The 142,924-nt window shown below is 39.3% G+C and overlaps 13 protein-coding genes, 4 long non-coding RNA genes and 1 pseudogene across 18 annotated transcripts; 7 read left to right on the top strand and 11 right to left on the bottom strand.

Moving 5' to 3' along the window:
• Nucleotides 1–1,365: 1,365 nt before the first annotated feature.
• LOC133737118 (uncharacterized) lies at nucleotides 1,366–2,340 on the bottom strand. Its single transcript, XM_062164740.1, has one exon. It carries the CDS (start codon nucleotides 2,338–2,340, stop codon nucleotides 1,366–1,368), a length of 975 nt encoding a protein of 324 aa, XP_062020724.1.
• Nucleotides 2,341–3,711: 1,371 nt separating this feature from the next.
• On the top strand, nucleotides 3,712–5,064 carry LOC133736885 (RNA polymerase II C-terminal domain phosphatase-like 4). The gene has a single exon (XM_062164486.1). The coding sequence runs from the start codon at nucleotides 3,735–3,737 to the stop codon at nucleotides 4,980–4,982; it is 1,248 nt and encodes a 415-aa protein (XP_062020470.1). The 5' UTR covers nucleotides 3,712–3,734; the 3' UTR covers nucleotides 4,983–5,064.
• A 7,451-nt stretch (nucleotides 5,065–12,515) lies between these two features.
• Nucleotides 12,516–16,178, top strand: LOC133736886 (triacylglycerol lipase 2-like). The gene has a single exon (XM_062164487.1). The coding sequence runs from the start codon at nucleotides 14,443–14,445 to the stop codon at nucleotides 15,637–15,639; it is 1,197 nt and encodes a 398-aa protein (XP_062020471.1). The 5' UTR covers nucleotides 12,516–14,442; the 3' UTR covers nucleotides 15,640–16,178.
• Nucleotides 16,179–16,466: 288 nt separating this feature from the next.
• Nucleotides 16,467–18,440, bottom strand: LOC133736887 (probable E3 ubiquitin-protein ligase RHY1A). The gene is made up of 3 exons (XM_062164489.1): nucleotides 18,071–18,440; nucleotides 17,820–17,971; nucleotides 16,467–17,052 (listed from the first exon to the last, which is right to left on the bottom strand). The coding sequence occupies exons 1-3, from the start codon at nucleotides 18,275–18,277 to the stop codon at nucleotides 16,602–16,604; spliced, it is 810 nt and encodes a 269-aa protein (XP_062020473.1). The 5' UTR covers nucleotides 18,278–18,440; the 3' UTR covers nucleotides 16,467–16,601.
• Nucleotides 18,441–25,291: 6,851 nt separating this feature from the next.
• Nucleotides 25,292–26,212, bottom strand: LOC133740977 (uncharacterized). Its single transcript, XR_009861540.1, has 2 exons — nucleotides 26,018–26,212; nucleotides 25,292–25,883 (listed from the first exon to the last, which is right to left on the bottom strand). It is a non-coding gene; the product is annotated as an uncharacterized LOC133740977 (long non-coding RNA).
• An 8,221-nt stretch (nucleotides 26,213–34,433) lies between these two features.
• On the bottom strand, nucleotides 34,434–35,777 carry LOC133740387 (uncharacterized). The gene is made up of 2 exons (XM_062168338.1): nucleotides 35,600–35,777; nucleotides 34,434–35,162 (listed from the first exon to the last, which is right to left on the bottom strand). The coding sequence occupies exons 1-2, from the start codon at nucleotides 35,665–35,667 to the stop codon at nucleotides 34,847–34,849; spliced, it is 384 nt and encodes a 127-aa protein (XP_062024322.1). The 5' UTR covers nucleotides 35,668–35,777; the 3' UTR covers nucleotides 34,434–34,846.
• Nucleotides 35,778–36,751: 974 nt separating this feature from the next.
• LOC133735203 (endo-1,4-beta-xylanase 5-like) lies at nucleotides 36,752–44,927 on the bottom strand (annotated as a pseudogene).
• A 3,593-nt stretch (nucleotides 44,928–48,520) lies between these two features.
• On the bottom strand, nucleotides 48,521–50,673 carry LOC133739984 (E3 ubiquitin-protein ligase SINA-like 7). Its single transcript, XM_062167811.1, has 2 exons — nucleotides 50,537–50,673; nucleotides 48,521–50,136 (listed from the first exon to the last, which is right to left on the bottom strand). Exon 2 carries the CDS (start codon nucleotides 50,132–50,134, stop codon nucleotides 49,022–49,024), a length of 1,113 nt encoding a protein of 370 aa, XP_062023795.1. The 5' UTR covers nucleotides 50,135–50,136; nucleotides 50,537–50,673; the 3' UTR covers nucleotides 48,521–49,021.
• A 649-nt stretch (nucleotides 50,674–51,322) lies between these two features.
• On the top strand, nucleotides 51,323–52,519 carry LOC133737117 (triacylglycerol lipase 2-like). Its single transcript, XM_062164739.1, has one exon. The coding sequence runs from the start codon at nucleotides 51,323–51,325 to the stop codon at nucleotides 52,517–52,519; it is 1,197 nt and encodes a 398-aa protein (XP_062020723.1).
• Nucleotides 52,520–54,291: 1,772 nt separating this feature from the next.
• LOC133740554 (E3 ubiquitin-protein ligase SINA-like 7) lies at nucleotides 54,292–56,010 on the bottom strand. Its single transcript, XM_062168511.1, has 2 exons — nucleotides 55,666–56,010; nucleotides 54,292–55,381 (listed from the first exon to the last, which is right to left on the bottom strand). Exons 1-2 carry the CDS (start codon nucleotides 55,746–55,748, stop codon nucleotides 54,466–54,468), a joined length of 999 nt encoding a protein of 332 aa, XP_062024495.1. The 5' UTR covers nucleotides 55,749–56,010; the 3' UTR covers nucleotides 54,292–54,465.
• Nucleotides 56,011–61,294: 5,284 nt separating this feature from the next.
• LOC133736656 (uncharacterized) lies at nucleotides 61,295–61,983 on the top strand. Its single transcript, XR_009859649.1, has 3 exons — nucleotides 61,295–61,385; nucleotides 61,479–61,528; nucleotides 61,633–61,983. It is a non-coding gene; the product is annotated as an uncharacterized LOC133736656 (long non-coding RNA).
• Nucleotides 61,984–63,977: 1,994 nt separating this feature from the next.
• Nucleotides 63,978–65,216, top strand: LOC133737116 (aspartic proteinase CDR1-like). The gene has a single exon (XM_062164738.1). It carries the CDS (start codon nucleotides 63,978–63,980, stop codon nucleotides 65,214–65,216), a length of 1,239 nt encoding a protein of 412 aa, XP_062020722.1.
• A 627-nt stretch (nucleotides 65,217–65,843) lies between these two features.
• On the top strand, nucleotides 65,844–69,196 carry LOC133737115 (uncharacterized). Its single transcript, XM_062164737.1, has 4 exons — nucleotides 65,844–65,937; nucleotides 67,027–67,115; nucleotides 67,531–67,619; nucleotides 67,660–69,196. Exons 1-4 carry the CDS (start codon nucleotides 65,844–65,846, stop codon nucleotides 69,194–69,196), a joined length of 1,809 nt encoding a protein of 602 aa, XP_062020721.1.
• LOC133737114 (uncharacterized) lies at nucleotides 67,854–70,265 on the top strand. Its single transcript, XM_062164736.1, has 4 exons — nucleotides 67,854–69,260; nucleotides 69,364–69,482; nucleotides 69,577–69,991; nucleotides 70,087–70,265. The coding sequence occupies exons 1-4, from the start codon at nucleotides 69,227–69,229 to the stop codon at nucleotides 70,263–70,265; spliced, it is 747 nt and encodes a 248-aa protein (XP_062020720.1). The 5' UTR covers nucleotides 67,854–69,226.
• An 8,452-nt stretch (nucleotides 70,266–78,717) lies between these two features.
• LOC133737113 (uncharacterized) lies at nucleotides 78,718–84,067 on the bottom strand. The gene is made up of 4 exons (XM_062164735.1): nucleotides 82,807–84,067; nucleotides 82,554–82,603; nucleotides 81,418–81,837; nucleotides 78,718–80,112 (listed from the first exon to the last, which is right to left on the bottom strand). The coding sequence occupies exons 1-4, from the start codon at nucleotides 84,065–84,067 to the stop codon at nucleotides 78,994–78,996; spliced, it is 2,850 nt and encodes a 949-aa protein (XP_062020719.1). The 3' UTR covers nucleotides 78,718–78,993.
• Nucleotides 84,068–84,137: 70 nt separating this feature from the next.
• Nucleotides 84,138–86,762, bottom strand: LOC133741269 (uncharacterized). Its single transcript, XR_009861775.1, has 3 exons — nucleotides 86,022–86,762; nucleotides 85,390–85,468; nucleotides 84,138–84,420 (listed from the first exon to the last, which is right to left on the bottom strand). It is a non-coding gene; the product is annotated as an uncharacterized LOC133741269 (long non-coding RNA).
• Nucleotides 86,763–91,143: 4,381 nt separating this feature from the next.
• LOC133741089 (uncharacterized) lies at nucleotides 91,144–93,778 on the bottom strand. Its single transcript, XR_009861597.1, has 3 exons — nucleotides 93,023–93,778; nucleotides 92,391–92,469; nucleotides 91,144–91,421 (listed from the first exon to the last, which is right to left on the bottom strand). It is a non-coding gene; the product is annotated as an uncharacterized LOC133741089 (long non-coding RNA).
• Nucleotides 93,779–137,766: 43,988 nt separating this feature from the next.
• Nucleotides 137,767–141,099, bottom strand: LOC133740236 (adenylyl-sulfate kinase 3-like). 2 transcript variants are annotated; one of them, XM_062168173.1, is made up of 8 exons: nucleotides 140,553–141,099; nucleotides 140,316–140,456; nucleotides 139,984–140,133; nucleotides 139,761–139,879; nucleotides 139,581–139,665; nucleotides 138,742–138,788; nucleotides 138,128–138,236; nucleotides 137,767–138,043 (listed from the first exon to the last, which is right to left on the bottom strand). In XM_062168173.1, exons 1-7 carry the CDS (start codon nucleotides 140,770–140,772, stop codon nucleotides 138,138–138,140), a joined length of 861 nt encoding a protein of 286 aa, XP_062024157.1. In that variant the 5' UTR covers nucleotides 140,773–141,099; the 3' UTR covers nucleotides 137,767–138,043; nucleotides 138,128–138,137. The 2 variants fall into 2 exon arrangements, with proteins under 2 accessions (XP_062024157.1, XP_062024156.1); XM_062168172.1 differs by having other exon boundaries at nucleotides 137,767–138,236; nucleotides 140,553–141,098.
• Nucleotides 141,100–142,924: the final 1,825 nt, after the last annotated feature.

Raw genomic sequence — 142,924 nt, 5'->3', positions numbered from 1 at the left:
AGGTACTGTTTGTGAGTTTTTCCCTATTTGGAATCAATTGAAGGGCAAAATTTGGCAGCAAAACTGATGTTTTCAATCTCACCTGATTCCAAAAATTTGACATCTGATTTCAAGAACTCTGAAAACAAATCCGCTACTTGATTATGCAAGTTTTGATACCTTTGGTCATTTTGGTACCTCTCAACTGCAATTTTAGCCTTTGAAATGTCAGCTGCTCTTCTCCATGCTGCAACTACCTCTTCAACTTTATTTCTCCTCTCTTTTTCCCAATAGAACTCTTCCTTCTCTAAACACTGGTACCCTTCAAGGAATGAGAAATAGTACCCATTTGGAGTCCACCAGTACCCATATGGAGTCCACAGATAGTGTCCACATATGGATTCCTCCAATACCTTATGGAGAATTCCCAGCAGATCTTTGAACAGCCCTAAATCCCCAAAAACCCTGAGATTCAAAGCTAGGGTTAAAGGATGGTTTTTGTGGACCCACAACATGGTTCTGTAAAACCCATCATCCTTGATCTTCCCCGCCGCTCTAAGACTAAATATAAGCTTGAGGGTTTTGAGAGGGTCAACGTTCCAAGCCGTATCCCCTCTGTATTTAGGAATTCTCTCTGCTGGTGCATCCTTGAAGACAAACTCTAAGAGTGGCTTTAAGCGTGAGACCGAATGGTCCTGGTGTTCAGAGATTGTCATTAGGGTTCGGTTGTTTTTGGGGAGGTTAGGGCGGCGGAGCTCCGAAGGCCCTAGGAGACAAAACGGAGAAGCCATATGGGAATTAACCTATTGGGTTTTCTTTCTGTGAGGAATGGTTTACAAATTTTATATTGGGATTTCTTGGGCAACAAGGAAAGAAATATGGGATATTCATTATTTCCTTAGAAACGATCGATTTTCTTTTTTCGGTCTCTTAATCTCACTAAATAATGGATTTACTAATCCTGCCATGATATCTTGGGCAATGGAATGTGGTACTCTTTCCAATCATTTTGTGGTATGTTTAATGAAGCCACTTTATATTCTTTGATATAGTTTTTTGTTGATTGTGAATGAATTCTTCTTTTGATAAATAATAATAATAATAATAATAATAATAATAATAATAATAATAATAATAATAATAAAAGACAGTCACTAAAATGATACGTTTTAAAAAAAATTCTGTTCACTTTTCTCTTTTGTGGATTTCTTTCATTAAAGTTCAATGGTAAAACCCAAAATTCTCCTTGTTCCCATGAAACAATAGTAGCAAAATCTTATTCAATAGAAACATTGAGACAATAGAAATCTAGAACTCTAGGAAATTTTTTCTGAATTCCAAATAATGGTTCTTGATTATTCAAATTTTCCTATTTCAAAACATTGATCAATCAAATACAAGCAGGTTCTTAAATTCACCTCTAGAAACTGCACAATTAAACAGATCCTCTAGTTTAGGAATCAATTTAGGTACGAAACTGTAACTGAAACCATAAGGTGCCTGAAATTGGGGTGCACAAGATCGTGAATCCGACTCTGCATTCAAGAACAACCTAAGCAGATTGCTAGAAAACCCGGTAATAATCATCCCCACATCCTGGTCCTTCACTAGGCTATAAATGGCCATTGGCTTAGAAATGGAACCCTTAAGATTCCATAATACCATGTCTGGCACATTAAACAAATACCCTCCATTTTTGTAATCATACAGAGCCTTTGCATAATCATCAAACCAATCGTTTTTGAATGCCATGTCAAAATCCTTGTCTGTGAACACAAAAATCCGCTGCGGAATCTGATGGTGCCCTAGCTTTTCTTTGATGGCAATCTCCAACACTCTGTTGTAAATCTCTCCGAAATTCAGTTTCTTTGTAGACTCCATATGCTGCTTCATGAACTCACATTTCGATCGAAGATTCTCTCCTTCAAACTTATGAAGCTTGGGAAAATCACTGAAAGAGAAAACCTTTCCTTTCCATGGATATTCACTCAGTTCCGAAATCAATAACCCCATTGCAATGCAGACTGTTTCGTTGGTTGTCCCTCTCATGCTTTCCGGAATGTCACACACAGCAATACAATTCCTGAGCTTCCCTTTGTCTGACAACTCTCGGATTAGTCTTTGCCATTGAAGCTCAGCAATTTCATCACTACTCTGACCATTGTTCAAGGAATCTATTACTTGGTGAGGAAGTTTTAATCCATCACCATACATGCCCACAATCTTCATACATTGCTTGAATTGATAGCTTCCCCCATAATACATAATCTTCCTATAAATTTTCATAGAATTCAAAGCCTTAGCCGTTTCGGGTGGCATCTTCAATTTTCTCGCAGCAGCATTGTTCAGTTGACTTGACATTAGGGCATGGCGGAGAGGAACAAGTACTTGCTTCCTCAAACGACACGAACCCTGTAACCATAATGGGGTTCCAAAATATCTTTGTACTCTTCATAATCGTCACGTGGGAAAATTCTCTTTGCAATGACTTCACATATCAAGGTTTCTTTATCATATTTGGAACCAATTGAAGGGCAAAATTTGGCTGCAAAACTGATGTTTTCAATCTCACCTGATTCCAAAAATTTGAGATCAGATTTCAAGAACCCTGCAAACAAATCAGCTACTTGATAATGCAAGTTTCGATACCTTTGGTCATTTTGGTACCTCTCAACTGCAATTTTAGCCTTTGAAATGTCATCTGCTCTTCTCCATGCTACAACTACCTCTTCAACTTTATTTCTCTCCTCTTTTTCCTTCCCGTATCCTGACCAAGGGTACTTTTCCTTCTCTAAACGCTCGTACCCTTCAAGGAATGAAAAATAGTACCCATATGGAGTCCACCAGTACCCATATGGAGTCCACAGATAATGTCCACATATGGATTCCTCCAAAACCTTATGGAGAATTCCCAGCACATCTTTGAACAACCCTAAATCCCCAAAAACCTTGAGATTCAAAGCTAGGGTTAAAGGATGGTTTTTGTGGACCCACAACAGGGTTCTGTAAAACCCATCATCGTCAAGCTCTTCCCCGCCGCTCTGAGACTCAATATAAGCTTGAGGGTTTTGAGAGGGCCAACCTTCCAAGCCGTTTCCCCTCTGTCATCTAGCTTATATTTGGAAATTCTCTCTGCCGGAACAGCCGGCTTTCCAGCGTAAGTCGCATCCTCGAAGATAAACTCTAAGATTGGCTTTAAGTCTGAGAGCGAAGGGTCCTGATATTCTGAGGTTGTTAGGGCGGCGGAGCTCCGACGGCCCTAGTAGACAAAACTGGGAAGCCATATGGGATAGTTGGAGAAATTAACGCAAGATTTGATTTGATCAATCAAGGGTTCAGAAATGTTTGGAACGAGTCAGAAATTTTAGGTCGGCTCTGATCTTTTATAGGAATTAATTTCTTGGGAAACAAGGAAAGAAGTATGGGATATTTCTTATAACAAATTTCCTTGGGAAAGATTTTCTTTTTACGGTCTCCTAATCCCACTAAACTATGGATTTCCTAATCCCATGCACAATGATATCTCACGCATTTACAGGCTATATATAAGTCAGTCAGTTGACAAGTTTCATTCACATTCATGTTCATGTGTTTGACCAATTTTCTCAATGCTCTTGTATAATTTTGTGGATTTCTGTCATTGAAGTTCAATAGTGAACCCCTAGCAGTTTTTATTTGTCAGTTTACTTTATCGATCTTGTTTTAAAAATCTGAGAATTTGCCATAAATAAATTCAAATTCTTCATCAATAGATCATGATGAGTGTGGCTACCGTCTCTCCAATTTTGCACAACATAGATAACCTTGTTGGGTTTCTCAAGAGAGGACGAGGACAACAGGATTCTGATTACAGTCACCTAGAATTGATAGAGAGGAGAAAAAGGCGTAACATAATAGAGACGACTACTAATGAAGAAGCAAGATTTGCAGATGAGGAGAAATCCAGGTCTTCTGGAGTGAGATTTGGGTACTTACACAAGGGCTTAGGGCTTAATCATGATGAAATTGATCGTTTACGAAACGATAACACTAATATCTTATTGTTGCACCATAAGAAACTTCATTTAGTACTTGACCTAGACCACGCCCTGCTGAATTCCACTTTCCTTGATAATATGTCACCAGACGAACAATATTTGAAGACTCAAACCCAATCTGATCATTCTCTGCAGCATGTTCACATTGTGAACACTCCCGGTACGCAATTGATGACCAAGTTCAGGCCTTATATTATGACATTTTTAATGCAAGCTAGTCAAATGTTTGAGCTGTCCATTTACACCATGGGTAGTCGAGACTATGCGCTCGAAATGGCTAAGTTGCTTGATCCCAGAAATCAAATCTTTGGTGGTAGAGTGATCTCACGTAGCGAGAGCACAAAAGAAGATCGAAAGGGTCTAGATGTCCTGCTTGCCCGAGATTCTGCTGTTTTGATCCTTGATGATACAAAAGATGTATGGACAGTTGACAACCAGGATAATGTAATAATAATGCCAAGATACCATTTCTTTAGATCTAGTTGTCAACAATTTGGCCTCAGTAGTAAGCCTTATTCCGAGTTAAAGACTGATGAATGTGATCGGTATGGAGGAGCTTATCTTGCAAATGTGCTTCAACTTCTTAGGCATGTTCACAGCATCTTCTTTAATGAAGTCGAGATACAGGGTTGGGATCTTATCGACAGAGACGTGAGGCTTGTGTTGAAAATCCTTCAGAAGGAAGTCTTGAAGGGCTGTAAAATTGTTTTCAGCCATGTTTTCCCTTCAAATGTACAGGCTGATACTCATCCTTTGTGGAAGATGGCGGAGCAGTTGGGAGCTATTTGTTCAACACAAGTGGATCCAACAGTCACACACGTGGTTGCAGCCGATGCTCGAACACAAAAATCTCGTTGGGCAGTAGAAGAAGGCAAGTTTTTGGTGAATCCGCAGTGGATTCATACTGCAAATTTCATGTGGCAAAAGCAACCTGAAGACAGTTTCCCCTGTCATTACCAACATTAAACAACTCTTAACTTACCACACCTCAATTTGACTATAATCATAATTGTGGCCACACCCCCTGAAGTAGAAATCAGTTCCCCCAACTGAGCACAAAAGAGAGAGAGAATTTAGAAAGGAAGAAAAAGAGAATTTAGATCAACAGTACGTTTGGAACAAAGCTTTATATGACATGGGGAAAATTGTAAAAATTGGTGAAGTTTAATGAGACCAGTGTACCTTGAGTTGTAAGTTCAAGTTATAAATGAAGTAGACACCATATGTTGTAAAACTAACATAGAAAGTGTTTCAGAAAATGGAGAGAGCTTTGCTTCTAAGAACTTGAGAGAGAGAGAGTTTAGATGCAGATAATAAGTGTAGTATTTTCTGTTTTTCTCCTCATAACATGGATGAGAAATGGACTACATATAGTGGAAGATAGGGAACATGTAGCCTAAAGTCCTCCATAAAACAAGGACCCCTAAAGTCCTCCATAAAACAAGGATTCCTAAAGTCATCCATAAAACATGGAAAGGGTAAGCCTATAACAACATAATGATTTACCCTATATCTATTTACATGATATAGCCATAATGATTTACAACACTCCCCCTTGGATATTTCATGTCAATAGTGTTGCATGGGTTGTGCGCTTCTAAGTTGTCTCATCAAAAACCTTGCCAAGTAATAAAAACCCTGTGGGAAAAAAACAACCTTGGTCGAAGGAGAAAAAGAGCACAACGCGTATGAGTGTGGAGTAGTAATATCACAGCTTCGGAGATAAGTGGAGTCTTCTTATTAGCATCATAAGTAGGTAGTATGTCTACGAGAGGGATGCATTTAGATTTGCTACACCAAAACCTTGCCCGGTAAACCCAGTGGGAGAAACCCGTGGTCGAAGGGAAAAGATGAGCAAATGCATATATGTCAAATCAAAGCATCTTCAGGATGTAGTATAAGTGGGGTGACCATTCTAAAGATGTGCCTCGTTAAAACCTTGCCAGGTAACAAAACCCAGTGGGACAAAATAACCCTGGATGAAGGACGAAAAGAGTACACGATGGTCAAGTGTATATGCTTCGGGATACTCCCCCTGATTTCGACTCCCCCTGAAAATTACATGTTAGGTAATTCAGATAGTTTACGTAGACCAATACCTTGAACATGCTTCTGGAATGTAGACTTTGGTAGTGACTTGGTAAAGAGGTCTGCACGATTATCTTCAGATCGAATCTGCTTGACTTCAATCTTCTGATGCTCCTGTTGTTGCTGATTGAACAAGAACTTCGGTGCAATATGTTTGGTGTTGTCTCCTTTGATGAAACCCGTCTTCATCTGCTCTATGTAAGCAGCATTATCCTCGTAGATAATGGTTGGTTCATCAGTGGTGGAATGCAGTCCACATGTGCTTCGAACATGCTTTGTAACGGCTCTTAGCCATGTACATTCACATACTGCTTCTTGAAGAGCTAGTATCTCAGCATGATTCGAAGAGGTAGCAACAAGTGTCTATTTCGTAGACCTCCAAGAAATTGCAGTATTCCCAATGGTAAAGACATAACCAGTTTGGGAACGTGCCTTGTGCGGGTCTGATAGATAGTCTATATCAGCATATCCAACAAGGCGAGCATCATTCTGAGGATCAAGGGAGTTTGATCCATTCCTTGATGCGTAGGGATAGAATAAGCCCATATCCGTTGTACCTCTAAGGTAGCGGAAAAATGTCTTTCATGCCATTCCAGTGGCGGCGTGTTGGCGCAGAGCTATATCTAGCTAACAAGTTCACATCGAATGAGATGTCCTATCTAGGGCATTGAGCCAAGTACAATAATGCGCCTATTGCACTTAGATATGAGACTTCTGGTACCAATATCTCTTCGTTATCATCTGCAGGACGATACGGTTCTCTCTAGACTTCAGACGACCATGGGTGTGCTTGCTTTTATCCTCATTAAAGCATCTTAACATCTTCTGGATGTAATTTGGTTGATGGACCAAAATTTCATCTGCACTGTGCTCGGGCTCCAGGTCGAGACAATAATTTGTTCTCCCAAGGCCTTTCATCTCAAATTCCAACTTCAGGTGCTTTGCGGTTTCCTTGATCTCTTCAGGAGTATCGATCAAATTCATGTCATTGACATAGACCGCCACAATTCTAAACTAGGAACTTGTTTCCTTAATAAACACGCATGGGCATAGTTTATTATTCACATATCCCATCCTGATTAAATATTCACTTAGACGGTTATACCACCTCCGTCTGGATTGTTTCAATCCATAAAGTGAACGCCTCAAAACTAATGGAGAGCGTGTTCCGTGGTCTAGAACTATTTGCATCGGGTATATTAAGTTCTTCAGGAACTTTCAGGTATATTTCTGTATTATGATCCCCCTAGAGATAAGTTATGACCACATTCATAAGCTGCATATTCAGTTTTTCGGAAACTACCAAATTGATAAGGTAGTGGAACGTTATGACGTTCATTACGGGAGAATACGCGTCCTCGTAATCAATCACAGGGCGTTGAGAAAATTCTTGCGCCACTAGACGAGCTTTGTGTATCACAATCTCATTTTTCTCATTACGCTTCCTTATAAATACCCATTTAAATTCTACAGGTTTAACATGGGGAGGTGTAGGAACAACAGGTCCAAAACACCTTTCTCTTTGTCAAGGAATCTAATTTGACCTGGATTGCTTCTTTCCATTTTGGCCAGTCGTCTCTACGTTGACATTATCAACGGAGCGAGGTTCGATGTCATCGCTAGTTATAATTTCGGTAGCTACCGCGAATACAAATATATCATCGATGATAATCTCATTTCGATTCCAAATCTCACTTAAGCATGCATAATTTATCGAGATTTCTCTATTCTCGAGAGTGGGTTCAAACGTTGGAGCGTCCCCCAACGTTGTCTCTTCTAGGACGGACCCATAATCTGGAATTATCTCGTGAGATGGATCAGTTGAGATCGCGATGTCTAGTGGATTCGTTTGTGCTGGTTTTACCCTCTTCCGGGGATAGGAATCCTTCGAACCTAGTGGTCTACCTTGCTTCTGGGCAGGGACATGTGACTGGTTAGCCGCCATGGTCGTACCTCGTCCATCCGGGACAACGCGTCCTACAGGGACATCTATTCTTGCAGGCACATTTGCAGCAGGTATATGTGATCTCGTCACTTTAGCTAGATCAGAGAAAGCGTCTGGCATATTTTGGGCTACACTTTGTAGATCTAGAATTCTCCGCACTTCACTATCGCATTGTGCGGTTCGGGGATCGAGATGAGACATAGTGGGGACATTCCACGTCAATTCACGTCGTTCATCAGGAACGGTAACGTTCTTATCTCCCCCTAACGGCGGGAAGACTGTCTCATCAAAGTGACAATCTGTAAACTCTCCGGCATTATCAGGTCTTATGGACTTTATGGGATAATCCGAGTGGTGATCCACAATTTCATGATCTGGGCGAGAGTTTAGCAAAAGCAGCATTTTCTTGTGGACAATAGTGTAACATGTGATCACTTTGTCGATACATCAACCACAACCATGAAATATTTAAATTGTCCGCATGGTGGTTGGAAAGGTCCACAAATTTTCCTTGCATTCTGTGCAGAAAAATGGTGTGTGTATATACTAGTCTTTGCACATGATGGTCTAGAGTTTAACATTCCTAACGAGCAAGTTTGGCGTAATGTGTTACTAAACACAGGACCCTTATTCAGAAGGGGATGCCCGTGTGATAAGTTGAGGATACGGTGCATCATACTTTGACCTGGGTGTCCCAAATGGTCATGCCATAGCAAGTAGTTGCTCGAATTGGTTAGCTTCTGGCTAACAAATTTCAATTTCTCCAATATACGCTTCTGGCCGCACATTCAGAGGTTATGCAAAGATATTACACTCATTTTTCTTAGGGGTTTCAACGTGATAAATGTTGGTTCGAATATCCTTAATACTCAATAACGTTCTTCTGGAACGTGGAGAATATAAGGCCTCATTAATGGTAAATTCAGTACCATTGGACAACATAAAGTGGGCTTTGCCATAGCCCTCTATCAGGTTGGATTGGCCTGATATGGTTGTCACAGAGGTATGCATGGGCAATAAGTTTGAAACATATCTCCGATCTCGGAGTATGGTGTGCGTAATAGCACTTTTAACCGGTCAACAAACTTCCCCACAGAATATGCCTATTCATTTATTTAATTCAATGGATCACATGTATGAATAAGTTTATTGAATTAAATATATTCGAACATAACCACATTTCTATAATCCAAAATAATTGAAAACATAAATCACCAAAATCCGAAGATGTTTCATTCATTAAGATGAAATAGATATGGCACAAGGGGCCAATTATACCCATGTCTTCGAGTTCTAATCCTCGGTATGTTCAGTAACTGCCTGAAAATCCATGATCTCTAGTGTGGAATCGATAGAAAATGACCCTTTAATAAAGTTGGTATTTCGAGTTCTGCGACTGGCGTAATACTCATCTACTGCTTAGGCTATCGCACAACAGGTGCGGGACCAGCAGTCAATTCCTCCACATTGATATCAAAGATCATGCTGATCGATTCTGGTGGCAGCGGGCCGGACCAGTGTTCCTTTCAACTCGGGCTTGCTGAGTTATGGCATCATGGTTCCTACCACGTGGGCCTTGGCCACGTGGAGCCTGATTACATGGCCTCTTGGGCTTTGGCCAAGTGGCAGACGGTCATATGGGCTAATTTCGTTGTGCCAATCATGTCTTGCTTCAAGCAAGAAAATGGTCATTTGATGGTGAAAGTGCTCTTCTAGAGCGATCCAAAGAATCTGTGTATCCTCTTCATCGGATACTCAACTTGGAGTGTTTTCTCCATATGTTTCCTTTGAAAATTATGGCACTCATATTAAAAGCCTCAATGACGACATTGTTAGCATTGATTGTTGATCTCATCTTCTTTGCAGTTAGATGAATTATCACATCTTGAACCACTTTAGATAGTTTCTTCCGGAAACCTCCAAAGAAACAAAGTCAAGTTTGTTGAGATTTGGTATTTCTTACAGGAAAGGAACAAATAATCTTAGTGCTTTGGGTAATATCGTCCATAAGCAACTAATAGGAACTTCAGGTTCTATAACATGGTATGAAAAATCGGATTAAACATGTAAAATCTACTGGTTTTATCATGTGTGGTGAATTTATGAAGGAAACTTCAAGTTTCTTAAATGGCATTATCGAAACTACAAGTTCGATATGTGTATGAACTACTGGTTCATTTAGAACTTCTAGTTCATTAGGTACCTGCATTTTCTACACATATATTCTAGTGCGAAAATTTAGACAAGTAACACAATAATATTGAATAGAGCAAATTGAAATAATATCTCACAAATTGAATAAATGGAAATCACAAATCAATTGAGATATTAATTGCATGCTAGTAATATAACATATTAATTGTCACACAATTATGTGAATAAATGCTTCTGGCAATTAATTACACATATGAAAAATGGTGAATTTATTTGCAATAGCCATAATGACATGTACATTGTCTGGGTTCAAATCTCAGTAGAATCAAATCATTTTTCCTTTTATTTGATTCTGCTGGACCAAAGGAATGGGCTTGATAGTGAAGCCTATCGGGCTTAGTCTGCGGGCTTGTGACCCGGCCTTTCATGCGTAATTTAAATGGTGTGTGAGGCCTGCTGGGCTGCTAGGTCCCGCAGAGGGAGAGTGGGCCTGCTGGGCTCAAGCTGGTCTGCCAAGGAATGAAAAGTTATTACTCAACCCTTTTGGTAACTCCAATTAAATACGACCAGGTAAGAGTATGAGGTTTGGGTGGAGCGAGGCTCTCTTAAGTACACAGCCTCATTGTATCTTGCCTAGACATCACATCGAATTGGGTGAGCCTACTTGGAAAGATTCATAATATTTCAGTGTTGTCAAAACTACAGGTTCGATACTATATGTGAACTTCTGGTTCAATATTTATGTATGAAATTTTGGTTCAATGTTTATGTGTGTGAACTTCCGGTTCGTTAAGTACCTGCATTCCGCACATATATATTCTAATGCAAAGAATTTAAGCGGGTAAAATATTTAAATTTAATATGAGCAGGTAACACCACAAAACATTATCATAATAAATAATGAAGGAAAGATGTATCATTATCACAAAGTCCAAACAAGTATTTATAGATATTTGTCACAATATACATGAATTAATAGCTAAATTAAAAAGCTATTGATTTTCCTTTTACTCATTCCATTATGCCAATTATAGTGCAAGAGAAATAAGTGTCTCTCATAGATGATTAAGTTAAACTAGATGCTTCAATAAAAGTCATAAATCGTGATTGCAGCTTCTACTGAATAGCAGTCGAAAAACAAACCAAAATCCCAACCAAAACAACCCAGAAAAATATGAAAAATTATAGAGATGCAGTAAACACACAGAGGCTCTAGCATACAAAATTTGGTGAATTTTGGAGTTGAATTACTATTTTAAATAAATACGGGAACACAGAGGACAGAAGGTAAACTGAAACAGTAAAATCTGTTTTTGCTTGGAAAAACATACTTAGTTGTAGAGCTGGTAGATTGATGTTGATTGAATGATGAACCTCTTCTTTTCTGCAACCCAAGAGTTATTCACCTCTTCTCTTGTCGATCGGCAATCCGAATCCTAGAGCTAGTCGTGCTGATAACGTGTTGTAAAACTAACATAGAAAGTGTTTCAGAAAATGGAGAGAGCTTTGCTTCTAAGAACTTGAGAGAGAGAGAGTTTAGATGCAGATAATAAGTGTAGTATTTTCTGTTTTTCTCCTCATAACATGGATGAGAAATGGACTACATATAGTGGAAGATAGGGAACATGTAGCCTAAAGTCCTCCATAAAACAAGGACCCCTAAAGTCCTCCATAAAACAAGGATTCCTAAAGTCATCCATAAAACATGGAAAGGGTAAGCCTATAACAACATAATGATTTACCCTATATCTATTTACATGATATAGCCATAATGATTTACAACACCATACACTTTTTTGAATTATAAATAGGCTGAACATCCTAAAAAAATATACATAAAAAGAATATTGGATATGCGAGTATCAATATCGGAAAGTATCAATCGTCTTATGGGCAAGACTCAGAAGTAAGGAAAAACAGAGCAGTTCATAGTAGAATTTTGGTAGAATTTCATGATTGCAAGTGTGAACTCCAAAAAATAAGGTGGGCAGATAATGAGTCAATTCAAAATTTGGGCAACAATGTTTAGCCAGCACCAGATTATTAACTCTTACTACATGTATGAAACTATGAAATAATATGACTGCTACTGAAATTGGCAGATATTATTATTGTACATGCCAATCTGCTATTTAATTTTGCAAAACTTTGGAGACATACAGAGACCGATCTGTTCTTAGCCTCTCAAGAAGCCTCTGCCTAGCGAGCACAAGAGCACCAGGAAGTCTTATTCCTATTTGATCCATTTCTTCTCGACCTAATTGCTGCAAGTCTTTTCGAATTCTGGGAATCAATCACTGAGCAGTGTTTGAAAACGCAAAACCCAAAGCAATTAGTACAAAAAAAAATTGGATTCTGGGTATTGATCCACCAAGTTTATGTGTGTGTTTCAATCAAAAAAAAAAAAAATTTATCTGTTTGTCTTCTTAGAAAATCAGAATAGACCATGTCTTATCAACTTGAAAATGAAAACCCAAGAGATTCATCCTTCACTAATCAACTTTCGTTGCATTGATGTTTACATTAATCAATCCTTTACTGGGCTAGAAATCGCCTTTGGCCTAGCAATGGAACCCCAAAAGATTCCATAACACAATGTCGTCTAGAAGACTAGAACACATACCCTCTCTTTTTGTAATGATCACAAGCCTTTTTATAGTGTCATCAAACCAATATATAGTTTTCGAATACCGTCATCAAAATCATTCTGCCGTTCTATAGTAATCAAAGCAATAGAAATCAGCAAACAATCGAATAACACACATATGTCAGTTAAGAAAAGGGCGTATTTGACATTTAAAAAATGCAATGTAGTACAATCCAATATGAGCATGAACCCAAAGACACTTAGCAGGCACTCTCAAACAAAAGAGATTGTACAACTTGTAGTTCAAAGGAACCAGTTACAAGAGCTTGGGAAGATGTGTATTTATATCTAGCTGACCACCGCATATATACTTAACAACTAATTAAAATTACAAACATGAATTAACAGTATAACCTATGTACACAAAACAACACATAATTAACATTGATGCAATGAACTGCAGTCAAGTTCCAAAACTTTCCTACAACAAGACACAACCCAAGTATGAAAATATGTCCACAGAAACTACATACTCCTTTTAGACGTGTCACTATATATCTACAACTATGCTCTCCGGCAATACGGGCAGTCTCCTCGTATTCGAACCCAGGGTCCCAAACAGGTAGCTTGGAATCTATGTGCACAGGGCAAGCATATAAGCTCTTCCTCATCCATAAAACTCTCCAGGCACATACTACAATCTCGTGATGCTCTTGATACCAACCCTTCAACACCCAATTCTGTGTTGCCGAAAAGCTCAAACACTCGAGGCATCAAGAACCTCTTGAGTAAGACCTGGAGGCTTCTTGTTTGCTTCTTGCAAGAGATGCATGCTTTCAATTAGGGAACAAAAGTCGCTGGACGGGGAACCACTTGCTGACCGACCTGGCCAGGTGTCAGTACTCCAATCCCTTTCATCAACAGGAGCCAAATCATCACCAATATTCCTTGTTTTCTTAGGAACTGTTTTCCGGTAGTTTTGGTCTCCTAATCCCACTAAACAACGAATTTTCTAGTAGTTTTGGTCTCCAATCCCACTAAACAACGAATTTGCTAGTAGTTTTGGTCTCCAACTAAACAATGGATTTCCTAATCCTACAATGAGATACACACACATACACAGTATCTATCTAGAGCGAGGCCTCGCTCTGAAATTAAAGTGCGAGGTTAGAGTTTAGGGTCACTTTTCAATCGCATATACACATCTTGACCATTCGGTTTGTAGGTACATCTCTGCAAAATTTCAGCCAAATTAATTGTCGTTAAGTGCCTTCAAGCTAGTACGATTCAAGTTTGACAGATTTAGTTCGTCCATTGGTTTAAGTGAGTTAGATATCTTAAAGATCATCAATTTGGCTGAAATTTTGCAGAGATGATCTATACATTAGTACCTAAAAACTGAACGGTCGAGATGTGGATATGAGACCGAAAAGTGACCTAAACTCCAACCTCACACGTTAATTTCAGAGTGAGGTCTCACACGTTAATTTTAGGTACTAACACAAGGCTATAAATAAGTCAGTCAGTGGACAAGTTTCACATTCATGTTCTTGTGTTTGATCAGTTTTCTCTATTCTCTTGCCTAATTTTTTGGATTTCTTTCATTCAAGTTCAGTAGTGAAACCAATTCATCAGACACCACCAATTTCAAAATGGCCAAGTACCCTTCAGCTAGTATTCTGTTTCTTGTGGCTCTAGTTTGTGTTTCAGGAGTTGCACAAACCATCGGTCTTGATATTCACAATAATATTTGCAAATCTCTGGTGAAGACACGAGGTTATATTTGCCAAGAACATCATGTAACAACTGAAGATGGTTACATTCTCAGGTTGCTAAGAATTCCATATGGACGGTTTGGTAGCAAATCGACCACGGATCAGAAGCCGCCTGTTTTATTACAACATGGGCTTCTAACGGATGCAGCATCATGGCTACTTAATCCACCGAATCAGGCTTTGGCGTTCATCTTAGCTGACAAAGGATTTGATGTATGGCTTGCTAATGCTCGAGGAACGGACTCCAGTCGTGGACACAAATCACTTAGTACTAATGATCCTGCTTATTGGGACTGGACATGGGAACAGTTGGCTGCTTATGATCTTCCTGCTTTGGTCAATTATGTGAACAACCAAACCGGAGAGAAGTCACACTATGTTGGCCATTCCTTAGGCACGTTGACAGTACTAGCTGCCTTGTCCCAACAAAAGCTGAGAAACTCAATAAGATCAGCTGCTTTGCTTAGCCCGATTGCTCATCTGGGTCAGATATCCACATCGCTTGTAAGAGTTGCTACTCTAACATTTTTGCCTGAGCAATTCTACATCTTTGGTCTCCGGGAATTTCCTCCGCTAGGGCGATTAGAACAAACTTTGCAAACCATTGTTTGTATACATCCGGGCGTGGACTGCTCCTACATTTTGACTGCTATAACAGGTCCAAATTGTTGTGTAAGTCCTTCAAGTTTAGATCTTTACTATGAACATACACCACAATCCACTGCCACAAAGAATATTGTACATTTGTCTCAGATGATCAGAAGTGGAACCATAAGAATGTTCGATTACACTCTTCCACACACAAATATGCAGCACTACAATCAGTTTAGTCCTCCGGTGTACAACATGGCAAACATTCCGAAAGACATTCCTCTTTTCCTCAGCTATGGAGGGAGAGATGCACTTTCAGACGTCAACGATGTGAAAGCTTTGCTTTATGACCTCAAAGATCATGACAAAGACAAGCTTGTGGAACAATACGTAGAGGAATATGCTCATTTGGATTTCATTATGGGTTGGAATGCCAATAGAAAAGTATATGATCCTCTGATCACTTTCTTTGGGCAACATTGAGAGTCTTGGCTTCCTAATTTGTAGTCTCTAGATCTTTCTTTTGTCTTGCATTTATCAATTTCTAAATGTTGTTTTCCCGTTAGTAGTTGTAGTAGCTAGATATTCGTCTTTTCATAATAGTTTTCTCATTGTGTAACTTTGATTTGTTGGGAATTAAGTATTGTACCCAAAAAAAAAAAAACACAGTGCAATTTTGTCAGTTTACTGTTCTGAAATTTTGCCACATATAGGTTCAAATTTTCATCAGGATTCTGATTACAGTGACTTAGGATTGAAGGAGAAGACAAAAAGCCGTTGATTATACAGACTACTACTAAAGAAGAGGCAAAATTTGCAGATGAGGAGAAATCTAGGTCTTACTGGAGTGAGATCCGAGTTTTAACTGGCGTCAATGTTACTAAGTTTTACTAACAGTATGTTTTAAAAGAAGTGACTAACGATCTAGATTCAGTGCGGTATTTCTCATCCCAATGCCGAAGCTGTCCAGAGTTCAATCCCTCCCCATGATCATAGAGAACAAAAGGTTGTCATATGATACAAGTAGACGACCAACAAGTACAGCAACCATCGAATACAACACAAATCTCAGTTGAGAAAAGGGCATATACTTGCACCTTCGACATTTAAAACATACGATGTAATACAATCCGACATGAGCATGAACCCCAAGGCACTTAGCAGGTACTCTCAAATTAAAGTGAGTTTTACAACTTCTAGTTGGAAGGAAGCAATTACAAGAGGTTGGGAAGGTGTATATTTGAATCTAGCTGACCTCCGCACACTTAACAACTACTTGATATTTACAAACATGAATTAACAGACCCACGTACACAAACCAAAACATAATTAACATTGATGCATTGCATCTAGCTGAGAAGTATCTCACCTACATGATTTAGCAGTCAAGTTCCAAAACTTTCCTACAACAAGACAACCCAAATATGAAAACATGTCAACAGAAACTACATAGTCCTTTTGGACATGTCACTATCTACAATTATAGCTCTCCGACAATACGGGCAGTCTCCTCGTATCCGAACCCAGGGTCCCAAGCAGGTAGTGTGGAATCTATGTGCGCAGGGCAAGCATATAAGCTCTTCCCCATCCATGAAACTCTCCAGGCATATACTACAATCTCGTGATGCTTTTGATACCAACCCGTCAACACCCAATTCTGTGTTGCTGAAAAGCTCAACACTCAAGCAATCAAGGACCTCTTGAGTAAGACCTGGAGGCTTCTTGTTTGCTTCTTGCAAGAGATGCATCCTTTCAATTTGGGAACTCAAGTCACTGGATTGGGAAACACTGGCTGACCGACCTGGCCAGGTTTCAGTACTCCAATCCCTTTCATCAACAGGAGCCAAATCATCACCAAGTAGACCACTCCTGTATATATGCAATGCCCTGCGTCGCCTGAGTAAAACCAAAGAGAAGAGGTAACTTCATCAGACTACATGCATAGGGAAGTCACGTTTTTCGATTTGGCCTAAGGCTTGTCCGTAGCATCAATCACTCGCAAGCATGCCTGCAAGAGTGATCAACCAGAACCTTGGCTCTGGGTTCATTGGCGTGACTGATACCCTTTTTTTTTTTTTTTTTTGAAGTGGACTGATACCCTTTAATTGGCAAGAATCGCACTCCAAATCAAACTAAAAGTTAATTGACAGTTAAAGGAAAGACTCTAAATTTATATGCTCACAGGCGAAACTTAAAGTGTTAGACAACTAATTCAGATTTTTTTTTTTTTGGTTATATTATCAACAAAACTCTCAAAGACAGTCCTAGTAGAAGTTCGGCAGAATCTCATAACTGTGAAATCTCAGCTCGTTCAAATAAGATGGCAGAATTCAGTCCCTCCCACAAGTAGGCTCTAAAACATCGAATCCATTTATTCGAGATGCAAAATTTAGAACACTACTATACAAGGTTTCTAACCTCGATAGCATATCAAAGCAAGAAATGATCCTAGAATAAGTTCGGCACAATTTACACGATTGCAATCGTGTCCTAAATTGCAATCGTGCGACAATGTGTAGCCAGCAATAGAATATTAGCTCTTCCTACACATCTAATACATTAGAATCGCAATTAAGCTAACTGCTAAACTAAACACGTTCATTGTAATTGCCAATTCTGCTACTGAAACTTGCTCTAAAGTACAAAACTTTAAAGAGACTAACCTGGTTTCCGATGGAGGCATTCCTCTCAACCTCTCAAGTAGCCTCTCCCTAGCCAGCACAACAGCACCAGGCAGCCTCTCATTCCCACTCACTCTGGGTCCAACCCGATTACCCGTACCCGATTGCTCCGGCCCAATTCCAGCTCCACGCTCCTGAAACCAAACCGACAACCCAAAATTCAACACAACGAAAAAAACCAAACCCAAAACAAGACAACCCAAAAACTCATTATTCCGAAACTACTGAAGTACCGTGAGGGAGGCGCGGTGGCGGAGATGCCGGGAGGGGGTGCGGCGGAGGAGATCACAGCCGTCGGATTCATGGTGGTTGTGGTGACGGCGAGGATTGTAAATCCGGTCGGGCGGACAGAGGGAGTCGAAGCCGAGATCGTGGTGGGTGGCTCGGCTGTTGTTGTAGCGAGACCTGCGGTTGTAGAAAAGCTCCGATGCGCTCGTCATGCAACACTCACAACAAAACCCTTTACGCGTCTAAACGATTCTGATTCGGAAGAATTTATAGTCCCCTCTGTTTTGGATTTGACGCAGAAAAAGCGAGGAAATGAAACAGAAGAAGAAGAAGAACTACCTTCAGAAGAAGAAACCAAAACAGAGGATTCAACGTTGTCTTGTTCTGTGGTCAATTTATTGAAAACGGAAATTACTTTCTGGTATGGGATGGATGAGTGTGAGATGAGGACGAGTGGCGGTGAGAGAGAGGGGTGTGTGGGCATGGGCCGTTGGATTGAGAAGGAGTAGGTGAGGGTGAGATTTACGTTGGCCAGTAATTTTCGGTGGAGATATTTTGTCTGAAAAGTGGGAAGGGAGAAACTAGTAATTTCCCCTAGAACCAGGACCCAGGAGTGTCATGCAGCTCATGCTCAATACAAAACTTTATTGAAAAAAATCACGAGCTCAATGTGTTTTTGAAACTTGGGATAAAAATCCAAGGGTCTAAGGGCTCGTTTAGTTCACATGCAAACTACAAATGTAAATTAAAATAAAATATTTTTTCGAAGAAAGAAAAAATGTGGGACAAAGTGATTCCTTTCATGCTTGGAACTTGGAAGGGATTCATTTTTCTCAATTCTTTTCTTACATTTATTACTCACTTTTTATTATTTTATTACAGTAATTATAAACTTTTTAACAATTTTCTGATATTTTTTCTTATGTTACCAAACACTATAAACAAAAATTTATAGGAAATTTAATTTCTCATTATATGGGAAAGACAAAAAAAATTACTTTCCTTTTTGTTAATCAAACGATGTCTAAGAGTGGTTAATTTTGTTTTCTTGCGACATGGATTGAAAAATGAGTCATTGCATGTCAAATTTATCAAGAGTCGTTTAGTAAACGGATTATTTTGCATCCAACACTCTAACATGAAATAAATTTATGTAACTTGTTTCTATATAACCAACATACATAATTGAGATCTGCACCTGGTTATTAGTTTCATACTCAACTGATCACACATCAAGATTATAGATTGAATGTTTTACATAGATCCAGTAGTGAAGTAATGTAGCTAAATATCTAGATCGACATTCCTTCTTCACAATGAAAAAACTAACTCTTCTTCGATGGCCAGGAAAGGTATTTTAGATTCTAGGAAGATTCTTCTGAATGGAATGAGATGGATTGTAGGCAAAAATAGTCAAATAAACTTTTGGCTCTATAATTAAGGCAACTCCAACCATGAGATTCATTTGGGGGTGCTATTCTCATTTTAGCACCCCCTTGTTGCACTATTCATATAGGACTCAATTCTCATCTCCAACCATGGGGGGTGCTATTTTCACTATTCTTGACTAAAATATAATATGAGTATAATTTTGATGAATATTATATTAAAAATATGTTAATTTAATTAAATAAGGTAAAAAAAATAATTTAACATTTTATCATAATATTTAAAAATTATGATAATTTATTTAATGAATTTAAAAAAAGTTTTAAAATTTTTTTTTGTGTCGGCATATACAACAAAAGTGTCGGCACATACGACAAAAAATCTAACTATTTAGAAGATATTTTGATGTTTTGTGTCGGCATATATGCCAAACAGTCGAATTTTGATGTGATATCAGCGCCACGTGTCAATCTGTAATTGGCTGTCCAAATTACGGTCGAGTCTTTGTCCGCCACGTGTCATATCTTATCTAATGAAATGAACTCAATCCGCCACGTGTCTTTGTTCTCTCCATGCAACCGGCCGGTCTGTGAGCATTGTACTCCTCCGCCACACGACTCCACAATAAATCCGACTTTTGATCTTTTCCGACGCAATCATCACCCCCAACGGTGATCCAAGCTTGGCAAAGAATAACTTCTTCATTGTGCCTCCAAGAATCCCCTCTTGGAGCCATTTTTTCCAAGACAAAATAAAAAACGAAGATATATTTAAGAACAAGAAGATGGGTTAATGAATGGAAAATTGTGAAGGAGATGGAGGATATTTGGTGTGAGGAAATAGAAAATAATGGGTAGGTATTTATAGAATTTCCTACAATTCACTGTTCCAACGGGTAGATTTTTTTCCCTTAATTTTCTGGTAATTCTTTTATTTTTTTTTGAAACAGAAAGGATATAATAACCCTTCAATTAATAAGAGCCGTAGATGAGTTTTTTTCCCTCAAATCTGAGCCATCAGATCGAAAATAGATCCGTTCAGTAAAAAAAAAAAAAAAATTAATGCAACATCGGACCGTCCATTTTCAAAATGGAGCGATCTCAGCCGTGCATTTAGTGACCGTTGCTTGCCCCAACGATCGGCAACAGACAAACTGAGCCCCGCGGGGCCCACTGGAGCAGACCACCAGCAGCTGCTTTTTCTCTCTCCAGCGCAAGTAGGCGCGTCTTCCTCCTCCCATGTTCTCCCTGCTGCGCGTGCTGCCCACAAAAGTCATCCAGCGCGTCACTCCATGCATTGGGCTGGGTAATCAGAAAGTGTGGTCCCGGGCCACTGTGCTGAGTCCTGGATCTGGAATTGTCTCAAATATGAGACTACAAATGAGACTTGGACTCAAATTTATAGGACCGGATCCACCAAAAACACATGGTTGGAGAAGAAAAGTCTTATAATTGGCAAAATTTTGGTTTGGCACCCCATGGTTGGAGTTGCCCTTAGGTATATCCTTTTCCTTAATCAATATGATAGATAGTCTGGAAATTTTTCTATTACACACCTTATTATTACTACTAATTTAGTGAAAGACTATATTATACACCATCAATGGAATTTAGACAAGCTCAATAATGTACTTCCTCATGATATTGTTAAAAAGATTACTTCTATACATCTTCCTTATTATGATTATCAAGATGAGTTTATTTGAGGCCCAACTGACCATGGTAAGTTTACAATTAAGTCTGGTTCTAAGTTGCAAAATGACCATATACTGATATACCAGCTCATTCTCAAACTAAACTTTTAAACACAATGTGGACACTTAACTTACCTCCTAAAATTAAAGTTTTCAGTTGGCTTTAAATTCGACAAAAGCTAAAAATTAGAGACTCAATTGTTACTTACTAATACAGCAATAGATAGGTTTTACCCTTTTGCCATAATGATTTAGAAATAATTGATCATCTGTTCTTATATTGTCCTTTTTATAAGAAAGTTTGGTCCTTTTTTTTTTTTTTTTTTTTGGAATAAATGGTAATTCCATTGATAATAGTGCATGCCAAGAAGGCCATTACATACCCATCCGCTGACACATAACAATGGCCAGACAAGACTTCGTGGAGGAGCCACCGTGATACATAGGATAGACCAACTATATTTGAACTTATCGCCCACTTATGACAGTGAGCCTATAACTATGCCAGACATTTACATAGTTTATAGGCTAAACATAAAGAAAAACCCTATATCTTCTCCTTGCCCTTCAGACTAGGGCTTGGAGGCTTACCTGAATACAGAACACTCAGGACATCTTCAGCGGGAACCTTTTTTGCTTTGGGAGGATATTTATTCTTGGCTCCCAATGGCCTACCTCTCTTCTTCTTTCCCCCAGGCAGCTCAACTAGTAAAGGTTTAGGCATCATGATCTCTGCAGGCATAAGCATACCACCTGGTGTCTCCACCAGTCCCAGAGATTTGGCATTGAATTTAGTAGGGAATTCAGGCATTTTTACCTTCTTGGAGGGAGCAATAGGGCTTGTTTTGCCCTCCAGTAAATCAGACATCAAGAATTGCAGCTTTTTTGGAGATGGGAAGGGCCGAACTCTCTTGGTAGGTTGGTCAGTTACAACCGATACTAAGGCCAATGCATTGTCTTCATTAGCTTGTGGTTTTTCTGCATGACGAAGAACAATAGGTTTACGTACCTTACTTGTCTCAGCACCTCCAAAAAGAGATCTTCCCACAGGTGGAAGAATGGGGGTGGTAAGCCCTTGGAAGTGAAACAAACCATCCTTGAACTGATTTTCCTGAAACCCTAAAAAGGGACTATTGAGTGCAAGCTTCCTTGCCGCCGGTGTAGGAGCCACCATGACTGCCGGCGCAGTGACTTCAGTCTTGCAGGCGTCCCCTTTATGATACACACAAAAGCATATGCTGCATTTGCCCACAAGATTCTCAAAAAAGAAGTGGACCTCCTGCTCAACCCCTTTGCCAAACTTTAGGATTTTTTTGCATGAAGAAGGGTTTCAAAATTGCATGAGAAACCTTAACCCTAATTTCACGATTTGCATCAAAAAGCTTCTGATCCAAATGAAGAAACTTACCCGCAACAGAGGCGACATTGGCAATAGTGTTCCTTTGCTCATATGCTGGCGGCATATTGGTGATGCGAACCCAAAAGAAAAGATCCTCCATCTCTACAGATTGCAGAGGTGCAACTCCATCGTATGGTTGAATAACAACCAAAGCACGATTGAAACTCCATGGTCCACCCATCAATACCTTATTTCTATCTCCCCGAAGATCAAAGGAGAAAAGAAAACGATTTGGGGCTTTCTGCTGAACGCTGAAGCCTTTATTTAGCACCCAAATTCGACGAAAATGCCTACGTAGGTCAGCAGCATTTGTTGGCTTGAGAGTTAGAGGCCTTGCCAGAAGGTATGATTGGGCATTTCGCTGTGCCCCTCCATTATCCATGGAGGAGATGTCGACAACCTCATTGGTAACGATAGCCAGGGAGGTAGCAAAACTTTTGGTGACAGAATCAATACTCGACATGAAGAGATCTAGATGTGGTGATGGAAAAAGGTGGAAAACGTCGACGAAGGAGGCCGACAATTTGCTTAGGGTTTAGTGCGGCAAAGCAAGGCCACCTAGGGTTTTTTTTTTTGAAGCTTTCCTTGTTGCTATTGTGTTTTCAAAATTCTATCCCTCTGAATAAAACCAGTTTGGTCCTTTTATCCTTCACAATTTCAACCAATTAATTGGAATCTATCTTATATATTGATTGGCTTAAATTTATTAGTTAGCCTCTATAACACAAAACCATAAATTCTTTAACAAATTTTATCCCTAAGTTATGACTCGATGGTATGCTAAAAACAAATTAATCTTCATAAATATTCATGACTCCCCCGCAACTGGATGCCAACTGTGCGTCTAATAATTCAATTGGTTATGCCTTTTGAATTTTATTTCTTCTTTTTCCTAAGGGTATTGACTTGATGTCTCCCCTTTGTGGTTCTCTTTTTCCTTTCAATAAATAATATTTTTAAGCCAAAATAAAATAAAATTCATGACTCCCCTTATCAAATTGCTTTTTCTGCAGCCTCCGTGTGGCTAGATAGTACATTCAAATGAATTCCGATATCTCCATAAAGGAAGGAAACAGTTCTCAAAGATTATCATATGGAAGACCCCTTGACCTTCTTCTGTTAAGATGATCTTTGAGGGCTCAGTCTTACAAAATAAATTAGCAATCTGGGTGACTGATGATACGATGGTAATTACAGTACTTTAGATCATTGACACGATGCATCTCTTCAGGTCGCTTGCAGTATGGCGAATTGATTACTTCTTTTTGAAGCAAGTCTTCCAACATGTCACCAACATCAGGATCTAGAAATGGATAACAATTAGTTTTTAGCTCTTTTAGAGTGCGCCCCTTGCTTGATCCTGAGTTAGCTCAAATTTCTTTAGGTCATTTTACTTGATTCATGTTGTGATCTTGACAGGAGCTGTGTTGATCGCCAAAGACTCCATGACACTTTTTTGATTATGTGCTTCAATGATTTCACATTTTCTTCGACCATGAATAGCAATGTTGAGTTCCATGTCATGAGCTCGAGTGATAATTTCTTTAAAAGTGCGAGGTTTTATGTAACGCCCCAAACTGCACCTCACCAGCTTGAGCACGTCACAGCGCCGCGAGACCCCGAAACATAAACCGAAGGTTCGATTTACATTTCAGAACCCCGCAAGGCATTTTATTAAATAATTTTTTCGTAAACCGCACAGCGAAAACGTCTAAAATAATATTGAGGTGAAAACTTGAAAACTTTTATTTCAAATATTTGTTCGTCTAGAGCTTGAGTCAACAAGGTGTCAAGAAATAATCGACATCTCCGAGTATTGAATTTAGAATAAATGGTAAATGATCAATCAACTACTTCTGAGATAACACTAAACAATCAAGAAATGGAATTAAACTTCGGAACCTGTTCCCATTACAACCATTTACCGAAGTTGACTCTGCACACCCGCTCCGTCCTTCAATCCCATCACCAGTGCACAGTACCTGCATCCACACTGTTGTAGGGGTGAGCTTTCGTCCTCGCTGCTCAATAGGGGCTTCACCCCGGCTAGATTTGAAAACCTTTAAATAAATTTTTGTGGCGCCAGCATAAAAACATATGTAAATGTATTTTCTTTAAGAACGACAACTTAAATGGTTTTCCGATATAAAATACGATGCATGAACTTCAAGTAAATACGGGCCCAAAACAATACCTGATGGCCGGTCCCATAGACCAACTACACGACCTTACCTCAAATCAATTCATAACCAGGTAAGCGTAGCGAGAGCGTCCGCTACCTAGCTACACACAAGGAATCGGGTCGTCATTACGATCGTGCACCGTCCGACCGGTGTAGCTAACCCTCCGGAGGTTTTGGGGATCGAACCCAAGGAAGTCAGAGCCACCCTTCGCTCTCAAGCCATCAACGATATCTCTCACAGAATGGTTAGTATGCATTGCATTTAAACATAACCATACCCTATAATTGAACATCCATCATGCTTCACTTTATATAAAACGGGAAAACTACTAACCGAGAAAGGCCCCGAATCCCCTACCTGGATTCTGAAGTCGTCCGAAATTCATGAACCTTCCGTTCCTCGGGTAACTGGAATCCTAGATTCCGACATAATAATCGTTAATGGTCCGTTAAACACTTCATTAAAATCTCGACGATTATGTAATCGTCCAACCCACTTTCCTGGTTTGACCAGGATTGACCAAAGTTTGACCAATATTGACTAAGCTTGACAAATTCAATAATTAGCCCAAGTACCGAACATTTCACTCACTTAAAATTGGAATACTGACCAATTTATATGCCTTTTAACATTTAATTTCTGTTTTTCTTCACAATCACGTCACATAGTAATTTCATTGAATTTACTATGGAGACCCAACAACTTTCCAATTCAAATGAAGTGTATCCAAAACTACTAAGGACACCCACTTAACTCTGCATTTGTACCAAAACCCAAAACTAGTACCATCGACAATTTCATTCATCAACCAAAATCATTGCAAACCAAATCACTACTTCAATTTCGATTAATAACCATTTTCTTAATCTTTACACTTTCACCTCTCCAATAACTTCTCCCTGTTCTTTACTTTCAAACCAAAACTCCATGCATAACAACACCCATCCGGCAACAACAACCAAAATTCTCCAAGTCTAAAGATAGATAACGTAGCTCACCTAGGCTCAATTTCAAGACACGGTACTTCCCGAAATTTCGACGATGAACAAACGGAGGAGCCAGAGTACACCAACCCAGCAGCTTCGAACATCCAGCTATAGTCGAGGTTGACACGTCTACAGGTGCAGGCAAGACGGAAAACGAACCCAGAAGAGCTAGAACAGCCGCCGGCGTCGAAAATCATGGCGGAGCCGAAACCAACCCAAAATCGAAAATCATTAAACTCGACCAAATCCAAAAACTAATTATACCCAGACGTATAACTCGACGAGAGGAGTACGTTTCATACCTCAGACGACCTAAACGATGCCGGAGTCGCCGGAAAAGCCGAGGACACCGGAAAAGCTTTAAGCTTCCAAGCTTTGAACCTCCCTCCACGGTCTGTGCATGGACGATCCTTGGCCAGAGGTGCATCGGCGTCGTCGAGACAAAGCAAACGCCGGTGGTCCGCCGCCGTGATATGACCGGAAAAGGAAGTTCCGGTCGGGTCTGTTTGGACCCAAAATGAACATTTTGGCCTGACAAGGCATGTGTTGGAGAAATTGAGCCAATGTCAGTGGCTCAAGCTATATATTGTCGACAAGTTCGAAATATATATTTAGAGGCTAAATAAAGCCTACTATGGAAGCATGGAAGCATGGAAACATGAAAAGTCAACTTTAGCACATTTTCCTACTTCGGCTAGGAAAAACCGAGCTAGACAAGGAAGGAGGGGTGGCAGACTAAACAAAATGAAATCGAAATGTGCTGAAACTTTCCAGATCCATTCTAGACAGCCCAAGGATCATTTCTTATGAAGAGTGCCAGAGCTTTTTTTGAGTGGAAGGCCTTCAAACAATCAGCCCAATTTTCTACAGAAGCAAAACTGGAAAACTGGACCTGTAAGAGGTCCAGCAGCATTTTCGGCCCAACCACATGGAATAAAAATCTGAAAATTTGTCAGGATGATCTACACTCATAGTGGAACATTTCATATGAAGAAGTCGAAGGCATATAATGAATTCTTGTTGGAGAAATAATTGAAGGAATAAAGGGGCAGAAACTGACCTAAAACCAGCTCAATATTCACATGTTCATGTTTCCTACCCACATGAAGAAAGCTAGATGCTTTTCTCTTTTTCCTTGGATATATTTTTCTTCTACAATCTCTTTAATAGATCATCACCACTTCCATGTTGCTGCACCTTCATGCTTTGCTTTCATTTCATCTTTTCTCTATCTTTTCCATATTTTACAAGTGAACTTAGATCTACTTTCATTATTTTTCTTCCACTCATCATTTCACTCTTCTTTTTCTTCCCTATATAAACACCTTCTCCTCTCATTCTAACACACACATTCACATTCAACAACAACATCTCTAAGATGATCTAAGTTCTCTCTAGAGCAAACCTCTCTAAGAGCAACTCCTCTCCCTCTCTTTCTCTTTCTCTTACCGGTGATCACACTCCTAGTCCTAGTCTTCTCAGAAGCCGACTTTCAGTGCCACCAAACCCTCTGTCAACGTGCTTCGGTCCTAGTCTCCTCGGGAGCCGACGGTAGTGCCGCGACCACAACGGTTACAAAACCAGCCAAGCAAGGGTAACGCCCTAGCAACCCAGCTAAGCTAAAGTCACGCTTTAGCAAGTTCTCAACATTTCCCGGTGGTTCTCGCTCTGCTCGATCTACAACATTGAGTATCGATTGTGATTTTCAAGAAGCTCAGCAAAAGTCCTCGCCACGAGGCAGAAAGAATCCCACGACGAGGTTGGTGCTCTCCTCGTCTACAATCGCTTGATAGAAGTCAGGTCAAGGGACACCCCCGACGACCGCACCCGAACGGTGCTGGCACGTCCGCGCAGAAAAGAGACTGTTGACCAGCTGCAGCAAAATTGGAGCCAAACAGGGTCGCCGGTCGAGAGGCCTGGTCTCTTCTTGATTCTTCTAAATCGTTCAATCTAATCAAAGGCTATTTATAGCCAAACGCAACTTGAATCCAAGGGCTGAGATGAAGCGGTGGAGAACTTGAGGGCTAAGATTGCTCCACGTGGTTTCTGGTTTTCCTTTAATAATTTCTTTACTCCCAAAACTTCCAAAATCCGTAAAAATTAGCTCGGGTATCCGAAAAATTCTCCGAAAATTCCCACGGACTCGTCGCGTTGCGTATTTTATTATTGAGTCCAAAAATAACATATTCAATCTAGTGAAAAATTTGGATAAACATTCCCGAGTATTTAAAATAACCATCGAGACTGAGAGTTTAATTCCTTAAATGATCTCACTAAACCTTTGAATTTTTCTGGGGCTCACATTTTATCCCTTGAATGATATACAACAAGTCCAAATACATGCCTTGAATGCACATTTCTACTGCCGACAATACTGAAAGTCGATCCTTGCAATCGAGACTTAGTGCACGCCAATGTTTGATGAATTCTATAGTCGGCTCATCTCATCGTTGAGGATACATTTCAATACAACAGTTGGCATCCTCAAATTTTCTAGCCACTTGGTATAAAGCTTGGAATATTTTAATGTATCTTGAGAGGGACCGCAGTATTGAGCTATGATTGTGTTGGAAATCATGTCGTGAAGTTGTTGAACTGACCATGAAGCTAGGATGAAATTTGATTCTTCTTTTTGTTCATAAAACGATCTACCAAACGAGTGTTTCTTATGGCCATGCGAAACTTTATCTGACTCATCGTCATATTGAATTTAACTTCTCCTTGAGCACGACAGTTTCCATATCCTTCTCTTCAATTTTTTTAGCTTCTCGATTGCCCAAGCCAATTGGGCTTTAGGCCGCTTGCTCGTCCACGGTGGTGACTCCTATCACCATGACTTGGATAATGAAAGAGACATCTTTCAAAATCTCTTCCTTTTTTGCTTATCAAGAGACGATTTGGGGCATAGGTTTGTACTTGGATCAAGACCAGAAGTGAGTAAAGGAGAATGTTCCCTTGAATCGCTTGAGAACACCATACATACTTGCTTAATGTGGTTTGTCCTCACTTTGACAACTGTTGTCAAAGTGATGATTGGCTGATGCGATTTAGGTGGATAAATTGTGAATGTCACTAGTCGAGATGACTCACTTCGAGAGGTATGATTGCTAAGGTTTCTACTCATCTTCGGAGTAGCTACCTTATTGATCTTGTTTGTTGACTTAACTTGAATCATCTTTGAAGCCATATGCTGAGGATGACTGCTTGAGATTGTCGGAGAAAAAGATGAGAGGTAGAGATGGTCCCATTGAGCATGTCAATTATGTAAACACGAAAATCCTACAACAAATGAAAGAAGAACAGGCGTACAAAATAATATATTTTTTATTAATGAATTTGATTGAGGATTACAATCTCTGTAGTTAATCTTAATAAGAATTTCCTCTAATTTTATTCAATCTTTGACGTTGGTTTAATACAAGGGTAGCAAGCACTTGATCTTGAATTGAACAGTTGTTGTGTTGAATATTTGAAGATGTCGGTTGATCAAGAGCCGTAGATGCTTGACCTTGATTGGATATGGGCAACGAGTGGCGTCACATAGTAAGCGTTCTTTGACTTTGGTAGGAGATGAATCGGTACATGTGCTTGTGTTTATTGATTCTCCACAAGTTTGACGACTTCTGAGCTTGTAGGTGATTTCCTTGTTTGTCTGAAGTTGGTGAGGTGATTGGATCGACTATTTAGCAGCTTGATGGTCTTTCACAAGCTTGGGAGACTTTTGAGCTTTGGAGAGATTTCTTTCGTCTATCTAAAGTGTCTTCCCTTACTTTAAGAAGAGGTAAATATTGTCAGCGTTTTCCTCGAATGGAATACATTGATGACGTCATATTAATTGCATTCATTTACTATGTAATTAAATCAATCAGTTTTAATTAATTGATTTAATTATATTTTTTATTGAAATATTCCTTAATTGTGTAACTAAATGAATAGGTTTCACTTGACTGATTTAGTCATTTTTGTTTAATGAATATATCGATCGATTATGATCTTCTTTAATTTTTTTTGAATAGAAATTGATATCATTAGAATCAATAACCCGGCATTCAGCCAATGGCTAGAGTCTAGCTACACTTACAGAAAGATAGCCGGCAAGAAAATCCGGAACCCTAATCTAAGCAAAGCAAACTCATTACAAGTCACTGATAAGCTCGCTATAATTAGCGAACTTATAGACAAAGAAACTCCAAAGTCTTCTAGGGCAAAATCATATTCTAACCTCCCATTAGCCAATCACGCAATTGTGGTACCAATAGAAAGTCACTTCCTAGCCAACAAATAGGAGCAACTCCTTATCCATAAGCCGCTTGAACGCCAATCTTGTTCCAGATAATTACCAACTCCCGTAGCAGTCTTGATCCGAAACGATTGGTTCTGGACCAGAAGTCGACCTGAAAGCCCAAGAATGTCCACATCTCAGGCCAGGCCCACCTTCATCACTAAGTGACAAATGAGGGTGGTAAAACACCCTCCATACTGGCCCATAACAGAAAGCCCAACAACTCAAACTTGAGCCCAGGCCCAAAGACCCAAACCCAACTCTGAGTAAAGTGAGCAGCAACCCAATTCTGCTGCCACCCCATCACCGCCGTCGCCAATCTCTCCGGCGGCCGGCCTCTCCAGCACTGCGTCACCGTCCCCGGGTTCGCTGCCTCTCTGCTACACGCCGACAATCAGACCCAGTCGGAGAGGATCCGATCCTCTGCAATACCCACTAGAAGCCGGTATCCCGACCTGTCTAGCCGATCGACTCCCGCTTTGGAAGCGTCACTGCCGCCTTTCTCCCACTCAGGAATTCTCCGTCACGGTGCTATGCCCAGGCTGCAGCCCTACACCGGACCCACCATGATCGACTGCAGATCCGGATGTATACCAACCCAGAATCTAATCCGCCACCGCCGAACCCACCACGATCCAGACGAAAGTCCGCACCGCCGCCACACCGTCGTCGCACCCGAGAGCGTGCCGCAACCTTGCCTGGTCTGGGGAGCGAAGCTACACCGCCGCCAGCAACACGAAACCTAGGTTTCGTACTCCGAGATTGCTCCAAGAATATCGGAGGCCTCCTTGTGTTGTGTATTTCCCGTTATCTACATGCTTCGATACTGATTATGATCTTATTTAATATTGGATATCAATCAAATTTAATCCGATTGATATTTACACTTAATGCTTGATTTTAATTGAGGTCATTTGATTTACTTTGATTGATCCATCAAGCTAAACATCAAGAGTAAATATCAATTAGCAATAATTTGACATCTCCATGTCACTTACTCAATGAATCTTCTGGTATTTTGCGTATTCAAATTTAGTAACAAATGAGTTATGTGTACCATTTGTGAGACCCCTGCGCCAATTAAGTTTGGTCAGTCCCAATTTCAAGTGTCGATTGAATCAATTTAATGAATTTCTTTTTCATTAAATTTAGTTTGTCTACATTCAACTTCATTGCATGGTTTCTCCAAAATTCGACATAAAATTGACTCCAAACTCCTTGTAGACATCATTAAAAGAAAAATTCGTCTTGGAGAATTAAAACTTTGGTTTGAGATATAAAGCACATAGTTTCTTTCTTTGAAGACATATCTTTTACTTTTTTTTTTGGGTTATTATCACAAATGGTACCTGAACTTATCCTCTATCTTATCCATGGTACCTAAACTTTAATTTTGATCACAAACAGTACCTGAACTTTTCGATTTCATTTCAAATGGTACCTATCACTAACTTTCGTTAATGTTCCGTTGAAAACTAACATGTGACTCATTTTTCAAGGATAAGCTTGTAAAATTACTTTTCTTTTCCCATATTTTTTTGTAATATCACTTATTTTCACTTATATTATGAGATAATCAAAAAGAAAAACTTTCAACTTCAATGAAAAATATGAATGATAATGTTTTATAGCTAGTCCAAAAAAAAAATGTTTTATAGTCTTACTTGAAATGTTTTGTCTGTATCTATAAAACAAATTAATTTTTGATGAGATCTTGTTTAAAATTTTTATTTTCATAAGAGGGTAGAGATACATTTTAATTTCTATTTTTAATTGAACTTCTATTTTATTAACATATTAATTGACCAAAATATTATTTACGATTTTTTAGTAAACAAAATTATTTAAATGAGTATTTTCATCAAACTACTCTTAAATATAGGTCATGTGCTTTACACATGTCAGTTTTTAACGGAACATTAACGGAAGTTAGTGATAAGTACCATTTGAAATTAAATCGAAATGTTCAGGTACTAGTTGTGATCAAAATTGAAGTTCAGGTACCATCGATAAGATGGAGGATAAGTTCAGATACCATTTGTGATAATAATCATTTTTTTTTTTAAGAAAGACATATCTTTTACTTATATATAGAGAAAGATGCAAATTTCCTTACAGATTCTATAGTTCATATTGGCCACTCACTACATTTAGCTAATTGGACTAGAATGATCTGTACCTCAGCTGCTCATGCTTTACATTTAGATTTATCAGTGTTAGGTTGTATTAGATGAGCTACTTTGTAGCCTTGTATTTTTTGTCATTGAAAAAAAAAAATAGTGAAGTAATGTTTTAACCACTATAACGGTATAACCGGTTTAATGCTGTGACACCACATAGCAACGCAATATCCATTAATATCTCTATCATAAATTTCACTCTTGTGATCGTGTACTAGTTGTTGAATAATAAATAATAATAAAAAGTACTCATTTTTTTAATCGATAGCACAATTTCCCCTTCGATATTTCCCTTTGTCTCTTTGGTTCCTTTTAGCAAAGGCAAAGGCAAGATTCTCAGAGTCTCCATTTATCATCTGCAGAAGAGGGTAGAACCGCAAATGGGTACTTATATTACGTGGATTTTTTACTTTGACACTGAGTTCACTAATTATCTATAATCTAAAGGGCGTCAACTGTTCATTCGCGCTGTACTGTTCATTCGCGCCCGAAGTAAATGACGCTTTTGCCCTTCCATTATCTTTTAATCACCGGCTGCCATCCTTCCATAATCTTCTATACGTTTCTTCTATGGTGCATTTGCTCAGTTACGGGTGTTCTTATTTTGAGAGCCGTCTCAAAAAGAAATACTGGAAATATAATGCGACGACTATCAACAAAGACCCAATAGAGGAGATCTTGGGTTCTTGGAATTGGAGGAAGAGGAGAAAAGGGTTGTTATTGGAGGTGTTTTTTGGTTGATGCGTAAGCTTATGTGGTTTTGTATCGGTGGTTTTCGTTGTGGTTGGGGTTCAATTTATTTGGTTTTTTATGTTTGTGGTGATTCAGATCTGAGATTTTTGTCTTTTGATTGTTGAATGTTTGAAAAGATGGGTTGGTCCTGAAGTCTTGGATTTGTTTCTTCTCCATCAGCATGAAAACTCTGAATCGAACTGAGGGGCTTCAGTCGAAGAGAGATGAAGCCCACTGCATATATAGTAGTTTAATTATCGTTTACAATCAGCAATCTTTCCAGCAATGATCTGAAACCTGTTCAAATCAAATTAAAACAAGGGAGGAGAATAGGGAATGAAAGGAATCAAGCCAATAAAAAGAATAAAGAAAAATACATGAAACATCTCTTCAGGATTTTTGCTTGCTTATTTTATTTGTCTGTCCTTGATTAAGATTTCACTTTGGATAAACAAACCATCTTATATATCCAACCATCTAAATCAAGTGGCTTTGAATGATCCCACCTTTTTACCCGCTAATGCTTTCTGTTGCTAAATTGGGAGACAATGATTTAGTTTATTTGGCCATTGTTGTATTTGAATGAGAGAATTTGTTTTGGTTATGATGGTTTATATGGTTGCGATGGATGATTTATTTGGTTTTGTTCAGCATATATTAGGAACAGTGTGCAATCAAAATTTGGAAGTGTTTTGAACTCAGGTATGTAAAGAGTTGTGCTTAGTGTTACTGGATCAGTTTATTTATAGAATTGTCATTATTGATGTTCATGTTGATAAGGTTGGTTTTATTATTTTATACTTGATTGTGAATAGGTTATTTTAGTAATATGGTGTCTTTATGATCAAGCTGATTGGTAAATTATCATGAGTGAGCATGATGGTCTAAAATTTTAATTGGATTATCGAGTTTTCTAACGTTTCTAATGATATATGTCCGTTCAAATTAACTCTATCAATTTCTTTAGTGCAATTTATTGGGAACTAAGCTGTGATTATTTTGAGTTCACAACAACAGATCTTTGTAATTCATTTTATTAGGAGCAAAACAATTCAGTTTGAATTTTAAATTCCTTTTGTGGTTCCCCAGTTTCAGATTTCATGTACTTTACAAGCTTGATAATTGATACCTGAAGTCACCAACTGATGTGTATGAGAAATTATGCTGATTATGGGGTTTCACTGATTTTGAAATCAATTAGACACCTTACAAATGGTGAGTAATGTTCAATCACAATTAAGATGCAAGGATAAAGTGGTATTGTGAATTCTGGCAAGGATCAAATAGACTTTACCAAGAATCCTTTTAAAATCAGGTAGACCTTGCCCACTTCTCTTTGAGATCAGAATAAGTGTACAAACTAAGTATATAAAATCATTGATATTCTTATGCATACTACAGTCCCTTACTTTTCTAAACAAGTGACTGATAATCTTATACCCCGCAGCAAAGTGCGGGCCAATATTGCTAGTCAAGAATCTAATTTAAGACGAATTGGTAATATGTGTACGTTTAGGCTCATCATTTTTCCCAGATTATAAGTTGGCTTTGATTATTAGAAAAAGTTTACGAGTTCACGTATCATTACATCAACGGTAAAAGCATCTTTACATCAAAATCAGCTTTCTATTTTCTATATGGTGACAGTCTATCAAACTTACTTAATACATAAGTACCCGGCACGTACACAACTCCCATTAACTGATATAGGAATACTTCTGAAAACATAAGACCTTGCAACAAATGATTACAACGACATGCAAATGCATCTAAAATTATATATGCAAAGCTTATTATAGTGCTATAAATATTTTATTCAAGGGTGGCTTCAGACCAAGTCCCCATATTATTCATTAATTGCATGCAATTAAGCTAGCTAGCTAGTACCCTTCTGAATTAGTCAGCCATATATAAAAATCGATGAGCACCGAATGCTTTCACATATGCATTTGGTAGTATTGGTCAGGGGCAGTATCCGGGTCGGGTTTCTCAAGTACACCATCCACGTTCCTCAGCCAGAAAGTCTGGTTATTAAGAGATGCTGCTCCTTTAGGGACATCATCCATCACCCGTTCATGCCCTTTCGGAATATATATTCCGGTGCGTGGATCCGGAACCCAGCTGCTGCTCTGTGAACTCGAACTCTCCATTTCTGGCCGCTCGTGACTCTTCTTCTTTCTGCTTGATCCATCAGCAGTTCCACTTAGCTTGCTGAAGTAGCGTTGATCCACTCGCTTAGCTTCCCGGCATGAACTGGCATAAACATTAACCCAGTTAATATTCGTTGTACGGAAAAGTCTTGCATACTTTTAACGTACGTGAATCTAGTAGAGTAACACCTTTATGTCTATAGTGCACAAATCAAATGTCAGAAATATTATGTGCGTTGCAAAGAATGAAAGATTTTCACTTTTCGCCAATTGATTAATTATGAGTTACATGCTTTAACATATGCGTACGTAGTTTCAAATAGTAAATCAAGTAATACGTTATTCTTATGTATATACCAAGTTTCTTTCACCGGTCTCTCTCATATATACTTAGCTAAATAGGTTTGTTAATTGGTATGCAAACTTACTAATTTCATCTCCCAAGCCATTTAGCTTCACAATTGAAAGCTACATAGTCATCAACTGCGTACACTAGACTCTGCTATACCTAATGAACTAATTAAGAACATCAATAAGTACCTGAGAAGAAATATCTTTGATTTTGAAATCCCTCCACTTGTCATAGCGCGAGTGCTACCCAATAACATACAGATCAAGCAACCTAGCTAGCTCTTATCAAATCTCTAATATGGAAAACAAGCAATTGATGCTGATAATCAAAAGCAACGATATGGAACTTTGAGAAGCCAGTCTGCGGTATATATAATCAATTATAGAGCTAGGAATATGTTCTATCTAGGGCATCGATGATCTAGTGAAGGTTAATTCATATAGAGAAAGCAAGCCACGCATGCATCCAAAATATTCAAATAACGAAAAGCTAAAGGTGACGAAAGGTACTCATAAAATTTCTTTACATTTCCGGAAAAGCTAATGGGTTATTCCAGCATTCTGTGTGGCTCTGAACCAATGCTAGCTCACATCATTATAGCATACTCTTTGAATATGGCTATAGGAATGCATATGGTAAATGTACCTTGTGTCTATTTGGTGCTCTTCATTAGTTCATTTAAGTACGCGAGGAATATATTACATGTACGTTCTTGTACAAATGGTAGATCTTATGATCTGCAGATGTGACAACTAGTACTGTACGTGGCAACTCGTCTTTGGAGAATAACCCTAGCTTTGACCAAAAAGCAAAAGAGAAACTTATTTGAGCCCTTGGCATGATATTTATGAAATTGAAGTATTTGATGGCCCAAAAGCAATCGCCCAACTTGGCCCAAAAGCAATCGCCCAACTTAAACCCGACTGCCCAACTTCCCCTCTCTGTGCCGCTTCGTTCGGTCGACACCGGTTACCTATAATTCTATAAACTAATAAAAGTGGTTAACTTAAGACAACATCAGTGCAAAACAGGGAACTCTGTAAAGAGTCTTCTTTCAATTTCCTTAATTGGTTCTAGACTTGGCTAACTAGCTTGGTAAACATTTGCCGCTTGTAAGTTATAACCCCTTGATTCTATGTCATTCATTCGGGATTTGGGTTTTAACTGGGAGATAAAGAATGTACTTACATCTAAAGCTGTTTTATTCTAGACTTGCATCCATCGATCGACTTTGTTTCTACCACGAGTAAAATACTTGCACTTGCACATGACATGAACAAAATAATCTTGATCTTGAAGTCGATCCATTTAATATCATTGCTGCTTGGTTGCTTATTTACATATAGAAAATCTCTAGAGAATTAATGTGCATTGTTGGTTTGCTTCAAGAGGTTTCGGTTTGGTCATCCTCTCTTGTTATTTACAAAAAAAAAAAAGTGCTAAAAGATCGATTTGAAATTTAATTTGGGGGGTCATTCTGATTTTTCATGTATCCATCTGAAAATGCACAATTGCCTGTGGTTCAGCTTTTGCAACCTTAAAGCTTAGAGTAGCTGAAGCATTGGTGACATTGTGTTTTGCAGTAATTAACTTCATACTCCACATGAAACAAGGAAACATCTATGAACCCTTGATCATCGGTCCACTCCTTGATCAACTTATCCACAACATCTCCTGATGGAGTGTTCTTGAAGTTCTGATCAGCAAGGGTTGTCTCACTAAACCCAACTACCTCTGGACCAGCAAACATTATGATCCCTTGGACCGCCGGATGAGAGAGGGTCCTCAGTACTTCTTCCAAATACTGAGGCTGCACAAGTAAATAAGAAAAGTGTTACAAACCAAATGTGTAGTTTTCTGTGATTAATTATAAGATTGCTCATAAAAATTAGAGTACCTGATTTTCTTATTTTCCGACAGATCGACACTTCTGTAAGCCATATTGGAAATCCTGTTGCACCTAGAAAGTCTAAACCTGATCTCATGTAAGCAAGGTTTGGCTGACCGGTGGCAAAGTGACTTTGCAGACCTATTCCTGCTTTCAGGTTAGCATTTCCGGGATATGATAAGATCTCTTGAAGTTTCTTCTTGTAGTTGGCTGGGCTTGCTTGCTCATCTTGACTGTATTCGATTCGATGGTATTGAACTCATTCATGAACATAGTAGTGTCAGGGTCAAGCTGTCGAGCAGTGGAAAAGGATGATGCATGCAGAAGCATTTTCGCCAAGTTTATCCTCGAAAAATCTGAAATGGAGATTGATGCAGAACAGATGGCTGCCCAATTTGAAGAACAATTGGATCGTGCTAAAGGAGGAAAACGAAAAGTGACTAGTAGACGCGAAACAGCTCCACGGAGTCCGTTTGGGACGCACCTTACCTTTCCGGAAAGGGAATCGCGCCAGAAATCAAACTTGTCGCTTTGCCACGACCTGTGACCTTTTTCGGGCTTTCGGGGTCGTTTAGGGCCTCAAAACTGCATTTTTCTATTTTCCGGTGTTTTGGTTTTCCTAGTTATTTTCGGGTTGTTTTTGTTTTTACCCATGGGCTTTAGGGTTTCATTGTTAGTCGCCCTAGGGTTTATTTTCTTATAAATAAGCCGCCTTAAGGCTGCAGAACGCAGCTATTATCTTTTATCAATAAATTTGAGATTATTCTCTTTTTATCTCTGGTGGACTCCAGAATCTTTGCTTAGGTTTATTGCTGGTAAACCTAGTTTATCAATCCGATCATTCCGTCTGCGTCAGAGATTGTCATTGACTGCATACCAAGCAATTAATTGTCCTTTATATCTAGGAATCACTGAATTGATTCTCCTTTCTGCTGCTTTTCCAATGTCCTCGGAGGAAAGAGATTTAAGCCAGAGAGGCTGCATGTTTGGATCTTCCCAGATGATATTGTGACCTCTAAAAGAAATACCATTCTGTTTGGCAAATTTCACCATGGCATCTACGGTAGTATAGTCTTCTCGGCCTTGTACTACCTTGGTGCTATACCATTTCATTTCGTTGGTGAAAGTGGTAAATTTAAATCTTGATGTAAACCAGTTCTGGTTATCAGTGTTTGTGAGGTTGTCATGGTTCATGCCACAGCCAAATGGGAAGTTTGACTTGGTTTGTTTGATGGAGACTTTGGCACTTCTCAGAGGAGTTTTGTTTCCCTGAGTTACCTGGATCCTCACCTTACTCTTACGTACCTGCAGCGTTCAAATCGATTAAACACAATACATTCACGAAATGGCACGAATTTATATGAAAGTATGATGCATGCAGAACAAGCAGCATTATGAGTATAATTGAAATTTTGGATCCAAATGAGAAAGGAATTGCAACCTTTGGAATGTGATAGATAATTTGGTATTCTCAATCTAGGATTATGTGCATACATTATGAAATTCTGATTTAGAAGTCTTTCATCGGGTTTACCTCATCGATGCTCTTGTCTTGGTGAGATCTCCATTCCTCCTTGGTGAATGGTTGTAATGAAACACTGTCCACCCATATGTCCACTGCTGTATTTTTGCTCTACATAAAACAAGCAAGAAAATTTAAAAGGCATATTGAGTCATAAAAAGAATCAAGGATTTTGAGGTTAGTAGTGCGCTTTACCTCAAAAACAATATCAACTGGGGATGTGAAATTTGCAACTATGCCACCTTTTAGCAGGGTCCAGCACCCATGCTGAGCTATGACAATAATGACCTAAACCCGAGGTATGCCTTCACGGTTGGGAAACTTGAAAACAACAGCCACAAGCTCACAATCTCACTTGAGTCACTTCCTTCACTGACTTGAACCGAAGCTGAAATTTCATATAACAGAAAAATAAAAATTCGATAAAACACTAGCATGTAGAAAGGGTTTTTAAATTGATTGATTCTGAAACATTAGCTACTTACCAGAAAAGCTATAGATTTTTCCTTCTTCAATAACTTGAACCTTCTGGGAAAAACTGTCTAATGGATTCTTCCTACTGTGTGCCACAATGAACCTGTTTCCTTCCTTTGATATTCGTTTTGAGATCTTCCCTTGTCCAAAGCTAGACTCCAAACACTTGCCATCCTTATATTCAGTGTTGTTATTAAATTCTGGATTTGCTATGATCCCTCCTCCATATAGAGCTCCAGGGGCACCAAGCACTATTTGATCAAAATGACACGTAATTAAAAGCTGCATTAACATTTTACTCAGAAACTATAATGATACTATAAAAATGTTGGATCAATCCATAAAAGCAAAAGTAATATTGTGAAGGGTAGGATCATCAGTTGATTCTTGCCTCGGTTGTTGTCGAGTAGTTGCAGAATGAAGCATAGGTACTGTAACATCTCGTATCTTAATTCACCGGTTTACTAGTCATTTGGACAGTAAACGACAATTTGATTTACTTTTACTCTTTTTCGGTAACTTTAGTGGCCCTAAAAGTTGACTTTTTGTTCGGGTCAAAATTTGAGAAAATGTTCTTCATGAAAGTTGTAGAGGACGTTAAACCGAGCGCGTGCATATGTAGTACGTAAAAATCGGAGCTCGTATGCAAAAGTTATAAGCGAAAGATTAAAGTTACTGTTCATGGTTACTGTTCATGGTAACTTTCTATAAATAGCGAGTTACTGTGGTAAGTTTCCATTTTTGGAAACCTACCCCAGCTTTTTCTCTCTCCTCTCCCCCGACTCTTTCTTCCTCTTCGGTCGGTTTCTTCTTCCTCCGAGTTCTTCCTTTTCCGGCCAACCCACGACGAAATCCGGGCACCGGCAGGCTCGCCTCCTCCTTCTTGTCACGCCTGCGGTGACATTTTTCGGTAACTCGGCCGGAGGAGCTCGATCTGGAGCCGTGAAGTTTACTGTAGCCGATCGGAACTTTCGTCGATCTCCGGCGATTCCGGCCTTCTCCGGCCACCCAACCACCGTCGAAGGTTCGGTTTTTGACATAGATCATTTCCCCTAAGGTCTTTCATTTCAATTTGCAGTGTAGAGGTCGAATTAACGGTTTGCAATTTCTAGGGTTCTTGAGTTTTCTGGGCTCGTGTTCAACGGCTAAATTGGAGCTCTTCCAGGTAAAATTGGAACTTGTTGTAGTTGAGAAAGAGGTTGGGTTTGTTGAGTAGATGGTGCTGCCAAATTTTGGTGGCCACCGGAGGTGGTTGCCGGTGGCGCGTGGGGCCCACGCGCTTCCACTGTTGGTGGCGCGTGGAGGCGTGTAGGGCAGTGTTTTAATTTTAGTTTTTAGCCCATTAAATTGTAGAATTGTTGTAGAGCTTGTATGTGAAGTTTGGTGAATTTTGGAGGGGTTTGGAATTATTTGTGAATTTCCGAAGTTTGAAGTTTTGTGATTGAATTGTGGGAAATCCGGCCGTCGGATTTCCTTCGTTTTCGTTGTGGGATATATAAATTGAGGAATTGGTGTTGTGGAAGAGATTTGGGTTGAATTTGAGAAGTAATGGAGATAGGGATTTTCGGGTTTCGTTTAGGTTCGTAATTATTTTATCGGATTGTCGTTTACAGAAATATAATTGTGTACAGGGCAATGCCGCGAGCTACGGTTAAATGAAGGAACTCGTTTGCGTGGTCGCCCAATAGTACTGTGAGTGGACTTTTGTTTTTAAGTAAATGATGCATGCATTTATTTTGAAATTATTGGTTTATTTAATTATCGTTTTATTTATCGAGCATGATATTTTGTCTTGGATTATAATTTGACATTGATTTTTCATGAGTTTCGGATATGAACTTATTATGCTCGGATTTGGATTTATGAGTTGTTTTTGAGAATATGAATTGATTTTCAGAAATTGATTATAATTATTATTTGAAATTCTGATATTGTGATTTTCAATGAATTCTTTTCCGAGGTGATTTCCGGAATTTCATATTTATTTTTCATTCACCGATTTGAGATCTCTGAAAGATTTTCGAAATGAGATTTCGATGGAATTATTTATTGGTTGTTTATCGACTTTCGGTTTTGGCATTGGGAATGCCTCGATGATGATTTTGGAATTGGTTTTGTTTCGAATCATGATGATACTCTTGGCGTGTGGGACACGTCGTTGGAAATTCATTTGCGAGAGTTGGGGAAGCCTTATGTATTTATGGATTTACTTGGTTTTCGGTTATGTTTCCCTGTGCCATACTGAGGGGTGATTTTATCATGCTAGCATTGATTTTCCGCCTTTGTGGCGCGGTGATGGGATCACCGTAGCCCTTCCGCCTTTGTGGCGCAGGTTACTGTCTCTGTGACAGTAATTCTGTAGCCCAGTATCCTATCGCTACACTTAGTGGCGTAAGGGTATATTACGGGAGTTATGGGAGTTCTTTAGCCTGGGAGGCTATCACCCAACCAAGCCTGAGTGGCTTATTCGTATGGCTATCATCTTCCCCTACTTATACTATTTTTGACTAGCGGGGACTAGTCTGAGTTTTCTTAACCAGCGGGGCTGGACTTATATTTTCGAGTATTGAAATTTCAATCTTTTACTCTGTTGTTGTGACTAGCGGGGCTAGTCGGTTTTCTGGAGTTCAACGTTTTTCAGATTATTTTCTTAAGTGTTTTATAAAGGTTGCATGCATCCGGATTTTATATATATATCGAAAAATGTGGGAAAGTATGAAATACATTTGGTTTTAATTTGTTTATTTTTGTCCACTCACGCTAACGTGTTTTTCAATACTTTTCCCCTGGGCCCTTCGGTTTCAAATGCCCAGTTTGCAGGCGAAATTAGTTGAGGTCGGGCGTACATTGGAGTTGAGGCATAGTCAACAGCATGGCTTCCGCGGTTGCCTTTGAGTTAGGTTGTCCTTATTTACCTTTCTATTAGAATTGCTCTGATTACCTATGGGATTTATGTTTTTCAAGTTGAGGTTTGTGTTTTGTGAATTGGAGATTGGTGTTGAGTTGGGGAGCAGGGTGGCTCCAGAAGTATAAGGATGATTTGATTTAGAAGTGTAAATGCTTTCTACAGGTTTTGGGTAGCCCATTTTAGGGGGAAGTTCCGCCAAATTTTTGGTAGAATTTCTTCTAAGGTGGGCCCCGCAGGGCCACTTCGGATTTCAGGGTGAAATCCGGGGTGGGTCCTGATAGGTACCATGCCCTGTAACAACAGTTGGATAAAATTCTAAGGGGAGATTCATTATAAACCCAATTTTTAGAAAAGTTAATGGAAAAAAATCCACCTATTACTTTTTTTTCAATCTACACCCAATTATTGTCAACTAGGATAAAATATTATCTTTCTTTTTCCTAAAAATTACACATATTGCCACTATTTAAATCTGATAAATATTAGTCAATTAGCAAAATTAACGTCCTCTTTTTAAATACCTTAATTATAGATTTTTTATTGGTCCCATTATTCTAGCAATTTTCCTTCTACTCATCATTATTGCTAGAATTATGGATCTTTTCTTACACATTTATGTTTTTTGAATTCAAAGATTTTATAGATTTAGATGAATGTGGAATTTAAACTTTCTATTTTAAATGCAGATTTTGTGTTTTCTATTTCTGTTTTCCATCTATTTACTTGCAACTTGACTAGGTATTTTTTTAACCTAGCTAATAGATTTTGAGATTGTGTTTTCTATTTCTATCTTCCATCCATTTACTTGCAACCAGGCCCGGCCCTGGCCCAGGGCAGGCAGGGCGATAGCCCAGGGCCCAAGTTTTGAAGGGTGACGGTCTAGGGCCCAAATTGAAGCAGTAGATGGGTAAAAAAAAAATGTATTTCTGTTAGGAATATGAGAAAAGGAACAGCAAGAGTGCGATCTTTGGGTCTCAAAGTATGCATTGATGGGCAATTGTTTACAATATATAAAAGTTGAAGCAGCTAGACAAAAGGGAATGCAAGAGTGCGATTAAATCATATTTTGCATTGATGGGCAATTGTTTACAATATATAGAAGAAATCATTTTAGATGAGATTTGATTGATATAAAGTGATGTAATGTTTATTTTTCGGGGTATTGGTTTTTTGTCCCCCCCCCCCCCCCCCCGGTTATATAAAGGGCCCAATTTTATTTTTCGCCCCGGGCCTTGAATTTCCCAGGGCCGGGCCTGCTTGCAACCTGACTTAAAGGTAGAGGTTTAAGTTTTTAACCTAACTAATAGGTTTTTTTAATTACAACCTAAAGATTAGACGCGTGTGTTTAGTTAACCTCACTTCTAGGAATTTTCATTTCAACCTACTTATTTGAATTATTTTTCACATCAACCTCTTTCTTAGGTATTATATCATTGCGAGTTGACCATATTTCTTAGGTTGAAAATATCTAACTTATCCCTATATTTCTTAGATTTTTTTTTTTTTTGAATAGAAGTTGATTTCATTAGTAATCAAGCCATGAAAACAGGCCAGAGTCTAACAGAACTTACATAAGAAAATCCGGAAAAAACCGGATAACCTATCTAAGTTAAAACTAAACTCATTAAAGTCTAATGGGACGCTCGCATGACGCAAGCCTAACTAAGCAAGAATAACCTCGCTTCCTAAGGAAAAATCATTCATCTAGTCTAATTTTCCGGCACGCAATTGTGGTACAAATTACAACTAGAAACATCTTACCAAAGCTTATAGAGTTTACCCCTACCTCAACAAGACTTGCATCCAATTGTCTAATAGCAAAAATTAAAACCTAGCAGCTAACAACCTCAGCAACAGGTTGGTCTTCTTGCTCTTCTTTGAAATCTGCTTACTCAAATTGGGCCCAGGCCCAAAGGCCCAAACCCAAGTCCGAGTTCTTAAAACAGAAGCCCAAACACTGTGCCAGGCTGTCGCCGCCGGCGGCGGCATCTGAACTTTTGGCGGTCGGCCTTTCCACCATTCCATCTCTCTGCAATCAGCAAAGATCCAAAACCAACTGGATCCGAGCACCAACGATCAGAACGATCACGACTCAACCCGATCTGGTCGACCCGACCTGCTCGCCAATCTGCAACAGAACGAGCCTTCCACCTTTGAGATCCAGCGACAGAAATATGAGAAGACGACCTCAAGATCAGGTCCTTCTGCTCCAACCTAGTTCCACCACCGCAGTCTGCAACCGGAGCAAGCCAAACGGAGAGCCTACCAATTCGCGTCTTCCCCCGTGCTCGAGAACACCACCTTGAACACACCTCGTCTGGCTGAGACCAAACGCTGAGCACGGACGGGCCAAGCGCCGCCGTCTATTGCTCGTTGAAACCCTGCCCTCATCTGCAGACCTTGCAAAATATAATTAGCCTGAAGCCCAAACACTGTGCCAGGTTGCCTACGTGGATTGAGTGTAGATTGATAGAAAAATATGTGTGAGTTTTTCCCAATATCTCTTTAGAAAATTGGGTTTATATCTAATTTTTTCAAATTCTAATTAGCCTGAATATATGACAAAGGAAAAGATGCATTGTGCTCTGCTGCGCACAATGTTTAATCGAAAGTGACAAAGTGTGCATGCGTGTGAGCCACAAAACAGATAAAGAGAGAGAGACCATAAAACTGAAAAATGCAGGAAAGCCATAAACTGAGGGTGCTGCTAGCTTCTGTGAACATCTTGATCAATCAGTATTAGCAGTAGGTCCTTCCCTGATAGTTGAGACCACACTGCAAATCTATATATATATATATCATGGGATAGGGTATTCATGATGGTTTCAAAAGCTAATGTACATGAATTGCTAAAGAAGATAGTTTTTTTTTTTTTTTTGACTTTGTCAAGGGGAACCCAAAGGCTTCCTAGACTCAAGATAAACCCCTTCAGCGCATGTGAAATGCTCCAACTGTGCATTGCAGACTAAAGAAGATAGTTGAGCACATAGCAAATGGATGCAATGAATTGGAGTTATGTATTGAAGATAATTGAATTTCTTTTTCTTCTAAATCTCTCTTCTCCCAATTAATGGGATGTTGTACCATATATGGGTATTCATAAACTTTCTAATTGATACTTTCAAGCTATAAATTCATAACAATTTTAGAATAATTTTTAAGTAGCAAGTGCCATACCTAATGAAAATTCATGAGTTGTCATGAATCATTATCTCAGAGCTGAACTACTAGCACTGCAAATTATAGGCCATGTTTGGTTCATGGATTTGAGACATCAGGAAAGGAAAGTCTTTCCTTTCCTTTGTTTGGTAACCACAAAATCTGGAAGCACTTTCCTGACAGAGGGGAAAATTGGGGGGAAGGTCATTCCACTCAAGACCCATGGGATTGATTTTCCCCTCTTCTTTCCCAGCATTTATGACTGCAATTTTGGACAATAATAACCCTGCTCAAATATACAATTGCCAAATATACCCATTGAAACATAGTTTGTATTTTTATTAAAATACAAGGGTATTATTGAAACATAGCTATATTTTTACTTTCATTTCCTTCACCAACCAAACACTGGAAGGGAAATCAAATGGTCTTTCCTGGATGCTTTCCCTGCTTTACCAAACACAGGAAAGGAAACCTGACAGGAACTTTAGTTTTCCTTCCCCACTGGAAAGACAAGGGAATTGATTTCCCTTCCGTGAACCAAACGAGGCCATAATGATTTTTTTTTATTTGCTTTGTCTAATAGAGTAATCTTGCGTGAGTTAACCTTGCTAGACATTAGCAATGTATTGGGGTTATGAATTTCTTTTTCTTCTAATTTTTTGCATGATAGTATTTCAAGACGTTCTCTAAATGCTTATTGTAATCAGGGGTTTAGGCTCAATGTCCTCCTCTTGTATTCGACAGTTTCATTAATCAAGGTTTGAGGGCAGCCGCACCAACCCTTTATTAAAAAAAAAATTCTTTCCCTCTCCCAATTAATGGGATGCTCTCTAAGACTAATTACGATATATGGGTATTCAGAAACTTTCTAATTGATATTTTCAAGCTATAAATTCATAACAATTTTAGAATAATTTTTAAGTTGTAAGTACCAAACCTAATGAAAATTCATAGTTGTCATGAATCATTATCTCAGAGCTGAACTAGAATTGCAAATTGTAATGATTTTTTTTATTTGATTTGTCGTAATAGAGTAATCTTATGTGAGTTAACCTCGCTAGACATTGGCAGTTTAATGATCGGAACTGTTCATTTTAAAGTTTTGTTTTGTTTTTGTTTTTGTTTTTGTTTTTGTTTTTGTTTTTGTTTTTGTTTTTGTTTTTGTTTTTGTTTTTGTTTTTTTGAAAATCAACAAGGCTTATTTTGAGTTGAAATGAGAGTTTACTGGGAACAAATATAATTTCAATAAAGAAAGCGACATAATTTTGACGCATTTCTCTCTCAGCGTCTTCTCTTAATTAGTTTGATATTGTAGAAGACCAATGCTTAGATTTGACATGATTCATATAGAGTCAGCCTGCAAATTAAGAATAACAGATTTTAATTTGGGGTTTTGTCCATTTACCCCATTTCTAGGGAATCCGGTCACCGGCCGCCGGAATCCGGCCAACTTTCACCGGAATTCAGTCACCGGCTGCCGCCCACCGGAATTTGCTGAAAATCTCACCGGAAAGTTTTTTTGCCCCCAATAGACATCTAATGCCCCCTAATAGAGGGGCAATAGACATCTATTGCCCCAATAGTCTATTGTCCCCTAATAGACGTCTATTGACCCCCAATAGACGACTATCAGCCATGTATTGCCCCCTAATAGACGACTATCAGCCATATATTGCCCCCCAGTAGACGTCTATTGCCCCCCAATAGACGTTTAGATTACCGAAATGGTAATTAATCTTCCTAAAACTACACAAATAAAACTTTGATTAAAGAAAAAAAACGAGGAGATTACATCAATTCAAAACGTCTATTGCCCCCCAATAGATGTCTATTACCCCCCAATAGACGCTTTAACAAATGTCTATTGCCCCAATAGAACTTTTTTTTCTTCATTTTTTCTTTCTATCAAGGCATTCTGCACCATTTTACCCAAAAAAAAAAAAACAGAGAAATTGATTGAGTCATCCAATGAAAAGCTCTAGGCACCCATGTCCTCTTCTCCATTCCTGTTGCAGTCGGAGTCGACTTCTTCTTCTTTCTATTTGCTGCTCAAGACGACTCCACGTCGTTGCTACTGTGGGCGGTGGCGTCGCTCGACTCGCACCCAGAGATTCTGGCCAAGGTCCGGGAACTGATCACGGCGGACCAGCTAACGCGGATGAGGTACACGCACTTAGTGGTTCTTGAGGTCGTGAGGTACTGCGCTCCAGCCACCATGGTCCCTAACGTTGATGCTGTTGACTTTCCGTTTTCCGAGAAGTGATTTCGACAAGTACGCCGACGCAGATCCAGTGAGAGGGATAACAGCGAGTGTCGGAATGATAACAACAACGACGGAAAGGCTGCGGAGGCTCGAGATCGGCGAACAATCGAACGACGACGAGAACGTTCGAGTGGCTGGAGCTCCGATCGGAGCTTCTTCGTCGTCTTCAGGCTTGGACTGCATCTCCGGCGCGGCGATCGCAGAGAGAGAGAAATCGGAAGTGGAGATCAGGGGGAGAGAGAGAAAGGAGAAAGAGGGGTTTGCTGGCAGCGTGGAGAGAGAGAAGAGAAGACAGAGTGGCATAATGTAATTTTTTAATTAGGTGAAGGGCAAAGTTGTCATTTCTCTTTAAATTGGGTTAGTGGGAATAAAATCTGTTGCTGGGGTAAGTGAGATAACTTTGGTTCATTTTGGGGTTTTTGGTCAAGGACCCATTTTAATTTTTATGGTGTCTCAGGGAATGTTTTGCTAGTGCATTGAAGATTTTATAAGTGCTATGAATCTTTGATTTTTGTTATAGATTAGAAAATTAAAATTACACAAAGAAACAACAACTAGGGTGTACATATATCCAAGTTTTGAAGTGACAAAAGAAAAGTGGTGGCTGTTTTGGCTCAATACCAAAACATAGTGAAGACCACTGCTTAGCTCTTTACAGAAAAGTAGTCATTTTTTTTTTATTTAAAAATGAGAACTAGTGAACTCACTGGGTTAGCAGAGGTGTTGCGAAAATAAGAAAATTTAGATTAATGTCAGATTAGAGGTTCAAACTCTTTTAATATAACAAGAGAAAAAATATAAATTACAAATTGAGTGACGTATACAAAAATTGTTTTTTTTTTTTTAATTGGGATTGGTACATGTATAAACCCATATTTAGGTGCAGAACGGAAGGAATTAGGAATGTAACGCCTAAAGTAGCATTTCTTAACATGATGCATCATGCCCTCACCTTAAAATGTTTTTTGGTAAAAAAAAATAACTAACAGAAGTTTTTAATAAGGATTTAACAAGAGGGATTATGCTGCTGTCTTCTTTGTAGCCTAGTGGTATTGAGTCATTTTCAATCTCCACTAGATGCAAGGTTCGACTGGCACACATATATACACATATATATTCTCAAAGATGAGGTATTCTAAAATACCTCTGTTTTGATTCTTCATTTTTTTTCTCTTTGTGACACCTACTGTAAGAGGTTTGGCCAAAACCCAAATTTTCAGTATCATGAAGACCAAGGACATATGAACATGATACAGAGGCACATCCATAAGTTGACTGAATTGATTCCAGTATATATGACCATTGCACTACACATTTTCAACCTCAAAAACCATTCGGAGAAATCGTGCTTCCTTGAATTAAATTTGATGCCCTCTCACCGGATGCAGGTCATTCACCATTTGCGCCGTATGGAAACATCAATCTTGACCCGACCACAAGAGTTAAAAAACTCACATGGGATTAAAAGAAAACTTGTTGAAGAAGGGCCATCAACCTGCAGGCTTGGAGTGCTTTTTGTCACAGACCGAAATTTCAGACAACTTTCCTTGTTAGTAACAAGAAGATCATAGTTGAAATCCTCCATGAAGCTGGGTTGAATACAGCTGATCGTCACAACATTTCCCAGAACTTCAACACGATTGTGGAGGATAAATAATGTACCACCAAGCTTTTCTCGAGCAACAAGAAAGCTGTCATTCTTTTTCAATGTAATTGGGAAACTGAAATTGAGGTCAAAGTTGTCATACAGGAGGCCTGTTGCCGAATCCAAGTGATCATTACTGAAGTGCTGATATAACTCCTTGGCTGAGGAAACAAACTTGCAGCCTAAATAAGGGCATGAACAAGGTGAACATACACATGTCTTTTCATGTTCATTCTTCTTGTTGTAAGTCACTGGAATATTGCAGCCATACTTGATATTTCGGCAAGGACATGTACTTGATTCCACAACTTTCTCGATGGCTCGGCAACGATTAAAGCCAATGGGGCAGGAACAAGAGGGGCATTTGTTATTGATTTTGGTGCAGCACAAGGAACAAGCTATATGCCCATTCTGATCACACTGGAAGACAGGGATGGTCAAGGGTTCACAGCAAATTGGGCAATCTAGCAGTCCTGGGTCAGTTAAAGTTATCATAATATTAGAGCCTTCCCTGCTAGCTGAAGTCGAACTATGACCCTCTTGGTCTCCCGCATTAGATGGTCGATTATTGGGTTCTTCGTCTACATTCATGTCATCATCATCTTCTTCTTCACTTTGTTGGTCTTCTTCTACTTCCTCTTCACTTTGATGATGTTCTAGTTCTCCTTCCGCTTCTTCACTCTGTGCATGTCCTCCTGCTTCTTCAGAGATCTGTTCCCCTATAATGAGGGATGTAAAATTTCGAGAAGGAAATGTACGAGGTACCTTGTGTTTTCTGATGAGGAATTCAATAAACTCATCATCTGAATCTGAATCAGAGTATCTCTCGCCATTCCCCTCTCTCGCTCTGACTCCCAGCATCCCTGAGAGATTCAAATGCAATTGGTATCTTTCTATTTGGGTGTATATTTCTATTGCTAGTATCCAGCAGTGTAATGGTTATCATCATTAGCTATATATTCCACAAAAGCACTGGAAATCGAAATCCAATCTAAAAAAGCAAGAACCACATTTGAAATATATCATACACTGAAGCCTTGAAGGTACTAAGCATATGTAACAGAACGAAAACCCACACTAAAGCAGACAAATGAAAAGGGTAAACCCACATTTAAACCTACTGATTCTCTGTCCTCATTTCAAGTTAAGGAATTTGAACAACTTAACCACCATCCCCATTTGAAACTCATTGTGAACCATCAACCATGCATGAATCAATTCAACTTAAGGTTTCCAAATTCAAAAGTACAGACTTTGAAATACCTCTGTGATATAACAACTAGCGTTGATTCTGGGATGTGAATGCTACAACGAGGAAAGGCAGCTCGGATACTCCGGTCGGCAGCGGAACGCCGGAACTTAGAAGTGAAATGGAGAGCTGCCGCTGGCTGAAGAGGGAAACAAAACTAGAATCAGAGAGTCAAGGGATTTTCTTTCTTGGGGAATTTTCAAAGTGATCAGGTGTGAATTAGACCATTGTAGTGTAAGAGTAATGCCCAACCAAAACGTGATTACGTGTCAAACAATCCTGGTTCAAGATCAACAAAATGGCCGTTTCTTGAAAAATCTTCTTCTAATTGGTCGGTTAGGAATAAAGTTTTGGATTCAAATTTGCTGACCACCAATACTTTAGTAGGTAATACCATCACTCAATATAAAACTATCATGTGTTATAAAATATAATTATAGCTAATCATGATGTTTTATTAAACAAATAAATTTTAAATATTAAATTAATTCTACATGATGTGACAAGTTTTAATTGGGTGGTGATATCACCACAAAATAAAAATGGTAAGCAAATTTAAATCCTAAAGTTTTGGTCTCCTAATTCCACTAAATAATGGATTTTCTGTGATCACATTAAACAATGGATTTCCTAATCCCACGATGATATATATATGTCAGGCATTTACAAGATGATCAGTGGACAAGACATTTATGTTCTTTGTATGATCAATTTTCTCTATTCTCTTGTCTAATTTTGTGGATTTCTTTCATTAAACTTCAATAGTGAAAACCAATTCATCAGAGATCACCAATCCCAAAATGGCCAAGTACCCTTCAGCTAGTATTCTACTTCTTGTGGCTCTAGTTTGTGTTTCAGGAGTTACACAAATCAATGGTCTTGATATTCACAATAGTATTTGCAAAACTCTGGTGGAGACACGAGGCTATATTTGTCAAGAGCATCACGTAACAACAGAAGACGGATACATTCTCGGGTTGCTAAGAATTCCACATGGACGATCTGGTAGCAAATCGACCAGGGATCAGAAGCCGCCTGTTTTATTGCAACATGGGCTTCTAGCGGATGCAGCATCATGGCTACTCAATCCACAGGATCAGGCTTTAGCGTTCATCTTGGCTGACAAAGGGTTTGATGTATGGCTTGCTAATACTCGAGGAACGGACTCTAGCCGTGGACACAAATCACTTGGTACTAAGGATCCTGCTTATTGGGACTGGACATGGGAACAGCTGGCTGCTTATGATCTTCCAGCCTTGTTCAATTATGTGCACAACCAAACAGGACAGAAGTCACACTATGTTGGTCATTCATTGGGAACGTTGACAATACTAGCTGCCTTGTCCCAACAAAAGCTGAGAAACTCACTAAGATCAGCTGCTTTGCTTAGCCCAATTGCTCATCTGGGTCAAATATCCACACCGCTTTTAAGAGTTGCTACTCGAACATTTTTGGCTGAGCAATTCTACATCTTTGGTCTTCGGGAATTTCCTCCTCTAGGGCTACTAGAACAAACTCTGCAGACAATTCTTTGCATACATCCTGGCGTGGACTGCTCTTACATTTTGACTGCTATAACAGGTCCAAATTGTTGTCTAAGTCCTTCAAGTTTAGATCTTTACTATGAGCATACACCACAATCCACTTCCACAAAGAATATCGTACATTTGTCTCAGATGATCAGAAGTGGAGCCATAAGAATGTTCGATTACACTCTTCCGCTAAAAAATTTGCAGCACTACAATCGGTTTACTCCTCCGGTGTACAACATGGCAAACATTCCAAAAGATATTCCTCTTTTCCTCGGTTATGGAGGGAGAGATGCACTTTCAGACGTCAATGATGTGAAAGCTTTGCTTTATGATCTCAAAGATCATGACAAGGACAAGCTTGTGGAACAATACGTAGAGGAGTATGCTCATATGGATTTCATTATGGGTTGGAATGCCAATAGAAAAGTATATGATCATCTGCTCACTTTCTTCGGGCAACATTGAGAGTCTTAAGTCCCTAATTTGTAGTGAATAAATCTATTGAAATTCAAAATAATTAAGCTTTTACAGATGATTACCCTTCCATTGAAGTGATTGAACAGACAATTCATCATGTCCTTAAGATAGACACTGAAATAAAATCGTAGTGTAATGCCATGCTCGAGGGGGTAGTTATTTTAACGAAACGGGAGATGAGGTATTTTATCTACTATTTGTAGGCTTGTCTCTTGTCATATTCAAGCAGCTAGTCGTTTGGCAACAGGTACCATGCACAATTCCATCCAAGATCTACGCATTTTGAAAGCCTTTGGGGCCCATTGCAGATTGCGTCGTGCCCCTAGAGTGATAGAGGTGAATTGGCATCCCCCATTGATTGGTTGGGTTAAGATTAATTCTGATGGAGCTTGGAAACATGATGAGGGGGTTGGAGGTTATGGGGCTGTGTTTAGGGATCATATGAGACGTTTTCTTGGAGCTTTTGCTTCTAATCTTGAGATTCCTAGTTCCATTGCGGCAGAGGTGATGGCTGTGATTAAGGCAATTGAGCTGGCATGGGTTCGTGATTGGAAGCACATATGGCTAGAAGTGGACTCTTCTCTTATTCTGGATTTTATTAAATCTCCTTTGTTGGTCCCCTGGCAACTTCGTATTAGCTGGCTCAATTGCTTGTACAAGATTTCTCAAATGACTTTTCGTGTATCACATATTTTTCGTGAATGTAATAAGGTAGCTGATGCTTTGGCGAATTATGGTACGACTGCTCCTAATATGGTGTGGTGGGATGCTCCACCATCTTTTCTTTTATCGCATTGTCAGAGTGACCAATTGGGTTTTCCCCAATTTCGGTTACGATAGCTTTTTTCTTTTCGTTGCTTTTGTAGGGAGGTTTGGTTTGGTCCCCCTCCGATGTTCCTTCTTTTCTTCTTACTCTTTTATTAAAATCTTGATGGCCTCAAGATTTACTTTCAAAGCAAGAGGGAGCGGCGCTTTTAACTACTTTCAAAAACAATAACTCAAGAAAATCCTGTGCTGTTTCCTTGGTAGTCTAGTGGCTTTAGCTTATGCTTAAGTTTTAACTTGCGCCCAGGCTCGACTGGCATATATAGTACGTACCCCTGAAAAAGATGAGGTATTAATACTAAAATACCTCTGTTTTGTTTCTTTGTTTTTAATTTTCTCGATCCAAATAAGCACGAGGAGTTTCTTTGTTTTTACTTTTCTCGATCCAAATAAGCATGAGGAACATAGATTAAGGCAAAGGTAAGTTGCAATGAAAGCAGCCATACCTGTCGATAACTATTACCTCAATGAGAAACATCACAACATAATGTCAATTTTGAAAGCAAGACCTTTGAAACACAGTTTTAGGGAAGTCAATGCAGTGGCGGAACTAGTTAGGACATGAGATCATGCACAGATGCACTGATGACAAAGTATGGTTCACTAATGTGTCATTAGCAGTATCCCTCTTTACTTTTACAATCTATAGGGCACTTTCTCTTTCTAAAAAATCTTAAGATTTTGAAGTATTGGCCGTAAAATAATTTAGCGGCTATAGTTTAACGACTGACATCTTTTGCCAACTCCACATTAAGAAACGAGTGAACATGTGTGCAAAAAGAGATAAGTATGCAAGAAACGTTTTTGACTTTGGGAAACCGTAACAAATTTAGCACCCAGAAATTTCTCAGTTGAAGACTAAACACATACACACATAACAAGGAGCAAAATGTGAGAAGATACGAAGGCAAACAAGATCACAGGCCAACAATTATCATAATAAGAAAATCAAGGATATATAAACATGATAAGAGGCACATCCATAAGTTGACTTACATGATTCCAGTATATATAACCATTGCATTACACAACTTCAACCTCAAAAACCATTCGGAGAAATCATGCTCCCTTGAATTAAATTGAATGCCCTCTCACCGGAAGCAGGGCATTCACCATTTGCGCTGTATGGAAACATCAATCTTGACCTGACCACAAGAGTCGAAAAACTCACATGGGATTAACAGAACACTTCTTGAAGGAGAGCCATTAACCTGCAGGCTTGGAGTACTTTTTGTCAGAGACTGAAATTTGAGAGAACTTTCCTTGTTAGAAACAAGAAGATGATAGTTGAGATCCTCCATGAAGCTAGGTTGAACACAGCTAACCGTCACAACATTTCCCAGAACTACAATATGATTGTGGAGGATAAATAATGTACCACTAACCATTTCTCGAACAACAAGAAAGCTGTCATTCTTTGTCAATGTAATTGGGAAACTGTAATCAAGGTCAAAGTTGTCATACAGGAAGCCTATTGCCGAATCCAAATGATCATTACTGAAGTGTTGGTATAACTCCTTGGCCGAGGAAACAAACTTGCATCCTAAATAAGGGCATGAACAAGGTGAACATACACATGTCTTTTCATGTTCATTCTTCGTGTTGTAAGTCACCGGAATATTGCAGCCGTACTTGATATTTTTGCACCGAGTTGTACTTGACTCCACAATCTTCTCGATGGCTCGGCAACGATTGGAGCCAATGGGGCAGGAACAAAAGGGGCATTTGTTATTGATTTTGGTGCAGCACAAGGAGCAAGCTAGATGCCCATTTTGATCACACTGGAAGACAGGAACGGTCAAGGGTTCACAGCAAATTGGGCAATCAAGCAGTCCTGGGTCAGTTAAAGTTATCACAATATTAGAGCCTTCCCTGCTAGCTGAAGTCGAACTATGACCCTTGTGGTCTCCAGCATTAGATGGTAGGTTATTGGGTGCTTCAAATAATAACCGAGTTGCTCTTGACAAATTTTCAGCGGCCAAATCTGAGAATGTCCATAGTTCCTCTCCCTGTATCTGAGCATCCCTAATAACAGAGTTTCAAATGGAAATGTATCTTTTTACTGGGAGTATATGAATATCATCACCAGCTATATATACATTCTATAGAAGCAGATAAACAAATCCATTAAAGTCTTCAAGGTATAAAACCCACATCAAAGCAGACCATTGAAAAGGGTAAGCCAACAACATCTGAATTTAAACCTATCCATTCTCTATCCTCATTTCAAGCTACTGAATTTTAACAACTTAACCACAGACCTCACATGAATAAGGTGTTCAAGTTCAAAAGTATAGACTTTGAAATACCTGGAACTATCTGCACTAACAGCTGGAGTTGATTCTGGGCCGTGGAGATTGACAGAGGGTCGGATGCTCCTGTTGATCGACATCGTAACGGCGGAATCAGAAGTGAAGTAGAGAGCTGCCGCGGGCGGAAGAGTAAAAGAACAATGATGGAGAATCAGAGAGTCTAGGGATTCTCTTTTTCAAAGTGATCGATCAGCTGTGAGTAAGACCAGTGTAGTGTAAAAGTAATGCCTCACCAAAACGTGAAACGTGTCAAGAAATCTTGGTTCAAAGATCAAGAAAATCCTGGTTGAGAACTTGAAAATGTAGCAAAATCAAAATCAATAATCTTTGTAGTACTGGCTAAAATTGCAGTCAACATGAAATTCATCATATGGGCAAAGCAAACACTAAAATAAGCTTGTAGCGTAATAATTTAGCGTGTTCAATGCAATATTATATGTTCATCACGTCACTAATATAATGGTGATGTGTAATCTTTGTCAATTGCATCACTGCTGCAATTAGTCATGTTTAAAATTACTTATCGTAAGAGCCGGAGTTGGAGATAAACTTGATCCAGTACAATTTCATGATATGAAAGTTCATGTCAGTTACGCTATATGACTGCTATATACTTTTTCTTACAATGAAGAGATCACTAATATGATGGTGGTATACAATTTTTATCAACTACATCACTGTTGCAATTGTCTGTGTTAAAATTATTTATCGTAGCGAAGTCGGAAATGAACTTAATGAAATCCCATGTCAATTAAGCTATATGACTTCTATATACTCTTTCTCACAACGAAGAGATGACGACTAGATTGAGAACTAGATTGTATGTATTAATACGTGGTGTCTATCTTCTGGCCTGAAGATACACATTTGGCTTTAGGAATCCAAAATCCAATTAAAGCAAGAGGGCGCTTTTGACCACGGTACAAATAAGATAACGCTGGAAGTCTTGCGCTGCTTCCTTGGTAGTCTAGTGGCATTAGCTTGTGCTAAAGTTACACTTGACCCAAGGTTCGACTGGCATATATATAGTACGTACCCTAAAAAAGATGAGGTATTTTAAAATACCTCTGTTTTGTTTCTTTGTTTTTACTTTTCTCGATCCAAAGAAGCACGAGGAACATAGATTCAGTAAGGCAAAGGTTAGTTGAAATGAAAGCAGCCATACATGTCGATAACTACTATTACACATTTTAAAAGAGATTTTGAAAGCGCAGATTTAGGGAAGTGGATTTAGTTTGGACATGAGATCATGCACCGAGGACAAGTATGGTTTACTTATGTGTCAATCGACACAATACCAGCACCCCTCTTTACTTTTACAATATATCATGCACTTCCTCTTTTTCAAAAATCTTAAGATTTCGAATTGCTGGCCGTAAAATAATTTCGTGGCTATAGTTTTAATAACTCACACCTTCTGCTAATTACTTCGCATTAAGAAATGATCGAATACGTGTGTAATAAGAGATAAGTTTGCAAGAAACATTTTCGACTTTGGAAAACCAAAACAAATCAAGTTAATTTGAACTCACTTAGGTACCTAACAATTTCTCAGTTAAGACTAAATACATATATATGTTCTTATTCTTTCGATTGTATTCGACTAAAGTAGAAAAATATTATCTATCACACATATTTTAACGTACTATAGAGTTGATCCGATTCTGCAATTTCTCAGTTAGGATTAAACACATACAATATTTATTCTATTTGATTCAACTAAAGCAGATTTGGTATATGACAAATATTTAATTATGGAGTGGTGATCCGATTCTGCAATATATATAGGGACATAATTATCTTCATATCTGCAGAAAATTATTGAGGACACCCTCACCTGACAATCACACAATGCTATTCCATTATCTAATATGAAAAGGAGAGGTGCCTAATGTACATGATTGCATAAAGACTGAGGACAGGTGAGGGTGCCTAATGTACATGACAACCATAGCTCAATTCAGCAAATAAATAAATAAAACAAGGTTTTACCATAGCTCAATTAAGAATGAATCAAACAGCAGAGCCGACTGAGGACAGTTTTCTTCTAGCCAACAAAATCAATACCAAAAATCTCTTGAATACTGCTCAGTGCTCAGTCATGTCATTTAGGGCAATGGCCATCACTTACGCCATATATGCGCACTCCATCTCGAGCTGACCGTAATTTGAATCCAAAGAGAAGAACTTACGCGGGATTAGAAGGAAACTAGGAGTAATTTGAATCCAAAGAGAAGAACTTACGCGGGATTAGAAGGAAACTAGGAGGTCTAGGATCAGCCTTCAGGCTTCAAATGCTTTGCGTCATTGACTTTAATTTGAGGGAATCACTTTCTCTGTGTCTAACGACAAGATTATGGATGAAACCCTCCTTGAAGATGGGTTGAATACAGCTAATGCTGACCACATTTTCCCAGACCATCAACACTATTGTGAAGAATGAATAAGGTACCTACATCCCTATCTTGAAGAACAACAAACTTCTCATACTTCCTCAATGCATGTAATGGAAAACAAATTGTCGCTCATGAACTCTATTGCAGAATCCCCATGATTATTGCTGTAATGCCGGTATAACTCCATGGCTGATGAGACAAACTCGCAACCCAAATGGGGGCATGAACAACTAGGCCACATGTCCTTTCATGTTCATTTTTCTTGTTGTAAGTGATCACCGGAGTAGTGCAGCCGTACTTTTTGTCTCGGCATGAAGTTGTGCTTCAGTCCACAACCTTCTCGATGGCCGAGCAAGGATTTGAGCAATTTGTTAAATATCCAGACCAAATTCAAAGAATATTCATGAATGATCTATTGGTTCTAGAATAATGTATTCTAGTTTCCCACAAGGAATTTATGAGGGGTCAAACATCTCTTGGTTCTAGAGTTTGAAGTGCTTGGACCAAGATGAATGTGGAAGATTCATGAAGGAGCATTAAATGAAGGTGGTTGAATGGAGCATTAATGAAGTCATCTAGAGGGTTCCTCCTTGGTGTATATAAGGAGAGGTCATTTGCCCATTCCAATGGAGTCTCATCCGATCCAATCCAATCACATCTTCATCCAAGTTGAGAGTGAAGAGTGTCCACTCCAAGTTGAGAGTGTTGTAGTTGTTAGGTAGCAAAACAAGTGTGAGAGAGAGAGTTTCCCAAGTAGTATTCTTGAAGTTGTGTATCTCTTGTACCCACCTTATCATAGTGGAAGTTCTTGTTGTTGCTGCCCCGTGGACGTAGGCACCTTGCCGAACCACGTTATATCCGGTGTTCTCTTTCTTTTACCCCTTTATTTCTTTGCATATTATCCTTTTGTGGTTGGGGTTATTATTTCTATTCTATTAATTTTCCCAACACAATTAATTAGTGCATTTAACTTTTTTACAGAATATTGTCTCCCAGATTAGATGGTCGGTTATTGGGTTCTTCGTCTCCATTCATGTCATCGATCATCATCTTCTTCGGAAATGTACGAGGTAGCTTGTGTGCAGTTGAAGAGTAGAAGAAACTTATCATCTGAATCTGAATATCTATTGCCATTCCCCTCCCACGCTCCGACTAGCTCCCAGCATCCCTGAGAGATTCAAATGTGCTTGGTATCTTTCTATGTATATTTCTATTGGGAGTATATCCAGCTAGCACCGTAATGGTTATCATCATTAGCTATATTGATTATATTCTACAAAAGCATTGGAAATTGAAATCCATTCTAAAAAAGCAAGAACCACATTTGAAATATGTCATACACTGAAGCCTTGAAGGTATTAAGCATGTGTAACAGAACGAAAACCCACATTAAAGGAGAGAATGAAAACAGTAAAACAACAACATTTGAATTTAAACCTACTGATTCTTTGTCGTCATTTCAAGTTAAGGAATTTGAACAACGTACTTAACCACCATCACCATTTGAAACTCATTGTGAACCATGCATGATACAATTCAACTTAAGGTTTCCAAATTCAAAAGTATAGACTTTGAAATAGCTTGAAATATCTGTAATATAACAACAAGCGTTGATTCTGGGATGTGAATTCTGCAACGATCTAAGGCAACTCGGATGCTCCGATCTGCAGCGGAATGCGGGAATTAGAAGTGAAGTGGAGAACTGCCGCTGGCTGAAGAGTGAAACAAAAATGAGGGAGAATCAGAGAGTCTAGGCCTCTAGGGAAATTCTTTTCCAAAGTGATCAGGTGTGACTTGTGAGTTAGACCATTGTAGTGTAAGAGTAATACCCAACCAAAACATGATCACATGTCAATCAATCCGGGTTCAAGATCAACAAAATGGTAGTTTCTTGAAAAACCTTTTTAGCGGGTAAATTATACTCTATAATAAAACTCAAATGAAAAATCACTGTTCATTCCACAAAGGGCAAACGTTTCTATCCCTCTCCTGCCTGCTCTTTTACAGAATTGTCCCTCCGGTTATTCAATTCCCGTGGCACCGACTGGTTTCCGCCTGGCAATCTAGCACTGCGTCTTTGCTCCACAGAAGAGAGAGAGAGAGAAGGGAGTGAAGGAAGAAATTTCAATCTTCTTTTGTATTGCAAGATCCAATAAACTGGTTGAATTGATTCCTCTACTAATTATAGCAAGGTATGCTAATTATATATAACCCTGATTTTTTCTTTTTCAATAAGATTGTGTATTGTGTTTTTATGTATGGAGAAGTTTTTGGATTGATTATCTAAACTATGTGTCTGGTTGCTTCAGGTTTGTGGATAATTGCTGTTTCAGAATTGTAGAAACACTTTGGATTCGGCGGATTTCTCCTGCATGGTTTCAGAGCAAAACCTGGCTTTAAGCTTGGCAGATAGTGTTACTCAAATGTCTCAAGCTATGAATTCTGTAAATGGCTTTTGATGCTTGGAATTTGTTAAAATGTATTTGTTTCGGTGAACTTTGATATTGCTGACTCTAGATAGATTGGGATATAAAGGGTTTTGTCGACGTATGTTACTATTAGTGGTGGGGATCATAATGTACACATTCAGTACTTTAGTCAAATTGAGCTTTGATATTACATACAGAGAAATCTATGGAAATGCACAAGATTGATGATAGACAGTTACGTACATTTTCTGCAGGTTGATAAGTTGAGCAATCCTGACAGCATTAGAATAGAAGCAGAAAAGAGATGATGTTGTTTGTATATCTGCTCTTAGTGGCCAGGGCTTAAATGATTTTTGCAGTGCAATCCACGCAAAATTAGAGGTACACTACTAATTTATTTTATATACTTTTGAGTAATGTCTATATTCCTATAAGTTAAAAGATAAGAGTATCTCCAATAGTAGAAATTATTTTTTAGTTAAATTTAGCTAAAGTTGTGAAATATAACTATTGATTTAGCAATGTTGCTCCAGCAATAGTAGCTATTTATAAATAATAACTATATTTTAACAAATCGTAAACTGACATGTGGACAAAAGAAGAGAGAGAAATATAACTTTTGCTTTAGCTATGTAGAATACTCTAGCTAAATATAACTAACTATTTTAGCTATAGTTAAATTTAACTTACCTATAGTTAGTCTGTTAGAGCTGAATTTTGCATTAAAAATAGTTATATATAGCTAAAAATTAAATTTAGCTACTCTATTGGAGATGCCCTAAGAATGTCTTCTGTTTAACAGGACTCTATAGTATGCGTGGAAGCCTTAATCCCATTTGAAAAAGGAGAGCTTCTTAATACCATACATAAGATTGGAATGGTAGATAGAACAGTAAGTATCGGTGGATGTTGATTATTTTGTTTGTTCCTACTATCTTTTCTTTTCTTTTCTTTTGTGAATTCTAACATTCCTCTATATTCATAGGTATATACAGAGCACATGACACTAATCAAGGCACACGTACCATCGTGAAGGTCTTGCAGGGCTCATATTTGAATGTGTTGGTTTGTTAGATTTCTTATATTTATTTTCCTCTTCTTCATTTTAAGAGGTATTTTCTTGATTTTTTTGAAAAAAGGTCATTTGACTAAGGATTCTTGTGGAGCGCCTGCGTGCGAGATGGATCAAGGCCAGGGCTGAGTCAGATTCGTTTACTTATTATGCTTTACGTTAACTTTTGGAATTCCATTGGCAGTGGGACAATGTTTTTGCTTCTTCTTTTTTGTGAGAGGTGAAGAAAGGTTTTGGTTTTTTACTAAACAAGTGTCAAGAAATTTATTGAGTGTTCTGCATTTTTTATGGGATTATACTTTTGTATTAATTTCTCTACAATAGTCACAATGACATCAATTCTATAAAGTCTTGTGCTTATTGATTTCTACTTTGTCTTCAGTAATTAAGTACCGATAGCAACTTGACTTGAAATGATGTTCATATATACTCAATTATGGTCTAATTGATAAAGTAATCTGGGGTTCACATCCAAAACCAATTGACAATAGATGGAGTGGCCCAAACCCTTATAAACCCATAAGCAATGTCCCATTTTTCCCATGTGGGATGTATATATTCTCAACACGCCCCCGCACGTGTGGCGAATTTTCAAGCCATACACGTGGACAACTTTGGGTGACGTGGAGCCCGTGTGGCCGTTAGGCATGTACACGTGAGTAACCCGCTCTGATAGCATGATAAAGTAATCTGGGGTTCACATCCAAAACCAATTGGCAATGGATGGAGTGGCCCAAACCCTTATAAACCCATAAGCAATGTCCCATTTTTCCCATGTGGGATGTATATATTCTTAACACTAATAAGAGAAAGCCCTCAGTCAGTTGATTTCTTTTGGTCTCTTTTGAGTTACTTTTAGTTAAAATGACATTGATTTTTTTCCCCCAGTTCTTAGCAACTTGTTTGTGATGAGTAGATGAGCTTTCATTTTAAGATATGTAAAATTTAGTGTTTCCATTTTTAGATCATTTTATGGAAGTACTCATGGTTTTGCAGTGGCTTATGATGAGTGGATAAGCTCATACTAGAGACTATGTGGTGCCTGATGTTAATGGAAATGATCCAGTTGACAACTACGGCTATGTAGAGCAATGGTAGCAATAGGTTGTCAGATATGAGAATATCATGGAGAACGGTTCATTTCAAATTAAGTGCAAGGAATGTTGGAATGTTGTACAAGAACAACTGTGTTCATCTATTAAGGAACCTATTGGAGAGCCCGAGAAGCAGATCTATGCTTCTATAGTATGTACAGAACCTGTTCGCCAAGGATATGTCATTCAAATATCATATCTTTTGTATTTTACGCAATTTTTTTGCTTGATTCTTTTTTGAAGTTACGCGTTGCTAAACACCAACCTGCCCATTTGTAGCTCCTCAGCATTCAGTTAACAAGAGTGCACCACTGACTTCAGATTGGAATGATCATCTAATGCAGTTGAAAGGCTTGTAGTAAAGATAGCAGATGAAGTTTCTGCCCTAGAACATGAAGGTGAACCCCTCAGCTTCCTTCAATCGTTAGCAATTTGCTGTGGGGATCCAGCGTTTATGAGTTATTTGAAATCAGCTCTATTATTTTGTAATGGTGTCACAAGCTCCTATACTTTGTTACTACATATATTTGATATATCTGATTGGCGCAATACAAATTTTAACAATTTTCTTGAAATAAGACATTTGACAACAATGTTTAATTATATGTAATTTGCAATATATATATATATATATATATATATATATATATATATAAATTTGAGTTAAAAAAAAAAAAAAAAACAACCCCGCAGCAGTGCATAACAACTCTCTAGTTTATACGAAAGAACAACCACATAATTTTCAGATTTATAGACTTTCTTGATCAAAACAACAATGAAAATAATAGGAAAGTCAGAAGTTGAAAATTGAGCCAAGATCGGTTGGACAAAAAAATTGAGCCAAGAAAATGAGGCTTTGACCAGAGAAAGGAATCCAATAATACAAGTGGCGCAGCATTGGCCAGGGGCCTCTTCTATATTTTCTAAAAAAGAACTCCACCCTATCGTACGAAGTTCTTAGGATCACATAATTTCTCCTTCATGCTTAATTTTTATCCATGAAAAACCTTTTATTTAAGCCTACCACAGTTAATACCCGCAACTCATTCTTCTCATCATTACCAATATCTTGCCTTAAATAATGGCACCTTTAAAGCCTAATAACACCTTTTGTCATTTAGGCAAGTATTATTATAGTATGGTGGTGATCAATATTTTTTCCCTTCATCTCGTATGTTTTTCTTTTACCGCAGCAGCAGCTAATATCAACAATTATAATGGTAGAATCAGTGCTCATCTTATTGGGAAAAACTCTCCAAATTCACCCTTGTACAATCACAAAAACCACAAAAATTTTCGACGTTTGGCGGGTCCCGAAATGCTACAATCAACAATAGCAACCGATCCAGATGGTGGCGGCCATCTTATGAAATTGTCAATAGGAACCCCGCCGTTCGATATATATGTAATTGCTGATACAAGCAGCACTCTACTATGGATCCAATGCCAGCCATGTAAAAGTTGCTTCAAGACAAAACAGGCCATATTCGACCCGGAAAAATCCTCAACTTATGGGAACATTACTTGTTCTGAAAGCGAGTGCAGACTTGTCGACGAGGACTCACCTCAAAACTATTGCAAAGACAATCCTCAAGCTACTTGCATGTACCATTACCGGTATGTAGATAAGTCGTACAGTATAGGTGAAGTGGCTAAAGAAGCAATTACCTTGAAGTCTACGTCAGGTACTGATGTAATCTTAAAAGATATTGTCATTGGGTGTGGGCAAAACAACAGTGATAAACGAGCAGGAGAGTATCAAATGGGAAGAGTTGGGCTTGGACACGGGCCCTTGTCATTTATTTCTCAAATCAGTCCTTATGTTGGAGGCAAAAGATTCTCGTATTGCTTAGTGCCCCTTGATACTGATCCGAAAATCGAAAGCAATATCAATTTTGGAAATGGGAGTGAAGTTTCGGGTAAAGGTGTGGTGTCAACACCTTTGTTCGATATTGAAAAATCCATGAATAAGTATTATGTGACGGTGCGAGGAATTACAATCGGAAATGAATTTCTTCCTTTTAACCCAACAGAGACATTGCTCGAGGAAGGGAATATGTTGATCGACTCGGGCTCAACTTTATCATATTTACCTCAAGAGTTCTATGACCGGGTGGTGAATAAGCTGGTAAAAACACTTGATCCAAAATTGGAGCTAATCAATTATGTTGACTCGAAAAATACAACTAGCCTTTGCATCAGCGCCACGACGATTTCAAAAGCACCAAATATGGCTGTGCATTTCGACGGCGGTGGAAAACTACAGTTAACGACGGAACGATATTTATTTAGATTAGAAGAGGAAAAGTTAGTTTGCCTTGGAATCAGGAACACCAATAAGAAGGCTTTCCATAGTAATCATACTGGTGTTTTTGGACGCAATGTTATGGGAAATATGTTGATTGGTTTTGACATAGATAGAGAAGTGGTCTCCTTCAAGCCCACAAATTGCATAAAAATGCCTAGCGTTGGTGGTGCTAATATTGCCACTCATCCCTTTTCCATTTTCTCCACTTGTCTTTTCTATTTGCTTTTGATTGTGAGTCTGTCCTGCTAGATTACTAAGATTAAGTGTCATTTTCTTTAATACTTAATATAACATATCATTTCCTAGACGATATATATGGCATATTTCATTGGCAATTGCTTGGATTGCTCTGTACTCCCTAAATCAATATGTTGGGGCGGTCTGGCTAGTCAGTTCGGTTGCCAGCTTATTTTAGGTTCGATTTGGTGGGGTTTGCGCAGTATGCTTAGGGTGTGGCCGCTGATGGGGTGGCTACCTAATTATTCGTCGGCGTTGGCTGTCACGCCCCCAAAGTTTTTCGGGTTATTACATCGGCGGCTCCGATGTTGTCAGTCCTACGGCATGACCTTAGTGGTTGGGCCAGGTCTTTGGGTCGCCTTGGGTTGGGCCTCGTTAGTTCTTTTTCTAGTTAGAAACGATTTTCTGTTTTGGTGTCCTAATCCCACTAAATAATGGCTTTTCTAATCCCACTAAACAATGGATTTCCTAATCCCACAATGATATGTCAGGCATTGCCTTTGAATTTAAGTCAGTCTACACAAGTCTCATTCACATTCATGTGTTTGATCGGTTTTCTCTATTCTCTTGTCTAATTTTGTGGATTCTTTCATTAAAGTTCAATAGTAAAACCAATTCATCAGAGATCACTAATCTAAAATGGCCAAGTACCCTTCAGCTAGTATTCTACTTCTTGTGGCTCTAGTTTGTATTTCAAGAGTTGCACAAACCAATGGTCTTAATATTCACAATGGTATTTGAAAATCTCTGGTGGAGACAGGAGGATATATTTGCCAAGAACATGACGTAACAACAGAAAATGGTTAGATTCTCGGGTTGCTAAGAAATCCATATGGACAGTCTGGTAGCAAATCAACCACGGATCAAAAACCGCCTGTTTTATTGCAACATGGGCTTCTAATGGATGCACTGATGCAGCATCATGGCTACGTACTCAATCCACCGGATCGGGCTTTGGCGTTCATCTTGGCTGACAAATGGTTTGATGTATGGCTTGCTAATGTTCGAGGAACGGACTCTAGACGTGTACAAAACACTAATGACCTTGCTTATTGGGACTGGACATGGGAACAGTTGACTGCATATGATCTTCCTGCTTTGTTCAATTATGTGCAATGAATTAAAAAGTGCGCCTTAAGGCGCGCCTGAGGCGCAAAAGGCGATTTTCTGGCCTGAAAATGAGTGTGTTTCAGGGGCTAGGCGACGACGCTGGTGAGGCGTTCTCCAAGGCGCAAAAGGCGTGAAAGGCGCGAAAGGCGTACGCGCAGAAAAAATCGGAAGTGACGTCGTTTTGAAACAGAATGGGTTTAAAGGGTCTAGGTCGCGACTGCTACCCCAAATTCAATTTCAGCCCGATTTCAGTCCTCTGCCCCTCTCTGTTCGCAAATTCGATCCCTAAGTCCCTAACCCAGAGTTCGAGTTAGGAGTTCGAGTTAGGAGTTCGATTCCAGCCCTATTTCAGTCCTCTGCCCCTCTCTGCGCAGCAGTCAATTTGATCTTGATTGGAACTTGGAAGTCGATTCGCAACAGGCCATTTGAACTTCTGAAGGTATGATTCCCGATTTCCCGTCTATATTTACTTGGGTTTGAGTTGTTCTTGTCTAGACAATCATATATGTCCAGCAACCCCATTAATTTGGTTGCAATAGTTTGTGGGTTACTGTCAGTTACTCAATTTTGCAGATTTTGATCTTTCAGATATTCTTGTTTGTGGGTTACTGTCAATTTTGCAGATTTTGTGATCCCATTGGAATTGATTTAGATTTTGTTGGATTCAGTTTGAGTTTTGAGTAAAGACTTCATCTTTTTTTATTGGGTGAAGGCTCGGGGAGTGGCTTGAAAATGGGGTTTGAAGGATCCTCTTCAGGAAGGGATTCTTCTCCAGCATCCTTTTTGGGTGCTCTGTTCTCGGTCCTTTTTTGAAGTAGCAGCTTATAGATATTGAGATGGGCTGAACTGGGTTTACTATATTGAGGCCGAGTAGCTATCTGATTATCTCTTGTGTTAATCACTTAATTGATATATGATTAGCTATATGATTGTGTTAATTGATATTGAGGAGATTTTTTCTTTTTCTTTTGGTAAGCTGCACATTGGGAATTTGAGTGTTAAACTGTTAATTGATAGCAGTTTAAATTAAATTGATTGTCACTTGTGTATGATACCAATTATATAATACCAGTAGAGTCCAGTACCATATTTTACAATAATTGAGTGTTATGCTGCAGAGATTCCGAGTTGTTGTGATTTTTGGCAGATTGCATGATTTTGTGTAATAGCAATCGTATACTATATGTAATTGATAGGATGCTATGTTATAATGCAGGTAACAATGAGTTCTAGTACTACTACTAGTGGGACAACAAAGAAAGATCATGCTTGGAAATGGACTAAACCAATTCCGGGGGAGTTGAAGTACTTTTTGTGATCAAAAAAATACCGGTGGCATTTTCAGATTCAAGCAGCATTTAGTTGGCACCCATAAAGGAATCAAAGCTTGTCGAAAAGTCCCACCAAATGTGAAGGATTGGTGCACTTTAGCACTTCAAAGAAATGAAGAAGAGAAACAAGCAAGGATTACGGTGCGTAGGGAGATAGGGGGATTGGAGCCACTAGAAGAGGAAGATGCACATGTTCAAGCAGTGGAAAATGTGGCTGCAAGTGAGAGTGGTAGTGCTCAAACTCCACTTGGTGGTGGTTCTACAAGTCAACCGAAGTCAAGAGGACCGATGGACAAGTTTGTGTCCTCAAAAGCTCGGCAAGCTACATTGAATTCTTCATTCAAGAAAGAAGAAAGACGTAATGTGTGTAGGGCGATTGGGCGGTTGTTCTATACTAGTGCCATAGCATTCAATGTGGCAAATAATCCTTATTATTTTGCGGCATTGGAGCAAGTTTCCAAGTACGGCCCCGGTTTTCAACCTCCAACTAGTCATGAGCTAAGGACTTGGATTTTGAAAGAAGAAGTTGTAGATGTTCAAAAAATGATGTTAGAGCACAAAAAAGATTGGAGCCATTATGGATGCACAATTATGTCGGATGGTTGGACGGATGGCAAAAGTAGGGTTATACTAAATTTTTTAGTAAATAGCCCTAGAGGTACATGGTTCTTGAAATCGGTTGATGCATCGGATACAATTAAAAATGGGGAGTTGATGCTCAATTATTTGGATAGTGTTGTGGAGGAGGTAGGGGAGGAGAATGTGGTCCAAATAGTTACCGACAATGCTTCTAATTATAAGTGGGCGGGAAAGGAACTTATGAAGCATAGAAGCAAATTGTGGTGGACTCCATGTGCGGCTCATTGCATTGACTTGATGTTGGAGGATATAAGCAAGTTGAAAGTCTTTGAAACTACCATTCAAAGAGCTAAGCAAATTGTGAAGTTTATTTATGGGCACACACAAGTTCTTTCCATTATGAGAAAATTCACCGAGAACAAGGAGATTATTCGTCCGGCGGTTACAAGGTTTGCCACATCTTTTCTCTCTCTTCAAAGTTTATATAAGCAAAAGGAAGCTCTCATTAGTATGTTTTCATCTACCGATTGGAATGAATGTGGATGCACAAAACATAAAGATGCAAATGATGTGAGGAAGTGGATACTTCATGATGGAAGTTTTTGGAACCATGTTGCTTATTGTATAAAAAGTGTTCTACCACTTGTTTGTGTTTTGAGAGAGGTTGATTCGGAAGTGAGACCCGCTATGGGATTTATCTATGAGTTGATGGATGCTGCAAAAGAAAAGATAGCTAAGAATCTTGGAAATGTGGAAGTAAAGTATGGTCCAATTTGGAGGAGAATAGATAATAGATGGAGTCCACAACTTCATCAACCATTGCATGCAGCGGGTTATTACTTGAACCCTCAATTTCGGTATGAAGAAAACTTTTCAAATACCGAGCATGTGAAGAATGGTTTGGAAGAGTGCATGGATAGGATGCTAGTTGGTGAGGATCGTATTAAAGCGGAGATACAATTAGACTTATAGGAGCGAAAGCTCGGTAAGTTTGGAAGTGAAATGGCCTTGTCTACTAGGAAGAAGCGATCACCCGGTTAGTTACTATTAGTTGCTTAACTTATAATTCTTTAAATGCAACTTTACTAAATGCCAATATGATTTTGATTTATTAATATACATTAATTTTATGTTCTTAGTGTTTTGGTGGGAAAAATATGGGACACAAACACCGGAGTTGATGAATTTTGCTACTCGGGTCCTTTCCCTTACTTGTAGTGCATCGGGGTGTGAGAGGAATTGGAGCACTTTTGAAATGGTAAGTTTTCTATCACTTCTAAGTTGAATTGTTAATGCTAATAGTTGCTAGCATATTGAATTGTTGTATTTTGTATGTTGATTGTTGATTGTAGATTCATACCAAAAAGAGGAATAGGCTTGAGCATAAGAGGTTGCATGCTTTAGTCTATGTGAAATACAATGTTGCTCTAAGAGATAGGACTATGAAAAGAAATGCCACAATGATCGATCCTATTGTTGTGGAAGAAATTGAATCCGATGATGAATGGATAACGGAGATAGAGGATCCGGTTCTTCCTACCGATCCTAATTGGCTTGAGGATAGAATAGACGATCTAACATTGAATGATGAGGCGGTTAGGAATGTGCCAATTGGTACATACCAAAGTACCCTAATAGATAGAGAGCCTACTCCTCGTGAGGCTTCTCCTCCTCCCCGTGAGCCTACTCCTCCCCGTGAGCCTACTCCTTCTCTTGATGAGCCTATTGTTTTATACAAAAGGAAATCTAGTCAAGCACCAAGTTCAAGTAAGTTTTAAGAACCAAGTTCTTGTAATTGTGTAACTTTATTAGCAAATAATTTCTTATCTTCATCTTTAATTGTCCATCTCATTATTGTATAGGTAGAAGAAAGCTTCCAAGAAAATCAATGCGTCTTGAAGACATTGCGGATGATGATATTAGAACCAATCCATATGAAGATACTAATCCTCTCTTTGAGTACCAAGATGATGATAGTGATGGTGGAGATAGTTTGGATGGTGATCTTCTAGTTGATGAGGATGATGATTTTGAAGCATGAAGTAGATTTCAACATTTGTTCTTTGTCACGCCCCGAATTTTGAATAATAAGTTCAAATCCGAAACATGAATTAAACCACTTAATCAAATAAACGTTCTGAATTTTTTTCTCAAAACAACCTCACCACACGATACACAAACTTCAAATCTCGAAACCTCGAGTTCATTATTACAATTCACTCTCACAAGAAATATTGTAAAGCTCTAAATGAGCATAACACACCTCACCGGCTCACAAAGCAATTCAGATTGACACAATTGCAGCTACTCTACGCAGCTCGATCTCCGTCCTGATTCTCTTGACCTGTAGCATTACCCGCTACACAATTTAAATAGTGTACCGGGATTGCAACAACACAAACCCGGTAAGCTTTTGACTGCCCGTATGAGTAAACAAGGAATTGCACGACTTTAAAGAACAAATCAATTTAAGTGATTCTTAGTATAAAAATTGAAGTGCACAACGTCACTTCAAACATCAATCAACTCACATCTCACCATGACCATCCAAACAACTAAACTTTCCCTTTCCAGTATATACTCAAGGGTATATGATAGTTATAAAAACCCCTCCACGCAGCATGTCATACTCAAAGACACATAAAAACTTGAGGTTATCCCTCAAACAGTATGATGGCAGACAGACTAGAGCTCTAACTGAATCGTAACCTGTCACCTTGGCCAAGGTTCAATCTTACGATAATACGTGTCATAATCATCGACACACGATGAAGACACCTGCCACTATCATCGACGCACGATGAAAACACTTGCCACAATCATCGACACACGATGAAAATACTTGGCACTTTCATCGACACACGATGAGAACACTTGCCACAATCATCGACACACGATGAAAATACTGGGCACTTTCATCGACACACGATGAGAACACTTGCCACAATCATCGACACACGATGAGAATACTTGACACCATCATCGACACACGATGAGAACACTTGACACTAACATATAATTCGTCTACACATTTCAACTATCGCACTTTACTCAACTACTCTTTATCACGAACAACTCAATACATCACACAATGTCATAACTTTCAATATATATTTCACGTAAATATATATATATATACGTAATCACCTACACAAGAGTGACTACTAATACCATCTATAGTTCACATGCAATAAAAACAAGAAATTCATTTTTATAATTAAATTCATTTTCCTTACCTGTGAGTAGTAGCCTTATGAACCGTAGTCGATCAAGTTCATATTATTTCAAAACAAATCTTTATTTTCTTAAAACAATTTTCCACACCTTTATAATTCAATATAAATCACTAAATTTCGGTTCATGAAGGAACCATGTGCGATTTTACTCACCTCGATATTCCCGCTGCGTCTTCAGTTTAACACAATACACACCGAAATCGCTCACCCAAGGGAGACCGTCAATCACCTAATCACACATGACCTTAACTTAGCCAATAACTCAAAAACATATTCAAACGACAATCCAACGGTCGGATCGAAATTAAATGATGATCCAACGGTCGGATCCTCACGGATCGCCCTTAGGATCACCCTCCAAAAATCATCACGAAGATCCAACGGTCGGATCTTCCTGAATTGTCCTTACTAACATCTTCACAATTTTATACGAAAATCCGACGGACGGATTCTCACGAATCGCCTCCCTAATCACTGTTTTGCATTTATACGAAGATCCAACGGTCGGATCTTCGCCCATGACCACACAAAGTCACTGGGACAGTCATAAGATCATCATATCAAAACTACAAGTCCATCTGACGGTCCTAACTTCACATATCACAAATCAAACGATCGAAATCGATCGAAACTTAAAAATTCATAACTTAATCATACGATATCCAAAAATTGCATATAATATATCAAGATGATCGTATTGAAATATAGAATCTAAAAATGCACAGAAACTATATTTTTGACCCCCGGAGGTGGCCGGAAAGGGCCGCCGGAATTAGTGGCAGAGCCGCCGCCGACCACCGCCAATGGTGTCGGGGCCGGGCTGCTCCTCTTCCTCTCATCATGCTTAACAACTTTCATAACTACCATGTAAGCTGAAAATGACCGGAAGTGGTTGAAATTACCTAAAACAGTCGAGGTGGCCGGAAAATTTCCAGAATCCGGCGAAATTTGCAGAATCCGTCAAGGCTGGATTTCGACGTCAAACCGTCAATTTTAGGCTTCGATTCCTTCTAGAGAGTTGTTAATAAACTCAAGGAAAACTCATTGGTTCAAGAATCACAGAAAAATATGGTCTGTAGCTCGAGATATACCGATCGAAAGCTTCGGTGGTCGGAAAAATTCCAGAATCCGGCGAGCTTGAGTTTCGACGTAAAAACTTCAACGAAACGCTTCGATTCCTTCTGAAGAGTTTTTCAGAACTTCAAGATGAGCTCACTGGTTCAAGAATCACTCAAAAATACATCCTGTAGCTCGAGATATTTGGATCGATAGCTCCGGTTTCGTTCTTGGCGGGGTTGACTTGTAGTTGCTGCTACGGGATGCGCCGCCGTGCAAGGCTGCTTCTGGGGGCTTCAGGGGGTTGAGGTAAGCACGAGGATGAAGTTTTGCAAGGATCGGTGGCCGGTAGCGTGAGATATCTCGATTGGAACTAAACCGGGGTTTTAAACAAACCGGCTCTCCGCCGCCGCTGCCTGTCGTTCCAGGGCGTAAGATTGCCACAGACAGCTGCGCAAGGAAGAGACGAAGGCGTGGGACGTGACTTGGAATCGATTGATGGCTTGTGGAGAGAGAACAAGCTTGGAGAAAAATCTTCAGCTCCCTGGGTTCGGCCGAGAGAGAGAATGAGAGGGAGAGAGAGAATTATTATTTTTTTCCTTCTTTTCTTTTCTTTTCTTATGTTCTGGTATACCCTCGTTCCATCATGTAGAATATAAAACCACCCAAGTGTCGCACTACTGCCCTTTACTAAGCACGCCTCCATTCTTTTAAACAAAGTAGCCGCCGCTACTTGATAAAATCAGAAAAAGAAAAGTACGCCAAATTATTAATATAGTGTAACTGATTAATCCTTGCTACGAAATGAACAATTGAGATTTGACGTAATTTTATTTTCTACCAAATCGAAATGAATACTTCATTGAATAAAACTGCCGCCAAGTATTGCTCGATTGAAAATCGAGGTTATTACATTCTTGATCTTTGGTGTTAGAACTTTCTTGATCTTTGGTGTTTGAACTTTAAATCCTTGATTTCATTTTATGTTGGTAATTTTGTTGAATCATATGCTTCTAGTACTTCATTTATTGTGAGTGAATGACAATTAGTAATGTTCTTTTGGTTGAATCATAATGTGGTATGTATAAGAGTAGAAATTACATGAATATAGGTGATTTATACGTAAGGCTTACGCCTTATGCGCCTTATGCCTCAAGGCTGCAAGGCTCTCCCGAAAACGCCTCGGGTACGCCTTCAGCGTTTTAAAACATTGATTATGTGAACAACCAAAAAGGACTATGTTGGCCATTCCTTGGGAACGTTGACAGTACTAGCTGCCTTGTCCCAACAAAAGTTGAGAAACTCACTAGGATCAGCTGCTTTGCTTAGCCTACTTGCTTATCTGTGTTAGAAATCCATACCACTTTTAAGAGTTGCTACTCAAATATTTTTGCCTGAGAAATTCTACGTCTTTGGTCTCCGAGAATTTCCTCCGTTAGGGCGATTAGAACAAACCCTACAGACAATTCTTTGCATACACCCCGGCGTGGACTACTCCTACATTTTGGTTGCTATAACAGGTCCAAATTGCTGTCTAAGTCCTTCAAGTTTAGATCTTTACTATGGACATACACCACAATCCACTGCCACAAAGAATATCGTACATTTGTTTCAGATGATCAGAAGTAGAACCATAAGAATGTTTAATTACACTCATCCACTCACAAATATGCGGCACTACAATCGGTTTACACCTCCGGTGTAAAACATGGCAAACATTCCAAAAGACATTCCCTTCTTCCTCAGCTATGGAGGGAGAGATGCACTCTCAGACATCAACGATGTGAAAGCTGTGCTTAATGACCTCAAAGATCATGACAAGAACAAGCTTGTGGAACAATACGTAGAGGAGTATGCTCATATGGATTTCATTATGGGTTGTAATGCCAATCGAGATGTTTATATGTCGTCCTCTCCTAAATTTCTTCGGGCAACATTGAGAGTCTTAAGTCCCTAATTTGTAGTGAATCTTTCTTTTGTCTTGCATTTATCAATTTCTAAAGGTTGTTTTTCCTTTGGTAGTGTTTTTTTTTTTTCCTCGATAATGTTTTTCCTTTAGTAGTTGTAGCTAGATATGCATTTGATTTCCTGGGAATAAAGTTTTAATTACTCCTTGCCCAAAAAAAAAAAAGTTCAATAGTGAAACCTTAGTTTTGATTTGTTAGTTTACTGTATAGATTTTGGTTTAACGATACGAAATTTTGCCTTAAATTAACTCAAATTCTGATAATCATATATGATGTTAAGAGCTTGAAAACCTATTGAAATTCAAAATAATTAATCTTTGTACAGATGATTATTACAGTTGCATTGAACCCGGAATTCATCATGTGCTTAGACAAACACCGAAGTAAAATCCTAGCGTAATGATTTTGCGTGTTCAATGCACTAGTATATGTTTTTTTTTTTTTTTTGGAGAGCAACAGAAGACTGATCCATTGATATTAAATCATACGACCTCACTCGGTCAAGATTGAGAGGTCCGAAGACCACTCATCATTGATTTGCTCATGTAAAAATGACTAAAGTCCACAGCGGAAACTCCAAAAACTAGAATCCTAAAGGAACTGCAGAATAAAAAAACAGAATTTAAAAACTCCCTACCCCTACACTGCCCCAAAATGGTACCAATGTCTTGAATATCTTGACGTCTTTTGGTGTATGTCGCAACATTCAACACACCCACAGCAACATTCTAGTAACATGCATAGGACTAAGAGCAGGACGGACCACCCCAAGAAGGCCCAAACCCAACCCGAGAGTGAGAAAATAGGGGAATTGGGCTAACCTAGGCCCAATTCACTAAATTGCATCTTTGTAGCCCATGACGGCAGAGGCCCAAAGACCCACTGCCTAAACTCTACGTTCCCACACCTCGCCGGCCAAATCTGGAACCTCCAAGAAGCCCGTCCGCCACCGCCTCGTCAATCCGGTGGCCTTCCCAAGCAGGAGGCCATGGCAACCATCCCATCGCCCACCAAACCTGCTCGATGCGATAGTCCAACCCGATAAGCACGAACCAAAAGCCTTATCCGGCAGCCCGAAAGCTAATCTCTAGCAGTCTCCCACCGCTCTCCTCTTCTAGACTCAAGAGCATGCAGCGTACCTCCTCCTCGTCAACCCGGAAGCCGCCCCAGAACAATAATTGGTCGCGCCTGCAAATCCAAAGCAGAATATGAACCTTCAACTTTCTCTTCCGGCCAAACCGCCTCCGCAAACGCACGGAGTAGGTGAAGCTGCATCCTTCTATCACTTGCTGCGCCAGAGCGCCCTGCTGCAGATGGGATCGGAGTGCAGCCACACTACTACGCTAAACCTTCTAGGTTTCAATTTCGCTCAGGAAAAACAGGAGCCCTAACTTCTTCCATTTATTTAGAAAATGTAATGCACTAGTATATGTTCATCATTCGTACAGCGGTGATATACAATCTTTATCCACTAAATCACTGCTGCAATTAGCAGAAGAAGAAGAAAGACGTTCATCCTCTATTTTTTGGTTTTTGATTTTCCTTATAAAATTAGTTTAATTGGAGTTTATCTATTTTTTCTGTGAAAAAATATTTATATAATTATTTCCATGTCATTTAGCACATCATGTTTATAATGAATCAAGACCATTAAAAGTACTTAAATCTAATGGCTAAAAACAAGTGTGAAAATATGTGTAAAATAAAGTGTCCCTGAATCCGGACCCTTCTATAATACCTCTGTTTTGTTTCTTTGTTTTTATTTTTCTCGATCCAAATAATGAGGAACATAGATTAAGGCGAAGGTAAGTTGCAACGAAAGCAGCCATAGCTGCCAACAGCCATAACTGCCGGCTGTCGATAATTATTTCCTCAATGAGAAACATCACAGATTTATAGTCACTACAACCAAAACAAGCATAGGGCACCATCGTTTAAGGGTGTCAATTACCCATATTTAGGGCTGGATTCGGTACTAAACCGATCCATTTTTCCCCAAACCACTGCAGAACCGACCTCTGTCGGTATCAAGATTTTCAAACCGCCGCCGATCCGACATAGTCGGTATACCGAATGTCGGCAAGCCGAGATTTCGGTTGGCATAGTTCGGTTTTGAGTGGGTTTGCAGCCGGAGATTCATGTCTGAAAATCTGATGATTTTGAGACTTTTTTTCTTCCTCCTCCACCGGAGATTCATGATGATCAGATGATGTTGATTTGATAATGGAAGATATGGTAATTACTAATTAGATGAGGATGATCTGATGATGAATCTGATGTTGATCTGATGATGATCTGATGTTGATCTAATGATGATTTGATGTTGATCTGATGATGATTTGATGTTGATTTGATGGGGATTGTGGAGGAAGAAGAAAAAAAAAACAAAAAAGATGAGAAGATGAAGCATAACTTGAGCAAAGCCACAGGTCTGTGAAGAAGAAGAAGAACGTCGAAGGAGAAGAAGATAGAAGAGACTGGAGAGAGAGAGAGAGAAAAGGAAAGGAGCTTTGTTTTGTTTTGTTTAATCTATCATTTAAGAAACTATAAATAGAAAGTTTGTACATAATATATTGAAAGCAGCATCAGCTCAAGTGGTCGGGAGTTGGGTTTGTGTATAGGAGGTGAGGGGTTCGAAGCCCACCTCTTGCAAAGTTATATATATTTTGCATATAATTCGGTATGCATGCTTGTATACGGTTGGTACGGTATACCGACGGTATACAATATCTGATACCGTAGCCGAGCCGAATACGAGCCATCGGTACGGCTCAGCCGAGCCGAAAGTCGGCAGGCCGAGTTTTCGGCCCAAATCGGTTCGGGCCGGTTCGAATTCCGGCTGGTTCGGTTGCTTCGGCCCAATTTGCCAGCCCTACCCATATTAGCCACCGAAAACATAAATAGCCACTATGCAGTCACCGAACTAATGTCAGTCCCCTTTGTTGGGGTTTCCTATAGCTCATAGAGCACCATTCTTGCATCGGTGCTCTGTTTTCTACTTAAACGTCATGGCCCACTTAAAGGCTGCAACTGACACAACTGATGTCAACTCATTGAATGTATACTATTATAATCACCTTCACAAACTGAAACATCCGTGTGAAAACCTAACAGTGTTTTTTAAAAAAAGAGGCGCCACCGAAAAATTAAGCATTTATTTTACATCTTTTCTTTTTTCCACTGGCTCACCCCATCCTTTGGATTGTATAATTACAGCTATTATAGTACAAATGGAAAACCTCCTAGAACACTTGTGAGAGACCATGCTAGTATTCCATAGTTATCGTAACTGCACAATGGAAGATGACTTATTTAACATGTCCACCATCATCTTCTCGTCAAGATGCCTCTTCATACTTGAATCTGTAGAGGAATAGAAAGCAAAGCTACTTATATTAGTTCCCAGAGAATATATGTTTTTTTAAGGAATCAAAACAGAAATTTAAAAATAATAATAATAATAATAATACCTTAGCTTAGCTCTCATGTAGCTTCTGATGTCAACCCTGAAATTCACTATTTCATTCTCCAATTCTATCACTCCAACACCCCCCCCCCCCAATGTAGGAGCTCGACAGTGTCAAGACTCTTGCGTGCTATGGATGTTGGCCTATTGGGTGGGCTATAAATTTGGTAGAAACTTTGGTTTTACTGCCATCACCCATTCTTTTCATCTGACCAGAAACAGAAGAGCCATGCTTTTGCTGAACAAGACGTGTAATTTGGGGGCAAAACCCGTAAATATTTGTAACCAAACACTGCCTAGCCTTGCAATTATGAATTATTTACGGGTGCAAATAGAGTGTCCCCATTGGGCCACCGAAAACTCACTGATCAAATTAGAGAGTGCAAAGCTATTTAACATTCGCACCAATTCCGAATAGGTGGCCAAATTGGTGTCCTATGAGCCATTTTGTAGTAGTGAGTTTTAGGGAAGTCAATGCAGTGATACATTTAGTTAGGACATGAGATCGTGCACCGATGACGAGTATGGTTTATTTATGTGTTAATCAATACATTAGCAGTACGTACCTCTCCTTACTTTTACAATCTATCGTGCTCTTCCTTTGTAAAATCATAAGAGGAAATAGATAAGTTTGCAAGAGTCGAAATGTTTTTGGGAAACCGAAACAAATCAAATCAATTAAAACTCGATCATTTAGCTACCCAACAATTTCTCAGTTATGAATAAACACATACATATGACACGAAAATTAAAGTAATTTCCTTTGATTTAATTCAACTAAAGTAAAGGGAGATAATTATCTTCATATCACACGAAAATTATTAAGGACAGCCTCACCTGATAACCCTACAATGCTATTCCAAAATCGAATTGCATAAAGACCAAAACGTTTTTATCCCCTCAGCAAATAAATAAAAATCAAACAGCAGAGCTGACCGAGGACATTTTTCAGTCTTTCACCTAGCCAACAAAATCAATACCAAAAATCTCTTGAAGAAAATTTACTGCCCAGTCATGCATGTGATGTAGGGCAATGGTCATCACTTACGCCACATTTATGCGCACATCCATCTCGAGGTGACCGCAATTTGAATCCAAAGAGAAGAACTCACGCGGGATTAGAAGGAAACTGGGAGGTCTAGGATATGCCTGCAGGCTTCGAATGCTTTGTGTCACTGACCGTAATTTGAGGGAATCACTTTCTCTGTGTCTAACCACAAGTTTATAGATGAAGCCCTCCTTGAAGATTGGTTGAATACAGCTAAGGCTGACCACATTTCCTAGATCATCAACACTATTGTGAAGAATGAATAAGGTACCTACATCCCGTTCTCGAAGAATAACAAACTTGTCATACTTCCTCAATGAAATGGAAAACAAGTTGTCGCTCACGAACTCTATTGCAGAATCCCCATGATTATTGCTGTAATGCCGGTATAACTCCATGGCTGATGAGACAAACTCGCAACCCAAATAGGGGCAAGAACAACTAGGTGAATATGCACATGTCCTTTCATGTTCATTTTTCTTGTGGTAAGTCACCGGAGCAGTGCAGCCGTACTTTTTGTTTCGGCAAGAAGTTGTGCTTGAGTCCAGGACCTTCTCGATGGCCGAGCAACGGTTCGATCCAATGGGGCAGGAACAGGAAGGGCATTTGTTTTCGATTTTGGCGCAACAAGATGAGCAAGCTAAATGTCCATTTCCATCACACTGGAAGACAGGAACGGTCAAGGGTTCAAAGCAAATTGGGCAATCAAGCAGTCCTGGGTCACTTAGGGTTATCACAATATTAGGGTTACGGTCACCTGTCCTGTGTTCGTTTGTTTCTTTGGCTTCAAAATCTATATAATCTTTATCTTTTCCTTGAATTTCTTCTTCTTCTTCTCCTTCTTCACTTTGACGATGTTTTTTTACAAGACGAGGTCTCTTGAACCTGAGCGGAACGCAGTCGTCATCATCCGAATCTGAGAATCTCGGGTGGCGGATCAAAGGGTTATCATCAGAATCTGAATCTGAGAATCTCCGCCGGTGGATCAAAGGGCTATCCAGATCCTCTGAATCTGGACAGTCTTCTGCTTCTAAATCTAAGAATCTGCTAACGATCAAACGGGAATCATCAGAATCTGAATCTCTGAATAATCTCGGCATACCGTCGAGTACTCTCTAGCTCCTCAGTCTCTTCAATCGATTAAACGTAAATTTTGTTCCACTCTTATATAGAGGAGGTTTCCTTGCAATACTGATTTACATTCCATTTTTTTTCCTTAATTGATTTACATACCAAATCAATCTCTCCATAGTCAATTTCTTCAAAAGAAACAAAATATTTTCTCAAACATTTTTTTCTAATTGATTTAGGTGCCGTTGAGAGTCATGAGGATCTAGAATGGTAAACTTTCTAGAAATACTCTTAAACCGTTACAAACAAATTCTTAAACAATTATAACTTTCGATCAGTTTGATTTAAATTCCGTAATGTTGGTTGAATACATTCCCTGGCATTGACACATTCAGCTATTAATGTCTTGCAATTAATTCATATTCTTAAAAAACTAACACCCTCAAAAATAAAAAGAAAAACAAATCCGGATCTTCTCCTAATCTAATTTTTGACCCAACGTTGGCATTTATAATATCTAATTTTTATTTTCAAAATATTAAAAAAAAAAAAAAGAGATTATACAGTATCTCTGTATTAAAATTTAATCTAAAAATTTCATTTTTTCAGTCTCATCCCTAAATGATTATTTATGACTCTCTCCAAGAATCTTTCAAAGTAATTCAAACTCATATCTAAAAAGCGTACGTGTGCCAAAATATCACAATACCCATAACATTCTCTCTATCTTGGCTCATTAGCTATTTTTTTTTTTTTTGAGGAAATAGATAACTTCATTAATTTATCCATAGCCAGAAGGCACGTACATCAGATGCTGTCTCATACCAAACTCATAAATGGCACAAGCTACCGAGCAAAGGACAGGTGACCCTCACTATTAACACATACGCTCACTTATTGAGCCTAGCTACAAGAAAATAAATCTTCTCTACTAACATCTCTTTGTATAGTAAACCTAGTCCCCTAGAGACCTCAATTGGTGTACAACTAGAGAAAACCAAGATGAAAGTAGTAGAAGACCGACTTTCTAGTAATAGGCAAGAAGACCAGGAAAACCTAAGGCTTTCCTTTGCCCTTATCTCAAGCCTCTAGCTACAAGGTAGTAATCCTCCGGGATCCCAAATACGAAACCCTGAAGAGATAGAGCTTATTAGCATGGTCCACCAAAGAGCCCAATTCCACCAGAAACTCAGAGCAGGTTGGAACCCTCCAGACCCATTTGATATTAACCTCAAAACTGATTTGGGCCACCACACACTTTTGAGCTTCCGAAATGATTTGGATACCCACACTGACTTGGGCCACCCAATCCATTTGGGCCCCCGAACTGATCTGGGCACTCCACTTGCCACTCCTTTGCCAAGCACGCCAGCTGCCGCCGAGACCACCCCATTGCCAATCCGGGCAGCAGAGCCAGCCACCGCCATCGCCTCAGATCCGATCATCCTACCGGCGAGCTCTGCCTGCTCCAAAGTCTGATTCGCTTCACGGTGCACAACTGCTATCTCTGCCGCCTCCACAAGTTGGGGTGCAAAGGCCGGCGCCGCCATCAATCGGAGTGTGGCCGCTTTAATCCGGGTCCAGAGGTCGCACCCTCTCATCTCTTGGCTTCGAGATTGTATATTCAGGTCCTTCCCGACTACGTACAGCCCAGATTTGAGGCGTCCTCGCCTCGGCCTGATCCGCCATGGCCATTTCTCCACCCAATCACCATTGAAACTGATCGAACCGGAGCACCGATCCATCCCTCTCACATCACCTATTTCCTCCTGGCAATAGATGATGAGTGAACTAGGCCTGAGTTGAGTGGTCGCTGCACATGGTCGGCTTCTGAGTGTCATCAACAGATGACGTAGAGGGGAGACCGATACTTGCCGCTGCATAAGGTCGGAGAAGGGAAGGACTCCCTCCGTCAGCCAATCTAGAAGTAGACTCGCTCATTAGCTATTTTAGAAAACATTTTTAGCTTTTTATTAAAAGTGTATCAGACTAGCTCCTAAATATAGAGAGTGAGATTAGACTTTCTATTATTTTTGTTAATTTAAACATTCTTTTTAAGTTATTTCATATAATTTATAGATGTATTTAAACCGTATTTTCTTCATTTAATAAATAATATAAATTCAAAACTAGCCAAAAAAACTTATGCATACGTATTTTAAAATTGACTAATCAAAATGACTTTTTAGCTATTTTGGCTAAAATTTGACTAAAAATGACTAAAATTTAACTAAAGAATGGCTAGTATTGCTAAAAATGCTCTAACGCATTGTCTTCATGCATCCAACGTACCTAACCAACAATTGGAGACTAAACAATTGTTTGGTAACTTGGTTAAGACTTGGTACATACATATTCTCGTTGTTTCGAGTTATATTCATGTACGTAATATGCATCATCATAGATATTTAGATATGATTTAATCAAAATAACATAGGGCTATTCAAGAGATAAGGACCCTTATGAAAATTGAAGTTGCACTCACCTGAGGGACTCGGTGCCCAATCATGAAAATAGAGGCGCCTATGTAAATGTCTAATTGAAAATTCAAGGCACAAAACCATAGCAGATACAAAGGCAATAAAGAAAAACTAGGACCAACTTCAGGGACGACCATAGGCAATAAAGAATTACAGCAGAGTTGATTGAAAACATTTTAATCTAGCCAACAAAATCAAATCGAATAATCTCCTCCAAAAAAATTCAAAGTTTTCTGTCATGTGAGGAATCTTTCTTACGCCATATACAGATTTCCATCTCGAGCTGGTCATCCCAAGAATCGAAAAAGTCATGCGGGATTAAAAGCGAACTGGATGAATTAGGAGGGCTATAATTTTTCTGCCCTTGTGTGCTTTTCGTTACAGACCTTAATTTCAGAGTAGTCTCCTCGTGTTTAACTACAAGATAGTAGTTGAAACGCTCCATGAAGCTGGGCTGAATACAGCTAAGAGTCACCAAATTCCCCAGAACGACAGGATCGTTGTAAAGGACAAATAACCTCCCATCATTCTTTTCTCGAAGAACAATAAATCTGTCCATCTTGGTTAATGTAATAGAGAAACTGCGAAAATCGTCGTCGCACACGAACTCCGTTGCAAAATACACATGATTATTGCTGTAATGTTTGTATAACTCTTTAGCCGATGAGACAAACGTGCAGCCAAAATAGGGGCATGAACAAGGCAAATAGAGACATGTCTTTTCATGTTCAATTTTCTTATTGTAAATCACACGAGTGTTGCAGCCGTACTTGATGTTTTGGCATGGAGTTGCAATTGATTCCACAATTTTCTCGACGGCCCGGCAACGATTGGATCCAATAGGGCAGGAACAAGAGGGGCACTTGTTGTTAATTTTGGTGCAGCAGGTGGAGCAAGAAATGTGACCATTTTGATCACACTGGAAGACAGGGATGGTCAAGGGCTCAAAGCATATAGGGCAATCGAGCAGAGCTGGCTCAGTTAAGATTACCGCAATATTTGAACCATGACCCTCTCGGTCAGCAGCATTGGTTGGTTCGTTATACGGTCCTTCGTATCCATCTTCTCCTTCATTTTCTGGTTCATCTAGTTCTTCATCACTTTCCTGATTTTCTGCTCCGTCCTCTTCTTGCTCTTCATTTTGTTGGTCTTCTTCTTGTTCTTCACTTTCCTGATCTTCTTCTCCGTCCTCTTCTTGCTCTTCATTTTGTTGGTCTTCTTCTAGTTCTTCACTTTCCTGATCTTCTTCTCCGTCCTCTTCTTGCTCTTCATTTTGTTGGTCTTCTTCTAGTTCTTCACTTTCCGGATCTTCTTCTCCTTCCTCTTCTTGCTTGTCACTTTGTCGATGTTCTCCATCCTCTGGCTCTTGTAATTGTTCTTGGTGTTCCGTTTCACCGATGGATGTGGAGTTTATAGTAGAAGCAAACCTACTTCTCTTGAATATCAAAGGTTCATCTTCGTCGGCCGAGTCATGTATTTTCCTCTTTGATCTCAGAGGCTGATTCAGACGTCTCTCCATTTGAATAAACCTTCAATTTCGTTTCAAGTTAGTTAATAGAAATTCAGATAAATATATAAGTCCATTGTCACGCCCCGAATTTTGAATAATCAATTCAAATCCGAAACATGAATAATAACAAATTACAACTAACATCCTGAATTTTTTTTCTCACAAACAACCACACTTCACAACTCTCAAATTTACAATAACCCAATTCCTCAAGTTATTTATTACAGCACACTCCCACCAAATCAAATTGTAAGGCTCAAATGAGCTTAACTCGCCTCACTATTACAATTGCTGTAAAACTATAATCATTGCTCTAACCGCACGATCACCGTCCTGGTTCTCCTGTCCTGTAAGATTACCCGCTACACAATTTGAATAGTGTACCGGGAGTTGCAACAACACAAAACCCGGTAAGCTTTTTACAGCCAGTATGAGTAAACAAGAAAGAACTGTTGATTTATTAAATTACAATTCAAGTAAAATTCAACAGTATTACGTCTGCAAAGAGACATCAAACCACTCATGGAAAACCACAAGGAATACATTTTCACAATCCTCAAATCACAATACACCACACTGGTCCTGCAAACACCCAACCCACATAACACCACTCTGGTCCATCCCAATAACACGTTAGAGCTCTAACTGCCTCGTTACCTCTGACACCTTGGCCTAGGGTCAAGCAACGGCAAAAATACTTCGGTTAACACTATAACCGTCGCGCTTTGGACATCCCCATCCTCAGCACCATATACTTCGGTTAATAATAAACCGTCGCGCTTTGGACATCCCCGTCCTCAGCACACAACTTCGGTTAATAATAAACCGTCGCACCTTGGACATCCCCGTCCTCAGCACACAAACACTCCGGTTATCCTTAACCGTCGAACTTCGGACACCTCATCCTCAGAACCTTACATTCTCTAACTCTATACATCCTCCAATGTAAATCATGAATATTAACAAGAACTCATCAATCATGTTCATCACATATAAATATGGTAAGTCACATGTCAATTCATAATAATTTAATCATCCCAATTTCCACACTCTTCAATGTCACACCATTCACATATAATCACGTAAATATATATATACGTAATTATCCGCTCAGGGATAATCACTAATACCAACTATAGTTCACATGCAATAAAACCGAGAAATTCATTTGTATCGTAAAAATCATTTTACTTACCCATGGACCGTAGTTGATCAAGTCCATATGATTTTAAAACAAATATTTATTCCATAAATATTTTCACGCAATTACGACAAAATAAGGTAATTAAATTTATTCGGTTCGTAATATGAACCACGTGAGGTTTACTCACCTCTAAATTCCCGCTGCGTCTTCTTAACAGCTCAAAATACAATTTCACGAATCGTCCGCCAAATCAAACTGTCGATCACCTAATCAAACATGACCTTAACTTAGCCAATAACTCAAAAACATAATCAAACGACAATCCAACGGTCGGATTGAAATTAAATGATGATCCAACGGTCGGATCCTCACGGATCGCCTTCCTAATCACTGTTTTGCATTTATACGAAGATCCAACGGTCGGATCTTCGCCCATGACCACACAAAGCCACTGGGACAGTCATAAGATCATCATATCAAAACTACAAGTCCATCTGACGGTCCTAACTTCACAGATCACAAATCTAACGATCGAAATCGATCTAAACTTAAAAATTCATAACTTAATCATACGATATCCAAAAATTGCGTATAATATATCGAAATGATCGTATTGAAATATAGAATCTGAAAATGTACAGAAACCATATTTTTGATCCCCGGAGGTGGCCGGAAAGGGCCGCCGGAGTTAGTGGCAGAGCCGCCGCCGACCACCACCAATGGTGTCGGGGCCGGGCTGCTCTTCTTCCTCTCATCATGCTTAACAACTTTCATAACTAACACGAAGTCTGAAAATGACCAGAAGGGGTCGAAAATTACCTTGAACAGTATGAAGGTGGCCGGAATGTTCCAGAAACCGGCGAGAAACTGCAGAAAACGGCGAGTTCCAGTTCGACGTAAAAACGTCAATTTAAGGCTTCGATTCTTTCTGAAGAGTTGTTAAGAAACTCAAGAAGAACTCACTGGTTCAAGAATCACAGAAAAATATGGTCTGTAGCTCGAGATATACCGATCGAAAGCTTCGGTGGTCGGAAAAATTCCAGAATTTTGCAGAATCCGGCAAGGCTCGATTTCGACGTCAAAGCTTCAATTTCAGGCCTCGATTCCTTCTAGAGAGTTGTTAATAACATCAAGGGGAACCCACTGGAAAAAGAATCAATCAAAACGATGCACTACAGCTCGAGATATACCGATCGAAAGATTTTCGTTTCGGATTGAAAACTTACCGAGCTCCGACGAACGTGAAACCGGTCACTCCAGGTGCGATCCTTCTAGTATGATGATCAGCAGGTTGAGGCGAGTTCATAGAGCTAAGGATCGAAAGTTTTGGTGGCCGGAGCTAGGAGAAAACCGGCGTTGACTAAAATCGAACTCAAATCGGACCGGGCTTGCCGCCGCCGCTACAGGCCGTGCCACCGTGCAAGGCTGCCACAGACAGGTGCGCAAGGACCATACGAAGCCAATGGAAGAAGTTTGGTGAGGATCGGTGGCCGGAGGAGGAAGAAATAGCCGGAAGAAAATCGAAGGCGATTTCCGGTCGGGGGAGGGGCTGCAGCTCAATTTCCATTTTTGGAAGTTTCTGAAATTATTTTCGGAAATTTCCGAAAATGGAAGATTTATACTAAATTGGAAACTTTTTCAAAAAATCATAACTAATTCATACGAACTCAGATTTTTGCGTTCTACATATGCACGCGATCGCATGGACGAGCTCTACAACTTTCATGAAGGGAGTTTTCCAAAATTCCATACATATAAAAAGTCGATTTTCGCGTGCCCCTAAATAACGTACGTTTTCGAAAATTAATCGTTCGAACTAATTCCACAACTTCTCCGAGCCTCGTACTCGCTCCCACTATTGTGAAATCATTTCTAAAAATCCACGGAAATTAATTTGGATTTTTTTCGGGGTATTACAATCTACCCTCCTTAAAGAAATTTCGTCCCGAAATTTGAGCGTAAGTCAATCCCTCTTGATTAAGGTTGACCTAACCATAGAATCTCCATCTTTTCCAAATCTGTAGTAATCTACAAAGCCTCAGCCCTTTGTATAAAAATACATTTCTATGGCCACTAAATCCTTTCATCACAAACGTAAACTCACACAACAACTGTTCAACAACACTCCACATCAAATACACAAAATCGTCACATGGATCATCTCATAGATCCTCACATAGATCTTCACATAGATCATCACTCTGTACTGGCATACAAGCACAGTAAACACTCCCACAAAGTGTTTCGCTACTCAATTAGCATCACGGTAAATCTCCATAGTAAAACTTAAGCATGCACCACTCTTCACAACCATAGAGATGCATCACACAAAACAAATCATCCCCAAAAGCACGCCAATAAATTATGTCACCCAGTGATGATGACTTGGGCTTGCTCAATCCTTGGGCTAAGCACTAGGGCTAGCAGTTTGGGCCAAAGAAACTGAACCAACTGCTATTCGAATCGGCCCAAACCAATTTGGGCTGAAAACTCGGCCCACCAACCTTCGGCTCGACTCGGCTACAGTATGAAGCTTTACATACTGTCATGTATACTGTACTGTCCGTATATACATCCGTATTCCGAGCATATACACGATCCAAAAAAAGAAAATTTTTTGTAGGAGGCAAGGTTCGAACCTCAGACCTCTTGTTCAAGAACTTCGCTCTCAACCACTCGAGCACAAGCTGCTCTCATTGTTATCCATACAAATCCTTTTATTTAAACCAAACTGTTTCAACAATCCGGCCCAAAATTACTCCAAAACTATTTCAGAAATCCAGCCCATCGGGCCTCCACCCACAACTACAGTGAGGGCATTGATCCGAGACAAGCCTTGCACGGTCCACCTGCCACGACTTATCTTTTCCGTGCTTTACGGAAATCAGATTCACTTTCGGCTAAAGCTTGCCTGGCACAGCACCTCGAGATTCGTTCGGTTCCCTCACGCGCCCTCCACGCGTCAACAACTTTTCCGTGTTTTAGGGCGACTTTAATCCAACGCGTAGTTTGAATCTCTGAGATTGTCCATCCAACGGTGGAGATTTGTACGCCTTGTTCCTTAAATAGGTGTATTCTGGGGAAGAGACTGTTCACACAAAAGAAAAGAAAATTTCCCCAGAGTTTTAGCCATTCTCTCTCAATTCTCTTCTTCCATCCGATAACTCAAATCTCTTCTTCCATCTGATAAACTCAAATCCCCAACACCATTTCATCAACTTCGATCCTTCTAACAGCAATCTCTCTTAAACACTCATCATCACCGTTCTTCAATTCTCTCCTTCTCTTTCCTCATGGTTCGAACCAAGGTTACCTCTCGCATGGGCGTCAATCAACGCCGCATTCTCTCTCTAGAAGAAGAAGGTCGTCAAGCGGCCACTCGCGCTGGCCTCACTCGTCCTGGGGACCATCGTCCTATACGTGAGCGTAGCCGCAGTCCCCCTCCTCTGCCTCGTCGCTCTCCCAGACTGCATCCTAGCGAGTCCCCTTCCTCCTCGGCTGCTCGAGCTTCTCGACCTGTGGCCACCCTGGAAAGCTTGTCTGACTCAATTGATGCTCTGCGTTCCTCTCTCCGTGATGGTATTACGGTGACGGATTGGCGAGTCACATGCATGATCGATTACATCTCTGACCTGAACTCTTCTTTGATCAGCTGTCAGACCGCCATGAACAAGCTTGCTCAGGAGGTCAATAACATGCAAGGTCATCCTCCTGGGTTTCCTTGCAAGGACGTTGCTGCGTCACTCCATAAGGACCCTCCTCCTGAGGCTGAAACCAGCAAGAGGGCTGCCACTCGCCCGCGCACCGCTCCTCATGTTCCTTGGGAAGCTCTTGACTCAACCAGTAGTGACTCAACTAGTAGTGACTCGCAGGGCAGTGAAGAGGTCGATGATCAAGTCACCAAACTCAGGGAGGAGATTGCTGAGCTTTCCCAATCAAAGGGGAAGAAGTAAAAACAATTCATCATTTAATTATTGTATTTCTTTTTCTGCATTTTTACTTTCGTTGGACAATAACTTTATTTTGCTTCTGGTTTGTAATAAGACTGAATGAATGTGGTAGTCTTTTCTTTAAAACAAACCAACAACGACACCAAGGGTCGAACCTTGGTCACTCCTTGCTCTTTCAAAACCTTCGCCAACTCTGCTGCACGCCTCTTTCATAATGATATATCACAAACAATCAATCAAAACCTAACAATCAATTAAGTCACACAGAAGTCTAGCTAGCATCATCTGAGTCAAACCAAACACAAAACAATTTCGTCGCTAGAGTCAGGGATTAATAAAGCTAAACACTTCCTATTCAAAAACATCTATAGAGCGCCAAACTTAACACCTCTTACACTCGTGATCTTTAGAACTAGAACACTAACATATCCTTAGTACCAAATCTCATCATGGTCATGCTTCACCTTAAAGATGAGATATAACTATATTCTTCTTCTTCTCCGCGTTCGTACGTCATGTCTTAGTAGGTATCCCTAATCTCGATCCATGGAGAAGTACTAGCTCTAACGAATCTCCACTCAAGTAAACTCTCACCTTGAACTTCAACTCCTTAAGTTTAGTTGGTGTCATCCAATAAGGCGCCATTAATATGGGTATCAAACCTAGTATCACCTCGATAACAAACTCTACTACCCTCCTTAGAGGTAACATAAGTATTTCCATATTTACATCACTAAGCTCGAAAACCACAACAATCTCTTCCCTAACCGCAACACTACTCACAAGCTCCACATAAGTCAAGAATCCTATTCAATGGCTAACACCCTAACCAAAACAAGTTCTATTAAATGGTTACGTCATGCTAAAGGGAAGTATCCAGCCCCAGCTGAGACTTTATGGTCAACTCTTTGCATCCATTTATCTCCTAAACCAATATAGTCTTGAGAATTTTGTCTCATAATCTCTCACACTCCTATCATCTTGAGTTCGTGAAATCAATTCTCCTTCCAACTACTCCTAGATTCTCAATCTCTTTCACGACTTCAAACCGAGAATAACATCCATCACATCAACTACAGGTGGAACAGGCAACTCAACCTCTGAAGCCTCCACCTCATCATCAACTGTCTACATATAAGGATCCTGTCCCTACACAAAACCCTATCACGATATCAATGGATCGTCTAATCCCTGCTTACAGGTGTCCTACCACTTTAGAATACAATCAAGATAAGGTCTAGCTTTATCTAGCCCCCAAAAAATTCTTTATCACACAAACTACCACTAAAGCACTACAAGCACTGCCACAAAGGCTGCCATATGCACAAGTCTTCTATAGACATCAGGAAAAACCCATACTTTTACTCATAACGTTTCCTTCTAAAAGCTCATCACGTAGTGTATATAGAATCACCACACAACCTTCTTAGTCTACACTAAGAATTCAATCTCACACAAAGTCAGCATAGTTGCCTCAGAGTCACTTAAAACACATCACCCATGCCAATTACCAAAACCCCACTAAGACATCTCGTTACAAAACAAGATATCTATTATTTGACATGTACATCTCATCCAAAAACATATGTACGTCCAACTTAAGAAGACAAACTTTCTATCCATTAATACTCGTATCCACACTAGGTACGTGCATAGGTCCACATCATGCCTTCAACCAAACACTTCAACATCCAAAAGAAACTCATTTCCATAAACAATCCTCACCGACTCATCAGAGTTAAATCCGGAGGTTTCCATTCCTCGAAGATTGCAACTCACGGAAGCAAAACTTATTCTAAAACGAACCTACCAGGCCATTCTACCGTCCTACGGACTTACACACTGTCTAGACCCCATACTAAGACATACCCAATGATTATACCAGTACCGAAGAGTATATGATGGGGATCCGCTGCAGACGGGCCATCACTCGGGGAGTACTGATTATCACCAAATATGCACCTTACGCTCTGATACCAAACTGTCACGCCCCGAATTTTGAATAATCAATTCAAATCCGAAACATGAATAATAACAAATTACAACTAACATCCTGAATTTTTTTCTCACAAACAACCACACTTCACAACTCTCAAATTTACAATAACCCAATTCCTCAAGTTATTTATTACAGCACACTCCCACCAAATCAAATTGTAAGGCTCAAATGAGCTTAACTCGCCTCACTATTACAATTGCTGTAAAACTATAATCATTGCTCTAACCGCACGATCACCGTCCTGGTTCTCCTGTCCTGTAAGATTACCCGCTACACAATTTGAATAGTGTACCGGGAGTTGCAACAACACAAAACCCGGTAAGCTTTTTACAGCCAGTATGAGTAAACAAGAAAGAACTGTTGATTTATTAAATTACAATTCAAGTAAAATTCAACAGTATTACGTCTGCAAAGAGACATCAAACCACTCATGGAAAACCACAAGGAATACATTTTCACAATCCTCAAATCACAATACACCACACTGGTCCTGCAAACACCCAACCCACATAACACCACTCTGGTCCATCCCAATAACACGTTAGAGCTCTAACTGCCTCGTTACCTCTGACACCTTGGCCTAGGGTCAAGCAACGGCAAAAATACTTCGGTTAACACTATAACCGTCGCGCTTTGGACATCCCCATCCTCAGCACCATATACTTCGGTTAATAATAAACCGTCGCGCTTTGGACATCCCCGTCCTCAGCACACAACTTCGGTTAATAATAAACCGTCGCACCTTGGACATCCCCGTCCTCAGCACACAAACACTCCGGTTATCCTTAACCGTCGAACTTCGGACACCTCATCCTCAGAACCTTACATTCTCTAACTCTATACATCCTCCAATGTAAATCATGAATATTAACAAGAACTCATCAATCATGTTCATCACATATAAATATGGTAAGTCACATGTCAATTCATAATAATTTAATCATCCCAATTTCCACACTCTTCAATGTCACACCATTCACATATAATCACGTAAATATATATATACGTAATTATCCGCTCAGGGATAATCACTAATACCAACTATAGTTCACATGCAATAAAACCGAGAAATTCATTTGTATCGTAAAAATCATTTTACTTACCCATGGACCGTAGTTGATCAAGTCCATATGATTTTAAAACAAATATTTATTCCATAAATATTTTCACGCAATTACGACAAAATAAGGTAATTAAATTTATTCGGTTCGTAATATGAACCACGTGAGGTTTACTCACCTCTAAATTCCCGCTGCGTCTTCTTAACAGCTCAAAATACAATTTCACGAATCGTCCGCCAAATCAAACTGTCGATCACCTAATCAAACATGACCTTAACTTAGCCAATAACTCAAAAACATAATCAAACGACAATCCAACGGTCGGATTGAAATTAAATGATGATCCAACGGTCGGATCCTCACGGATCGCCTTCCTAATCACTGTTTTGCATTTATACGAAGATCCAACGGTCGGATCTTCGCCCATGACCACACAAAGCCACTGGGACAGTCATAAGATCATCATATCAAAACTACAAGTCCATCTGACGGTCCTAACTTCACAGATCACAAATCTAACGATCGAAATCGATCTAAACTTAAAAATTCATAACTTAATCATACGATATCCAAAAATTGCGTATAATATATCGAAATGATCGTATTGAAATATAGAATCTGAAAATGTACAGAAACCATATTTTTGATCCCCGGAGGTGGCCGGAAAGGGCCGCCGGAGTTAGTGGCAGAGCCGCCGCCGACCACCACCAATGGTGTCGGGGCCGGGCTGCTCTTCTTCCTCTCATCATGCTTAACAACTTTCATAACTAACACGAAGTCTGAAAATGACCAGAAGGGGTCGAAAATTACCTTGAACAGTATGAAGGTGGCCGGAATGTTCCAGAAACCGGCGAGAAACTGCAGAAAACGGCGAGTTCCAGTTCGACGTAAAAACGTCAATTTAAGGCTTCGATTCTTTCTGAAGAGTTGTTAAGAAACTCAAGAAGAACTCACTGGTTCAAGAATCACAGAAAAATATGGTCTGTAGCTCGAGATATACCGATCGAAAGCTTCGGTGGTCGGAAAAATTCCAGAATTTTGCAGAATCCGGCAAGGCTCGATTTCGACGTCAAAGCTTCAATTTCAGGCCTCGATTCCTTCTAGAGAGTTGTTAATAACATCAAGGGGAACCCACTGGAAAAAGAATCAATCAAAACGATGCACTACAGCTCGAGATATACCGATCGAAAGATTTTCGTTTCGGATTGAAAACTTACCGAGCTCCGACGAACGTGAAACCGGTCACTCCAGGTGCGATCCTTCTAGTATGATGATCAGCAGGTTGAGGCGAGTTCATAGAGCTAAGGATCGAAAGTTTTGGTGGCCGGAGCTAGGAGAAAACCGGCGTTGACTAAAATCGAACTCAAATCGGACCGGGCTTGCCGCCGCCGCTACAGGCCGCGCCACCGTGCAAGGCTGCCACAGACAGGTGCGCAAGGACCATACGAAGCCAATGGAAGAAGTTTGGTGAGGATCGGTGGCCGGAGGAGGAAGAAATAGCCGGAAGAAAATCGAAGGCGATTTCCGGTCGGGGGAGGGGCTGCAGCTCAATTTCCATTTTTGGAAGTTTCTGAAATTATTTTCGGAAATTTCCGAAAATGGAAGATTTATACTAAATTGGAAACTTTTTCAAAAAATCATAACTAATTCATACGAACTCTGATTTTTGCGTTCTACATATGCACGCGATCGTATCGACGAGCTCTACAACTTTCATGAAGGGAGTTTTCCAAAATTCCATACATATAAAAAGTCGATTTTCGCGTGCCCCTAAATAACGTACGTTTTCGAAAATTAATCGTTCGTACTAATTCCACAACTTCTCCGAGCCTCGTACTCGCTCCCACTATTGTGAAATCATTTCTAAAAATCCACGGAAATTAATTTGGATTTTTTTCGGGGTATTACATCCATATAGAGGAGGTTTCTAAGACGACCGATTTACATTCCAACCACAACGATTTGTATTCCGAAAAAATCTCATAATTAAAAAAAAAAACAAAAAAAGAGAAAGAAAATTGATCCAATCACAATGGCATAATGATCGTTCGAGGATTATGAATACCAAATGGATCTAGAAAGTCCACAATTTTTAAACTAGTATCTGAATCGTTAACGATTCTCTTTGATGTGATCGAAGTAAATGAGAAAATCTGATTAAATTCGGTAACCGCTTGAAGTTGGGTGCAGTGTCCAGATACATTTCCATCTATATCCAAGTTCGTTGACTTTCAAATCCTGTATGTTATCCGGGCAAAACCTGTCGACAAATTCGAATGGTCAAAATATTAATGAAAAATTACGAACCAAGCAAAAGTTCAATTAACAAAATAATATCACCTATAAAGTAAAAAGCAGGTCAAATTCATAAATTTGCATCAATCGAAATAACAAAATTAAGCTAAAATTAAAATTTTCATATCGACTTTCGAAAACAACAAGTGATAAAAAAAGGTACATAGTGAAAAAAAGGATAAGACAACGACCATATCTAGTGTGTTTGAAAATTTAGAGTCTACGTTCACATTAAAAAAATAAGAGATCCATGGTGGGAGTTTGTAAGGTAAAATATAGAAAAGCAAGATGATGATCAAGATTCAAGAGCAAGACTCTAATGAAGAACCTACACAAGGTTGTCAAGAAAACCAATATTGAATCAATGATTTACTAAAAATATAAAACTCTAACCCTTATTACTTTTTCATTTTTCTAATTTGATTTCCCCTCTTAGTTGATATCTATAACTTCGTTTTAAGAATTGCAAATTGGAATGCCATCTTTTTTTTTTTTTTTGAGGGGAACGGAATCAGGTTCCATTAAATAACGACGTCACTGTGTCAAGCTTGAGGGTTTCAAGAAACCATTCATAATACAAGTTCAAGCACAATACAGCCATAACCTAACCAAAAAACTAAAAACCTAAAAGAACTGCAACAATCTAAAAATAAAACCTCTACACCTATCCAACCCTAAATCAGAGCAACCAATTTAACAAGCGTTGACCCCTAAGACCTTTTTAATTAGTGTACATCGCCACTCATCAATCAGCCAACAACAACGATCAAGGGCCGAATAGAGTAAAAGCCGAGCGACGCTCATTTATTCAAAACAAACAAAAACTGAAATCCTTGCCACACCACCAGCCCAAACCAAACCAGGCCCAAAAGAGAAGGGAAAGAGAAAAAGGTAAGCCCAGCCAAGCAGCAGCCCATGACCCATCACCCACCGCCTTCCCTTCTACCTTTAGGTCGATCCGATTGGAGCCCGAGGGTAGCGCTCAGTCCATTCTTTCGGTGGCCGGCCGCGAAGCTCCACCATCGCCTTGATCAAGGGAGGAGACCTGGCTCCGACCTGGAACAACAGAGAACGATCAAATAGCCGGAAAACCCCTGCCTCAGAAGTTGCCCGCGACGCCGCCGCCTACGCTGTGAAACCTCTGACAACCTAAAACCCGGTATGAAAGAGTCCTTACGCACCTGAGCCCGCACCCTCAACCGCCTTAGCAGAAGCCGCAGCGAATCAGAGCATGTACCACCTCAACGTTTCGGTCGAGCAAACGATCTAGAACACCGGCGCTGACGACCAAGACTGCACCGCCTCTCCTTGCCATCGCTGCCTGGTCTGGGGACCGTGAGATCACCGCCGCCAGCAAACGAAACCCTAAGTTTCGCTTATCGAGGTCGCTCCGTATTACTCGGAGGCCTCCGTGTTTCAAAAGTTTTAGAGATTTTGAGAAGTCAATCTTAAATTGGAATGCCATCTTGGTTTCATTTTATGATAGTAAATTACAAACATCCCACAAGCTTATCCACTTCTCTTTTTCTGAATTTGCAGTTACCTAGGCTTTTCAGGAAGGATATATAGAAGAGGATTCACCATTGGGCCTGCCCTTCTCCCCCTTCCTCTGCCGGAGACGTCGCTGCAATTATCTGGAGCTAGACTTAAACATGAGGAGGAGGTTGCTCCGGTACCTGGACATTGCTCCGGTCAATTTACAACCAGAGAATCTCGGGCTTGAGGCAGACACTAAGGGGCTCCATGAGGTGGTCATTACCACAGCGGAGGCTTCTAAGCGGAACAACCCCAAAATGGATTCTCAAGTTACTCATGCTACTACCTCTTCAACGATGAATTCCAGCCAGAAGAGAGGTGATACCCTTTCTCATGCTCTGGGAAAGGAAGTGGAACCCCAAACCTAGTTTGGGTACTATCCCTAACCTACAACAAACTCATGGTGGCACTCCTTTCTTGATCAGTCGTTGGCGTACAACATTATGTTATTCAGTGACTTTGATTGCTCAATTTCGGGAAGATGGGTTAGGTTTTATCATTTTTCTTTTTCGGTTTAGTTTCTAGCATTTTGGTTTTTCTTTTTCAATCACTAATCAAGGTGTGCTTATTCATTTTGTACTGAGTACTACATACTAACTAGATAACTAGAAAGTCCTTTGGTCTTGCCGAGTATGACTTCAACATTATTATGAAACTCTTTTTTTTTTTTGAAAGGTATGAAACTCTTTTTAGCTTGACCTAATATGATCGTATGATTTTTCAATCAATTAAGTTATTTAAAAAAGAGATAATATTGTGGGTTCGATTCACTAGCTCTCAATTTTGTTTAATTTTTTTATTCAAAAAAAAAAAAAAGAGATAATACACTATCTCTGCATTAATTTTTAATCTTTTTTATTTTGTTTAATTTCATTCATCGCTTCAGGTGCCAAAAATAAAATAGAGTCTTGTACATACTAGCAGAGCCTGACATAGTTAATTTGTAGCAATTTTTTTCGCAGGTCTTTAATTAGTCAACTTGGTATCTTTATAATTTGACATGAATCAAGATGCCATTTTTGACTGAGAAATTATTATCACAAGTTGTATTTAAGGAATAAAAAATTTAAATCAAATACCATACAAATATAATATTTAAAGCACTCTATTTAGGAAGTTTATCATTTATGACTCATTTGATTTGTTTCCCATAAGGCCCCAAAATGTCATTACTATTCCTTGATGAATTGCTTGCTAACTTTAAAAAGAAAAAGAAATTACCAATAAATCCAAAAGTAGAGAGTTTTCTTTCTCATTGATTTCCAGTCAAGTGCGTTATTCATAATATGATTCATGAAGAAATGGAGGTCTGTGTCATTTTGGGTCAAGGAGAACATGATGTTTAAGGGTTTGATTAGAGACCAAGAGGTTTTTGTTTTTGTTTTTTTTACTTGTTTTGGAAGGGTCAATAGGTCAAAACATTCATGTATTCATTATACATAGTTACAAAGTCTAGGCACCATATAATATCAAATGTTCAGAAGGGCAAGTGACCCTTCTCGACCATCACCCTTGGCTATGCCTATGATTGGGGCAAATCTTTTCGGGTCTACAATAATACATAGGCCTATGCCTTTCCCTATGACCAGTAATTTGCTAATGTAACTTGAGGCCTTGCTAGCTACCCTTAGCTTAAGAGTGGACTTGTAAGTCAGTTGTAACTTGATGGAAAAGACTCGATCGATCTAATTGTAAGTATGCAACTAGATGATAGGAGCATTTTAATGCGACGTTTTAATTGTTATTTCCTCATATTTACTTAGTTATTTCCTTAAATGAACCTTTATTGTTTAGGAAAGTTACTATTTTTAGAAAGTTTCCATTTTTAGTAATAGTTTCTATTTTCAGGTCCTATGGAGCAAGCAAGCTGATCGAAATAAGCTCAAAAAGGGAAAGAAAAGCTGGAGAACGTTGGACAGAGCTGTGACAAGGCACAAGGACTACATAAATGAGCTGAAACAAAGATATGAAGTTTTCCTGGTCTAGCCAGGAAATCCTGTTTCAACCAGGAAATCCTGTTCAGAAAAGGAAATTGTCAAAGCAAGACTCCTAAGCCAACCAGGAAGCACGATCGTAACAATGAAGAAAAATGACGTTGAGAGAAGAGTCCTGGAGGCACTAGGAGACTATAAGGCGTGAGATGACACATGGAGGCCCAAGATCCTTCTAGATTAATTTGGGTTTCGGCAAAATAGATAAAAGGCCATTGGATTTAGGTTTTTTGACGCACAAAGAGAAAATTTTGGAGAATATATGTGTTTTTCCGTGAAATACCAAGAGGAAAAGAAGGATACAACGTGAAAATCAAGAAGAAAATCAAGAGATTACGTTGGAGATTTTCTAGGGAGAGTTTTAAGGAAAGAAGAAGTGTGTGCAACAAGAAAAGGTTCAAAACAAGTTCAGATTCGTTCCTACATTCCCTAAAGGTATTTTGGCCGAAATTAAAGAGAAAAATCAGAGAAAATCTCTAGATATTTCGGCTAGAATATATATTAAAGAATTATGGATTTATTTTAGAGATTTTTGATTGGTTGGGTGACACAACAAAGCTGACATGGCGCTACGTGATTGGTCGAAGTTGTGTGGAATTATTAAACAATTCTTTGGGAAAATAAAAGAAGATTCATGAAGCTTGGAGACCAAGTTCACGTTCCCTATATATACTCCCCCTTCTTTGACGTTTTCTACTTCCTCCAATTCAGAAAAATCACACTAAAAACATCAAGCATTTCTCTCCCTCTCTCCATTCTCTGGTTGCAAGCTCCACGGTTTTCAAGCAAGGAAGAAGAAGAGAAGAAGGAGCCGTGTGACCTAGCCTCCATCATCCACCTTGAAGACTTGCTTCCAAGATTCAAGAATCCAACGTCAAGCCCTCCATCTCCATCTCCAACTCACGGTGTAATTCGTTCTCTTTCTTTGTAACCTTTTAGGTTTTCCTTGTTTGATTTTCGTTGGAATTGTTTCTAGTTAACAATAACATTAGGGCAAATTTTAAAGCCCAATTCTTATGATTGAATGAAATTTTCGATTCCTATGATTGTGATTCTAAAAGTTGCTTATGTGAGTATGTTCAATTAAATTTGCTTGATTGATATCGTTTGTGTGTTTATCTTATATGGTTCGAAACATCTAGGGTTTACATATATTTGATGCTAGATTTAAGTACATGATTCACCTAATAGTTTTGTGAACTTGAATCAAAAGTAGTAAAGGCTTTGGACAAAGGTCGAATTTAATTGAAAATGATTGCAAATAGATGAACTTATTCATACTAGGTTGTGCACTTAAGTTGATAACCGTTCTCTATGTGTATTGCGTTGAACATGTGTTGATTAGCTAGCTTTCTAGACTTTGATTGCATGTTTGATAGGATTGATCTAAGTGCTTTCACTTAGGTTAATTAGCAAAGGAAAGTAAAATATGGGAAATCATTTGCTTCGAATGTTACACATAATCAACTTCTTTCTCATGACTTAGATGAACAATTGTAGGGTTTGAATCGAGTATGATTACATGGAATGGGTTTTGATCTTTGTTTCTTACGTTTCATTCTTGTATATGTGTTTTTATATTTCTTTTGTTTTGTTTACTTTAATTTTTGAAAACCCTAAATCTAAACCCCCCTTGGTTTCGTTATTTGTATATATACTTTATTTTATTTTTGTAAATATTATACTTTGTATTTTTATTAATTCTTTAATTGTTTTTAAAATGACAGGTGTACCCTCAATCTCCGGATTTGAACGATCCCTATTTACTGTATACTAACGATGATATTTTCAGGGTTAAATTATAGGGAAAATTTCGCAAACAGTACACAAAGTAAAGGCCACTAATAATTCTTATACATAAAGTTTCAAACCAAACATTTCGGTACACGAAATCTGAAACTCGACCCACTATCAGTACACGACGTCAATTTTTGACACCAAAATGTCCATTATGCCCTCAGTTCTTTTTTTTTTTAATAAATTTTTTTTTTCTATTATTTTTTTTCCTTCGTTTTTTCTGTTATTTTTTTTTTCCTTCGTTTTTTCTGTTTTTTTTTCTTCCTTTGTTTTTATCTCTTTCTTTCTTTTCACATGACTAAATATTGGCTGAGTTACAAATATAAGCTGTAGGACCATAAATCTCACCAATTGGAGGGCAAGGGCGGCGTTGGAAGCGAGGGAGTGAGCCCGGAAGAAGGAAGAAGAAAGAGATAAAAATGAAGGAAAAAAAATAACAGAAAAAACGAAGAAAAAAAAAATAACAGAAAAAAAAATTTATTTAAAAAAAAAAGAACTGAGGGCATAATTGACATTTTGGTGTCAAAAATTGACGTCGTGTACTGATAGTGGGTCGAGTTTCAGATTTCGTGTACCGAAATGTTTGGTTTGAAACTTTATGTATAAGAATTATTAGTGGTTTTTACTTGGTGTACTGTTTGCGAAATTTTCCCTAAATTATATGCTTACTTTTAGCATATCACTAGACAACTGTAATTTGAATGTGAATGCAAGTAACTAGCTATATGTCACTATTATCCATCTATGTCTTAAGTTAGTAGTACGTACTGCTAATAGAAGATTGTACGCATTAGAAGACCAAAACTCATTTCACTGACTCAATGTTGCTCTTAATTAGATGCACGCTGTAGCTAGGAGTCTACGAGAGGGATATATCCTTTCACAACAGTTTATGTTTTGAGGCCTTGAGGGCAAAATTAGTTATCTTCATATACATCTATGTGATCGTACGCATGCTCTAGCAATTCTAAACTGATCCTACAACTTCAACAATGCGATTCTAAGTTACCTTTCTTGCAAAATAAGAAATTTGTCGTTCTCTTTAAATCAAACGTTAAATTTAAGGGTGTTTCTATTTGTACCCATCAAATTTCTATGTAGACCAAGTAATTTTTTATTTACCAATATTACCCTTGTTCAGAAAAAAAACTGATGTGCACATTCGTCACTTGCCACCGTACAATTCACCCGTTCTCCTTAGATCACCGGTCCTCGTCAACTAAATAATCCAAAGCAATAACTTTGATCTTCTCCAAAATGGTAGAGAAGCACTTGAACTCTGGTTGTAATACCCCGAAAAATCCAAATTAATTTCCGTGGATTTTTAGAAATGATTTCACGATAGTGGGAGCGAGTACGAGGCTTGGAGAAGTTATGGAATTAGTTCGAACGATTAATTTTCGAAAACGAACGTTATTTAGGAGGTCTCAAAAAGTGACTTTTTATACATTGGGAATTTGGGAAAACTTCATTCATGAAAGTTGTAGAGCGCGTCGATACGAGTTCGTGGACATATGGAATGCGAAAATCGGAGTTCGTATGAGAAAGTTATAAGCGATTGAAAATCGGGAAAATTCTATAAATACAAAAAAAAAGTTCCGGAAATTGCATTGGAGGACAGAAATTTCAGAAACCTATATTTTCTCCCCAATTCTCTCCCGAGCCCAGATTTGTTCCTCTCTCTTCCACCGGCCATATCTCCCTCCACAGACCTCCGATCGACTTGATTCCAAAAGTATTTTCATTCGCCTTGAAGTCAGTTAAAACTTCCTAGAAGACATCAAAGTGAGAAAAGAACCATGGAAGGTGCTAGGAGGCCGAGAAGCTGCACAGCTCGAGCTGGAATTCGCCCGATGCTGCTCTTCCTTCACCGGCCGATATCTCTCTCATCCAACCTCGAATCTAGTTGATTCCAAAAGGGATTTTGCTGGGCCTGAGCTATATTACAACTTTGTAGAAGACATCGAGGGGAAATAACCAACGTGGTAGCCGCTACAAGTCGAAGAACACGGTGCAGTCGAGCTGGAAATCACCTCCTTTCCCCACCGTCGTTCTCCCTCCTCCGGCCACCTTTTGCCGTGATTCTTGAGAGGATTCTGCACTTCTGAGGATGTAGATCATTTCCCCTAAGGTGGATTGCATCGATTTCATCTGTGGAGATCGAATTGGAACGAATTCAAAACTAGGGTTCTTCGGGTTTCAAACCTTATAAGGTAAAATTCTACTTTTTGGCTTATAATCTGACTTTGGTGTAGTTATGAAAGTTTCAATTCGAGTTAAGATGAAGAACTTTCGTGTTGGGAGTTTTGTCTAATTTTGACTTTGGATGGGTGGCGGTGCCGCCACTGTGATGGTGGTTTCCGGCGACCTCCGGCCACCCCAAGGACAGTTTCTGTCCATTTTTGTGTTCTACGTGTCGATACGATCGTTTGCATATATAATTCATAATTTTTGGATATGGTATGATTAAGTTATGAATTTTTAAGTTTCGATCGATTTCGATCGTTCGATTTGTGATCTGTGAAGATCAGACCGTCTGATGGAATGGTAGATTCGATATGTTGATCGTATGACTGTCCCGATGACTTTGTGTGGTCACGGGCGAAGATCCGATCGTTGGATCTTCATATAATTGAGAAACAGTGATTAGGGAGGCGATTCGTGAGAATCCGTCCGTCGGATTTTTGTATAAATTTGTGAAGATGTTAGTAAGGACGATTCAGGAAGATCCGACCGTTGGATCTTCGTGATGATTTTTGGAGGTTGATCCTAAAGGCGATCCGTGAGGATCCGACCGTTGGATCATCATTTAATTTCGATCCGACCGTTGGATTGTCGTTTGAGTATGTTTTTGAGTTGTTGGCTAAGTTAAGGTCATGTTTGACTAGGTGATTGACGGTCTTCCTTGGGTGAGCGGTTTCGGTGTGTATTGTGTTGAATTGAAGACGCAGCGGGAATATCGAGGTGAGTAAATCGCACATGGTTCATTCACGAACCGAAATTCGGTGATTTTATTTAATTGGGAAATTGTGGAAATTGTTTTATGAAAATAAATATTTGTTTTAAATTATATGGACTTGATCGACTACGGTCCATAGGTAAGTAAAATGTATTTAAACTATAAAAATGAATTTCTAGATTTTATTGCATGTGAACTATAGTTGGTATTAGTGGTCACTCTTGTGTGGGTGACTACGTATATATATATTTACGTGGAATATATATTGGATGGTGTAATTTACTGAGTTATATTTTGAGCATTACCCTTTGGAATATGTGAATTATCTTAGATGTTGTGTTGTCTATGATAATGGGTAATTGAGTAAAGTGCGATAGTTGAGTCGTTGAGATGAATTAAATGAGGAGTCGAGTGAATTGAGAAAAGCAGTCATTCGTAAGGTGAACCTTGGCCCAGGTGACACTTTACGATACAGTTAGAGCTCTAGTCTGTCTGCCGTCATACTGCTTGGGGGATAAACGAGTTATCATATGCCCTTGGGTATGACATGACATACTGAATGGGGTGATTAATATAATTAATCATAAGCCTGTAAGTATGATATACTGAATGGGGTGATTAATATAATTAATCATAAGCCTGTAAGTATAATATACTGCATGGGATGATTTATATAAATAAATCATAAGCCTGTGAGTATATATTGAGTAAGAAGTTGTTTATTATTGAGTAGTCATGATGAGATGTGAGTTGATTGATGCTTGAAGTGATGTTGTACACTTCAATTCTTATGCAAAACAAAATTAAAATGTGCTTGAGTTGATTGTGTTACTTTAAATCGTGCAATCCTTTCATTTACTCATACGAGCTTTGCAAAAAGCTTACCGGGTTTGTATTGTTGCAATCCCGGTACACTATTCAAACGGTGTAGCGGGTAATCCTGCAGGTCAGGAGAATCAGGACGGTGATCGTGCGGGTTAGAGAATTTGTTTTAGTTTTACAGCAATTGTAATTGTGAGGTGAGTTATGCTCATTTGAGCCTTACAATATAATTTGGTGAGAGTGTGCTGTAATAAACAAATTTGAGATTTGGTTTATGTAATATCGAGCGATGTGAGGTGTGGTTGTTTTGAGAAAAAATTCAGGTTGTATTTATGTGAGTTGTATTAATTCATGTTTCGGATTTGGATTTGTTATTCAAAATCCGGGGCGTGACAGTTTGGTATCAGAGCGTAAGGTGCATATTTGGTGATGTGTCAATACCTTCCGAGTGATGGCCCGGCTGCAGCGGATCCCCATCGTGTGCTCTTCGGTATTGGCTAAGTCATTGGGTATGCGTGAGTGTTGGGAGTTGTTTAGGCTGCTAGGTCGTTTTAGGAACGTGAATACCTTCCCTATAGTATTGACTTGGTTAATATGAATTTGTATTTGACTTATACTGTGTTTTAAGTGTTATACAAGTATTAGCCAAGCATACTATACTCCTTAGGTGATGGATATTCGAAGGGGTTGTACTTAGAACCTTACAGTTGTCTTGTAGGTTCGTATGGGAATAAGTTCAGTGGCCGCGAGTTACAATCCTTGAGGAATAGGAACCTCTTGATTCAACTCTGTTAAGTCAACGAGGATTGTTTTATGGAAATGAGGTTCTTTTGATTGTTGAAGTGTTTGGTTGAAGGCATGATGTGGATCTATGCACGTACCTAGTGTGGATACGAGTATTGATTGATAGAAGTTTACCTTCTTAAGTTAGACGTACATATGTTTTTGGATGAGATGTACATGTCAAATAATAGATATCTTGTTTTGTAATGAGATGTCCTTGTGGAGTTTGTTAGTAGGGTTGAGGTTAGGGAAGAAATTATTGTGGTTACTTCTTCCTTGTGCTTGTAAGTTGTTAAGCAGAGTTTAAGGTGCGAGACAAGAATTTTATTTTGTGCTCGATGGTTAGAGATGAGAGACCATTGTTTTGGGTTGTCGTTGAGTACTATAATTCCTTCAGAATCAGGATTGTTGGTAGAATTGGAATTAGTAGTAGTTTTGGTGATTCGGAATTTGAATTGAGTTCGCGAGATGTGTCTTATATACGTGGTTGATGTTGCTTGCATCATTTTGGAACGATACGTTACGATTCACAAGGAAAACTGGATTTGAAATTTATTCATTTGAACACCATGGGTTGATGACCTGACCGTGACTTGTGAATATAGTTTTGTTCAAGTGAATGAAATTGAATTTTGTGGCCTTTGTGTGGTGAACTAGTTTTCTTAAGTTTTGGATCATAGTATGGAGATGGACTGCAGTGAATTTGAAGTTGTTGTGTGTTTTAAGTTTAAGTAGGCGGGACACTTAAAGTTTTGCAAGGGAGTTGATTTTGGTGTAATTAATTGGGAGAGTTAGAATCAGTTCTTGTGAATGATGTTGGATGAGAGTGTGTGCCTTTGGTGATTGATTTTAGGTGATATAGTTAAACGCAATTTCGGATATTGATTTTAGTGACTTTGTTAGGTATCCATGGTGGTTCAAGTGAATTACTATGTGATATGGAGTTTGATTCGAATTCTGAATCGCTAAATGTTAGGGATTGAATTGTGGTGAGTTTTTGTTGAAGCAATTGATAGATGGAATTATCGAGATTCTATAAGAGTTGTAAGAGTAACTCTAAAGACGTGGGTTTTTCCTAGCTAACTCAGGATGTGTTTAGCTTTATAAATCCCTAATCCTATCGATGAAATTGTTGTGTTTGGTTTGACTCAGAGGATACTAGCTAGACCTCGATGCGACTTAATTGATTGTTGGATTCTTTTTGAGTGATTGTTTTTATTGCATCATTATGAAAGATGTGTGCAGTAGAGTTGTTTATGGTTTTGAAAATAGTATTGGGTGACCAAGGTTCGATCCTTGGTGTTGTTGTTGGTTAAACAAAAAGAAAAGAAAACATGCACACCATCTTATTGATTTTACATTACAAAAAAAAAAAAAAAAAAAAAAAAAAAAAGGAAAACGAGGCCCATGCTATACTAAGCCTAGTCAGCAGCTCCGGATGGATTGAGGCTGAGCTCAAGAGAAACGTTTGAGCCACTGTGGTAACCGCCTGAGCCACCAGAATAGTAACCAAAAGCGCTACCTTCCTCGGAAGTAGCCTTCAGGTTACCAAAGACGTCCTCGCCGTGCACGGGGAACAGAGGAAGAGTTTGAACCTCCTGGTGATCTCCTCCTCGTTGTTGCAGGGATGTTTGTCCTCCTGTTGTGCCAAAAGAGTTGTACTGGTATTAGTGTTGAAGTGTGAGGAAGAATATGAAACAAAATTTAAATCAAGAAATCCTTCATTACCAGTAGAATAGGTGGAACCAAAGTTGAGATCAATGGATCTACCATCATCAGTAGAACTAGTGGACCCAAAATTGATGTCAATGGATCCACCAGCTGGCCCAAAATTGATGTCGATGGATCCACCAGCACCAGTAGAACCAGTGGACCCAAAATTGAGATCAATGGATCCACCAGTACCAAGAGAACTAGTTTCCATGGGCACTGGAGCAGCCTGATTACACCTATTCATCTGCTTCTCTCGAGCCCTGACGTTCTGGAACCAAAAGTAAATGTTCTTACCCTCAACATGTCCATACTGGTTCAGCTGGAGGCAGATCTCGTGAATGTGCTCTGTAGTTGGGCACTTAAATCCCTTGACGTAGTAAAGATCCTTGAGGATTCTTATTTGTTCTGGAGTAGGAATCCACCTGGTACGGCTTCGCCAGAAATCCATGTTGGCACTACTTCCAGCTGCTTGGGTGTTTCCTCCCTCCTCTGTTGGTTGCTGTTGTTGTGGTTCCATTTGTTGCGGGGTTTGGAGCTCCATTAGTTGCAGAGTTCGTGGCTCTTGGGTCATGGAGTGAGAGGATGTGAAAATCGAGGAATACATGGTTTAGTGTTTGAGGGAGATTTTGTTAGAAGGATTGGAGTTGTTGAACTGGTGATTGGAGATCTGAGATTCTCAGAGGAAAGATGAGATCGAATCTTCAAATGGAAGAAAAGATCTGAGAAAGAAGGATTGAAGATTTGGAGGAAAAGATTGAAGATCTGAAAGTTCAGAGGAAAGATGGGATTGAATCAACTAGATGGGAGAGAAGATCAGAAGAGAAGGATCGAAATTGATGAAGAAAGGATTTGAGAAGAGAAAGGCTGAAGAGTTGAGAGAGAAAGACTTGAGCTCGGAAGAAAATTTCTTTTCTTTTGGAGTGAACAGTTTTTCTCCAGAATGCACCTATTTATAGAACAAGGTGAGCAGATCTCCACCGTTGGATGAACGATTTCAGAATTTGAATCCACGCGTTGGATTAAAGTCGCCCCGAAACCCGGAAAAGCTGTTGGCGCGTGTTGAGCGTGTAAGGGGACAGGCCGAACCTCGAGACGCTGTGGCAGACAGCTTTAGCCGAAAGTGATTTGCTTTCCGTAAATTACGGAAGAGACGTGTCGTGGCACGTGGAGTGTACCGACAGTTTGTTGTTATTCTATCGCTTATGATAGAATAAATAAAAGAAGTTGCATGGATAGTAACGAGAGCAGCTGGTGCTCTAGTGGTTGAAGAGCAAGGCTCTTGTACAAGAGGTCAGAGGTTCGAACCTTGCCTCTCGTTTATTTTTATTATGTTCGCTTATGACATAATAAGTATAACATTTGTACACATTATATTAAGCACAGCTTGTGCTCCAGTGGTTGGGGACAAATGTTTCGTGCAGCAGGTTAAGGTTTCGAACCTTGCCTCCCCCGTTATTTTATTTATGTCGCTTATGACATGATAAATTTAACACGTGAGCATATATTAATGAAGGCAGCTCTTGCTTCAGTGGTTGGGAGCAAAACCTTCGTGTTCGAGGGTCGGGAGTTCGAACCTTACCTCTTACAAATATTTTTGGATCTCGTATATGCTTGATATACGGACGTATATACGGTATACATACGTATATACGGTCTGTACGGTATGCATACGTATATACAGTTGTACGTTATGCATACGTATATACGGTCTGTACGGTATGCATACGTATATACGGTATGTACAATTTCATACCGTAGCCGAGCTGGAAGTTGGTGGGCTGATTGGTAGGCCCAAATAGTAAGCCCAAATAGTGAGCCCAATTGTTCGGCCCGATTGGTAGGCCCAAATAGTAAGCCCAATTGTTCGGCCCGAATGGTAGGCCCAAATGTTAAACCCAATTTGGTTCGGGCCGGTTCGAAATGTGGATGGTTCGGTTTCTTCGGCCCAATTGGCCAGCCCTAATGCTTAGCCCAAGGATTGAGCAAGCCCAAGTCATCGTCACTGGGTGACATATTTTATTGGCGTGCTTTTGGGGATGATTTGTTTTGAGTGATGCATCTCTATTGTTGTGAAGAATGGTGCATGCTTGAGTTTTACTATAGAGATTTACCGTGATGCTAATTGAGTAGCGAAACACTTTGTGGGAGTGTTTACTGTGCTTGTATGCCAGTACAGAGTGATGATCTAAGTGAAGATCTATGTGATGATCTATGTGAGGATCTATGAGATGATCCATGTGACGATTTTGTGTATGTGATGTGGAGTGTTGTTGAGCAGTTGTTGTGTGAGTTTACGTTTGTGATGAAAGGATTTAGTGGCCATAGGAATGTATTTTTATACAAAGAGCTGAGGCTCTGTAGATTACTACAGATTTGGAAAAGATGGAGATTCTATGGTTAGGTCAACCTTAATCGAGAGGAATTGACTTACGCTCAAATTTCGGGACGAAATTTCTTTAAGGAGGGTAGATTGTAATACCCCGAAAAATCCAAATTAATTTCCGTGGATTTTTAGAAATGATTTCACGATAGTGGGAGCGAGTACGAGGCTTGGAGAAGTTATGAAATTAGTTCGAACGATTAATTTTCGAAAACGAACGTTATTTAGGAGGTCTCAAAAAGTGACTTTTTATACATTGGGAATTTGGGAAAACTTCATTCATGAAAGTTGTAGAGCGCGTCGATACGAGTTCGTGGACATATGGAATGCGAAAATCGGAGTTCGTATGAGAAAGTTATAAGCGATTGAAAATCGGGAAAATTCTATAAATACAAAAAAAAGTTCCGGAAATTGCATTGGAGGACAGAAATTTCAGAAACCTATATTTTCTCCCCAATTCTCTCCCGAGCCCAGATTTGTTCCTCTCTCTTCCACCGGCCATATCTCCCTCCACAGACCTCCGATCGACTTGATTCCAAAAGTATTTTCATTCGCCTTGAAGTCAGTTAAAACTTCCTAGAAGACATCAAAGTGAGAAAAGAACCATGGAAGGTGCTAGGAGGCCGAGAAGCTGCACAGCTCGAGCTGGAATTCGCCCGATGCTGCTCTTCCTTCACCGGCCGATATCTCTCTCATCCAACCTCGAATCTAGTTGATTCCAAAAGGGATTTTGCTGGGCCTGAGCTATATTACAACTTTGTAGAAGACATCGAGGGGAAATAACCAACGTGGTAGCCGCTACAAGTCGAAGAACACGGTGCAGTCGAGCTGGAAATCACCTCCTTTCCCCACCGTCGTTCTCCCTCCTCCAGCCACCTTTTGCCGTGATTCTTGAGAGGATTCTGCACTTCTGAGGATGTAGATCATTTCCCCTAAGGTGGATTGCATCGATTTCATCTGTGGAGATCGAATTGGAACGAATTCAAAACTAGGGTTCTTCGGGTTTCAAACCTTATAAGGTAAAATTCTACTTTTTGGCTTATAATCTGACTTTGGTGTAGTTATGAAAGTTTCAATTCGAGTTAAGATGAAGAACTTTCGTGTTGGGAGTTTTGTCTAATTTTGACTTTGGATAGGTGGCGGTGCCGCCACTGTGATGGTGGTTTCCGGCGACCTCCGGCCACCCCAAGGACAGTTTCTGTCCATTTTTGTGTTCTACGTGTCGATACGATCGTTTGCATATATAATTCATAATTTTTGGATATGGTATGATTAAGTTATGAATTTTTAAGTTTCGATCGATTTCGATCGTTCGATTTGTGATCTGTGAAGATCAGACCGTCTGATGGAATGGTAGATTCGATATGTTGATCGTATGACTGTCCCGATGACTTTGTGTGGTCACGGGCGAAGATCCGATCGTTGGATCTTCATATAATTGAGAAACAGTGATTAGGGAGGCGATTCGTGAGAATCCGTCCGTCGGATTTTTGTATAAATTTGTGAAGATGTTAGTAAGGACGATTCAGGAAGATCCGACCGTTGGATCTTCGTGATGATTTTTGGAGGTTGATCCTAAAGGCGATCCGTGAGGATCCGACCGTTGGATCATCATTTAATTTCGATCCGACCGTTGGATTGTCGTTTGAGTATGTTTTTGAGTTGTTGGCTAAGTTAAGGTCATGTTTGACTAGGTGATTGACGGTCTTCCTTGGGTGAGCGGTTTCGGTGTGTATTGTGTTGAATTGAAGACGCAGCGGGAATATCGAGGTGAGTAAATCGCACATGGTTCATTCACGAACCGAAATTCGGTGATTTTATTTAATTGGGAAATTGTGGAAATTGTTTTATGAAAATAAATATTTGTTTTAAATTATATGGACTTGATCGACTACGGTCCATAGGTAAGTAAAATGTATTTAAACTATAAAAATGAATTTCTAGATTTTATTGCATGTGAACTATAGTTGGTATTAGTGGTCACTCTTGTGTGGGTGACTACGTATATATATATTTACGTGGAATATATATTGGATGGTGTAATTTACTGAGTTATATTTTGAGCATTACCCTTTGGAATATGTGAATTATCTTAGATGTTGTGTTGTCTATGATAATGGGTAATTGAGTAAAGTGCGATAGTTGAGTCGTTGAGATGAATTAAATGAGGAGTCGAGTGAATTGAGAAAAGCAGTCATTCGTAAGGTGAACCTTGGCCCAGGTGACACTTTACGATACAGTTAGAGCTCTAGTCTGTCTGCCGTCATACTGCTTGGGGGATAAACGAGTTATCATATGCCCTTGGGTATGACATGACATACTGAATGGGGTGATTAATATAATTAATCATAAGCCTGTAAGTATGATATACTGAATGGGGTGATTAATATAATTAATCATAAGCCTGTAAGTATAATATACTGCATGGGATGATTTATATAAATAAATCATAAGCCTGTGAGTATATATTGAGTAAGAAGTTGTTTATTATTGAGTAGTCATGATGAGATGTGAGTTGATTGATGCTTGAAGTGATGTTGTACACTTCAATTCTTATGCAAAACAAAATTAAAATGTGCTTGAGTTGATTGTGTTACTTTAAATCGTGCAATCCTTTCATTTACTCATACGAGCTTTGCAAAAAGCTTACCGGGTTTGTATTGTTGCAATCCCGGTACACTATTCAAACGGTGTAGCGGGTAATCCTGCAGGTCAGGAGAATCAGGACGGTGATCGTGCGGGTTAGAGAATTTGTTTTAGTTTTACAGCAATTGTAATTGTGAGGTGAGTTATGCTCATTTGAGCCTTACAATATAATTTGGTGAGAGTGTGCTGTAATAAACAAATTTGAGATTTGGTTTATGTAATATCGAGCGATGTGAGGTGTGGTTGTTTTGAGAAAAAATTCAGGTTGTATTTATGTGAGTTGTATTAATTCATGTTTCGGATTTGGATTTGTTATTCAAAATCCGGGGCGTGACACTGGTCCTTTGTCTTAAGTAATGGAAACATCAAATAAATTATCATCATTCATGAATGATTGTGGAATGTGGACAGATCATATGGTAAATTGCAGAATTAAAAAAAATATATATATATATATATATATATATATATATATATTTATATATATATTATATCATATATGATATGATATAAATTAACAGATGGAGGGGAAGGTGAAGATAGATTTAGATTACTCAAGGTGCTTCATCTAAGACATTTATATATTGCTAGTTCAAAATCTTGGAATTTTTCTTTTTTTATATGGGTATCCTCCAAAGGAAGACCAAAAGAAAGAGACAAAGCCAAGGTATGGAAGACAAAGCAACAGTTATCAATGGCAGAGTGAAGAAGCCATAAAACCATCGTCAGAAAGAAAGCAATTTTTTTTTTCTTATGTGCTTTAATTTAGGGTTAAAACAAGGGTAATATTGGAAAGTTGTAGTCAAAATTTGTTTTACTGGGTCTATTTAGATATTTACTCGGTACAAATAGTTAGACCCTAAATTTAATTGAGAAGGCGGTTGTAGAACGACATAACAAAATTCAAAACAAATTATTTTTTTTATTTTTTTTTATTAAAAGGAGCATATCTCCATTGAAAACGGACCTTAATTTGTGATCACATATATAATCAAGTAAAGTAAATTTGAATGTATGGTCTTGGGAAAAGAAATGTGTAAAAGAAAAGTATTCGGCAGCAATGTTTATAAAGTCACGTACATGTGTATGTGTTCAATTTAAGTTCTTCATAGTTTTGTGATTTTTTTTAGTTATTTATTTTCTAAGAGTGATGGATGAGTGAGACTTGGTTGGTTCTGAGTGGGAATAGAGGTATAAGAGAGGACACACTTAACCGCCAGTCCCTTCTTGGCTTGGTGGTTTTGCTTTATTAGCATTGCCCATCAGGACCTAGGATCGAGTGGCATAACCAGAAGCAACAAAACAAAAACAATGCATCTAGCTAAATGAGGTATTCTAAAAAACCTCTGTTTTTTTTCCCAACAAAATATTGGTTACGGATAATAGTATACTCTGCATTAATAATAGATTATTGCCAAAATGTTCTCAATAATTTAATATACTCTTTATTTTTTTAATCAAACCCACAACAGACGGCAATATATTCATCTCAAGGCAGAATAACTATTACATACCCTTCCACTGTCACTGAGACAGATAAGAAGATGTGTCAGTACCCACAGTGGTACATAAAACTAGGTCGCTCATTAGACATCAAATACATCGAAATAGTGGTCTCCTCCTTCGGTACTGCTCTAGAGAATTCACTAAAAACACCAAAAGGTGCTCAGCTTCCTAAAAACTTAGAGAATTTATTGAAAGTAAACTAAGTTACTAACACAATGCAAGCCTAAAACAAAAAAAACAAGCTCAATTTACTCAAGCCCAACAGAGAGGCTTAGTTTCACCAAGACCAAAGTAAGGATAGCAAAGAGCCTAGCCCCATCTTCTCTTCATGAAACCTGGTTGTTGCCACCACTGACAGCCACCATCTTCCAACTGACCCGTCGTCACTAGCCTGCCCGCAATGGACGCAAGGCAAAAACGCCTTGAAATCCAGATGACGCCAGGAGCATATCGGTTTTCCAAAACTACCAACACTACTTGGGCCATCCACCCCGAACCCAGCCGGAATGGCTGCAAACAACCAAAGATCCTAGACGAGAAAAACTGGTCCCACCATCTCACCTCCACCACTCGAACCCGTTTAGACAGCCTGTCCGACAGCACCCGCATCACACCTACGAGGCTCAAAACCTCCATCGCTTCGATAAAGCTGGACGGCCACATCTCCACAAACGAGGTTCAAGATCCGTGCTGACAGAACCTGCCCCGAATATTACTCTGAAATCCGAGGTGGCCTTGTGGGGCCCACCTTAGGAATAAGTCTACCGAAAATTTGGCTGGGTCACCCCTAAAAATGGACTACCAAAAACCTGTAGAAACACATTCACACTTCTAATAAGCCATCTTTAATCTCCTGGATCCACCATGCTCCCCAAATTACAACAACTCCGCAAGACTGAGATTCGAAATACAACATGTTTCAAATACACAAATGTAATTCTCAAACTTTAAAACAGTTGTCCCACAGGTTATCAGAGCAATCTAAAAGTGGAAAAGAATTTAAGATACAAGTAGGTTCAATAAATAACCTACAATATAAAAAAAAAAAACAGCAGTAGATGCTATGCCCCGAATCCTACTGTGCCGAACCAGCTACTCTGCAATCTGGGCAATTGAAATCGAAGGGCCCAGGGGGAAAGCACATAAAAGCGTTAGCGTGAGTGGACAAAAAATAAGTAATTGTAAAGAAAAATGGATTTTATACTTTCCCACATTTATTCCTTTAAAAACCCGATGCATGCAACAATTAAGGAAAATAATTCGAATGATGTTCAACTCAAGAAAACTGACTAGCCCCGCTAGTCACAAACAACCAAGTAAAAAGACTGAAACTTCGATGCTCAAGAAAATAAGACCAGCTCCGTTGGTTAAACAAAATCTGACTAGCCCAGCTAGTCAAGTAACAGTAGAGTGTGGGGAAGAAGTTATCACCATACGAGTAAGGGAGTCTCCCAGGCTCTTGAGCATCCCATGCTCTTTGCTCAACTCACCCACAAACACATAGTAAATGGGGAGGAGTGACAGGACCCGACCCAAGTTTCACCCTGAAACCCGGATACGAGCCTGCGGGGTCCACGTTAGGTGAAATCCTACCGAAAAAATCGGCAGAACCTCCCCTAAAATGGACTACCCAATTAGTTCACAAAACCTGGACATGATTAATATTAAGCTCCTACTCACGAACACAATTCAATATTAACATTCCACGTGTATAAGTTACATTCAGACAGTACGAAATCCATCTTAACATCAATACGATAACAAGTTCCCAAGCATTAGCATTCACCAAATGAAAAGGTTATCAGAGCAGTGCTACATAACTAAGCCGATATCATACAAGGTAGGTTAAGTATTAACCTACAGTCAAAACGGAAGCGCTGATTCCTGTGCCTCAAGTTCCTGGACGCGATCTTGGCCAAACTGAAATCTGGGCATTTGAAACCAAATGGCCCAGGGGAAAACATTTAAAAACCGTTAGAGTGAGTGGACAAAACTGAAATAAGTTATGAAACAATTAATTGAATGCTTCCCCATTTTCTTGTTAACAAAATCCGACATGCAGCGAGATTTACAAAACATTTCCAACTCATTCCTTTTTAAAATATCCTTTTCAAGAAAACTCGTTCGATAACTAGAGAGGACTGCTGTCTAGTCATCTCATGCCAACTGGAGGGGACTGCCGCCCAGATGACGCATCGGAAGGGACTGCCGACCGGATTTAGGAGGCGGTGGTTAGAGGGGACTGCCGACTAACCACAGGTAGTTAGAGGGGACTGCCGACTAACTACCTCATCTGGAGGGGACTGCCGACCAGATGACTCACCGGAGGGGACTGCCGACCGGGATATAGTCTGGAGGGGACTGCCGACCAGACTATTACCTAGAGGGGACTGCCGACTAGGTAAGATACGCATGCGCCCAAATTAGCCTCCTTGCCAACTCGTTTCGTTAAAATCTTTTTCTTTCCACGAAAACCACATTTACACAAATAGTAATCCATTATAAACTTAATACCATGCTGCATGCATTATTTAAATAAAATAAAAGTCCACTCACAGGTGAGTCTCGCAGCTAATCCTGCTGTCTGCCCGTGTCCTCCTCACTCGAGGGCTCAGTATGTCCTGTATTAAATGGGCATGATATAATTAACCCTAATGAGGAAACAGTCTCAAAATCAAAACTCATTCCTTCTGAAATTAGTATTCACTACTCGTAAATTCTATTAAAAAAAATCTCACTCTTCAATTTGGAATTTATATTCTTGAATACGGAATTTCCTTACAAATCAACGCCCTTGCTTAAATCTTTAACCTTCACAAGAATCGTTTCGATAATTTAATCAACTCAATTTCATTTCCTTAATCATAATTAACCACCAAAATATAACATAATTTCCTTTTTCCAAAATCTCCTCATTCTTTCTTAATTTTCCCCTTTTCAATTCACAATCTCAACTCCAAATTTCTCAACAAAGTAAAACAATTCCGCAATATCACTATTAGCATTTAATCAAGAGATTTAACTCATAAAATTTATAAATCATAAGATTCAAAACATCCAAGTCCAACATCAAATTTCCATGGAATTTCACTATCCAAACAACTTCAAATCCAAAACATAACTCAAAATCAATCGAATGGGTTTTGGAGGGGCTGGCAGAGCCTCCTCACCACCACCGGCAGCAGCGGCGCGTGGCTTCACGTGCCACCACTCCAACACCCAAATCCGGCCACCAAAATTCACCTACACTATCTCCACAACAAGCCCAACCATCTTTATACCTGCAATAATGTCACGCCCCGAATTTTGAATAACAAATTCAAATCCGAAACATGAATTAAACAACTTAAACAAATAAACGTTCTGAATTTTTTTTTCTCAGAAACAACCTCGCCACTCACGCTCAAATTCAAAACTCGAAGACCTCGAGTTAATTATTACAACTCACTCGTACAAAGTAAATTGTAAAGCTCTAATGAGCATAACAAACCTCACAATTGAAAATCAGAGTATTACAAAGCAGCTACTCTACACGGTTCGATCACCTTCCTGAATTCTCCAGTCCTGTAGGATTATCCGCTACACCGTTTGAATAGTGTACCGGGATTGCAACAACACAAAACCCGGTAAGCTTTTGACAGCCAGTATGAGTAAAAGAAAGAATGGTTGATTTATTATAACACAATACTTTTAACTCAAGTAACAACCAACAATTTCAACATCCACAAAGAAAACCACAATCTCGATAATCGATCACCAAAATCATTAACTCCGAATCATTTGAAATCACACACAAAGAAATCAAATGAATCACTCATCTCTACTCTTAACAAGATATCTTTATCCCCACAATACGGAATAATATTTCTCAACTTTCTACAAGTCTCATCCATCACTGCACTTCCCAATTAAACTAATAAGAACATTAATCATGCATAGAAAATTAATTCAGGAAATAACAACACGCATAAAATCAGAAGTCATAGTAATCCCTGCATATAATTTAGTTCAGGAGATTACATTAAAAACAAACAATAAAATGAAAACGAGAAATAAACGGGAAATCGAACCATAGAAATGATCAAGGAAATAAATAGAGATAATAAACAATATAACCGAAAAAGAAGAAAAGAGAAAAAGAATAGAAATTTAAACAAAAGAATTAACAAGGAAATTAATTAAAAACATCATCAACTCACACTAATAAATCCATCCAAAACTCAACACCTTTTACCAAAAGGACTCTTACAAGTCACATCGTGACAAAATCATAGGAAATGTTAACCTAACAAATCATTATGAAAATCCGGTCCAACTTGGACACGTTGGCAGACAGACTAGAGCTCTAACTGATCGAAATCACTAACCGGGCCAAAGGCGTAATTACGATATATTGCCTGAGGATGCAACCTGCAAACCCCGGATCTTTAGGCCAACCTGACCCTTAGATCAAAACATTTAAGCGAGTCGCACTGGACCCAAAATGTTAAAACAAATCAAACGGAGAAATCACAACCTGTGACTCTCAAATCCTCAGACCACCGGTCGTCAGATTAAAACATTTAAAATGGTCATACCGGACCTGAAATGTTTCCCAACCCAAAAGGAGAAATCACAACCTGCAACTCCCCAAATCCTCAAACACTTTTCAAAACAATAGAAATACCATTTCCCACGACATATTGTTTCCCGAAAAGTCATACCCAAAAACAATATATGAACTCCCTCACAAATATTGTTTGCATCACAACAATTCTACCAATACATATATGTTTCCGACATATGTAAATATTCAATTCAATAATCCACATACCACAATGCCACACCATCCATATATATATTCCACATAAATATATATATACGTAATTATCCGCTCAGGGATAATCACTAATACCAACTATAGTCCACACAATAAAATCGTGAAATTCATTTTTATAGTTTAAATACATTTTACTTACCTATGGACCGTAGTTGATCAAGCCCATATGATTTAAAACAAATATTTATTTCATAAATATTTTCACACAATTACGACAAAATAAAGTAATTAAATTTATTCGGTTCGTAATATGAACCACGTGAGGTTTACTCACCTCTGATCCAGTTGCGTCTTCTTAACAGCTCAATTAACAATCTCACGAATCGTCCGCCAAATAAATCCATCGATCACCTAATCCAATAATGGTCTTAACTTAGCCAACAACTCAAAAGCACACATATACGGAAATCTGACGGTCGGATTCTAACTTATATAAAAATCCGACGGATGGATTCTCACAAATCGCCTCCCGAATCACCATTTCTCAATTATACGAAGATCCAACGGTCAGATCTTCGTCCGTGACCACACAAAGTCATCGGGACAGTCATACGATCAACATATCAAATCTACAATTCCATCAGACGGTCTGATCTTCACAGATCACAAATCGAACGATCGAAATCGATCGAAACTTAAAAATTCATAACTTAATCATACGATATCCAAAAATTACGTGTAATATACCAAAATGATCGTATTGAAATATAGAATCTGAAAATGTACAGAAACCATATTTTTGATCCCCGGAGGTGGCCGGAAAGGGCCGCCGGAGTTAGTGGCAGAGCCGCCGCCGACCACCGCCAATGGTGTCGGGGCCGGGCTGCTCTTCTTCCTCTCATCATGCTTAACAATTTTCATAACTACCATGTAAGCTGAAAATGACCGGAAGTGGTTGAAATTACCTAAAACAGTCGAGGTGGCCGGAATTTTTCCAGAAACCGGCGAGAATTTGCAGAAACTGGCGAAGCTCCGATCAACGTAAAAATGTCCTCCTTTCGCTTCGATTCCTTCAGGAGACTTGTTCATAACTTAAAGACGAACTCACTGGTTCAAGAATCACTCAAAACGAAGCTCTACAGCTCGAGATATCTTGATCGAAAGCGTCGGTGGCCGGAAAATTTCCAGAATCCGGCGAGCTTGAATTCCGACGTAAAAACTTCAATTTCTCGCTTCGATCCCTTCATGAAAGTTGTTCAGAACTTTAATCTGAGTTCACCAGCTCAATAATCACAAGAAATGATGGTCTGTAGCTCGAGATATACGGATCAAAAGGTGATTTTCGATCTAAATCGAGGCGAGCTCCGACGAACGTGAAAACGTTCACCCCAAGTGCGATCCTTCTCGGAGGATGATCAGAAGGTTGAGGCGAGTTCAACAAGCCAAGAATCTTGAAGATTGGTGGGCGGAAACTCGAGATATCGGCGTTGACTCAAAATCGACATCAAACCGGGTCGAGCTCCCCGCCGCCTGTACAGGCCGCGCCGCCATGCAAGGCTGCCACAGATGGCTTCAGAGGAGTGAGGTGAAGCTGCTGGACGTGGTTTCTCGTCCAGAGATGGCCGGAAGAGGAAGATAGACGCCGGCGAAGGGAAGAGGCCGACGCGGCTCGAGAGAGAGAAAAAGAGAACTGAGTTTCCAAAATGGAAAAAAGAAAATATATTTTTTTTTTTGGAATTTCCGAAAATGGAAGCTTTATACAAAACTGGAAACTTTTTCGAAAAATTATAATTAATTCATACGAACTCCGAATATTGCGTTCCACATATGCACGAGATCGTATCGCCGAGCTCTACAACTTTCACGAAGGAAGTTTTCCCAAATTTTGAACGTATAAAAAGTCAACTTTCGCGAGCCCCTAAATAACGTTCGTTTTTTCGAAAATTAATCGTTCGAACTAATTCCACAACTTCTCCGAGCCTCGTACTCGCTCCCACTATCGTGAAATCATTTCTAAAAATCCACGGAATTTAATTTAGATTTTTCGGGGTATTACAAATAACAACAAAAACTAAGCAGAAGTGCTCGGAAATTCACTCCAAAATCTGGAAATCCGATCGCCACTGTTCATCATCAATCTCACTTCCTCCGGCCAAATCAAGCTGCAATAAGGTTTAATACATGTTTAGCACTTCACAGGGAACCAAAACCATGAAGATTTCTGGCCGAAACTGCCGGAAATCGAAAACCCAGTCGAAAATTCCCGAAAATTCCGATCGGTACTCCTCCAAAAATCACTCAAACCAAGACTACCCAACGCAAAATACTTACCGGAGATGGATAAGGAGGGAAAGAGGGAGCTCTCCGACCGATGGAACGACCTGAGGTGGCTGAACGGCGTCGGATTTGCCGGATTGACTTCTCCGGTTACTGTGTGCGCGCGAAGAAGGGGGAGGAGGAAGAATAGATCGGTCTTCCCGATTTTTCTTTCTGTTTTAACTCTCTCTCTCTTCCCAAAAGGGAAACCCCCTTTTAAAAATATCTTCCAAGAATAGTAATTTCTATTTTTGGCCATAACTTTTCCGTAGAAACTCCGATTTAAACAAACTTCGTGTCCACGAACTCGATTTTCCGTATACTACGGCATTCTCAAGGAAATTCCCAACTTAACAGACAAAATAGAAAGTCAACTCCTCGGTCAAAACCGGTAAATATAACTAGTAAAAATTTTAAGGTACGGGGCATTACAAGGAGTACTAATAGGCTAGCTAGCAATAAAATAAAACGACCCAGGTATGGTGGAGTAAAATCATACGAAAACTAAAAACCAATAAGACTTTCACAAAATCTCGCAAATAACAATCATGAGCACGATTCCCAACCGTACTCAAAGAATCTCATGATAATCAAGTAAATCAATGACGTGTCCCACACGCCAAAAGGATATTCCCAAATCCATCAACAAATAAGCGAGAAATTAATATGTGAATACAATTTCATCGAAAATCCCATTTTCGAAAACCTTTCAAAAATCTCAAAATCGACGAATAAAATATAATATTTAATTATGAAAATCACCTCGGAAAATGACTCGTCAACAATCATTATAAATCATAAATCCAAATCCGAATATCATACTCTCATATTCGAAAATCATGATGGAAAATCAATCAATGCAAAATTTATAATCCAAAAATCAAATAATGTGCTCGATAAATAAAACAATAAATGAATAAATCACTCATTCAGAAAATATTCGCATGCATAATTTAAAATCAAAGGTCTGTTCACAGTATATGGCTAACGTGGCCAAGCATATAGATCCTCGTCGAGCGATGGGTCGGTACCTCGTCCTGTACAAAATTATATTCCGTAAACGACAATTCGACAATTAAATATGAGTCTAAAACGAAACCCGAAAAACCCCTCGTAAACCAATATCTCCATTTCTTTCCAGATTCAACCCAAACTTCACCACTAATATCAATCCGTCGATTTAAGTATTCCATAGCGGAAACAAGGGAAATCGGAAGATCGGATTCCCATAATCGACACCCGTCTCTCCAAACTTCAGAAATTCACAATCGATAACAAGCTTCTCTAATTTCCATCAAAAACATATCTACAAATTCTACAACTCACAATTAATTTATCTAGCCAAAAAACAGAAACCCAAATCTTGCCCTATGCGCTATCCACAATGGCGGCGCGTGGGCCCCACTCGCCACTGGCCAACCCCAAACTAGATCACATTTCACCAGCAAGATCACTTCAACATTCCTAACATCTTTCTCAACTACGACAATGCCAGAAAAATACCTTGGTTGGCCAGAATTGAAGCAAAACCGCAACACCAATATGAACAGTGAAATCTTCAAATCGTTGATTCTCCTTTCCCACCTCAAATTGGGTTATGAAACTTGGAGTGATTCATCAGTGGAGGATGGGCTTTCCAGAATGACTGAAATCGTCGAAGATGGTGGTCGGAATCGAGAGAAATCGCTAGAATGTCAAACTGCTACAGTGGAAGTTTTTGGCTTCGATCTCTCTTCTCCGGCCAAATCGTTGTGAACCACCCCTATAAGCTTGAGCGGGAGGAGGAGGCGGTCCTATCAACACTGGTGGCGCGCCGTCAGGTGGCCGAATGGTAAAGAAACGCCGGAAAATAGTGAACTGTCGGAGAGAGAGAGAGAGAGAGAGAAATTGTCGATGGGTAAGTTTCCGAAAATGGAAACTTACCACAGTAAATCAAGCTTTTATAGAAAACTTACCATGAACAGTAATTTTAGTATTTCGATCATAACTTTCGCATATGAACTCCGATTTAAGCGTACCGCATGTCCACGGACTCGGTTTAACGTCCTCTACGACTTTTATGAAGAAAATTTTCCCAAAAACTAACCCAAACAAAAAGTTAACTTTCTGGACTACTAAAAATATCGAAACAAAGTAAAAAGTTAAAGTAGTTGTCGTTTACCGTCCAAATGACTAGGAAACGGGTAAATTGAGATACGAGACATAACACATGCCCGCGCAGAGGGCTGCTGGACAAGCAAGATAGAATTGAGGCTCTATTGAGTAAAACTAAAAAGATTTAATATAACAATGGGTCACTTCATTGCAAGAAAATTGATATTTTAATATAACGTAAACAATCAGCCTAGATCATTTGCATCATATTAGATTCGAAATGCATTTTGGCCTTACTTTATTAACTTCTCAACTTCTCTTTTTTCGGTGCAAAAGGGTCTAATCCCGAAAGACTTTTACAATGCGAGGCCTTGTTCAGCCATTAATTAGTCCATTTCTATCGTACGTACTTATTCTCAAGTCCTTTGAAAATATACAAATAAAACATCTGTAGCTTTGATTGAATCTATCTGTACAAAGTTAGATGTCATATTATTACTCCAGGTTGATAGTATAGATTTTGCAGATTTGCTTCGCCGTCGCTATGTGGCTTGGTGGCCTTGAGTTGTTCTCAAAACCCATCTAGTCACAAGTTCGACTGGCATAAGCAGAATGGGATTAATTTATGATAATGAGGTATTATAAAATACCTCTGTTTTGTTTTGTGCTTTTATACCCTCCAGCCAAGAATTACAAGCCTTTTTTTATGCTGTGTCACTAATTTTTATGCTCCATAAGAGTAAATGAGTTTTAAACAGCAAATGAGAGAAGGATTTTTTTTTTTTTGGTATATGCATGAAGTACCTCTGTGTCATTTACTTATTGAAGTGTGTATCCAAGTTAAGTTTTAGTTTGGGCAGCTGCCTGCCACCATGAGACCTGTTGATGATGCTTCAAGTATTAGAGACAGTCGATCGTCGTCGTCTATCGATCGATGAATTTGGTCTGTCTCGATGAAAGATCATCAGTAAGTGGTTTTAGTCTTGGTCCATGTGGTACTAGACTACTTTTACTGCTTCTACTACTACTACAGTTGGATTAAAACAGGCACTATGCATAGAATTAGTTTTGTGCTGCGCATAATATTCTGATGCCCACCATGCATTACTACATATGCAATCCATGCACCAAGCAAGACGTACGTTGCTCTTCCTCCCACTCCTCAAGTTTATGGCTTTGCATGGGTCGGTTTATGTGTGATCCCTACTACACTTACTCGAGTACGAAGTACTGGTTCTAGTTCAACGATCCACCGTAATTCTGATTTCCGATGGATTGTTGTGTGAATAAATCCAAATATATATACTACTGAATTTTGAATAAGTCTTAATTTTTTTTTTTTGGTTAATAAAAGTACCAAATGTAAGATTTTCGTTCAAACGTGTTTTCACTTCTGATACAAGTCGTTATGTAAGGCAAGATCTTGTGCCGGTCACTTGGTGGTCTGTTGGCTTTGCATTAATTGCTGAGTCTGCGAGGTCCCAAGATCGACTAGCATCAACAGCAACAGCAAACAACAACGAGTCATAGACTAGCTAGCTAGCTCTATCTATTACCAAATGAGGTATTCCAAAATACCTCTGTTTTATTTCTCTTTTGAACTAGTTGCATTTGCACTATATATATATATATATATATATATATATATATATACAAAACCGTTCGAGAGCGGACGTCCGCAACCCAGAAAAAGTGCGGACGTCGCTCCTCCAGCCTCGATCGAGCAGCGACGGCGGCGTTTCTGCTGCCGGACGGAACCAGGCCACGACGTGGAGCAGTTCAGAAGCGGCTGGAGTCGTCGACGAAGGGATCGACGTCGAGCTCGATGGGCTTCCATGGTTTCCGGCGAGCTCGCAGCACACCGCTGAGTTTCCGATCACCTTCGCCTTCGCCGCTTGCTCGAGGTCGTCCGGGATGTCCAGAGGGTGCGTCCAGCACCTACAGCGCAGCGATCGTCGCCTCCCCGACGCCAGAGGAGCGACGTCCGCACTTTTTCTGAGTTGCGGACGTCCGCTCTCGATCCGGCCTATATATATATATATGAACCAAAACAAACAACACAAAAAAAAAAATTAAAAATTTATGAACCAAAACAAACACAACAAAACTACAAGGAGAAATCTCTAGCTACACCCCCACTCAGGTGATCCAAAAGGAACGCTTGAGACAGTGAAAGGGGAAGGCAGTTTTGCAAGTTACAGAAAACTTATTCTGCAAATCAAAAACAGTCAATCTATCGGCAACAAAGTTAGTCTCACGGTACACATGTCCGAAGCATGTATCACTGTATCAGCCATCAACGATTTAATGCGCCAAGGAGTATCAACCTTATTCTGCACGTACAGTCTATGAGCAACTTTGAATCTCCCTCAACCACTACTTGTACCTCTTTCTTTTATAGAAGATCAATCAAAGAACAGACCCGACCTCCTTCAATATATTTTAATATATTGAAGAGGTTTTAGCGCCTGTCCCTCGGTGGCTTTGTGGCTTTGTGTGGTTCTCTCAAGCCATCAGTACACCAGTTCGACTGGCACTGGAAAGAAACAGTGATATCCATTATAATGATGAGGTATTCTAAAATACCTTTGTTTTTTGTGATGCGGCCACCTTACTCAGTGAGGATAGACATAGCATCCTACATTTTCCATAAATGAAACCTAGTAAGAAAAATCCTTACAAGTCCCGTGGCAAGGTATACATGCAAAATGACATGAGATTTGAGACCAATCTGTTATACAACTCTCTCACCGAATAAGCTGCAAACCTCGTATTCATTTTGACTACGTGTTTCACTTCTGCGCTCTTGATATTCATCCAGAACTATATGTTAATTACCAGTGATTCTCTGAGTATAGGAAGCGCAAAATTAATGTTAACATAAACGTGGTTATACATTCGTGCCACCTAATTATACATGTATAACCCCATCTTTCATTCGATTATATATCTACTATATTTCTACAAGTTTATCAAACATATTACAGAAATTGGTCGAAAATTCGAAATGATGGTTGCATGAATTTACATTGACTGATATAAATGCTAGAACGAAACTCACATATATGAAAATAGATCTTGAAATGACGTTTACTCCGTGGTGTTTTCCCTATGTTTGGTTATAAGTTAAAACACGGTTAGACTTTTTGCTGGTCACTATGCGGCCTGTTGGTTTTGAGAAACCCTCAAATTCCAGCTGGTTGCAAGTTCGACTGGCAGAGGAAGAAGAAAAAGAAAATAGGAACATAATATTATGAGGTATTCTAAAATACCTCTGTTTTTACCTACTTTTTTGGCTTTGTTAAGTTTCCTGTCAGTTCTTATATAGTAGTTTTACTTCATGATATTGTTGCGGGTCTCCGTGTGGCTCGGTGGCTTTGAGTGTCTCTCAAATCCATCAGGTCACTCGTTCGACTGGCATACACAGATGGAGAGATAGATGGGGACTGCTTTGAGTACTTAAGCGTGCAAACCGCGCATACTGATGAGGTATTCTAAAGTACCTCTGTTTTGTTTTTCCTCTTCTTTATCTTTTATTAGAAAGTTTGCAAGCTATGTTGTCCTTCAAAATTTTTCTCTTCATTCTCTTTCAATATGAATCTACCTATTTCATGAGATACCCTGTTGCATTTTTTACGTTTGTCCTGACATCAGCAGCTTCGCATTCGTCAAGAATGAATCATGCTTGATAAAGTCAGCATGCTCTGGTTTTCCCCACTATGTAGAAGGTTGCAATTTCTTTCTTTCCACTAGGGCCAACAGATGTAAGCAAACTAGCTATAGGTCTTACGACAGTAGTAATTTTTTTCTTTTCTTAGAGAAATCAATCAAACCTCGATTGTTTTATTTTTTCGGGGAGGGAAGGGGGGTGAAATTGTCCTTTGCAAACCACACCCTTATCTTCCCTTTAACCTGGAGGCATAGCATTCCAAGAGTTTATCCTATGTACTTAACAAAGAAGATAACGACATCAAAGAATGGGTTTGTAAATGGGTAGTGAAACTAAAAAGCATATTGTCTTTTATATTCTCTTAGATTCCTTACAGCGTAAATGCAAAGTCAACTAACGGATCTAGTATTTTCATATTGTTGCTTTTCGACTATGTTCTTTACTTATCTTCTATGGGTCTCCCTCATTGATTTGTATTGTTTGGAGGTACTGATGTCTCACTTGGGACTGTGATGTGAAGAAGGGACTAAACTGGAGGCCACTAGCATAGAATCGAGAGTTCAACTCCCAAGTTGGGAGGCAAAGGACTCAGTGGGGACTTGGAAAGATGGGTCTAGACGGATCCAGAGTTGTTGCTGGATTGTGATAAGATTTTGTTCCTTTCTTGGTTTATAGTTTTTTAATTTTTTTTTTTTTTAAATTTTTAATTTTTATAAACTTGAATTATAAAAAGGAAAAGCACTGAAAGAACGCACCTCACGCGTCAAAGGAAAAGAAAACCAGATCTCGTAGTTGGCTCTCTCGGCCGGCCGTAGCCGGCGAATCTGCCGCTGCGTTTCGGTCCGGGAGGGGTCTTTTCTTTCTCAGTCTTTACTTTCTTAGTCTTTGCTTTCTTAGTTTTCTTTGCTTCTCCAAAGTCCAGATCGGTGGGACGTGGTCGGATCATGCTGGCTCGTGCTGTGTCCGTGGTGGCGTGGCTTGGTTGTCGTGCTTTTCCATGGCAAGGCAAGGATGGAAGGATGACGTTGGGGTGTGCTTTTCCATTGCGGTGAGGATCTGTTCTGTCCAGATCGATCCGATCTGGTTTGGATCTCTTCGATCTGACCTAGGTATGGATTGTTTAGGTTGGTCTGGTGTGGATCCATGGAGCGGGCAGGTGGATGGCATCCTGTCGACGGCGGCGGTCAGTAGGGGTTGTTTTTTGTTGGGAGTGGCCGACGATGTTGGTTGACGGCGGTTGGGGTCTGAAGGAGGTGGCGGCGAGGTGGGAAACATTGTTTTTGGTGTTTTTTCTTTCTTTGTTTTAGGTCGGGTGCACTGCAGGTGGTGGCAGAGACATTCTTCACTTTGGCCTTCCTGAAGGTCATTCCTGCCTAGTTTAGAGTCTGCACAAAGTCTGCCTGTGGCATAGACGAGCATTAATGGCTTTCTATGAGGTCTTTCCTGTCAGGATTTGGGTTGGAAGTGAGGCGCTTTGGAGTAGTGGTGGGATGACGGTGTTGGGTTTTCTTTAGTCCTAGGTCTGATTGTCCAGAAATCCCTTTGATCGGGTTCGAAGCAACAACGAGTGTTGGCTTGGTCGATTAATTGCTGGCCAGGTGGATTCTGGGTAGGAATTGGTGTTCTTAGCTGAGTCTGCTCCATTACGTTTTATTGTTTCTGCCACTTTGTCTAGTGCCAGTTTAGTTTTTTAGTTAAGTTTTTTAGATAGTTTAGAGTCGGGGCCTAGTTTGGCTTCAACAGTGCGTCAGTATAGATGTCCATTTTGACGTCTAAAGTGGGAAAAGTTTCGGTTGAAGCTTTTTCTCCCATTCTCATTGTAATCTTCGTTTATTAATGAAGTTCTTACTTGATCAAAAAAAAAAAAAAAGGAAAAGCATGTCTATTAGAATGTCATACAATAATGTTGCATACTGTATCACACAAAACTAACTAGCCCGCTAGTGTATCACACAAAGAAATAAGCAAGGTCGATAGGAAGCCAGGCTCTTCACAATAGACATCAGTTGACGTTGACGAATCATAGTCATAATGTCATCCTCAGTAATAAGTACCCTCAGCTTGATAATTTGGATAAACATATCCCATTCCAGCTTGAAGAAGTTTTGGTACCCTGCTTTCTTTGTGTCCAGCCATAGCTTGAGAATCTGGATATTCATAGCCCAGTACTCCCGCCTGAAGAAGGTTTGGTACCCGGCTTTGCATATGTCCAACCATAGCATGAGTATTTTGATACATATTGCCAGGTCCAACCAGAATAGGATAGTGACCAGCATACTGTTGTGAATATTGATACATGTTGCCCCCATTGCCAGTTATGAAATTAGCGTAGGGGAGAATCCTATCGAGCCCAAATGAACAAGATGGGACAGGATTTTGCTGAGAGGCAGCAACAGGAACCAGGGAGGAGTGGTTTGGAATACAACCCACATTTGCCATCGTTGCAACAAGAGAGGCAGTTGCCCTTTCAAAAAGAGAATTGGGTAGTAACTCTCCTGGTTCTAGGGTAATGCCCTTGCTTGCTTTTGGGGATTTCACACCATAATCTGTAAAAGCATTGCCATCTTGTATCGGATCCCCCGCCAAGGCACCAAGCATACAACCTTACCCGCTTTCGAGATCTCCGGCCATATCGATTGGTATCAAATTCAAGTAAGCGAAAACCCAAGATCTTGAAATCCATGGTCTTGGAGTCCGGCGATAGACAATATTCAAATGTCACTACAGCACTACTCATCTTGTCCATATCTGTATAGATAGAATCCTAAGAACCACAATCCTGTGTTGGTATCATAAATTTGCTGAGAACAAGGCATATGATTCGACCTCCAAGATGGACAATACTGTACTTGTCAATTGGAAGAAATTCAGGAGGCAACTGAAGTATTGAACTTGAAATTCAGGAGGCAGAATAAAGAGAGATGCGATATGTGTCCAAGAATAGTCATTTTTGGACATAAGATGGACTCCTATGGTTAAATTGCGGATGTAGTCACTGGCATCATCACAGGCTTCATAACCAAACAAAATGTAGTTGTCGCTGTGGTCATGGTCTTTCAACACTAAAGCTCTGCCAAGGGAGCACGGCAGGGGTGTATTGGAATGTTTTGTCCAGCCTCTTGAAGGACAGGCTGCATCAAAGCGGTATGTGCAGGTATTCGAAGTGGATATAAGGATGGTGGTCTCCACAGTTGCATGACAGGTATTGAAAAATCTCGGCCAATTTTTAAGCTCATCAAATGGAGGCTGCGACAGAGGTGACCCTGTTTGCTCGGTAAAGTCGAATACCTTAAAAGCCGGTATGTACACCAGCTTTTGGTCTTTAGGGCCTTTATGGAGGAATCCTAGAGCATGGAGTTTACCATCCGGTAGAATCATCATCATGGTTTAGAATTTCCCCGTTAGAAATTGCTTCTCGCTTCTCTTGAGTTTGGGGTTCGGATCCAGACTTGCATCAGTCTCAAACTCAAAAATCTCTTTAGAAACTTGAATGCCTTCTAGACTCCAGGGGAATATATGGCGAATCATTGTGTTACCATATTGGGATTATTAATAAAATGATACCGTCTCTAAAGTAACATACCTCCTTATGCCTCCAAAAATTAAAATTTTTGCTTGGATGCTCATTAGAAACAGATTTTTTTTTCTTCTTTTTTTAAAGAGAATCAAAGGATTTCACTCCTACCCCCATGGTGACTCGAACCCATGACTTCGTCATTAGGTAGTGGGTGCTCTAACTGTTGAAACCAAAAAACAAAAAAAAGACGTCCTTGAAGAAAAAAAAAAGTGACGTTCAAGTTTTGGAGAGGTGGCTTTGCTGCATTATTTCTTATGATAATATTATGTTATCTTGGGGAATTCAAATGCAGTAGGTTGCATCAATTATGCATGAAATGATGGCTTCAAGATTAGTTGCAAGACAGAGTAACAAAAGTAAACAAAAAGCAAGTGTAGACAAAAGAAGAGGCCAGGTACATTCAAACCAAAAAAAGAGGAAGCTGATGAGATCAACCACAGTTAGAGTTGGAAGAGATAATGCAGTTTTTCAAATTTCAAAGTTGTTTGGCTCATGCATGCAAATTAACGTCCACAATAGTTAGTTGGACTTTTCAAATTATGATGAGATCAAAGCCAAGATAGTTATCATCAATTCAAATCCCAGCAGCTTTGTGGGGCTGGCTGAACACCTACAAACTCGGTCAAACTGGTTTTGAATATCAAATCATTTCAAATTCAAACTGGAGTCATCCTCAGCTCCACCTCATCCATTACTTTCCTATAAAAGGAGCTACCACACCGATGGGAAAGGGAGGAGGGCAAAGAGGAAAAAAGCAGAAAAGGCAGAGATAGGAGGAGAAGCTAAAAGAGAGAGAATGAAGGTACCGAAAGGCTAAAAAAATAGAGAGTGCAGAGCAGGAAAAAGAAGAAGAAGGGAGGCGAAAGAAACACAGCAATCCAACCGGAGCCGAAGCGCTGCAGTCCTTCCTTACAAGCTTTCCAAGAGAAGCTGTTCACGGAAAACCAACATTGCAGGAGCAAAAGCTTCCAGCAAATCACAGGTATATGATCTTGGCTGTCTCCTGAAATTACTAATATTTTCTTTCATGGTGCAGACAAAAGAAAAGACGTGTCCCTTTTATGCTCTGCTCTCTCTAGCAATGGAGTCGTTCCGCTACTTTCGTCCTCATAAAACTCTGCCATCCGTCTACATGTTCTGAGCAAGACAAAGCGTCGGCATCAAGTCTTCATTCACCATGGCGATGTCTTCGACACTTGCTTTGTCTTTTGATGCTTATATGCGGTGAGTCTTGCATATAGGTGGCAAAAGCGAAGCGAGCTGGCCACGGTCCGACAACAAGAGGAAGACGAAGACGTCCAAAGAAGAGACCTACATCATGACTCCCCGGATCGAGGCAATGCTTTCCTGGTGAAGGACCACTATGTCAACAAATGAAGGTGCCCTCCTAATGAAGGACTGATGGTGGTGCTTCTTCAACAAATGATGGTGCTCTCCTGGCAAATAAATGCAACGTCTCTTGTACCTGTGTCACCATGGAGCTATGGAGATCCCCGAACGGTCGCAATCTCGTATATGATACATGTGTATCCACGAGTGTATGACCAATCGGTGGAATGTCATGTCATCTGTTCTGAAAGTCAGCAAGGTCACCGCCCAGAAGCCATCCACCTCCTGCCTTCCTTTCCACCGCAACAAAACAAATGGCCTTGCATCACTTGCAAAACAAGCCACCCAAAAGCATATGTTTCTCCTTCAAATTGTAGCAGAGAAGAAGCTACAGAGTATGGCAGCCATGCTGCAAGTTTCTTTGAGAACAAGCTAAAAATAAAGGATACAAGAAAGCATGCGGCAATTACATTTACCCACGAAGCTTGGCGGTGGAGGAAGGTCCAGAATCTGCAGATAATTACAAATAGCATGTCAAAGTCTTTTGAAGAATGGTTCCTGCATACAAATGACAGAAAGTCTTGAGACCAATTAAAGAAAAACTTTCTTTTTGAAGCGGTGGCCTGATGAAAAAGACAAATATGACAAGCTTAATTAATTGTGTGATTGAAGTGGTGGTGCATTAAAACTTGAACTTGCTATATGACAAATGATGGCAAGATTAATTAAATAATCTCTTGAGGCCATGATGTGATCTGTAAGAAGACAAAAAAGAACAGTGGAAGACCAACTAACAGCCATGAGGCTTGGCGGTGGGAAATTGATCAACATACTTGGTCAAAAAGCCTCATATGCATAATTGTCGAAACATGGTGCTACTGTAGCTTTGAACAAAAAACAAAAGCCTTCAAAATATACAAATCAAGTCTGTATATGGAGAATCACTCCACGGTCTGGCCTCTTTGGGTTTCAATTTTGTCCAAGACATGAAGTCGGTTCAAATTGGGTGCAGATATAAAATCAAAACTTATGGGTGTCCATCCATGGGTTGCAAGCTGCTGGGCTCGAATCAATTTTAAAAAGCCCACTGCACAACTTCGCGGAAGTTCGGGCCTGATCAAAATTTTTTGCCGATAAGTGAAGAAGGCGACACAAAGCCCATTGCAAAATCCAAGGCCCATTATGAAGCTCGGCATGTTCGGGTGCCCAGATCACTTTTTCACCTTGCGTTGATGAAACTAAAGCCTGAGGATAAATATGGGTGTCCAGATCACTTTAAAGCTCGAGCCCGATTAATTTGCAGCCTAAAGCCCATTCCAAATCACAAGGCCCACTGCAAATCTCAGTACATCGGGTCTGGGTCAAATCAATAGACACTCTACCAAATTGGGTGTCCCAAAGAAATACATTTGACGGGTTCAAAAAAATATACACACATCCGTTGGATAAAAAGTCGGTACAAAACCGAAATACCAATTCCTATGAACTACAGTGGTTTGATCCCTTCACAGGGTATGTAGGCAGTCTAGCGACCCACTAGATGCAACCGCAACTCCAAACAGAATCCCTGACTCCACCAGTCAAATTCAACCAGTCCCAAATGAATCACTGACTCCAGTCAAATTCTCCCAACACTAGAAAAATCAAATTCATTCCCAAATCACACAAATAAAGTCCAAACCAAATTCAAGGGCTTTAAACCCTTCCCTAAACACAAATTCAAAATAAATGGGTCATCTACCCATTTAAATCTCAAAAGCCGGAACTACATGTGATTTGATCCCGCAAAGGGTATGTAAGCAATCTAGAAACAAACTAATCTAGATACAACCGCGTCCTAAACACAAAATCGAATTGCTAGTCCACTTAAACCAAATTCGTCCCAAACACTACTCTAATTCCAAAATCAAAGCCCTCCAATGAGTCATCCACTCATTGGAACTCTTGAACTACGAGTGGCTTGATCCCTCTCCAAGGGTACGTAGGCAACCCATTCAAATATCCGGGTGCAGCCACAAAAACAAACAAACATATATCCCATCAATTGGTTTCTTCATAAATGGAATCAAATGGTGTTTCCCTGTAACAAGGGATTGTAATTAAGAGACACATTCTGTCTTGAATGGGTCGAACCCAAAATAATAAAAACTCTATTCACTAAATGAATACGAGTGAAATTATGTTGGGTGACATTTACGCTCACTGTGTGCAATTTTCTCTCAACACTAACCACTGAGCTAACACCACTTCGTCATTATTAGAAACAGATTGAATACAACATACCTCTGTATTGTCCTTTTTTCCTACCTGGCATTGAAAATATAGATCGTCTGTTTATGCAATGTGAATTTGCTCATTCAGTTTGGAATTTGGCAATGTCTTCTTCGCCTATTCTTACAACTTATTATGGTTCTTTTTTAGCTTGGATTTCTTCTCTGTTTCAAAATCCTAGTATAAACGATGAAGCTATTATTACCTGGTCTATTTGGAGCTCGAGAAATATGGTAATCTTTCAGCAATTAACTCCTTCCCCAAGTCAATTCTTTTATGGGATTGCTATGTTGGGAGTGAACTACTGTAAGGCTAACCCTAAACCATGTAATTCCAAATTTCCAAATATTTCCACATTAAATGGAATCCTCCTGATACTAATACAATTAAGATCAATTTTGATGGCTCTGTTAGACAGGGATCTGCTTCTATAGGTTTTGTGTTCAGAGATTCAGCTGCTTAAAAAAAGATTGGAGAAGTTTCTGTTTTAGTTACTGAGGCTACAGCTTTGAGAGATGCTCTACATGTGGCTTAATTTTACAACAATCACAGAGTATTTGTGGAAGGTGACTCTAAACTTTTGATCGATTGTCTTTTGAGGAGAACTGCAGTTCCATGGAGAATCAGATCTTTGATCACAGAAATTTAGAAAATAGCTTCTTCCTATGCTTATGTTCAGTGGCAAACTTTGTTGCCGATAAACTAGCAAACTATAATCTAGGAAATAGAAATGTTGCAGTGTGGCATAATTGCCTCTCTTTTTCTGTTTCCCTAGCGTTGCACTTGGATCAGCTGGAGTAGACGAGTAGTTAGGAGTTTCTCGTTGTAGGTTTCGTTCTGTTTTTTCTTTTTGTCATTAAAAAAAAAATTAATGTGTCTGCCAATCTGCCATATTGCAAATAAGCTTTACAAATTCCCAATTATAACAAAGATATAACATCTAATTGAGAGATAAGGATTATTATACAATGGCTCCGCTAGGGTTTTCTTGTGGCGGCGCAAAATTTCTGGCCTGGGGAGATTGCTTCTCCCTTCTCTCCGGTCAGCCTGGGAAGGATGGAGGCGGAGTTCCTCTTCGTCAACGTGCTTCTGAATATGTTGGACTCTGGTTTCGACTTCTTTTCCTGGTCATGATTATCTGCGGACCTGTTATGGCTTTGGTCTCCGGTTCGGTGGTGGTTGCTACTAGTTGTTTTGATTGCCAGTTTTGGCGGGTTGGTACGGCTTTGCCGTTCCATCAAGTTGGTGGAGGCTTTATGGTGGTGGTTGCGTACGGTAGCCCATCTACTGGGGTAGAGGATTGGCGGTCTGGGTTGAGTCGGATCATCGAGACACCTTGTTACTTAGCTTCTGGCGAGGGGTGGAGATCTGGTAGGACGGCTACCAGTGTTTCTAGTTTCGTTGGCATCGACGTCTCTCTGATGGGAGGTTTCGATAGTGAGGGCGGTGTCCCTGTTGGTGGCGACAGCTTTAACGGAGATTTCATCGGCGACGCTGTGGTGCTATTGGTGGCTTGCGGCAAATTAGGTTTGGGCCTTAGGCCTGTTTTGCTGCTAGTTTGGTTGTTCTGGATTTGGGCCTTGAGTCTAATTGCTGAGGTGGACGGATTGGAGAAGGAAGAAGGCATGGAATGGGAGATTTCACCTCCTCTTCCGAATGTTTTTTAATTTTGTTTTTAGGTCACAAAGATCAAATTCTCTAAGGGTCATTTTACTTATTTACTTCGGAGGATTCTGATATTTGTTTGGAATAATGGTGCGTGGATTTCCTAAAAGGTGGGTGTACTAGGGATTTCCTGGGTCTTATTCTTGTTGCAGAATAGGTTTTAAGGTTCCCTAAAGAACGATTCTTTATGTCGACCCCATATAGGGGTGTTTCGTTTTTGTACTGCTTGTTGAATCTATATAATGGGTTGACCTCTTTTCATCAAAAAAAATTCCCAATTATATTTTTGTGTACTTTTTTTTTTTTTTGCCTGCGTGCTTGTAGTTGTGAATAATAAGTAAATAAATTAGACAAGTGCTATTGCTGGTCCCTTCTTGGCCTGGTGGCCTTTGCTTTATTTGTGACGACTACTAGGTCCAAGGATCGACCGGCATCACCAAAAAACAAGAGCCAAAACAAAACTACAACAGAAATTAGCTAATGAGGTATTCTAAAATACCTCTGTTTTTACCCTCCTTAAGATAAAATACATTTTTTTACCCTCTCTTTTGGCTATGAAAGGTTACAAGCAAGGTCCCGGATTCACTTTATGTTTTTAAAATGGATCTTGCTATCTCACCAGTTACCTTGTTGCATTCCCCAGGTTTAGACACACTGAGATTTAGGCTGGCCCGGACATTAGCAGCTTCGTATTCGTCAAGATTCAAGAATGGATCGTGCTTGATAGAGTCGGGCTGCTTTGATTTTCGCCTTTAATATTTATTAGAATGTTGTAATTTATTTCGTTCCACTACGGCCAGCAGATGTAAGCAAACAATTCCAACTCATTTTTATGACAAGATGCTTGCAGCTTTTTCACACCAACTAGAGAAGTCATGGTGGTGTTTTTCAAAATTTTCCATGGATCGAGAAAGCTTCCATACCTGCAGTTTGCTGAAAGAGCACAAAACAATTGCATCAACAATGGCACCTCGACATCTATGGCGCTACGAGTTGTCAGTAATTCTTTTTTCTTTAGGTTTAAGTCACAAAGGCACTATTCTAGGATATCGATGTTGTTTATTGAACTCCAAAGATTGAAGAGCTTGATCTTATTAGGGATGGGAAGGCCCCCTAGCTCTTTTGTTCTGCTCCAGTGCAAGTCTGTGCCATGATCGACATAACCGTACACTCGCCATCTTATTACTTGATCGCCAAGTCTTATATATACTGTCCCCCAGAGGAATGCTTAATCTCAGGTTTGATTCTTCATCAGAGAACGAACTTTGTATGCAGCAATCCGACATTCCAGCCTAAACCAAAGAATGGTTCCAGTCTAAATATTTGATTGAATACAACGCACTGGAGAGACAATTTTTCTGTGTGTTGGTTTAGGCTTCATAAAATATATCTTTTTCATTTTGGTTCTCAGACAGTCTATAATAATCTCACTTGATATTTTTGTTGCCGGTCACCATGTGGCTTGGTGAGTTGGTGGCTTTGAGTATCTCTTAAACATTAGGTCACTGGTTCAACTCGCAGAGAGACAAAGAGAAGCCTGCATTGCATGCACGTGTGATTTATATTGATGGGTATTCTAAAGTACCTCTGTTTTGTCATGCGTTTTTACTCTAATCTTTTATAACCTATGCTTGTTACCTTTCCGGTTTGTCCAAGTTTCTCTTGCATTACCAATTCTAATTAGAGAGGATCTTACAACTGGTACAGAGACACCGAATGTAAGATGAAACCCTCTTTACCAAGAAATTCTCATTCTACTATATCCACCACACAGTTGCAAATATCATCGAACGAAGCGGAAAAAGGAATTTAACAATGAAAGGGTTTAGAAACCTCTCCCTTACTATACACACTACAAAGGGGAGCAATTAACTAACATTTGCTTTACACATTTTTGGGAATGAAATACGTTTTTGTGTACTTGTAGTCGGGAAGTTATAAGTATACATATTTCACAAACCTTATTGCCGGTCCCTTGTTGGCCTGGTGGCTTTGCTGCTTATATGTGAAATCCATCTTTTCTTGGCGCTATAATATATATTACGTATACTAGGAGACCCTGTCGCCGGTCCCCATGTGGCTTGGTGGCTTTGATTAGCTCTCAAAGTCATCTGGTCACTAGTTCGACTGGCATAGAGAGAGAAAGAGAGAGAGTTCTAAGCAGAGAATCACAGTATGATCTATATTGATGAGGTATTCTAAAATACCTCTGTTTTGTTTTTGTTTTGCTTCTTCTTTTCTTCTTTGGTGCTTTTAAAGCATAACAAAATTCAATAATTTGCTTCTTCTCGTCATCTCCCATTGCCAGTTGGTTATCAAGTAGACCAGTTCATTAGTAAAACGCTTCTCCAACTAATTAATAGGCTACATTTTATTTTACCTATGCTTGTTCAGAAGACTCATCAAATTTGGATTGAAATAATACGTTTTTTTCTTATGCCTGTCCTACCTCCTTTCTCTTTGTAACCTTCTTTTCATTAAATAAATTTCACTCGCTTGGTCGAGTTTTAAAAAAAAAAGGTTAACCTCAAACATGATTAGATTATTCGTCAATGTATAACTCTAAATTAGTGAGAGAACACCACTAAATAACATGTTACATTTAAGTTGTCGGTCACTCAACAAGATCCAACGCTATTTTAATAGTTTAAGCTCCACTAAGAAAAAAAAACGGCAAGTGCATGTTACTTTCACCAGACTTGAAACAAACGCATCACACATTTACACATTAGAGGATCGAGATTCAACTTCTTAATAACCTCCTTCTGCATTCAACTTGTACTTGAAGTGGGATGAATCTTGCATCATATGCACAGGCTATACTGATTCAAACACAACCGATACAACTGGAGTTGGACAGCACTTCAGGACATTATATATATTCACACAGAGGAAAACCATCGCCAGTCCCTTGGTAACCTATTGGCTTTGAGTTATACTCACAAGTCACAATGTCCATCAGGTCCAGCCTTGGATTGGCACCATGATCTCCATTTCTCCAAAGCCAAAGGCTGGAATGAAAATGCAAAGATAAATGAGGTATTTTAGAATACCTCTGTTTTGATTCTTACTTCTTTTCTCTTTTCTTTTGTTTAATCAAGTTTTTTGCCCAGCAATTCAAGAAGATATATTCATATAAGAGCTACTCGGTATTGCGAAATCAAAAATACTTTGTTACTGATAAAATTGCCATTCTAATATCCACAACATGGTTCCAAATAACATTAATAAAATCGGGAGAAGGAATTAAGAAAGGAAGGGTTTGGAATTTTTCCATTGCTAATTTACTATACACACTACAGTAGTTGGCTACTTGGTGGAAGAAGAATAATGGAAGTAAGGAACTTAAAGAGTAAGTGAAAGTGATTGACCACTCAATTAAACAATGTTTGCATGAGTTAACATAACCTCTGTATGGAATGATTCGCAAACATGGACGTAGAAAGGTGCCAGAAAAGATCTACGAACTACTATTGATCCTTCAAGTTTGTAAAAAAATCTCCAGTTTATTATTTACAACGAGGAGAATGTGGTTCCTAATAACATCAAAAGAAAGATAATAGGGCTACTTGCTGGACGAAGAATGGAGAGCAAAAGAAATATGAGGGATTAATTAATTAACCAGTTAATGCTGTCTGTGGATTGATACTGCAACAGTTCTCTCAGGTCTGGAAAGGCGCAAAAGCATGACATCCAATCAAACAAGTCATTTTTGTCTCTGTCTGTTAAGATCAACTCCAATAAGGACACCAGAAGCAAGACCCATGCTGCATACATCATACTTGTGATGGCCAAAGGAAGCATACCAGAAACTTTTTAAGCCTGGAGGAACCCCTTCTCTTCTAAGTAAGAAATCACTTCTTCGGCCATCTCGCATGGGGACGCACATTCTCCCCCTGTATGCCTTAATGCTATCTATCAAAAGAATAAGGAGACAAATTGACATAAGAAAGATTGTCCTTTCATATCATAAATACAACACAGATATCAACCATAGCATATTATAGTATACTACAGTATAGGAGGCCCAAAATTAATGTTCATGGTTATATCTGACATGTCACCCAAACATACCGTATACATAACCTAATGTTTCAATCCATTCTGCACCATATTCCTACAGAGACTTGTCATACAAATGCAATTGAAATGATGCTTGCATGCAATTTAAAGTGAATAATATAAATGCTTCATATCTAAATCATGCAAAGCCTAAATATTGTATACAAAATGTCCAGCATTTTGGTTTGCATGCAGAAGTGCAAATTGGACTTCTGAGGAAAAAAGAAAAAAGAAAAAAAAAGAAGCTGCAATTTTGCTGCCAATCCTTGCTGTAACATCGCAAGACTATCACAGGGCCATTGCCCTGTAGGTGTCCACTTGTGTAAATCTATTCTATTTTTCTCAAAATAAAACGTACCTCACAATTTAGTGGCGACTCATATGGATCATCAATCCCAGTGAAACCTGCAGTTTCAGATAGATAGAACATAAGGAATAGCCCATTTTGAACTAAACTTCAAGTAAAAGAAGAAGTCAAGAAGACAGATGAAGGAAAGCATGCATCTATAAAAGTATGAATATGCAGATGCCTATAAATCTGGAGGAAGATGCAGAAGGAGGGGGTTTCCACATAGGATCCACAAAAGTATGTCTAAGTGACAGAAAATATAGCAATGTCTCTAACATTACGTCAACAAAAGGTAGAGACCAGGATTTGAACTTTGCAGTATATAACAAATGGATTACAATATATAAAAACAGTACTTCAGTGCAACACACTGATTGTATGTACATATCCTTATCAATGATTGCTATTGCATATTTTGAAATGGCAAAATTTCCAGCATAAAGGAGAAAACCTTACCAGCACGCAAGACTTTCCCTCAGCACATATTACATATCAATAGTCCTATAGTTTTCAACTTAAAATTGTCCAAGATATAAATCAGTGATGACTAGTGAATAATCAGAGACACAGTCAAGGATCCATAATGATATTTCTAAATTTTCTAACTTCAAGAAATATGCATGTCAAAGAACAAATGAAGAAGTTCCAAACACCCACATCTACAGAGCTCCAGACAACAATAACAAAAAGCTAAGAATGTTGCAAATGATTTTAAACATAGGTAATATATCCATTAACAAGATGCTGCTTGGATCTCACAGAATGAATTAGAAAAGAAAAGATTGTTGTAGCAGTAGTACCATCCAAGCAGGTGGTTAAAGATTAATATACAAAGCCCATTTTAGTACCTTTGATCTTCCCTGCACGTGCAAGCTTATATAGTCCCTTGGGGTCTCTGGCCTCACAAACATGGAGTGGAATGTCCATGAACACCTATAACACAAGTGCTTCTATTAGTAATTTTATATTTCAGCAAATACCTTAGATATATAGACAAAGTTTCGCAGTTAAAGCACCAACTAACCAACCTCAATAAACTCTCCAGCAGGCAATAATGCACGACAGGCATCACGATCCCTTCTATAAGGAGAAATCAAGCTAGCAATACAAATGACTCCAGCATCGGCAAACAGCTTCGCCACCTCCCCTGAATAAAATCAAAGCCAGATGCTTTCCTAAGTTACTAAATATCTAACCAAGCAATAGAAACGGACACACTATTAACGGAAAAAAAAAGGGCATTACACGTACCAATCCTCCTTATGTTCTCTGCACGGTCTTCTGCTTTAAAACCAAGGTCACGATTCAAGCCATGCCTGACATTGTCCCCATCTAGAACATAAGCCAGCTTTCCCCTGCGGTACAAGATCCCACTCAAAGCACAAGCCACAGTGCTCTTCCCTATCAAAACAACATTTGCAACACACATAATTAGCAGGTAATCAATGGATTATGTCATCCTAAATTCACAGTTTCGACAATCAAAATCCACTTATTTACGCGATTTCGCTTCTCCTCTAATTAAAATGCTCCTCATCTATATGAATCATGAAACTTGATAAACTTTGAATTAACAAACTAACCTGATCCACTGAGCCCAGTGATCCATATAACACACCCTTTCTGTTTCAGCATATTTTCCCTATCTTCTTTCTTCACGGAGCACTGGTGCCACTGAATGTTGGTCGAATTTCCAATCGAAGACAACAAGCTCCCATTTTTATCTATCCAATCAATTAAAATTCAAAACTTTACAAAACCCAAATTCAAATAAAGAAGAAGAAAAAAAAAAAACTAAACCCCCAAAATTCAAAAACTACCTGAATCCCCAGCGTGCCCATTCAAATTCACGGTTCTCGAACCCTCCACATCCATCGCCTTTATCACAAACAAACCCTTCTTCGTCTTCAAGCTATCTCCACAACCGCCGCCGCCGCCGCGAAAGTTCACAAAACCCAGCTTCGAACAAGACGACGACGTTTCGAGCCCTGTGCTCAGCGCAGGCGAGGAAGATGCCCATTGCAACCGGCTGGCATTCATATCTCATAAAACCCAATTCCACAACAATTCAACACAATGGAATATCGGGGTGGAAAGAATGACCCAAAAGGAAAGATATATATAGATTGGGTTTTTTGGGGAATTTATGTTTTTTTGGAGGGAGGAAAAGGAATGGGTGTGTGGCGGTGAGAGAGTTTCACTGTGTCGGGTTCGGAACGGCGTCGTAGAGTGGGAAAAACCAACGGTCACATTCCTCCTTTCAAATAAATACTAACATGGGACTTCTGTGAGTGGTGCGGATTCCCAGGGATGTCGTGGAAGCGACGTCGTCTGGGCTTGGATGAATAAGTGCGCAAATTTTTTGGGGGTTGGTTTTCTCGTGTTTATTTGATTGATTTCCTGCCTTATTAGGGACCAACCACCAAAAATTTATTTCCTTGCGTATGATGGGGTATGGTGATTGATTCTTTATTTCCTTGCGTATGATGGGGTATGGTGATTGATTCTTTCTTTATGAAGAAAACACTATTTAAAATGAGATCTTGGATCATGAATACGGGTTTTTATCTTTCACAATTTTAGATTTTTTTTTTTTTTTTCGATATTTTTGGGATACAAATTTTAGACTATTCAATTATAATTGCATCCATTTCGTTAGCCATGATTAATTGAATGGTCCCATTAGAGAAAAAGCAAAGTGCAATGCAAAGTTGCGGTCTTTTCCAATTTTTCCAAAGTTGAGATAACTTGACAAAATGGTTTCCCCTTTAGCCCTCTTTAGCTAGTTGGTTCATTACACTTGCCAATTCATCCCAATTCTTAAAGTCAAAGTCAATTGAGATATTGACATGACAAAATGGTTTCCCCTTTAGCCTTAGTTTAGTTAGTTGGTTCATTACACATGCCTAAGCTAAATGAGTAAATTTCACTTTCATATATGTGTGCTTCCACCTAATAATCCACATTAGTTTTGATTGGCTGAGCAAGTGTGGAAAGAAATGTTGATGAGTTTAACATGCAAAAAGATGACTAATAATTTGGTCTAGTGAGGAGTTACACTAGCTTTTGGTTAAAGGATTGCTTTACATTGTCATACCACTACTGAGTCATTATAATGTAACAACAAAACCAACCAGACAAATGATGAAGGCTGTTCTTGTGTATATCCAGAGCAACAACCAAAAGGGTTAGAATTAGGCCTTGTCACTATGAGGCGTACGTCATTAGTCATATAGGTGATGTATGATCGTATAAATGCAAAATATGATCGGGTTGGAATCAAGTAAGGATTGTAAATGATCAATTTCTTCGTATGCATCTCATAACTTAGAGCAAATGCACCCGTAGATAAAGGTTAGATTCAACCTTAGTCCTCTAAAATGAGACTGCCATCTTTCAAAAAACTATAAGCTAGTCAGAGGAAAAATCCTAAAAATGAAGTGTTACCTTCACACCATGACCAAGAAATGAAATTTATACTTTATCAATGCACAAATTGTTAACACATTTCTACTAATTAATCCCAATTATTCTTTATACTTAATATGTTGTGCCAAACATAACTTGTTTATATGAGAAATTCTTGCGTAGGGGCACCCGCACCACGTGGCGGTGCGGCCCTCCAATTAGAAGAAATAATTTTCCCCTCTTTTTCGAAACTGCCCCTGGTTTTTAATGTGAAATACCCAAAATACCCCCCTGCTTGGGCACTGATTGAGCCGCCGCACTGCCACGTGGTGCGGGTGCTGTACGGAAGTCTCTCTCTGTTTATATTCGTATACTGCTTGCATTGGCGCGTGGAATGATTTGTTCTCAAGTGATGCAATAAAAAAATATATTGTACAATTACTTTTCAAATACATATTAGAACAACTAATCATTGCATCCATGCAATAGTTCGTTTTAACGTTTCAAGTTTAAGTCTTGCATGTCGCAAGTTGTGTCAAATATTTGGGGTCCTCCGGTCCTCCCCCCACATAGAAGAAATGAAACGTTAAATTCTTGAGTAGTCTACTTCCCTTCTCCTCAATTAAAGGAGTAGTCCCTTAAATTCATAAGGGATTTACTTGTCTATGTATCGTTTCGTTCCTTGTCTTTTAACAAAAAGAAATAAATTACAAAATATAATCTCTAAAATAATCCAACATCATTAATTGGTCAAAGTTAAAAGTCAAAGAAACTGGATTAATAA

Source organism: Rosa rugosa, chromosome 3, assembly GCF_958449725.1.
Source record: "Rosa rugosa chromosome 3, drRosRugo1.1, whole genome shotgun sequence".
Classification (NCBI taxonomy): Eukaryota; Viridiplantae; Streptophyta; class Magnoliopsida; order Rosales; family Rosaceae; genus Rosa; species Rosa rugosa.
This window is presented reverse-complemented; position numbering and strand designations above follow the sequence as displayed.

Excerpts from the sequence above, each read along its gene's own strand:
- LOC133737118 (XM_062164740.1), bottom strand. The coding sequence starts at position 2,340 with ATGTCAAGTCAACTGAACAATGCTGCTGCGAGAAAATTGAAGATGCCA.
- LOC133736885 (XM_062164486.1), top strand. The coding sequence starts at position 3,735 with ATGATGAGTGTGGCTACCGTCTCTCCAATTTTGCACAACATAGATAAC.
- LOC133736886 (XM_062164487.1), top strand. The coding sequence starts at position 14,443 with ATGGCCAAGTACCCTTCAGCTAGTATTCTGTTTCTTGTGGCTCTAGTT.
- LOC133736887 (XM_062164489.1), bottom strand. The coding sequence starts at position 18,277 with ATGACGAGCGCATCGGAGCTTTTCTACAACCGCAGGTCTCGCTACAAC. Across the intron at positions 17,972-18,070 it reads GCCACCGCGCCTCCCTCACG|GAGCGTGGAGCTGGAATTGG; the intron begins GTACTTCAGTAG and ends GTTTGGTTTCAG. Across the intron at positions 17,053-17,819 it reads ATGCCTCCATCGGAAACCAG|GCGACGCAGGGCATTGCATA; the intron begins GTTAGTCTCTTT and ends GGTTTTACTCAG.
- LOC133740387 (XM_062168338.1), bottom strand. The coding sequence starts at position 35,667 with ATGTTATTGGGTAGCACTCGCGCTATGACAAGTGGAGGGATTTCAAAA. Across the intron at positions 35,163-35,599 it reads TCAAAGATATTTCTTCTCAG|TTCATGCCGGGAAGCTAAGC; the intron begins GTACTTATTGAT and ends TGTTTATGCCAG.
- LOC133739984 (XM_062167811.1), bottom strand. The coding sequence starts at position 50,134 with ATGCTGGGAGTCAGAGCGAGAGAGGGGAATGGCGAGAGATACTCTGAT.
- LOC133737117 (XM_062164739.1), top strand. The coding sequence starts at position 51,323 with ATGGCCAAGTACCCTTCAGCTAGTATTCTACTTCTTGTGGCTCTAGTT.
- LOC133740554 (XM_062168511.1), bottom strand. The coding sequence starts at position 55,748 with ATGTCGATCAACAGGAGCATCCGACCCTCTGTCAATCTCCACGGCCCA. Across the intron at positions 55,382-55,665 it reads GTTAGTGCAGATAGTTCCAG|GGATGCTCAGATACAGGGAG; the intron begins GTATTTCAAAGT and ends CTCTGTTATTAG.
- LOC133737116 (XM_062164738.1), top strand. The coding sequence starts at position 63,978 with ATGCTACAATCAACAATAGCAACCGATCCAGATGGTGGCGGCCATCTT.
- LOC133737115 (XM_062164737.1), top strand. The coding sequence starts at position 65,844 with ATGGCCAAGTACCCTTCAGCTAGTATTCTACTTCTTGTGGCTCTAGTT. Across the intron at positions 65,938-67,026 it reads TGGTCTTAATATTCACAATG|GCTCGGGGAGTGGCTTGAAA; the intron begins GTATTTGAAAAT and ends TATTGGGTGAAG. Across the intron at positions 67,620-67,659 it reads CCAATTCCGGGGGAGTTGAA|ATTCAAGCAGCATTTAGTTG; the intron begins GTACTTTTTGTG and ends TGGCATTTTCAG.
- LOC133737114 (XM_062164736.1), top strand. The coding sequence starts at position 69,227 with ATGGCCTTGTCTACTAGGAAGAAGCGATCACCCG. Across the intron at positions 69,483-69,576 it reads ATTGGAGCACTTTTGAAATG|ATTCATACCAAAAAGAGGAA; the intron begins GTAAGTTTTCTA and ends TGTTGATTGTAG. Across the intron at positions 69,992-70,086 it reads TAGTCAAGCACCAAGTTCAA|GTAGAAGAAAGCTTCCAAGA; the intron begins GTAAGTTTTAAG and ends ATTATTGTATAG.
- LOC133737113 (XM_062164735.1), bottom strand. The coding sequence starts at position 84,067 with ATGGAGAGACGTCTGAATCAGCCTCTGAGATCAAAGAGGAAAATACAT. Across the intron at positions 81,838-82,553 it reads TTGGGCACCGAGTCCCTCAG|GAGGAAATAGGTGATGTGAG; the intron begins GTGAGTGCAACT and ends ATCTATTGCCAG. Across the intron at positions 80,113-81,417 it reads GCGTGCTTGGCAAAGGAGTG|AGAGTACTCGACGGTATGCC; the intron begins GCAAGTGGAGTG and ends CTGAGGAGCTAG.
- LOC133740236 (XM_062168173.1), bottom strand. The coding sequence starts at position 140,772 with ATGAATGCCAGCCGGTTGCAATGGGCATCTTCCTCGCCTGCGCTGAGC. Across the intron at positions 140,457-140,552 it reads TGGGCACGCTGGGGATTCAG|ATAAAAATGGGAGCTTGTTG; the intron begins GTAGTTTTTGAA and ends TTGATTGGATAG. Across the intron at positions 138,237-138,741 it reads AGTCGCCACTAAATTGTGAG|ATAGCATTAAGGCATACAGG; the intron begins GTACGTTTTATT and ends TTCTTTTGATAG.